Genomic DNA, 115,007 nt, shown 5'->3' with positions numbered 1-115,007 from the left:
GAGTGTTACATGAAGACAGAACAAAATCAGCTGTTTTAGACTACCTAAGACGAAACAAGAATGGGAGAGTCAGCATTTGCACAGAGTCCAGCTACAGGCTATATTCCAATTACAGGGAAGCAAGAGGCTGATGGTGACCTTGCCAAAAACTCAGTTATCCAAAAATAGTCTTGACAAATGAGTAGTGTAAAAATAAGGAGCTAATCAGTAACAATAAGAAAGAGAAGGAGAGATAGAAAATTTCCCTCTGCAAAAAGTAAATTATGCAGCATAAGAATGACATCCATCCATTTCAAACCAGAATAGCTATCAGTTCTCAGAAGCTTGCAAATCAATCAACAGGCAAAGAAAGAAGTAAAACTTATCCCATTTTTCTTTTTCCTAAATCTGCCTAAATGTTATGATAATTAGCAAATTGTCACTGTATGTACCATTTTTCCTCCATATTTACTTTAAGCTGCAGGAGCTGTGCACACAGCCCCCACAGTGCTCACCTAGAGAGGGATGGCAGGACAAAAATGCATCGCATGCTGTGATGCCTCCACTGAGGGTAAGGAGAAGTGGTTAATGCCACTTTCTTGGGGCATGGACCAATGCAGAGGGTGGCAGCACTTAGGACTATCTCTAAGCAGTTATTTGTGACACTCTACAGACAACTTGTCCAAGTCTTACCAACCATGTTTTTCACAATGAATGAGAGGTCATGTGGTGAAAAACAATTCTGTGATCACCTGCTTTATCCCATCATCTAGAAGTGATCTTCCACAGTTGCCACCAACTCATTTCAGTTTGTAAGTATAAAATTCTAGACTAGAGATTGGATTTTGAGTGTCGGCTTATTATAGGATCATAGAATCATTAAGGTTGGAAAAGACTTGTAAGACCATCTAGTCCAACCATCAAGCCATCCCCACCATGCCTACTAACCATATCCCTCAGTGCCACATCTACATGGTTCTTGAACACCTCCAGGGATGGTGACACCATCAACTCTCTGGGCAGCCTGTTCCAAAATCACACATCTCTGTAAGACTGTAATGGCCTGATGAAAGGTGCTGAAAATACACACTGTATCTAGACTTTTTATAACGAGGAAAATCAAAGATCCGAAGCAATGACCAAAGCATGAAGGGCTCACAATATCTAGTTCTCCCAGGAACACCATTAGTATTCAGGAGAAGTAGCATTTTCCCCTGAGGATCCTACATGTGTTCCTGACAGTTAAGCTCTGCCCAGACTAACTCAATTTTGTTCGGAAAGCAATAATTTCCTCTCACGCTGGAGAGCTCTGATTCAGCTGCTTAATGAAGGCATTGCACACAAAGCAAAGCTGGGGACTGAGGTCAACAGCGCAAGCTCATGACCTCGTGCCGCATCATCACCCTGAGCTCACAACCTGGTGAAGCACCTCCTCCACTCAGAGCTGCCAAGCTTTTAACTGTCTATTTTAACAAATATTCCTTCCAAAAACAGTAAAAGGGAATAGCTATGAGAAAAAGGGGCGTCTCTGAAGGCACAGAAATATGAGCAAGTTCCTTACCGTGGAGCTGAGGTGTTTATCTACATATAACTTTAATCATTCTTTAAGCAGGAGGAACTTCTCACCTGCACATCCTCTGCTCATTGGCATTCCTTTCACGTCCACTTCTGACCTGGCCCCTCTGCACAGCCCTCCCCATGCACTGCTGAGATGCAGCCCTTTCTCTTTGGCCATTGAGGAGATTTTCCTCATTATCTTGAACCCTCGACAGAAGAAAATGTTCCATACTTTAGGCCACTGAAATACACAGTCATTACCTGGTATTTGGCCTGTTGTTGTCTGAGTGAAATACAAGGTGAGGGATAATTTGTTCTTTAAGCAATTCAGTTCCAAATTACTTAGAGACTGATAAACTATAATGACAAGACTTTTCTTGGGTCCTGTTGCAAAAGCTGAACCTTCCCATAACCTTTCCTTTGCTTTACAGTAATGCTCATACAATTACACCACAGAAGTCTTCTTGCGCCTGTCTTGTTTGATTACCTAACGAGTCCAGTATTCTGTCTGAAAAACTGAGACAATTTGCACTGTCTAAAACAGAGAGAAATGCTTTTCCAGACGTAATGCCCATACCATTGAGACTAGACCCAGCTTTTAAACGTGGGCATATAAATAGGCTCTCTGTCTCCTTGTGACAGATCACTGTTCACTGTGTGAGCAAATAAGCATCCAAGTATACTAATCTAAGCCATGGAACAACCTCCAAAGAGCTGTGTTTTGATGACCAACTCGCTTTCTGTGAGCCAAGAGAAAACCTGACTTAGCTGGCCATTCAAGAAATTGAGAGGTGCTCTGTGCTGTCTGTTCCATTCACCCCACCATGGTGTCTGTGAGGAGGTATCCACATTTATTAATTGCACTTTATGGAAAAGCCTACCCTTTTGCTTGGACACACTTTTCTCACCGTAACTTTCTTGTCCTCCCTTCCCAGGCTATGACTGCATATAGCAGTACAGGCATAAGTAAAAATGAAGAAAGAGCATGTCAATGAGAATCTTCATTTGATAACTCTTTGAAACGAAGATAGAAAATGATCAGCAATTCAGTCTAAATAGCTTTGAAAGGATAAAATATAAAAATCTCCAAAAAAGCAAACAGAAGGATTAAAGAGGTCAGGCCCTCTCCACCTGCCTGACAGTGGTCTAACCAGTAGGGCTGCAGGTGAATGGACAGAGCTGGCTACTTTGCAGGTGAGTGGACAGGGCTGGCTACTTAGCTTTGCAGGATGTTTGTTCCAGCCCATTTCTTCACACCCAGAAACAATTCAGTGTGAGGGGTCCTGCTTTCAAGTCTTCAAGTCCGATGCAAACTGACAAGCCAGGCTCACAACTCTTTCCAGAGTCTTCTGTGGCATAGGGGCAGGGCGCTGCCCTTTCTCTTGCCCTGTGCTGCTTCTAAAGATATCAGTGCTCTTCCAGGCTAGAGTGCTGTTATCTTCATAACTACAAGTGATTGTTTACAGACCAATACATGCTTAATTCTTGGCCTTAAAGAAGAGTGGGTCCCAAAAGACGACTGAATTCTACAGGAATTTTCCTTATAGCAGCAAGCTGTAAATAAGACAAAAAGAAGTCCTTCCTATACATGCTGCAACCTAAAAGTGCCATTTATCAGCAAATAATAATCTCACTTGAAATTAGTAGGATTATTCAAGTGTATGAAAACAAGGCCATTTGAGAAGAATTTAGAGTAATTAAGGTACAAAATGATGAAGGCAATTTACAAATAACTGAGGCGGAAGGGGACATGCTGTTCTGATGAGCAGTGTTTGCTTTATAGTCCTGTTGTACTCCAAAGCAGAAGACAGATTATTTTCTGAAGAAGAACTTTAAACAAGGGGAAATGACAACAAAGTACGTGGGAACATGGGACTTGGAAAAGAAAACAACAAGAATATGGTGGGAGTCAGTTGTAGTGAAGAAAGGTATATATCATCCATCTGTTCGTCTAGGTCTCTATCTGTCTGTCTGTCTGTCTGTCTATCTATCTATCTATCCATCCACAAGTATTGCAGAAAGAAAATGTGTGCTAGTGTGTACAGATCAGATAACGTTTCCATTCTGAAAAAATGTGAAGTTTTTCATAGAAAACTCCAATGCCACGTTGTTACACTATTTCTCCCTAAGGGAAATACTTTACGATGTTTGCACTAGTGCACAGTGCTTCGTGGGACATGTAGTTTGTTTTTCTATGTCAGATTGTCTTTCATGACCCTGTATCCTGTGAGACACTACATTTTTCTGTGTGAGAGAGAAGGCTGGTGCGTGGCGGCAGATACAGTTCAGCCACTGAAGATGGCCAGCCATAAGAAGGGGACAAATGGGGACACAAAGTTGGGGAGTCACTTTCCATCTGAGTTTCTTATTTTCAGGAAGTGCCTATCATCTCCTTGAAAAGTATGGCCAACCTAAGGTACTTCAAATTAAGTATGAAAAGAATGAACTGTGTTTTGAATATGCAGGCCCCGTTATCAGAAAATCCCCCCAAGAGGCTGAAAAGCATGCTTTCCAGGCACCATGCTACCAGAAGGTGAAATATGCCTAAGTAATATAAGAAAGTCTCAGAATAACACAATACTTTCCAGCGTTGATTTTAGTTCAGACTCTGCTTGGATTTTATTAAGTTCCTGAAACAAGGAGAGGCATTTTCCAGGAAACAGAACTAGCAGGTTTTGCACCAGGTTTCATATTTCTCCAAGTTGAAACTCATTTGCTGTGTTCTTTCCTGCTTCTTCATATATTGGGAAAGTGATGGCAATGAGTTCTTTCTCCAGCATTTCCATTTGAGTTGTAATGTCTGACACAGTGTTTTTCACATTATTCAGCTGCAGCTTCAATTTCTTGTACTCTTCTTGGAAGAATTTCTTTTCATCCTGGAGAGTGTGAAGGCTCTCTCCATCATCAGGAAGACATTTCTCCTTCAGGAAGACCTGGAGAATCTGGTATAAATCCTGGAGAGCCTGAAGGATTTCATTATCGTCCTCTGTGCTTGGGGCAGTCTTGGTGTCATTCTGGGTTGGCGTGGTGCTCTCCTCTTTGGCATCATGCTCCTCCTGGGAGGTTGGGTCAAGGCTACCTTCTCCCACAGCTGTGGTACATTCAGTGGCCTTCTGAACTGTGCTGTCACCTTTGTTCTCTTCATGGACTGTGATGGCCTGTTGATCTTTCCAAACGCTGGGAACTGTTCTATTCTGCTTATGGAAAAACTCTAAGATGCTGTTCCTTTCCCTGATCAGCTGGAGACCCTTCTTGCCTGGGCTGACCTGAAAACCTAAATGCCTCTCTGGGAAGAATGGGGACAGCTTATGATCCTTCTGGAGGCTTTGCTGGATGGTGTCACTGTAAACAAGCTGGACACCTTTGTTCTGTGACTGCAGGTATTGGAGAGCCTTGTTTTCTTCCCATAGCATCCTGTTTTCAATCCGGAGGACTTGGTTTTCCTCCCAGAGGGCTCTGTTCTCCTCCCAGATGCTCCACTCATTCTCTGACTTCTTGCTAAGGAGTCTCCTCTGGGGTGCAAATGTTGGCTGGCAGTGCACCTCATTCACCCATTTACCATCAATAAATGTAAATGTCTCATCCCTCAGTTTCATCCGTGGGAAGACACAGTCCATCTCGGGCTTTGTACACCGTGTGCTCTGGTTTGTCAGGTCAAAAGCAGACATGGTTATCTGCCAGCAAATTGAGGAAGACTGTGAAAAGACTTCTGCAGGAGGCCACTGCCCTCTGGCAAGGACTAGGTGTTACAGAAGCTGGAGATGAAGCTTGATTAGGACTGAAAGAACAAATGCACTGAATTATCATCAACATTTGAGGTCAGATTTAAACTACATTATATGACAGGAACAAATAAATCAGTTCCCGCAGCTGATCACATTGCCTTTTGACACTGAAAGGGAAAGAATACACCAGAAACACAGTTTATAGGAATAGAGAAAACTGGCACTAGTGGAGAAAGCAACACTTTGGTGGCACCACAAAGTTTGGTATAAAAACCTGGACTCTCTTTTCATCCCTTTGCCTCATTTTTACAGTCATAGAAGATCATAAGATGCAGAAAGTCGTATGAAATGAAGTTGAACTTTTTAAAACCAAATTATTTCTTTTTACCAGAGCCTGTGCAGTGTTTCAAACAGCATAAAAGTGTTGCTTTTTTTTTCTGATTAAAAAAAAGTAGACTGACTGCCAGTTTTTATCCCTCTTCCACCAAAGCCTCCCATCACCCTCCTGTCCCATGTAACATCCATATCACTGGTGAGGAGTCAGGCAGTCAGGAATTTTGCTTCTGTATCTATCCCAAGAACTTGGCAGGGGGCAAGAGCCATGGCCAAGGTCCTTGTGCTCCCCAGCTCTGCCAGGACACTGAACCCTTTGTCCTGCTTTGCCTCACAACCTCTGCCAGCTGCTGCCTCCCTGGGCTCCTCTAAGTTACTTCTGAGATCCACCACCCACAGCTCCCTCCTTCTCCCCCTTCCCAAGCTTGTCTGAAAGCTCAAAGACATATCACTACCGTTTAAAGACCAAAATCCCTACTTGAAGGAGTAATTGCAATATGGGTCTGTTTGCCGTAACACTTGATTTTATTGATATAAGATCTCTGCTTAACTTTCAGAACTGCCTTCCGCATCACCATCTGGTTTATCTCACATCAGACTTGTGTTTGCATAATGTCATTCCTCTGCTAAAAGGGATTTCCCACTGTTTGCAACTGCTTGCCAGTTTCTGAGTTTATTTTTCCCCCTTACTTTGTGTTCAGAGCACAGTGAGCAATTTCTTGCTCCCTGCCTCACACAGACCTGTCCTGTTCCCTTGGAGGATGTCCCCACCATTATCCCCAGGATGGGAAGCTGAATCACAAGGGGAACTGATCCCTAAACGTCCTGAACAGCCAGTGTCACAAGCCAATATCCACCCTCCACTGAGTTTCATGGGCAAGCAGCTAAAGCCACTTATATTTAAAGTGTTTATATGGCAAGTTTTGAGGATAAACAGTAGTATATAACATATACAGCACTGAAGGACGTTGTCCTGGGGACAATTAAACTTGACAGCATCTCTATCAGCTATTGTGCACTGCAGGGGAGAGGTCAACCCAGGCTTCAGAGAAGTTTTCCACCTCCCTTAATCATATTCCCAAACTAAAAAATCCTTCCACAGGATGGGGAGATGGGGTGGACAAGCAGGGTTGTGGGAGACCGCATGAAATCAAGCAGATCTAGGTGTTTTGGCAGCACCAAATTACATACCAGCACGTACTCACCTGCTTGTGGAGATGATGCTCTTTCCTCTCCACTGCCCTGCACAGCTGCCAGGTCTTCTCTTGGTTTTTTAGCCTAAGGTTCTGCTTCGAGTTCTGTACGGGGGAGAGGGGGCATGGTGTTGAGACAGGACAGAGGAACCCACTGTGATGCGAGCACCACGCCCAGAGCCAGCCCCCACTCCACAGGGCCAGGAGCTCCCCCTCCCCCACTCCTGCTTCCTCACAGCCTGTTTTGTTTGATTTTTCCCAGCATTGCACATTTGGGTCATTTCTCATGGAAATGACCTTTCCGATAGCTTAGCTCTCACGTCCTTTCTTGAACCCAGGCTTCCCTCTTTGATGCACATAACTGAGAGCAGTTTAGATGGATTCTCTCTCCATCACACTCTCCTAAAAGAAATTTTGTTTTTATTCTGAATTTTCAAATTAAGTCTCTTGCTGAACCAATGCTGATATGTTCAAAAACCACTTTCTTCGATGTATGCACTATGACAGCTGAAGTTATTTTTAAAGGACGGCATGGATATGAGTTTTTCTGTAACTATAAGTGAAAGAGTGGATCTCTCCATCACCCATCCCTATTAAGAAGAAAATAGAACATGCAAGGCATCCATGCATTACAAGTTTAGATATTATTTATAGCAGCTATTCCTGCTTCCATGTCTTTATGTTTGTAATAATCTCACTCTCTTTCTTATTTGCTTCATCTTTTAGATGGGGGATTATTTCTTTTTTTCCTGTCATCAGAGTTTTTGAATAATAAATACAGCAACTAATGTCTACTCCAGTGAAAATTACCAACTTGACATCAACCCCAAAGTGACTGTTATTGCTTTAGGAAGTTAAAGGCATAGTTCAGTGTTCTGCAAAGATAATAAACTTAGGTATACAATTCTCTTCTGTAACTTTTTCCTTGTTTCTATTTCATTTCAGGCAACATTAAATAAATAAATAAATAAATACGTAAATCAGAGGTTCCTATGACAGCTCCCCAGGGTTCATTCTCCTCTGTTCAAGTTCCAGGGTCCTGCAAAGAGAAGCTAGAAAATATCCCACCCCAAAAAAGTTGGCCTTCTGTCAGATGGCAATGACAAGGTGCTGCCCAGGTGCTGCAGTTCTCAGGACAAGCAGCTGAACTTCTGAATACCTGAGGCTGTGGACCATTGGCACAGACCTTAGATGAAAGTTTTAAGTTCTAAGAGCTGAAAGAAAACTGAGCTAACAGAGACAAGGGCACCATGGATTTATCAGCAGGTAACGCCTTTTTGGTCCGTAGTGATTAGGAACTAATTTAGGAGCATACCTTCACTTTTTCTTATGCAGTGTTGTCCTGAGTGTTGGATAAAGTTCTTCTGGCAAGTCATTGATTTCGTGAAAGTTGCAACTTCAAACTCAAGCATATTTGGATCAAATTTAGTGAATATCATCAGATGTGCATATACGTATGTGGAGACATACATCAGAATTGGAAAAGACAGTTGTTCACAGCAGAACTTTTCATAGCAGCTGCACTGACTTCTGAACTAGAGTGTCCTAAGGACATGGCTGTCATTCACAAGGCTGTGAAGGCAGAAATAATGTTGAGTGTGTTCCCCTCCCTGACAAGAGTCAGTAACTCCAGTTCCATAAGAAGGGATTGAACCTACTTAACAGCTGAGAGCTTTGCCCAAAGCTTCAGATTACTCTATTTCTCCATGTTAAGCTGTTCCAACTCAGTGTTAGTTGGAACGAAAGCTATGTCCCCCAACACCCTCACTCCACTCTACACCTGATCTTACTCTCCTCCTTGAAGATGATTCAATTCTGGAAAGAATCCACTGGGCAGGCCTGGATGATAGCATCCCCCTCTCCATATACACAGTATTCTCCAGTTTGGAAATTCAGCTCCATGCTGGGATGTGAGAGGCCATCAGCCAGTCTTCGGCTGGAAAAAGGAAGCAAAGGAGGGCAGAGATAGTGCTATGAAGAACCTGTGGGAAGGACCCTGAAGATCCCATCCCATCCTCCTTTCTATTAGGAATGATGACACGTACCTACAGCAAAGCTCAGCCCTTTCCTGTTTTTGCTTTTGGGCAAGTGTCTGCAGTCAAAAGAATCTGCTTTTAGTAAATGCATAATGTTATTCTCTCTTCTCTTTTAAAATGTGTTAAAAACCTAAAATTTTCCTTGATGAATCCAAAGGGATCCACTGGCACTTTCTTTACCCCAAACACATTCGTGCTTCTGAAAACTGCTTCTGCCTCTGTCTGTGTCAGCACAGGCAGCTGACCCCCCACTGACCTCCTGTTCTCCAGGGCACTGTGCCTTCATGCAAATCCACTGAGTCAGAAAAAGTTACTTGCATATGTGAGTGATCTTGAATCATCTCTTGACCTGAATAACTGGGCAGGGAGTAAAAATAGTGTTTTGTCAGCTCGCGCGGCAGTGATGTGGCTGGAGTGATATGTCAGTGTTCTGCCCAGGAGGAGCTAAGCACACTTGGTCAGCAGTGCAAGAGCAGGAAGAAAAGCCTCCAGAGCAGGTTTTCTCAGACTGATAAGGGTCTCGAGGACACCCTTCTGTCACCATCTGTTGGGAGTAACTGCCCTTCTAGGGACCACATCACAGCACTGCTACCAGCGTGCCTCAGTAGCCTTCAAACCTGCAACATTCTGCAGTCTCTGCATGTCTGTGCCAACACTAGCCAGGATGGCTAGGTCATCTGAAAGCTGGAATAAGTGTGAAAATACCTACTTTTGTTATTCTATTCTGCTGCCAATTCCTTCTGGGACATTGAGTAAGCCAGTCTGTTTCCTTACCCCCAAGCACAGAGTGAGTTTGGGATACTGACTTTTTGTTGCAAGCTGTCAAGAGAAGTTAATTCTTGTTTGTGCAGTGCTTTGAGCGTGAAGAGCACTTTGGTAAAGAAACCCTATGCATCAACCTTGTTTATCTCCATTACAGTAATACACACAATCTTTCCTGTTGAAACAAAGCATTTGATGTCTGTTAGTAAATGATATCTTACAGAGATGTGTACAGTTTTGTGTTGTTCCATCTGAGATCTCAATCCCACCTTGCCTTCTGTCTACTTCTTTCAAAAAAACATCAAAATCCTGTGCAGACTATTGGCCTGCTCTAAGCCATTGCCCCTCAATGCAATTCCTTTGTGTTCTTCTCTGTTGTACACTGATATATCACTCATGATCCTTGCCAAAAAAGTACAGTGCGATTATCGCTCTCTTATTTCTGTCTGATCAAACTATACAGAGCATTTCAAGTTGCTGAAGAAGCCCATTAGTCCTGTTTGGGTTTTTTTTTGTTGTTGTTGTTAAATAAAACATTAAAAATTAAAAGAGGAGAGATCTTAAATAGACATTAGGAGGAAATTCTTTACTCTAGAGGATGGTGAGGTGCTAGCACAGCTGCCCAGAGAAACTGTGGGTGCCCCATCCCTGGAGGTGCTCAAAGATAGGTTGGATGGAGCCCTGGGCAGGCTGAGCTATTGAGTGGCAGCCCTGGTCACAGCAAGAGATTGGAACTGAATGGTATTTAAGGTCTCTTCCAACCCAAGCCATTCTATGGTTCTATGATTCACTGTGCGAAGACAGGAGCAGACAGTGAGCAGAAACTTCAGGCACAGTGTCCTGCAAATGAGTGCAAGGTTTGGGACTGTGGGCACTTTCCCTAATGTTGAAGGCACTGTTTCCTCCAGCGTGGTGAACAGCATTGATGGACAGGACTCGCTGGGCCACAGGAGAAGCCAGCAGCTCCATTTTGATTGACAGGGAAAAAATTGAGGATTCAGGCTTATTAAGAAATTTTTAATAGTGATTTATGGGATCCTGTACATTTTAATCTAGGAAAAAAAAAAAAAAAAGTAAAATCATCTAATTAGCTAAGTGTGTAATCCTGTATATTAATTGCCCATTAGCCACTTCTTAATTATAATGGAATGCTTATCAAATAACATGTGATGGCCACGTAGTACCAATTTAAGTCATTATCAGACCAGCTCCTGCTTTAATAAGTATCTGTCTTACTGAAACATAACCATTGCATTTTATTTTAAAAGCTGTGAAGAAGAGGGAGTTAAGATCTTAAAAAATTAGTACTCCATTTGGATTTTCTAGACAATGTTCTACAAACAGTGCTACACAAACTAGTCAGTGTACTACAAACAAGTGCTGCACAATCATGAATGCCACATAAAAAATGTATTCAGATGCCAACCCAGATAATTAAAAGACAAAGCTAAGTGAATACCTACCAGGGAAGAAAGACATCTCTCATTCAGAAATACAGTCTTAGGTATTTCCTGTTTTTTGACTGTTTGACACTACAGCCTTAATGCTCAATTGACCTGTATTTGTGCATGTGCAATTTCTGACATTTTTAATTAGACAAACCAGGAAAATTTGATTAGATACAATGAAATTGTTGTCGACAGCTCACCTGCAGCACTGGCAGCATCTCCACAATTTGTGTTAAGAGGAGAGTATTTCAGCAATAGCAATAACAACAGGTTGTTATTTTAAACATCACGGTATGCCATAGGAAGATCTGCATGTCACAAGATAGTATCCATGTTCTCTGTGGGTTTCACAGATACGCATTGATGACCATGACACCTGGAGACCTCCAAAACACCGGGTTTGAATCTGTGGGATGGGCAGGGTTTTCTACTAGTTCTTCACCACATCCCAACTCCACTATTTTCTCTGCACCCATTCTTCTGCATCTTCTCCTGTCACTGATGTTCATGCCTTCTTTCTCCTTTTCCTATACAGACCATGCTAGAGATGCCACTTACAAGAAGGATGAATACATAGGATGCCCCTCTCCCTCCTATGATTCTGTATGGCCTCTTCCCTCCCTTATTAATAAGCTTTCACTGCTCTTAACTCCACATACCACCCCTTGCTGCCTCAAGCTTCTGCCCTGTCTCCCTAAAATTCACTACACTAGATAAGCACATTTCATCCTTCAAGAAAATACTTCACCTGGTATTGCACTCATGCTTCATTGGGCAAGCACTCCTCAGTACAACTCTCCTGCTCTTAACAGGCATACAGCTTTTGTTCTCCCATCTTGTTTTCCCTAAACCTCCTGGGGCACAGCAAATGTTTGGCAAGATTATTATGATCAGGCTTGACTTTCAGAAACACTAGCTACCCTGTGCATTTGTGTGGTGGTGGTTTCATCACCTAAATTCTGCAAGGAGCTCCACACCCACCTCCAAGGGCTCTCCTCCCACGACGTTTTTTGCCCATTAAAGTTGCACCCAGGCTTTGACTGGAGCTGGTGCATTTGTGCAATACAAGTATTTTGTTAACAATAATAACAGCTTGAAGGTCTTTCAAGCCTATTGCTGAAGAAAGTAGGTTTGACAAAAATATGCAGAAAGCATAGGATTTTTTTTTTTAATGGAATGTAGGATTATACCAAAACATCAAACATGGAGTGATGCTGAGGTGAGATAGTTTCAAGCTTTTTGGAAGCACAGGTTTACCCCTGTAGCGTGTACCATACTTTGATGGACCATGGCACATTTTGCTCAGAGGAACATGATTTTAACACCTGTTCATCTCGGGGTTTAAATTGCTGCTGGAGAGTTTTTTTAATGGTATGCCAGAAGAAGAGAGATTTGAGCAATAAAAGAAGAGAATAAATAGTTAGATCCCAGGTACTACTGTTCGGTACACTTAGGAACAGTTAAAATGTAATTTTAGAAATGTTATGTAACCCCTAGGAATGATTTTATGCCAGAGAAACAGCCCATTTTATCCATCTCCCTCAACTCTTAATCTGCAAAGTCTATCCTGGGGTGATTGGAGATGACAAAAGTTACCTGTTCTATAAATCCACCGTCTGTGCAAATTTGGGGTCATGGTCCATCCAAGAGCTCTGTGTTGACACTGGAAAAATAACTGCAGCCAGAACAAGTATCCAGAGTAATGCAATGAGAAAGAAATAGGTTAAACTGTTTTCATACATGTCCGGAGGATATCATTAACATTAATGTAGTCATAAAGCAGCACCTGCTGGCTCAACGCAGCAAGTCTTTGCCTAGTAACAATTAACTCTTCAAAAAATAATAGAGAAGAGTTTTCCTTCCCCCTTCTCGCCCTAAGCACAATAACTTGTTTCCTGCAAAGCTTTATTAATTATAATGTCCTCGCTTCCTTGCCTCTCTCGGATGAGCAGTCTCATCGGTGACTGACACAAGCTTCATAGCATGGTGTATCTCAGTGGGGCAAGTGTGTAGATATTGGGCTCTAGAAAATATTACACTACTTTTTATTACTATTGTTGTTCGTCACTTGGTGTTGTACTTTGCCTCATCCAGAAGGGAAAAAAAAAAGCACATATGTTACAAAGTTAATGCCCACATCTCGCTTAGGTGAAGGGAAAAATTCCCTGAAGATGTTCATATTACTGCAACGTCAATGATTCAGTGAGCAAAGTCTGAAAAAAAGGGATGGGGTGGGCTGGGATGTGTGATGAGGCAGGGAAGAGACACTGCTCACACATGGCAGCAACTTTGTCTTGCATTCACAGAATCACAGAATTGTAGGGACTGGAAGGGACCTCTAGAGATCATCAAGCCAACCCCCCTGCTAACACAGGTTTCCATTGCTGAATGTGGGCTACAGTGAGTCTACTACTGCAGCTGATGAGAAGAGCAGTGGGGTGACCCTACTTCTGGGCTGAGTGTAAGGCTCTGTCTGCACGGTTGTATGTTAAGGCTGTGCTACTAATGCTACCTTGCACATGCTCTCAGTTCCCCCCCTGTGGTTCTTTTACACCAGCTCTTCTCCAGTGCACTCAGATGATGGCAACCACCTGCTGTGCAGGTTTCCTATGGTGGCCCTGTGGAGCAGAACACAATAATGTGTATTATCCAATGGGTTCCCTTGCAAACACATAAAACTCAGATCTTTGATTTACAGAGTAAGGAATGTACCCTTGTCCATAGCTGTCTAACATAAATCTTGGGGGACAAAATGTTCTTCCAGCAGTCACTCATCTCAGACAGCAGCAGACATGTCTGAATGGTCTGAAGAGCACTGGCTGCGCAAGAATCCTCTTCTGCTTGGGAAATGGATGGTTCTTCTCTTTCCCGGTAAACAGGGGTGAGATGTCAGAAATACACTATGCTCATACATATATCTTGTATGATAATTCTTAATATTTAACCTGAGCATTGTGGTGGAAACTATAAGCCCCCAGGACATTCTCTTCAAGGTACAAATGCTTATACGGCAGCCTCCCTGTTAACTGAAACACCATTTGATGTAGTATGAACACTGAGCTTACACAGTATACTAATGCCACTCTTCCTATCTCATCAAAGTTGCTTTCTGCATAGACAGAGTATGAAAAATATGATTTACTGCTTATATTCACTAATGTCTCCTAGCTTGTCACGGACCAAGAGCTGTGGAGCTCACTACTGAATGGACAAACACCAACAGCTCTGGTTCTCATAATAGAAAGACACTAATGGGTTAATGGTTCCTATCTAAGGTCAAACTGGCAGTAGCCTGTAGCTTGTTGAAAGCTGCACAATGTATGTCTGCTTGAATGTTTATTCACAGATTTGTACTGCATAGAAAAAACAGTTGTTCTGTCTCTGCTTTCTTTCTTTTTTTATGAGACCAAGATGTCCTTCCTGAGCCATAAAATACTTTGTATTATTTGCTGCTGTGATTGTCACATCTTCTGTACCTAACAAGGCACCTGGAGACTATCCTCCTCTGTCTTGTTCAGATTTCTACCTGACACTAATAAGAAGCAAGCAGCCCGATGCCGCCTTGCTGAGGCAGAAAGGGGCACTCCTGTGACCTGGGAAGCCTCATCTGAAATGACTGAACCAAAGCCTGTCACCAGCTCGCAGACAGGGTGCATGTCATCAGCCTGTATCTCCTCACCTTGCACCCCAATGCTGATTAATTTCTACAAGCCTCATCCCAAGAACGGATGAATGACAGAAAGAAAGATATTTCTGAAGCTGTCAGGCCAATTTTTTTTTGCAGCGCGTCTTTATCTTCTTTGCCTGATTGATCAAAGATGCTGTTATCTGCTTCACTTTACAGCCTCGTTGACTAGGCTTACCCTTGCCAACCCCAAGCCTTCAGCAATCATAAAACTGACTAAAACCAAAGTCAGTTCAAAAAATGAAAAAGTGGGGTATTTTTTATTTGACATCTAGATTCCAGATCATTTTAGAAGTCAAATTTCCCTCATACCCCAGGGAGACAGAAGGCTATTTTCTCTCTTTTCTTTCTCTATTGCAAGAACGCCGTTCAGGCAACTGAACTTGCATGATGAGGAGGGATTGTGCCAACAATGCAGGTTGCACTGGAAGTACCAAGAGAGAGTGGGGAATTAACACCTTCTCTGCCAAATGAAGGGTCTCTGCTTTATCAAGGTTTCTTTTACTGTATGATTTTCCTCCCAGAATATGCTTTCTTGTTATATAGACACTGAAGGATCACACTAGCTACTTCATGCAGCTCTGCCTCAGAAGAATGAACCAGATGAAGGACTAAGCCAACCATCAGCCCATCCCACCATGCCCACTCACCATGTCCCTCAGTGCCACATCTACATCGTCCTTGAACACCTCCAGGGATGGTGACTCCACCACCTCCCTGGGCAGCCTGTGCCACTCTTTAGCACTCTTTCTGAGAATAAATTTTTCCTAATATACAACCTTAATCTCCCCTGATGCATCATAAGTCCATTATCTCTCATCACTGTTACCTGGGAAAGGAGTCTGACCCCTACCTCACCACAACCTCCTTTCAGGTCATTGTAGTGAGAAACAAGATCCCCCATGAGCGTCCAACTTCTCGAGATTGAACAATCCCAGTTCCCTCAGCCAATCCCCATAAGGCTCGTGATCCAGACCCCTCATAGCTTTGTTGCCCTTCTCTGGACAAACTCCAGGGCCTCAATGTCTTTCTCATAGGGAGAGGCCCAAAACTGAACACACTACTTGAGCTGCAGCCTCACCAGTGCAGAGTACAGAGGGAATGTTCATATCAAGGGAAATTGTCTCTTTCTGTGGGATACCTTTTTTTCTAAACAACTGAACTACTAAAAAACTCATTAAGTTAAAAGATAGATGTGGTAATAAGAATTGAACTGAAATCTAGTATAACTATGAAGATTATTGAAAATATCCTTGTTTTGAATGTCTTGTCACTTGCATATACATACAAAATGAATGAAAGAGATAGCTTTTCTTCATTACACAGATATCTTCTTGTAGTGTGACTGAGGAACCACAGGTATAAGATCACACGTCACTGGGCAGAGTGCTTGTGATAATCATTTTCATGGGGAAAAATAAGCACTTGCAGGATCATATATTTGATGTCGTAACTTCTGCTAATGCTCACATCAATCAGGTTGTCAAAGCTGTTTACAGCCCATGCTGGGATATTTCCAGCTTTTGACATGTTATGTCAAGGAGAACCAGAATCCTTGAAACATAATTTTGTCACTCTCAGTCTCTAACTTACTGCTTTCTCTCCCTCCGCCAAGTAAACTCTTTATATCATTTTCATCTGTTTCAGAGTCCCACAGCCACTAGCTCACTAGTAATGTCAAAATCACATTATTCCTCTTCTGACAGACTGCCCAGGGTTTCCCATAAAACTAACAAGGACTAGCATTTCCAGTATTTTGATGGGCTACAACATCCTTCTAACCCAAGTTGCTCTGTACTTCTTTGCACATTATATCAAGAATATACCATACTTTTTTTTTCATTTAACACTTCTATATCTGGCCAGTCATCATTTACTCATTATGATTTATGTTTCTCATGGGTTTTGGCCAAAGTTTTGGTCTAGCCTAAGATATAGTAGTCCAGGAGGAGGGTGTGAGAAGGAGAAAGGGTGAAGGATCCATAAGTCTGGAATTATAAATGACCCCTTCCTCTGTATTTTTGCCCAGAATAAAATAATGGCAAAATCCAAAGATTTATCTCCACGCATACCATTACCATGTAACAGGGTCTCTGAAGCCAGGTATTTTAGCCTACAAAGACATGGCACTCATTAACTGTCTAAGTACCAGCATAGAAAACTTCTAGGAGCACCTGCTGAGAAGAGACAAGCCCAGATGTACTTTACAGCACCACCAAATGAGGTTAACTCTGCCTGATGGAATGGTCATAGGAGAACTGGCAGCAATCCCATGAAAAATGGATAGGTACTGAATGGAATGAAATCCATTCAAAGGGCAAAATAACTCAGAAACAGGCAGAGGAGAGGAGGAAGATGCAGGTGGGGATGAAGGGGGTCAAAAGCAGTCCAAAAATAGTGCAGATAGCTGAAGCAGAAAGAGCAGATCAGTACTACTCTGGGATCTTGGTCATAAACTTTAATGACTTGTTATCTTTATGAAGCTTTCAATAACATAGAAAGAAGGGTCAGTTTCCCCTTACTTTATATATTTACTGTTGGACACTTTCTATCTTTCTCTGTTTTAGTCTAAACAATATATCTAGTGCAAATGTAACCATAAAGCAGACTGTTAGCAAGAACAGAGGTGTGTGCCTACTGGAAACAGCCCAGCTTTCCCAAGGCCATTCCTCATAAGCCCCATCTGAGGACACCAAGCCTGATGGGAAGCCAAAGACAAGGATAGCAAAGGGACAGCGTGACCCAGGGATTTGCTGGGATGTGTGCCTGAGTGCAGCAAGATCTGAAGCCTTTGATCTGTTGACAAATACTGTCTGCCTCCATGGAGCCCAGTGCCAGGACCAGAAACCATGGGCACAAACTGGAGCACAGGAGGTTCCCTCTGAACACCAGGAGCCCTTCTGTGCTGTGCAGTGATGGAGCACTGGCACAGGCTGCCCAGAGGCTGTGGGGTCTCCTCCTTGGGGGTCTCCCAGAACTGCCTGGATGTGGCCCTGGGCACCCTGCTCTGGGTGTCCCTGCTGGGGCAGGGGATGGAGCAGAGGGACCTCTGCTGACCTCAGCTGTGCTTTGAAATGCTGGATTATAAAATATCCTGATACGTTTGCGTGAAGTGCCAAGAGAAAACCATCAGGAAAACACCCAAAGTTTAGTTTTGGGAAAAGTTGATATAAAGCCCTCCAAATATTGCTCCAAACAGGTTTTTCCATGGATTTAACAGGGGAAAAAAAAAAATCTGAAAATTCCAATAAGCCTATTTTAAGTCACATTAGCAATATGTGATACTTCATCATTCTTTACACTATATCAGCTGCAGACTTTTCCTTTCCCAGAATCTACTAATAGCGTATCTTATAATTAGGTATCTGTCCTTCGCAATCAGCACTACAGCTTTCTGTTCAGGAGAAAAATTATAGGGCAGGAGAAAGAACCACTCAAGAGCATAGGAAAGAGCTGTCACTAGTGTAGTGAGGCTGGCTAATGGTTTCACAAACATCATTAGGAGAGAACAGTTCCTTACTTTCATGATGTAGCAGGCTAATAAATACATTCCTGTTCATTTATTTGTCTGATTGAACCTGGCTCAGGTTTAGGGTTCACACTCATTTGCTCAGCCTGCAGTAGTTAAATCATGCATTTCTTCTGATTTCTTCCTCCTTCATAAGCATGAGCTATTGGTCTGAACAACTGCCCATGGTCTCTTTGTGCTCATTAACATTGGTCAGGATTGGCTTTTGAAGTCTGATATGGCAATTAGACCCAGAAAGGTGTGCAGGAGAGTTGCTGCCCGGCTTTCTACACTAATATTTTGCCCTACTTCAGGAGTGAGAATCACACCAGTGAATGCACAGTGTGCCATTTTTGATCTTTGATTTGCAGTAGTGGGTGGGCAGGAGCCAGTCCGTGATTCGGATGTCTTGGAAAGATTTGACTCATAGAGTCATAGAATCATTAAGATTGGAAAAGATCACTAAGATCACCTAGTCCAACTAACAACCCATCCCACCTTGCCCACTGATCATGCCCCTCAGTGACACATCTGCACAGTTCTTGAACACCTCCAGGGACGGTGACTCCACCACATCCCTGGGCAGCCTGTGCTAAATGCCTCAACACTCTCACTCTTTCTGAGAATGAATTTTTCCCAGTATCCTGGCACAGTGGGACAGTAGCATTAGGAGAACACTTCACATTGAAATGTTGGCCCACTGGAGTCACAATGAAATCAGAAGAGTCGGGGATTTTACATTCAAAGGCAGACACGTTTTGCCAGTTTTATTAAAGCTATTACGAGAAAAAGAACAAAAATTAATCCAGTTAGACTGCTTCCAGCAAAGCAAAATACTGCTCTTCACTGCACTGTGAGTCCATAACCACCCTATGAACCGTTTTCACTTTTGTGGCTGGAAAAACAAATGTCCCCACCAAACTTCAGTTGACTGCATTTCTTAATGGCTTTCACTCCAGTGCAGCACCTCACTCTTCACTCCAGCGAAACTGCCTCCAGAGAAAGGAAGGGCAGTTTGCAGAGATAATCTTCTGCCCAGATGATTATGCAATAGTCTTTTCATCTCTGAGGTTTCCAAAGCCAAGAGGGTTATTCTTGGGGCCACACATATTCAAATTTATGCTAAATCAAAAAGGTTGCCTGCCGCAAAGCTTGACTGGATTTGGATGAAGAATGCTGCTTTCTGAAGTCTGCTACAGTGCTCTTTCTTTTTTCCAGCACCTAATCATGATGGTGAGAATGTAAATCATGAAAATGACCAGGGGACCATGAGGAAGACTGATGAATGAGCACTGCAGAAACTCCAGCTTCAATCTACCTCGAGGTAACCACTGGGGAAGGTCCTTCTGCATGGTGGTTTTCTACTGCCTCACACATCCAGCCCTGAGTGAGAAACGAAATATGCCACATTTGCTTCTGTTTTGCCTGTGACCTATCCCATTAACTGTAAAATAATGCCTGCTAAGTGTCTTTACTTAAGGGGTTTCTTATGTTTTTTTTTTTTATCATTCACTTATAAATTGTGCTCTTAATAATTGGATGTAAGACAAAATTCTCAGAAGCACCAAAGTGAGGTCTGTGAGTGCATGGGAATTCTGTCCTCTCGATATTTATGTTTAGCATTTAAATACTTCATGCAAAAATAATGACTTCGACTCCCGAGGCCTTTCCTCACTTATCTCAAAAATTGTTCATACACATGCTCCGGGATCGCTATGCAGATTTAAAAAGGAGATTAAGTTGTATGTGTAGTAAATCCAGCTTTTATATTAAACAGGTAAGGACTAGCAGAGGTTCTTTGGATTAAAAATAGGTCCGTGTTTGCTGAGCAGACTAAGGCTCATTCCCCTGGCTACTGTGTCACGCAGAATGACTTTTTCCTTGTTGCTCTAGGCACATAGAAAAACCTCCATAGAATGATGGAATTACTAAGGTTGTAAAAGACCACTAAAATCATCTAGTCCAACCACCTGCCCACCTCACCATGCCCACTAGTCATGTCCCTCAGTGCCACATCTACATATTTCTTGAACATCTCCAGGGACAGTGACTCTACCACCTCCCTGGGCAGCCTGTGCCACTGCCTCACCACTCTTCTGGACAAGAAATTTTTCTTAATATCCAACTTCCTTCTTACTCATTTTAGCTTCTTAGACCTCACGTAAAGGTCAAACCCACTGACATTTCAGCATGGTTTTTACTACTGTTCTACCAAAGAGGAAGATCAAGCTGCAATATTGAGCCGAAGGACATGTCAAGCTTTGTAGGCAGCCTGTTTTCATGATCACTGACCTTGTCACATTTTGTTTTGTTTCATCTGTTGCCATTTGCTCCCCATAAGACAAAACTGGCTGGAAAGGACAAAACACAGAGACCACACAGTTCCTGACATTACCTGCGCACCTGCAGCAAGCCCTCCCTTGCAATGTGGTTTCCCTTTCACAAACACTCTGAATGAAATGAAGAAACAGCTTTTGCCTGAGTCATTGACCTTTGTGGGGATGTCAGACCCTTTCAGCTCAAACACTCAGCTGCCAGAAGGATAAGCAACCTTATTTCACCTTTGGGTGAAGGGAAAAGACATAAGCCCTATCAAGCCAGAGAGCCTTTTGGAGGATGGCATGATAGGATGCCATGCAGTCACTCAATGCCTCAACACCAGCAGGGATGAAGATAATATTGAATTTGGGACAGTGGGGACAGCTTATGGCAGAGAGGACTCAGGGTACAATGTATATCAACAGGATCTGAGAGAAAAAAAACAGTGAGGAAGTCCTCGGATGGAGACCTTCCACCATGACTTCAACAGATGGATCCAAGGGTAGTATGTCTGGGCTGTCCTCATGGAGAAACACATAACAAGTTTGTTGTTGATGATCAACATACTGCTTTCAGAAAACCTCTGCAGTCCAACCTTCACGATGTAGTCTCACATGTCCTCCACCAAGGCAAGACCCTGCATTGGTATCAGGATCCCTCAGCCTTGTGGAAACATCTGGGACAGACTGCAAGCCAATGGGAACCACCCTCTCCTTGCCTGCTGAGATGCGCTGGGTGGCAAAGGAGTGGTGACCAACAAGGAGAAGGCACTGTTGCTAAGGTCCCAGGAACCATGATGGAATGGGGGGACAATGGGACAAGAGGAAGGAGCCTACAAATTCTTGGGCCAGCAGTGGCCAGGAAGGTGTCCTGGTCATCTCACCATCACCAGGTCTCTGCCTGCCCTTGTTGGCCTGGGGTAGGGTGGTCTCCTTTTCTGCTCTCCTGGATACTCCTGCCCAGAAAGGTAAAGCTGTCTTCCATGTTTTTACTGGGAAGAATCTTCATGGGTTGGCCAGACATGACTGTCAGATGTTGCTTTACAGTTTCTTCCATGTTTCCTTGCAGATTCCATTTTTGTCACTCTTCTTCCATTTTCCCTTTTTGCCTAGGTGATGAAAACCAAATCCCTGCACACAGATACAAGTGAATGATGGGAGAGGGGAAGATATGCAGAGCTGACCTCTCCCTTCACCCCTACCCCTCCCAGAATCAGAGCTGAAATGTAGGATTAATTATGTACTACAACATACCTCAAAAGCAAACAAGCAAATAAAAAAGTAATCAACTGCCTTCCTCCCAAATGTGGTCGTGGTGAGAGCTGAAGCCAGGTGATACCCTGGGGCTGGCAGACCCTACAAATGATTCACGGGGACAGCACATCTTTACAGGGGACTTCATTTCACAGCACCTCCCAGCAGTTTGCAGGCTGCTTAGGGCAGTGGGTAGTTTTTAGGATTTTAGGATTAATTATGCATCGTTTGGCACCTGTAAGAAATGTCACTGTGATCTCTCCTAAAACATTTGGCTTCTGCTGAGGGCAGGGCAAGAGGCAGCAGTGCTCAGATTGAAGCAGGAGGGACTTTGACAAAACCACTACCAGCAGAAGACCTTGTGGATGAGAGGATCAGGTCAAGCACAAAACATTTGTACCTGCAACATACTGCAGTGCTAGAAATCAAAGCTGCAGATAGCAATAAACTCAGCTCCACATTACCTGGAGCCCATCACTGCAAATCTCCCACAGTACTGCTGGACAAATCCTCTCTCTTATAGAGCAGCTTTATTTGCAGAGCAGCTTTATTGAGGGATTTCTGCACAGTCAGTCAATCAGCCTCACTTCATCTGGCTTCTTGTGTCCCTTGTGACACAGACCCCAGAATAACACTAATGACCACGATTTACAACGTGAGCTGTTACATTTTACTATGCTGTGTAATTGCTATCCTGCTAAAGAAGGAGGCTCACTGAAGAATATTCATGAACTACGTTGTGTGTCCCGTCCCAAGGATGTACAGGGTGCCATAGGTACAAAGGCTGCTCTACCAGAGCTCGCCCAAGATTTTTCTATGTGACTTGTGTCTTCAACATTGCGAGATGGTGTTAGTTTAAGAGATGGTTTTTTTGCACAAAAACAACTGTAAAGCAGAACTTGGAGTTCTTGTCTGGACACAACTGCAGTGGTAAAAATGCGTGAAGCATTCTGTCCTTTTTTAATGGGCTTGTTCCATAATTAAAGCCTATGAGTGCTTTAACATATATATATCTTTTAAACACGTACATATATCGTACAAGGAAAGTAGAAAGATTTCCTGATAAGATTTCTTCTACAAACGCAAACACCATGAAATAGTAAAAGAAAGCAAAGGCTGACCAAGCTTGTATTTACCCAGTATTCTCTCCAGACCCACTGCAGAGTGGAAATCCCCCTACCATGCTGTGTATGAAAGCCTCTCTAGCCTTGTGTACACAGCAGTCCTTTTGGGATATGTGCTGGAAGTTTACAATTGGAATTAATTTATTTGACATTTCTCAGTACTGAGTGAAGTTTAATCCTCATTTGATGTCATTCACTTCTGTACCTTCTGCTGCTGACCAGCGAGCTACAGCAATACAAATAATACAGTTTCCTCTTGGATGATCATTCATAGAATCATTGAGTGATTTGGGTTGGAAGGAACATTTAAGATCATCTAGTTCCAACCCCCGATATGCAGGGACACCTCCCTCTACACCAGGTTGCTCAAAGCCCCGTCCAGCCTGGCCTTGAATGCTTCTCCAGGGAGAGGGGATTGATCTTGTAGGGAAGACATCATCTCTAACCACGTGTTTGCAGAGCCTGGCCAGGGGTGCTGGGTCATATCAACAAAAGCTTTGGACAGTGTTCTCCTAGTCCTTGTACCCAATGCAAGGAAAAACTCAATTCAAGGACCATGGTCATAGGGCTGTGGTTGAGGTGGGGCACAAAAGCAAGAACAAATACAATTTGAGGGCAACTGTGCCAGCAAAGCAATTCAGCTTCTATTAACAGGAACAAAATTATCCCTTTCCCTTTGTCTTCTGATGAATTGGAGGAAATTGCTTCCCAAGCCCTTAGCCTTCCAGCTACTTCAGCTGTGTTTTGTTTTTCCAAGATTCAAATATTCTGACTAGCATATTATTACGAGAACAGAAGAGCTATAGAGAAAGTGAAGCTTCGCAGAGGAAATTAGCCTATAAACAAGGCTTTAAATTCACTTGCTTTTTATGGAGAGCTCTGACGTCATGGACAGATAGGGCTTTGGAAGAGATGTGTTACTGTGCTGCAGATGTATTTGTGAACATTTAGTGGACAATCTCCTGTGGCACTGTAATGGGCAGCTTACAGTAATCTAGTAGATTTTAAGCATGTAATTCTGATGTGACTGATTTCACTATTTAATATTGGTCCCATGAATTCTGACCTAACAAAAGCAAGATCCCTCTTCTTTGTGTGATTGTATTTAGTGAGACTGGGAAAACATTTATTTGCATTTTGCAAAAAAGACGGAGCTTTGTAAAGAAAGCACGTATCAGGTCAAGTGAAAAATTTGATGGTTTAATATCAAAATCCTAGAATAGCTCATGATGCATAGAGAGAGGCCAAGTTCCAAAGCAGAGATCTTTAAATTTGGCACTTTCAAAACGTGGCATGTCATCCTTCTAATTTGCCATGGGCTTTTTGTTTCGAACATTTCGTTTGATGAAAGCAAGCACGCACGAACACAAAAAAACAACCCTCTTTAGAATTCAGTAAAATGCCTCATTTGATCCTCTTCAGTTTCCTGGAAAAGTTCAACACGAACATTCAAGTGCTGCATTTCTTCTGATGGTGGTGAAACTGCTGATCTGTTAGTTGTGCAGCTTTGATGAGCCAAGTTCAAGGAGAGGGTCTTCTAGAAACTACTGTGAATTATACTGCTCATCAGGAACATCCCCATGAGAGTGAGAGCTCTGCCTGCTAGTTACAATATGAGCACAGAGACCAAGAGGATCTGCCCTGAAGGCTTTACTCCTCTAGATATAAGATTATCAAAGAATTAGCTGTATAGCTTTAGGTAGAGCAACACAGGGTGAACAAGCCCATTTGAAGTAAGCAACTCCCCACCACTGGAAGAGGAGTTCTTTTTGGGGTTGGATATTTGGAAAAATATCTTCTCAGAAAGAACAATGATGCATAGAAATGCTTATAAATTGCAGAAATGACAGACCTTTCCAGGAAAGCTAGTTCTCTAGGGAGTTAAAAATCAATATAATTGGACAGTATGATAATGAGATATCTTCTGTTCCAACAATGAAGGATGTAGTGTTTGGCTGCTGCTGATAAATCTAGGTGCTTTAAAATCTAGAGGTAGACACCTAGCCTAGTTCAAACAGTACTGAAAGAAAAATCTTTTGGATCTTCCTGGGTCTTTGATACTGCTTTTCAGATATCCTGAATCAGAAGAAAAAATCAGAAGAAAATTTCCAGATAACTGATGAAAACTGTCCTGAGAGAGGGATAAGAGGAAAATCAGAGACAGACCTGGGTGTGAACCATCAGACTGTTAAGGAAGATAGCTTTTGTCTGATCAGTTTAGTGATTTCTTCCAATGAGATATATAAGCTCAATTGATAAATGAAAAAGTATTGAGACCCTATATAAGTGCCTCTCTAGCACTTGACTTGATTCTGTTAAGCTCTTTTATAAAGAAATTAAGATAGGTCAGCCTTGTGGATAGACACCTACTAACCATCAAGTTTCAATCTTTAGTATGCAAAGATCATGTCACAACAGTAATACCATAAAATCACAGAATGTTTTGAGTTGGTAGAGACCCTCAAAGACCATCTAGTCCAACCCCCTCCCATGAACAAGGACATCTTTCATTTAATCAGATTGCTCAAAGCCCTGTCGAACCCAACTTTGAACACTTCCAGTGATGCAGCCACACCTTTTCTGGGCAACCTATTCCTGCGCCTCAGCATCCTCACTGTGAAAAATTTCTTCACAAACCAGAGCTGATTGACCCCACCTGGTCACAGTGGATGATGCTGTACCATTTTTCTAGGCATTTCTCTAATCTCTTCTTAGAAGTTTCCAATAATGCAGACTCAACAGCCTTCCTAGACAAGTAGCCTTCCATGTGGTGATGTCCTTTGAAAGGCAAATGCAGAAGACCAGAGTGAGTGATCTTCACCAGGTGCCAATGCAGTAGCCCTCCAGAGCTTCCAAGGCCCTGGCATAATTCCCACTAGAGAGGGCCAAGCAAGAGGCGAGAAGCAGGCCTGATTGAACCATAGAATCATGGAATGGTCTGGGTTGAAAAGGACCACAGTGATCATTTTTAACCTCTCTGCTATGTGTAGGGTCGCCAACCACCAGACCAGGCTGCCCAGAGCCACCTCCAGCCTGGCTTGAATGCCTCCAGGGATGGAGCATCCACAACCTCCTTGGGCAACCTGTTCCAGTGCGTCACCACCCTCAGTGAAAAACTTCTTCCTAATATCCAACCTAAACCTTCCCAGTCTCAGTGTAAAACCATTCCCCCTTGTCCTGTCACTATCCACTCTCATAAATAGTAATTCCCCCTCCTGTTAATACACTCCCTTCAAATATTGGGAGGTCCCCAAATATTGAATAGTCCCCTCTGTGTGTGCTGCCAGAGACCACTCTACCCAAGTGGACAGAGAGAGCTGCGTAGTCTGGAGATAATCCAGACGAGTGGCCCAAAGCTGACATCCAGTTGTGGGCCTGCCTCTGTAAAACAGATGTAAACAGCTGTCTTGGTCTGCAGTCATTCATAGCAGAGGGCCACCACGCCCAATGGGAACTGGAAGGAAGGGTTGGGCTAGGGACAGGAGGGGAGCTTGCAAAACATGAGTGCTGCCACGCTAACCTTATTATTCCCTCCTTTCTCTTTTGACATTAAACAGGCCAAGTGGATGAAAGGAAGATGCAGACACAATTAACCTGATATTGCAAACAACAGGGCGAGTCACTTTTTATAACTAGTTTATGTCTCAGACACACAACTGTACAGAATAATGCAATAACAAAAATCGTGCAGTTATTTACCCTGGATTCATTCACTGCGTGTCTTCTGAGAGCTGCTTTTGTTTGTCTTCATTTAATTGGCATGGTCAGATGGTCACCAGCAAGACCAATTAAGCAGATTCAATAGATTCTACTGTATATTTTTGTTGTGTTTTTCTTTTTATTCACCAACGTGTAGCATAAAATGTCTAAAATAATTTGTCTGAGAGCTGGTAATGAATATAAAACGTGCTCTATTCCAGCCTGCATACGGTGAGTTTCAGCCATGCAGCACTTTACAGTCAAAGCAAACTGGGTTAATAATGAAATCACTGATGCAGTCTTCAGTGCAGCCTTAGTGGGGACAAGGGTGCCATTGTATGTTACGACACGAGGTATGTGGTTGCCTCTCTGAGCACAGGAAGGCATTCTGAGATCTGTTTGGGCTTTTTTAGATGTCTTAAGCTTTGGCGTTTAAGCGGTAGGTGGAATCTGTATAACAAAATCCCACCAACGGGACTTTGGCCTGTCTTTAATATCAAGTATTTGTTTAAGTGCTTTGTTGAATCGGAGCCTAGTAGATCCCTCTAAAAGAAAGTGATTTTCAATCTAATAAGGTTATCTTAGTGTGAACATTTTAACTACATCAATCAATACGCCCGTCAGGAGCAAATGACTAATGGGATTTCTCTCTTCTCTCTTTCTTTGTTACCAGAATGATGAATTGACTTTGCCTGTTGCTGAAGAGCCTCATCTCCTTAATGCATTGCAGATATGTCTAATGGACGCAAGCTGTCAGGGTCTGGCAGTAACCAGTCCCCACCAAAAATATTTTCCCCTGAGACCGTTCCATCAGATTCCAGCTCTGGTCTCACAGAGGAAAATGTGACTAGGCTGGAAAAGGAGTACGCAACTTCTAAGGAAGCCTTCAATAAGAAGAGAATACGAGATTATATCAAGCAGAGTAATATTGCTCTCTCCTGCAATGAGGAAACTGGGAAAACCAGCACAGACCTTGTCTGGGATGAAGAACCTGAAGGAGCCCCGTCATCCTTTCCAGCAAAACAGAGGGAAAACAACAAAGAAGTTTGCCAGAACACCTATGCAGTTATTTCAAGGAAAGATGAGCTATTAACAGGTAACATTAACAGCAATCTGTGGGAGGGAAGACAGCTATCCTTGATCTTCCCTTAGTTTCTGTTTGCATACGGAAAACATGAGTGTTATGCTGGGCACTTGGGATGGTGCTGGGTCTTAGAACCATAAAATCATTAAGATTGAAAAAGATCACTAAGATAACCTAGTCCAACCATCAGCCCGACCCACCATGCCCACTCATGTCCCTCAATGCCACATCTACATGGCGCTTGAACCAGGGATGGTGACTCCACCTGGGCAGCCTGTTCCAATGCCTCACCATTTCGGGATAGACATGTACCTGCTCAGCCAGTGAGGGTTACTGTGGTATGACCACTGGGCTGGTTTGTTTTGGGCAATGGTTGCGAGCTGCAAGGGCAAGGCAAGGAGCACCAGCACTCAGACTGGAGCCCCAGCCTTGGGAGCTTGTCACAAACAGAAGGTGCTGTTCTACATGCAGCTGGAAAATCCATCCTTGTCTTGTGAAACAAGGTTTTCAAAGTCAAATGCCATGAACCAACTTGCCTGGAGCAAACAGATTTGCTCTGCTGCATGCATATGCCAGCAAATGTGTATTATCCACCTGTCTCTTCTTAGATATCTTTTTAAAGGTTCTTTTTTCCCATATGCCCTGAATTTAGTAATATTTTACAGCTCACTAAGTAAACTAACCAGTGTTTGGAGGCTGATAAGAGAGATAGAAAAGTAGTTAATTCATGGAAAGAGAAAAATAACTTAAGATACAAGGAAATATCTATGGCTGTGTGCAGGTCAGAGTCGCAGCTGTCTCAAGGGAGAGGGTGAGGAAAGGACTCGTGACAGGTAACCTGGGTACTCCACTGGGGAAACACCATGCATCATTCATGGGGAACAGCAACCACTGCCTTACTTAGGGCAAGCTTGGCTTTCTGCAGCAGAGACTTGCAACTTGCAACTTGCTTTCTCTTGAGAAAGCTTCATAGAAGAAAGATTATCCTTTTTCCTCATTTCTTCTTTGAGCTTGCTATGACCATGCAATCCACCTGCTGGTGGAACCATGGCTAGAATTGCATAGCTGGCATGAAAGAGTCAGCATAACTCATAACGTAAAAGGTTATTGATTTCCTAGAGAATCTGCACATCATTCCTTCTCGGGGCTTGGCCAAAAGAAGTGTTTTCACTTTTGCATTTTTTTTTTTTCCCAATGCAAATTTGCCTGCACCCAAGAATGAGAACAACTGACTGTTTGCACATGAAAGGTTTATTTCTTTTGAAGGGCTTTCCGCATGGAAACCAAGTGTTCTTAGCAGGTGTACACATGAGCAGCATCCCTGAGGAGCAGCCTGCCCCTGCAAGAGGCACAGGGTTGAAGCAGCAGCCACAAGTGGCACAAGTGAGAGTGGATGGATGAGGAAACATCTCACATGGCTGCCCCAGGATACTGCTGGTTCGATTGCCACCACATTTAAACATATCATTTAAAATTCAGATGAAATACGAGGTTTCTTTCATATGTTAGAGAGTAGAGTAATGTACATATGTGTAGATTTACCAAGGAAAATCAAATGGAATTGGGAATGCCTCAGTGGGGACCTAGTCTGAACAGTCAATACATCTTCAGGTATTTGCAGAATGCAGTGGCTCATGGGGCCTTGCTGGTCTTTCTAAATCCTTTTTCACTGTTTTTTGCCTTTCACAAGAGTGGCTCATCTAATCTGAGTGACATACCTTCATTTTGATGCTTTTTCTGGTTCTCTGTTTCAGTCATGTCTCTCTTTCTCCACATGCCTTATTCCTCCCCACTGCAGTGCACCAACACGTCTTGCTGTCCTCAAACATCTGTGTCGATATCCTTTCCCCTGACCTCCACAAACACAGGTCCTTTCCTTTCCCACCACCTTCTGCAAATTCCTGCCCCAATTCTCTCTCTCCAGCTTCCCTGATTTTTTGGAAATATCACCACTTGGCATTTTGGCACTACATCTAGTTGCTTGCAAGATGAAACCAGCAGGGAAGGCAAAGTGAATTAGCTTGTAACTCTTGTCTCTTCTTCCACAAAGTCTGCCTCTGTTGCCAGCCACATTTTAAGGCTCAATTTTGGGGAGCTTTTCCTTGGCTTGCCTGCAATTTATTATACCATTAAAAGCAATGGGGAAAAAATGTTCCTCGTTAAAGTGGGGAGGGTTTATCTGAAATACAAAATAATGAAATGGCCAGAAATCTCAAGGCAAAAAAGAGAAAGAAAGAAAGAAAAAAGAAAAAAAGAAAGAAAAGCCCTGCTGTTCAATACAAAAAGAATATTTCATCTTAAAATAAACCTTTTTCTTTCCTCTCCAGCACAGGCAATAAACTCTCCATCAGCTCATCCCACTGGCTCAAAGCCAAAGGAATCCAAGTAAGGACAGTAATTGGTAGCATTTTTCTGCATCACACAGCTGGGTGAGGCTGTATTTATGCCGTATGTGGGCTGGCAGCAGGAACACAAAATGGGGGAAATTTATGGGGTGCCTGCATTGCCCACAGCCTGACAACCGCTGCTTTGCATTTCCTCTTAATAAACTGTGACATCCAGGCCAGGGGTTGTTGTTGGGCACCTCAATGTCTGGAGGTATTCAGAGGGACACTAATGGCCTCTGTAGAATTTTTGTTAGTATTATCAGTGAACTAAGCATCATCACTCTTAATGTTGGGTTTGTCCTCTGTCCTCACATTCTTCGGGTTGTTGAGTTCTTTTCCTAAATGACATTAAAACATGTTTTTGGTAGCAAGGAAAAATGAGTATGGAAACATAAAGTCATAGGATCAATAAGGTTGGAAAAGACCACTATGATCACCAAGCCCAACCATCAACTCATCCCCACCATGTCCACTAACCATGTTCCTTCAGTGCCACATCTACACGGTTCATTGAACACCTCTAGGGATGGTGACTCCACCACCTCCATGGGCAGCCTGTGCCAGTGTATCACCACCCTTTCTGAGAATAAGTGTTTGCTAATATCCAACTGGAACCTTCCCAGTTGCAACTTAAGACCATCACATCTCATCCTAAATATATAAAATAAATATAATGATCTAAGGGAAGGCGGGTTGCATCACTGTGTAAGCACACAGTAAGGCTTTGTCCTTGTAGAATTATAAATTCACTGTTGCAATATGAAGAGGAATTAGTCCAGGTGCTTCCAAGGTGGCCTTTGGCCCCATACATGAAAAGAAAAAGTGTTGACATTTCAGGCAGGAGAGAGATGGAGGCACCTGAACATTGCTGTTCCCCAAAATCCCCTGAGGTTTTCACCCACAGGCGCTGTGCCCAAAAGCCTTTAAAATTCATAGGTCACTAATGAGCAAGCAGTGGTGTGTAACAGCATCCTTGAATTACTAATGCAGACAAACAAAATTATCAAAACCTGTTCCCTCCTTCCCTGAATCACATCAAGTTTTTTCTTTATATTTTTTCCCATGCTTTTTTCCATTTTCTGAGGCCACAGGCATCTCTGAATTCATAGATCAGAGGCAATCATAACATTCTCCCTGCATTGCACAGGCACCTTGATTGCTGTGCATCATAGGCTCAGAATGATTTCATGCCCTGACAAGCAGCTTTAGGAAAAAAAGGCAGAGTGAGAGGGTTTCTGGAAAGCACCATTTGTGCTGGACATGCTGTGATGAGGGAGAAGTACTGCTTCACAGCCTCAGCTGGTTCCAACACAGCCCCAGAGCCATATTGCATAATGAACTGTGCCAGCCCGATGCCAGATGTAGAACCATGCAAGAAGAGATGGAGCAGAGCAAGGATTTCAGGATTAGTGTTACCTGCCCAAAATGGTGTTACCAAGGGTCGCTGCTGGGAAACCTCACCTAGGCCCCAGAGCACCCTCCCCCTGCCATCATCCCACATGGTGTCACCTCTTCGCAATGACAGTGGAAGGAGGCATGACATGGAAGATCAGATGACCCAGAGTGGAGCTATTCATCCTCCATGACTGACAGGGAGGATGGTGAGTTTGTTTGATGCAGACCTTGCACTCAGAATTGTGGATTTGCTTTGGAAAGTGGCTTTCTGGCATGCTTTTTTGGGGTTGTTTTTTTTTTTTTTTTGGTTTGGCTTGGGTTGGGTTGGGGTTTTTTTGGGGGTTGTTTTTTTTTAAAGTTATTCATAAGTGGATTTTGTTCAGGGGCATTCTGATTCAGTTGAAGCACTCTGACAATGATAAATGCCTCTCATTACTGATATCCTAAGTTCTGTTCCCTTTCTGTCATTAAGGGACAAAAAGCCTCGTGGCATTTTTCTTCAGATCCAGCTTTATTTTGTTCTCTTCATTACTACGGGTTTCACGTATCAGTGAGAGCTTGTGGTGAAGCAGGGCCACGCTCAGCACAGCAGCTGATGGACACCAGCAAGAGCAAACACTCTGAGCCTGCACAGTCCCTTCCACTCTGCTGAGGCACAGAGAAAAGCTGTGAGCCAAGGAAATCCCCATAGGGGATGGTACCAGTGCTAAGGTCTGAGCCTGTCAGGTTTGTCCTCTGCCTTCACCACCAATTGTGGTGCTTAGGAGCTGAGAGATGCCACCACCTGCTGCCCAGCTTCATAGAATCACAGAAAAATTCGAGTTAAAAGGGACCCTTAAGGGCCATCTAATCAAACTTCCCCGCAACGAACAGACACGACTATGGCTAGATCAAGCTGCTCAGAGCACCATCCAGCCTGACCTTCTCCAACCCACACTTTGTCCACATGTCTTGGCTCAGCTGACAGAGATGTTCCTCACCCAGCACGGGGGAATATTCTAGTTTTCTTGGTTTTTACAGGCCTCCTTGGACTGATGAACCTTCTCATTGCACCAAGAGAGGGACTGAGGTGAGCTTCACTTGAAACTGAAGTGAAGCTGAATGGTGGCTGCCACTGTGGGCTGCCGGAATCAGTTACTCTCCTCCCTGCCTCCTGCAGCCAGAAGTTGTCCCCATCCTGTCTGCCACCAGTTGGATGGCCTCTGCAGCCACCCAAGGCCAGCATCTCCTTTTTGTCTCATGAAACACCTCCATGTCAGCCATCCAGACACTCAAGGATCTTGAAGAGCTGAGGTCCAGAGGCACACCAGACCCTTGAATATTTTAGGGGCTCCTGGTCTGCATGCAGGTCTGTGAGAGGAGCGTTGCGCTGTCACCAGGCTGTCTCAGCCACGAGGGCTTGCTAAATGCTTAGCCTGCAAAACAAAAGGCGTTCACTTCTTGGCTACAGCTTTCTGCCAAGAGATGGGCAGGTTGTGCTTCAATGCAGATGTCTCGGGGAAAAAATGTGCAGTGCATTAGAGAGCTGTGACTCATAGAATAATGATCCTCGTTTCTCATAGTTTATTAATAATTTAAACCCAATCTCAGTGTTATTGATCTATCATTGAATCGGAGATTTATTTCAGATCTGTAGTCACAGAAGCAGTAAATTTAATCCCCCTTCCCCTCCCACCCTTCCACCCACTAAACTCACTTTATAACTAAAACATGATGTTTAGGCTGTTTCAGTAATAGGAGAGGAGAAGAATAGCTCTGAGGCTGTTTGTGTCAGGAACAGCCCATGGAAGATGCGTAGGTTCTGGTTTTAAACCTTTTTCAGACCGAACTTCTGCCTGCACACGGTGTCAGAGATGCTGAAGGACCACAGACGGCAGCAAGCGCTGCTTGCTGGCATGAGCCTCCCAATTTAATCTTGCTTAAACTGGTGAAAACCTGAAGCAGCTGTCACAGTGTCCCAGGAGTACCATGACCATAAAATCAATTTAAGTGCATGGAGAATCAAGCCTGGAAAACCATCATGTGGAGGCTCCTACAGCAGTGCTCACTTGGCTCTAACATGTGTCTTGTGCATTCACTCCGGCGAGCAGCAAGACCTGTCCTTTTAAAGGAAGCCAGGAATAGAAAACAGCTTGTTCTATGGGTATTAAGTGCCCAGAACGGTGATTTCTGTAGGCAAATGAAATTCATTTTTATTAGACCAATTGTAGTACACAGGTGGGGTGGAAAATATGGTTTTGGCTGCAACAGCTCTTTCTGAGGTCCAAAAGAAAGCAGGAAATATATCCAAATGCTCATCTGTCCCTTTCCATCTATATTAATGGATGCGATTAAAAATATCTCCATCCTCTGCCTGCCCAACTCACTGCTGTCCTTGTCCCTGCAACCACAGCAAGAGGGGCTCTCGGTTACGGTGCGGGTTCCCGTAGCAATGGAAATGTGGGAATCCCACAGGACAGAGGTGATGTGAGTTGTAATGTAGCGGGGGGCAGTTCTGGGTGTTGTGGGGCTGCTGGGAGAGGAGGGAAAGCAGGGACAACCTGCTTAGCACTGGAATCCCTCCTGTCCTGATGGACTCCAGCAGATAGATCTCCCACAGAGCCCTGGCTTACCTGCATTAAACCTTTCACTTCCGCGAGGCCCCAGAGACTCATTTTGCCAGATGTCACCCAACAGCAGTATTTACTAAAAATGGTGGCTTCCTGCAATTACAAAGCAGACCTCCTTCCTCCTGCTCTTTACTGAACCAAGCAAGCAGTTTAGTGCACAGATACCAGTCACTGATGGAAGCTTTGAGGAATCCATACATGATGGGAGTAGATTTGGTGCCTCTCTGAATGTATAACCCTTCCTTCCATGGTGCAGGTGTGCATCAGGCACTTAGCAGGGTGTTTTCTGTACTGAGCAATTGCTCAGTAGAGAAGATAAACATTACTTCAGGGCACAGTTCACTCAAAATACAAGTTTTAATTTATTTAAGTCTCATTACACCAAGCAGGGTGAGGAAAGGAGGAAGTTAGGAGGAAGTTTTTCACACAGAGGGTGGTGACACACTGGAACAGGTTGCCCAAGGAGGCTGTGGATGCCCCATCCCTGGAAGCATTCAAGGCCAGGCTGGATGTGGCTCTGGGCAGCCTGGTCTGGTGGTTGGCGACCCTGCACATAGCAGGGGGGTTGAAACGAGATGATCATTGTGGTCCTTTTCAACCCAGGCCATTCTATGATTCTATGATTCTATGAAAGGTGATATCCATACCTTTCATAAGTGATCAACTTTTTGTGTCTCTGCCTCATTCCTCTTTGGTTGCATCCTCCCAGGGCTGACAAGGGTCACTTTGCTTTCATAAAATCACAGAATTATTAAGGTTGGAAAAGACCACTAGGATCATCTAGTCCAACTGTTCCCCACCATGCCAACTAACCCATGTTCCTCAGTGCCACATCTGCACGTTTCTTGAACACCTCCAGGGATGGTGACTCCACCACCTCCTTGAGCAGCCTGTTCCAGTTCCTCACTTCTCTTCATGAGAATAAATTTTCCCTAACCCCCAACCTTTGACACTTCCCTCCCAAGCAATGCCTTCAGCAAAGGAATTTGCAGATGCTCATGGCCATGGAGACAGCATGGTGCAGAGGGGGACAATGACAGCTAGGTAGGTGATATTCATATTCTTCCTTATGGAGGTCACAATGATGCCATGCCTTCAGGAATTTCTGCTCTTCCCTCCAGATATGGTGACGCTCTCTGGGGACACAGAGTTTTTCTCTGAAGCAGAAGTGAGTGAGAGGCCAAATGAAAGTGAGGAAGAGGCAAGAACAGAGGAGGAAGAGGAAAACAGCCAAACAGAGCAGTGTGAACAAGGTACAGTATGATCTTTTGCTTAATCATAGCAGTCATGAGATCAATCTGAGTGTTTGAGATTCCCAGCTGCCACTGTTGATGGCCTTTTGAAAATCCCAGCTAAGTGAAAAACTGTTTTGCTCATAAAGATGATCAACCCATTTGAAGACTTCTTTTTGCCATCATGGATCACTTTGCTTTAACACTTTTCTGCCAAGCAGAGTATTCAGAGTCTTATTCCTTGATGCTTATTGAATGTTTGGTGGTAGAGTGTAATAGGAAAGGTAATCCTTCTTTTCTTCTTCTATCTGGGCACATGCAGCCCTCAGGTGCTGTGAAGGAAGGACCTGGAACAGTCACGCCCTTCTTTTCTGTTTGGATAAAAGCACTTGCACTTGGGAGGAAAGGGGAAAGAGCAGCAAGAGGAGAATCTTGCTTTTTTATTATTTAGTTTTTAATTCGAGGTCTTTTCTTTTCTTTCTTTTCTTTCCTTTTCACAACTGTCCCAGTGACTTTGATGCTCTGCAGTCACTGGGTAAAGCAAGACTGCCTGGAGCACAGACATGCTCCCTGTTAGGTCTAATCCAGAATCCAGGGGCAAGCAAACCATGGGACACAAAGGCAGAGCTGCTGCCTGGACTCTCCTCTTTCCCTACCCCAAACACTCCATCTCCTATCAGTGGGATGCAGCAGCTTGAAATCTGGAGGAGGATGCCTGGAAGACCTCCCCCCACCCCACAGCTCATCCCTCCATTGCTACTTTTGCTTGTCAGGCATTTATATAAATAGGATTAACACCCGCAGTTACACTTAGCTAGGTTGCAAATTATGCAGGCTATCAAGGCTTGTGCTTCAGGGCACACAGTGATTACCATCGGAGGGGCAAAAATGAGTTTTTCCAATAACAGAATATTGCATGATTGACTGGGGACATTACAGAGCAGAGAGGATTAGCCTTTGCCATCAGTATCAGTTATGTGTCATTACTGCATCAAAGCACCAGGCGTAGCTGAGCCGCTTCCATCCAGGCTGCGCTGCAGGTGGCTGGGTCCTGAGGAGTGGAGTTGGTTGTTAAACCCACAGCTCATTTCTGTGCTTGCTGTGAAATGTGCCTCCAGCAAAACTGCACCCCCTGCTTTTGCTGCCTACCTGCTGCGCCACATGCTATGCACCTCTGACTCATGAGAGGAGCCTGTGCTCCCTCCATTGTCCTCCCATGGCTGGATTCAGCCCTCCCTGCTGCTGCTGCAGGATCCAGCCATCCCACACCCCCAGCACACCACCCTCTTTTCCATACCCCAAGTGATCATAGAATCATAGAATAGAATCATAGAATCATTATGGTTGAAAAAGACCACCAATATCACCATGTAGTCCAACCATCACCCCATCCCCACCATGCCCACTAACCATGTCCCTCAGTGCCACGTCTACACTGTATTTGAAAACTCCATCCTATGCCTTCATGTTTCAGAAGACCAAACCAGAAGACCAAACATGGGCTCTTGGGGCTCACCATCACCCCTCTGTGGCTTTGCAGTCACAGATAAGTCCATGTCCTATATAAGCCTGGAGCATCTGTTGGTGTTTCCCAGCTCTGATGGGACTAAAAGGTATCATCAGAGGAGCTGCTGGAACAGGAAGCTGGGGAGTATTGCAATACTGGGACACCTGACAACTTGTGTTCCATCTGCTTGTAGAAAATGAGACCATTCAGGCTGGCTTCTGCTGAGGTGACATGGGGTCAGATGTTGCTATAGGCAAAAGACAAGGAGATTGGCCATGGGCGGATGCCTCTCAGGATGATCTGTGCCCAAGGAGGGAACACTTCCAATGGAAAAGTCCACTGACCTTACAGCTCTTCTAAGGGTTGTGAGAAGGACAACAACACACCTTAACTCTCTGCTGTGTATGAACAATTTCGCCTACTCTTGACTTTCAGACCATCGCATTTCCTTCATCTTGGCAGAAAAATGATTGTCTCATTTGAATGGAAGAGCTAGAATTGACAGAAAATCCAAAATAAGAAACATAATTAGCGGTGAAACTTTTAATTCTCCATTTCTAAGTGTATTAGTGCTTATTTATTGAACCAGCTTGACATTTAGACAGTTCCTTTTAATGCTAATAGCGTTGATTACCAGGTTGAATCCCACTGCTTTGAGGAAGCTGCTGCTCAGTATTCCAAGCTGCCAAGTTCCCCCTGCACAGAAACACTTGCTTTTCTTTGCAAGAAATATCTATTTTTCAGCATAACAACATTAAAATAAGGCAATCAAGGGAGTTAGGAACCTGAGCCAGTAAGGACAGGCCAGACACAAGGTGCGGGGCTGCAGGGTGCCCAGCTTTTATTTATTCATTTTATTTTTATAACAATACATCAATAATTAATATTTGTAACTTGAAAATACATAATGTATGATGCACATATACAAATCAATCAATAAATATTATTTAGGTTTTAGCCTTTCCATGGCTAAGTAAGCTCTCTAGTGTCATTGGGATGGGGCCAGCCCATCGAGAAGAAGTGAGTGATAAGAGGTGGCCATAACAAGGGAGGAAGAGGAGGAGAAGGAAGAAGAGGGAGAGGGAGAGGGAAAAAGAGAGGGAGAGGGAGAGGGAGAGGGAGAGGGAGAGGGAGAGGGAGAGGGAGAGGGAGAGGGAGAGGGAGAGGGAGAGGGAGAGGGAGAGGAGAGGGAGAGGGAGAGGGAGAGGAGAGGGAGAGGGAGAGGGAGAGGAAGAGGAAGAGGAAGAGGAAGAGGAAGAGGAAGAGGAAGAGGAAGAGGAAGAGGAAGAGGAAGAGGAAGAGGAAGAGGAAGAGGAAGAGGAAGAGGAAGAGGAAGAGGAAGAGGAAGAGGAAGAGGAAGAGGAGGGGGTTTCTCCTCTCACCCACTTGCAGATTGCACTCCTCATTCTGGACTCTGCCTTCATCTTTGTACAGAATCCAACACAGCAGGGACTCCTGGCTATTGGAAATCTAGAGATCAAGAAATACTGTTTGTTTGTTTTTTCCCCATAACATTTGCAATCAGTCTATTTTTTCCAGTGCATGTAATGGAGCTCTTTGTGCTACCTCTCTTGAAGATCAGTTGAACAGACAGGTGTCTGATTGCCCTCCTGTTTCAATGTATATCATCATTGCTCCTTCAGAGCTGCTGCAAAATTGCACAGGTGTCAATATGAATAGAATTTGGCCTTACATTTGCTTCAGATGAGTCTTTATAGGTGAAAATGGTAGATATTCAGAAAATAAGCCTCATCTCCACATTACTGAGCATGCAATGTCAACACGAGGATGTTCAGTTGATACAGCTGGCTCCAGAAGTAGGGCAGGCTGCTAAATGCGGAGAGTGACAAGCCAGCCTGCCTTGACAAGCTTTGCCAATGGCTTACTGAGTGCGAGGAGATTACCATAGTCTGGGAAGGAGAGATACTTGAGCTCGGTAATTTCCCCCAGGGCATGATTACCTTGTAATAGCTACCATCCCTCATTCTTGTTTCTGGCTGGAGAGAAAGCACAATGTGAGGCTCAGGGCTTGCAGGGTCAGCTGAGAAAGAGTTAAGGCATGAGTTCTAAGGCAACCTCAGAAAAGTGCAGAGGGACAGAAGAGTAGAGGAGATTCTGTCATTGAGGTGCTGAGCCCTACTGTGTATTATAGAATCGTAGAATCATCAGTGTTGGAAAATAGCTCTAAGATCATTTAGTTCAACCATCAGCCCATCCCCACCATGCCCACTGACCACAGCTCTTGATGGATTCCTCTCCCATCTACCAGTTTACAACCTACTGAACCAATGGAAACGTTAGACGTGTACCCCACCTCATGTTGAGGAGCACTGCAATGGAAAAATCTCTTGCTTATTTTGAACTTACCACTTGATAGTTTTGTTTGGTGATCCTTCTTTTCTTCTGTAGAGCTCTGAATGGTGTGAACTGCTGTTCTCCAGTCACACCACTCTTCCCAATACAAAACTTGGTCGTATTTGATCTTCAGTTGTTTTTCTTCCAAGATAAAATGTCTTAATCTATTCAGTCATTCTCTGAATGGAGGCCCTTTTATGCGTTTGATCATCTTCAATTTCCTTTCTCTGTAGCTTTTCTATTTCTTCTGTATCATATTTGAGATTGGTGAATCAGGGCTGCACAATAGTATTCAGGAGATAGGAGCCCATGGATTTATACAGCAGCATAATGACTTCCTCTGTTTTTCTCTCTACCCCTAATAATTCCTAGCTCTCTGTTTGCTTTTTTTTGATTGCTACTGAGCACTGAGCTGACATTTGCATAGAGCTATCTATTATAACCTGAAGATTTCATTCCCAAGTGGAAATAGCCGCCTTGGAGCCCATTATTTTATATGTAAGCTAGGATTGTCTTTTCCCATGCGCATCACTTTACATTTATCTACATCAGATTTCATCTGTGATTTTTATTACCCTTTTATTCAGTGTCACAAGGATCTTTCTGTGACTCTTCACAGTCATCTCGTTGCCTCAAACACCCTGAATATCACCGGCAACATTCTCCTCTCTCTACTCACCTCTATTTTGAAATTAGTTTTGAATGGTTTGAAAACATGGGGCAGTGTTTATGCCAGCAGAGCAAGCTCCCCTCGAAGATGTGAAGTGTCAGGTCCCAAGGAGGAGGAAGCAATGCAGTTCTCCCAAGCTCTTTAGATGTCATGAGGGATCATACGGTGTTTCTGGGCACAGACGGTGGTGCGGCTAACTGGTACATCTCCCTCTCCTTGTTGCAATAGATGTAGGAGTGATGCTACTTGCTGGGATGAGTATTTGCCCTCCTCCAGACCATATGGAGCCATCAGGAGACCTGGTGGTGGCCCTTTTTTCTGTTGAAGCCAGGCTCTAGCACAAGTAGGAATACAAGCAACCTTGGACCTGGGGAGAGGAGACAGAATCCTGGAATCATCAAACAGCTTGAGTTGGAAAAGACACGAAATCCCTCTCAGCTCCAACCCCAATGCCTGGGCCCCCTGCCACCTCAGGCTGCCCAGGACTCTATCCAACTTGGCTTTGAGCACTTCCTGGAATGGGGCACCCACAGCTTCTCTGAGCAAGGGAAGCAATGGTTAGCAAAGCCTTCCTTTGAGAAAACTGCTGCGCAGAAATCTGTGAGCTGCTAATGAATGCCAGTTAAACAACAGTTCTTCCTTGCAAAAAGCTGTGTGTGAGCCTGCTGAGCCTACTTACAGAAGTCCAAGGCTGGAGTCAGAGGAGGAATCATCATCTAGCCCAAAAGAGCAGGAAGACAATGGGATGGCAGCTGCACAGTGCACAGCCCAGGTGAGGCCCAGCAGAGGATCAGTACAAGGAACCACGACTTTCTATCACATGCACTTTTTGGCAGTTTGCTGGGCTTTTTTCTCAGGAGCAGAGCCCATCTGGGAGGGGTGCCAGCGCCCTGTGCATTAACAACGAGAGGCACTTCTTTCTCCTCAGGGCAACCTGGTTGAGTGCAAGAGGATGAAGTGATGCCACTGCTGTTGTAGGTAAATGAGTCAGGCTGAGCATCACTCAAAAGGGCAAAGGCTCCCTGCCTTATGAGGTTTAGGCTTGACCATCTAAAAACCAGGTCTTGTTTGACAAGGTCAAGAAGAGAAATGTCAGTGACTGGGACACAAAGTGTCTTTTGGGCTGTGCTAAGACACACATGGTGCAAATAGAGATGGGTGCCTTACACCGGTGCTGATGCCACCACAGTGGGTGCTGTTGGCCAGCTCACCCAGTTACTGGATCACAGTGGGCTGAGAGATGAGGAATAGCCACCTAGAATGCAATCTGGGCTGAGATGTGTGCTTAAATGACATCTCTGCTTGGAGTAGAAGGCACTGAAACAACTACTGTAAATACAACAGAAAAGGAAAGGCCTCTAAAGCTACTCTTGAGTCACTTTTAAGCAACTACCACGATAGAGAAGAGCTGAACACAAATATTTCCATCATAAAAGCTTTGCAAACACAATTTTTTTCTTTTCAAAACTCAAACATCCTCTTTTCCCTTGAAGTTCCCCTAAAAAACCTGAGCACGTCTTGTTTTTTTAATGTATTCTCTCAAGGTTTTTCTTAAAGAGGAGATAGGACTGGCTTTTTAAAACTCATTTGAGCTGTATTTTGCTCTTTTTTCCCCCCCCCCCCACATTCTCAGTGCTTCACAGGACATTAAAAGAAGGTCAAATCAAGATGTTCCAATTTCCATATGAAAATCAATTGGTATTTTCCATTGAAGTCTTAAGAAGGAAGAGTAAGCATGACAATTACACCTGTTTGCAAGCATAGATAATAAAATACAGACTGAGTTTCCAAAGTATATGTATCTATATATCTATAAATGTATAGCAAAAAGAAGGGCTGGTGTTAGATGAAATGCAGTGGGTTTGGTTGCTTTTATGGGGATGGCCTAGATTTAAGCCCATTTCTTATTTTTTTTAAACTAATGAAGTCGATACTTAATTTCTTATGTCTTCTAAGAAAACTACTGTAACTGAAGAGTCTGCAAGGTGTACCTTCTGTGGTGCTCCTGAAAAACCAATCCCAACAGCAGCAGATCTGAAGGAAAAACCACAAGAAAATGTGAGTCTACTCATACAGTGTTGGGATGCTGCAATGTAAGCAGGTTCTGCCCAGGATCCACATCACCCTTGACATGTGCTTCACCCCACAGCTCTTTTGCTGCAGGAGCTATAAGCAGGTATTCAACACTGCCATCCAAGACCTGATGAGTGAAGATGATGCGAATGAGATGTACTCTGCTTCCCATGCTAATGATTTGCTAAGTGGCATCAAGGAGAAGGTGTTGCAACAGTAAGGAACCCAGAGAGACCCCAGACACTGGTGGGAGGAGGGAGGCCTGTCAGCACCTCCTTTTGCTCTCTTCCGAGGGATTTCACCGGTGGAAACCTGCTTGTGGCGTCACACCACCACCAACAATTTGATCTTACTGTCAACCTCTCCTCTTTTGATCTCAGGTTGAGTGAGGGAGGCTTTGAGAACTACAGGAAAATCCTTCGGCAGTACTTGAAAACTGTTTCCCGTGAGTACCTTGAATTGCTGTGGTCACTGGGCTCAATTTGGAGCCAAAAGTACATCGTAACATTAGGGCACTCAGAAAAGCTGAACCTGCAGCCTTCTATGTACTAAATGGTGCCAGAATCCTAAGTAGTAGTGGCCAGGGGCATTCATAGTTCATCAGAACACAGGTCTGTGTAATTCCCTGCCCATGAGACCTGTCATCTACATACTTTATGTCCTCTGGTTGAAAGGAATAGGAAATAGTACAGAAGAAATTTGCCTGTTCACATTTAGTCCATGCTTTGCTATAAGCAATTCTCAGCTGGACATTTTATTGTTTTGAGCAAGGAGATCATTTCTCCTTGCTCAGTTATGTAATCAAGGATTACATTTCTCAGGAAAATTGCCCTACATTGTCATAGAGCCTATCCCGTCCTATTCAGGCTAGATCTTCCTGCTTGTTTCTCCTCAAACAAAGCTGAAAACCAAAAACTCCTCAATCCCTCCTTCCATTCCCTCTCCATTCCAAATAACTGGAGACAGAAGACTTGGAGAAACTTCATGTTGTTCTCAACACCAACCTCCTAAACATTTATTTTTTCAGAGAAGAGAGTCTCTTTCAGACTCTCAAAACCCAGCGACTACATCATCAGACCAAAGGTTGACCCTTTCACAAAGTACCAACCAACACTGGCACCTCCAGAAAACCTACTCGAGATGGACAAGGATTTTGTTGCAGAGCACCTAAAGGTGGGTGTAGAGTTGGAGCTCTTCATGTTTTTTTTTCATGTGGGAAATTAGATATCATCATGAGATATAGAGAAGATCCTAATTCAGCAAAATCATAGACTAACCCAAGTTGGAAGGGATATATCAGGATCGAGTCCAACCCTTGGCTCCAACCAGAACCATTCCAAAATCAGAGCATATGTTCAAAAGCATTGTCCAAACACTTTTTGAACACTGGCAATCTCAGAGCTATGGCCACTTCCCTGGGCAGGCTGTTCCATGCCCACCGCCTTCTGGTGCAGAACCTCTCCCTAATCCCCCACCCACCCATCTCCTGACACAGCTCCATGTCATTCCCTAAGGCCAGGCCCTGTGAAATGTTCACCAGTGAGTGCACTACACAGATGGGACCTACGTGCTTGTGGCTGTTGGAAGATGGACCTAGTCAGATGTTTGTGGAGGGGGTACAAGGCTGAGTCAGGCATCCCCAGGGTTTTACTGGGATGATGCCCATCTGGAAATGTTTTACTTACCGAGCATACAGTGCAGCTTGAAGCCTGAATGCCACTATCTGCAGGGCCTTAGCTGAAACCTCAGGCCCTGCTCTGTTTAGCTCTGTACTATCCATCTCTCTTACTCTCTCAACCAGGCTGCTCTTCCCTAACAGCCAGATGGAGATGGATCTGAGCTATTCAGCTAGGAATGATCCTGAACCCAGGTCAAGCCCCAGACCAACAATTTGATAGCAAAGGCAAAAGGTTTACACGGTCCAGCAAGCATTTAGTCCATCAGTAGAGGCATCACTGCTGTGTCCAGCAAGCAGTGGGGCAGGGCGCTCAGGTGGAGGCTCTCTCTGGAAAGTCAGACCAATGTGACCAAAAGAAAGATGATTAAGGATCAGGGAGCTGTTTTTTGGGAGAGTGGCAAAAGCATATTTCAGGGGCTCTGTCCCCACCCCCAACTCAGCCCCCCTTCTCCCCCCTGCTTCTCCTCTCCAAATCAAAGTGCTTCTGCAGTTTCTGCAGGCATATCAGAAAACCACCTGTGATTTATCACACAATCAGTGATTTTGTTGGCTTTTTTATTTTCAACATAGAAGTGCATTATATTGCTCTCTCCTCCTGAAATATAGGGGCAGCAAATCCTCCTGCCTTGGACTGCCTGTCTTTTTAGCCTCATAAAAAGCCTGAAAAATGAAAGCAGGCGCAAGATTGCCAGTATGTTGCTTTTCTGTTTCCCTCCATCCCTTACAACCAAGCAGTAATCCTTAGCTGGTTTGCAGTGCCAAAGCGTGCACCTTCGGGTTATTAATGAGTGCTGCAGCTGAAATGAGCTCCTTCTCGGGTACCAAATGGAAACTGCCATGGAGCAGTCCCTCAAATCCCTATGAGAGACAAGATCTGAGCAAGGCTTCTTTCTGCACCTGGCAATCAACTGCTGCTTTGAATGATGATGTCAAGAGGGAGAAGCAAATTCACTCGCTTCCTCTTCTCAACCAAAACAAGCAGCTCTCTGTTTTTCCAGGCTCCTTATTCCTATAAGAAAGCACCAAACCCAGCTCCCTTGCAGTGCTTGGAGCTAAGCCCTCAGCAAAGAGATGTTTTTATTTCACTTGTCAGGATGCTGCTGGGTAAATTATTTGTGTGTCTAATGGAAAGAGGGCTCCTGGCAAATTATATCATCAGAGAGCAGCTAATGACATAAAATAAAAAAGAGCTGAGCTTTGCACATGAAATGCAAAAACACAGGACTGAAGGATGGGTTTCCCTCAGTAATTTTAAGGGGTTTAATTAAAAAGTAAGCAAACAAATGAAGGCTAGGTGGAAAGCATAGTGTGTGATGGTTTGGGTAGGCATGGGCACAGGGAGAGGAAGGCATAGCGCAGAGCATCCGTTTCCTGCGCACCCCTCCAATGCTCGCCTGCACCCACCTGCATCTCATCACTCTGGTTTTGCTCCTGCAGCTCTGCCACTCTCCCAGCCCAGTGAGGAGATGCTATCCTGATGGACGGATGTTTTACCTCCTTTTCCCAGATGGAAGTGGTCAGGTTTAGTATCCAATTCATATAGACGAGCCAACCTGGGCATGTCATAACTCCAAGTGGACCGCTGTGGCTCTCCTCCCTTGGAGTAGCTCGCCTCTGGGTTTTCATAGAACCATGGAATCATGGAAAAGAGCTCTAAGATACCTAGTCCAACCACCAGCCCATCCCCACCATGCCCACTAATAACCACGTCCCTCAGTGCCACATCTACGTGGTTCTTGAAAACCTCCAGGGACGGTGACTCCACCACCTCACTGAGCACTCTGCGCCAGTGCTTCACCATTCTTTCTAAGAATAGATTTTTCCTAATATGCAACCTGAACCTCTCGTGGCACAACTGAAGGCAACTACGGCTCATTTTGGGCTGCACAACTCATTTGGCTACACAACTTGTGTGGGTCAATGTCGCTTCTCTATGGAAATAAAGTCTACAGAGCCAGTAGCCCTCAGGTTGGCTGCTTGAAGGGTGGGTGATAGAGGCATGAGTTACTTCTCCCCCTCCAAGGCCCCACAATGTTTTTCACATCAAGCTTTCTGTGGGTTTCCGATGGGCTTGTCTTTCCTTAACCACCTCTCAGCTACCCGTCAGGCAACATAGCCATCCTGATTGCATTCACTGAGGAAGCACAGTTCACCTATGTCATCTTGGAGGACAACAGGCACCCAGGGATTCGGGCAGCCTTCGGGAGCCGTGGCCACGGGGTCAGCTTCCACCCCAATGGACGCCCCAGGTAGGTGCAGGCCTGGTGAGCCACAGTGCATTGCTGATGGCTCAGCCCAGGGATAAGCATGCATCTTCTTCCCTGGCTTCTCATGGAGCACCGGGCGGCCATGCTAGAAAATCACAGTTATTACTTGCATGCAAGGGGACACTGCAATACCTGAAGACATTGAGCTTGATATCAATGTTGCTTTTGGTTTGTTTTTCATTTCCAGTGAGTGCTCTTCACTGTAAAGACTGACTTAGATGACTGATTTCTTGCAGACTTATTGATAATATGAGGCGACCAATGGCTTTCAGTGAAGTTGCTGGTGTCTGAGCTTCTAGTTTTTGGCAGCCCCACCCCCAGTTTCCAAAGTTTCCCTCTAGAAAGCTGGGAACTGCAGGAATCAGTAAATCCCGGCTCAATTTCACAAGTCCTCCCTGCATTGAGACTAATGAATGGCTGTATTAAATGTCTAACCAGCTATTACAAATCATTCTGAATAGCTTCTGTAATAACATGTCCATTAGAGTACTGCAGCCCCGCCGCTTGCCTGCAGACACATCAGCCTCTCATCCATCACACAGCAAGCCAGGCTTCACAGCTCAGTGCTGATCCCAAAGCATCACCCACCCCTCGGCCAAGCCACATCCCCCCAGGGGCACACATGGTCCCACATGCTACGTCTGGGGAGCTCCAGCTCCCAGGGCTGTCACAAGATGAGTAGTATTGATTTGGGTTTGGATGCTGTAAATACGGGCTGTTTTCCCCACACACAGCACATTTCTCTCCCCTTTGTTCTTCGGCAGGGCCGTTTCCCATGCCCTGCCACACATACAAACATGCACAGCCACGTGCAGGGCACTTACTTTTAGTATAAATGTTGCTAGAGCAATAGAAATGAGAGTGCTCAGTACCTCTCAGAAAATGTAGAAGTACAATGGGAAGATGGGCAGCCCATGCTTCACCCCAAAATTTTCCTCGCCTTCCAAAGGCTTGCTGGTCACCCTGGGCAGGACAGTTTCTGTAGTGGGCTTTATTCTGCAGGACAGCTATTACGAGAACAGCATCACCCATCATTGACTCTTGCAGTGAGTTTTGTCCAAGCGCAGGAGAAGATGGCATTTGGGCGGGGGAAGCTGCTGTCTCTGAATTCACCCAATGTCTGTCCCCAGCACCGTCCTGAGCCCTTGCACAGGAATCTGCTGTGACCAAGCAGGGGAGAGGCAGAAGCACTGGAACTGGCACGACCTCAGCCACCACGTCCACAGCCCTCCCTTCCAGCCTATCACCATGAAACTGAACAGCCACCTCACCCTTAAAATTGTGACTCAGGATAAAATTCACCTATGGTTTGGGAGCCACAACAACTGCATCCACTTTAACTTGGGGGCCCGGCTCAAGGTGAGTGCATGATGTGCTGGATGTACTCAGCCAAGCCCTGTCCTGGGAGAGCAGCAGCAGTGCAGAGCAGCTCACCTGAGATACACAAAGTCCTGCCAAGGTGCTGCCCAGAGCTGGCCACAGGTTTCAGGTGGAAAAGTCATCATTTAATTCCAAAGCAAATTTCCTGCCCTTGCGAATCTTAATGAAATTCCACTTCGGGGAAGCATTTAGATAAGATTGAAATGCTGCCACTGAAGGGCAAGAACAGCACATCTCACAGATTCATTTTGAAATGCTATTTCTTTTCAAAACATTTATATTAAATGTCAATACAAACACAATGCTCCTGATTTTATCTTAACAGCATTTCATTTAACATGAAACAAGCATTTGGGGACAGGAACAGAAATCCTTTGGTATTCATTGCCACTCAGGTTTCCTACCTCTGACCTTCCCTGGGGGTGGAAATGCTGCATTACCAGGGCTCTCAGTGCCAGTGACTGTCCCAGCCTCCAGCTGTGCATCCCCATCTCCTAATCCCCAGCTCCCCCTGGAGTTTAGCCCCTCGATCCCTGAGCATACACTGGAAAGAGAACCATCTCCCAAGGGAAATTGTAGGGTCAGCATGCTCCAAGGGCGTGTGGAGGGCAAGGGCAGCCCAGGACAAGGGTGAGCGTGAAAGCTGAGTTACAAAGGATGCTCTTCCTTACAGCCTCCCTTTAGTATTAATGTTCTTCTCTTTACACGGGCTCTCTTTGCAGTTGAAAGACCCAGAGACAAGTCACCTACTGAAAGGATTAGAAAACGAAGAGGAGCGCTTCCTTCAATCCAAAAAGATTCAGTTCAGGAACCTGCTCTCCAAAATAGAGTCAGTTTTGCAACAGTTTTGGCAATCTCAGCCTCAGTGATATCACTCCTTGTGTTTCATCATCATCTGTCTGCCTGAAAGACTGAAGTGAAGGCATCAAGATGTGCAGCAAACAGTTATCGTCAGCATTTCGGATCAACTCTACCTTCATCAAGGTGATAACAGCCAGTCACTTTGCAATGACAATAAAGCTCCTTTTCCAAGCTCACAATGCTTATCTTCCTGCACATCCAGTCCTTGTAACACCAAGCCGATCTCATTTGAAAACTTCATCAAAACCAAACAGGAATAGTGTGAGGAAAGGAAAGCAGTTTTTGCTTGGGAAATACCCAGCATGGTATGTATAGGCACAGAAGAGTGAATGCATGGCCAGCTGTTCACTGCACATCCCAGAAGACACAATCCAAAGGGCCAAACCTCTTTAGGAGGCTGCAAGCATTCAGGCAGCAAAGGTCACGTATCTGCCTGCACCAGTCAGACAGAAGATGGATTCCATAAGAAAGCAGCATTTTTCCTTAGATGGGTTCATTCAAATGACAATGTCAAAACCAGAGAGTAGAGGGATGCTTCACACTGACATTTCAGGGAACAAACCACAAGCCTCTGGATGGCATGAAGGGCCAGAAAAACACCATGCAGTAGGTAAGTCAGTGAGCAACCAGGTAGCAAGAAGAACTAACAAATAAAATAATACTTGTGCTTCCTGCCACAACCTCCAAGTTTACTCTTAGTACAGGCCATCTAGTTAAATCTGTTCTTGTTACAGTTGTGGTTTCTTCCCCCTAATAGAACTCCAAACAAAGAGACCATTCAGTCACACAAGACCATCTGTCAGTAAAGAAGATACAAATCTGTCAGTAAAGAAAATACAAATTTACTTTATTATAACCATAATGAGAGATTACTTCAACAGTTAGCTGTATGTTCAGCACTCAGGTCTACATCTGTGCCAAATGAAGTCAATTCTCTTACTGCTAAAAAGGAACACCACTTCTTAGTAACGCACTCCTCGCCTGTGCTTACAGGGTATTTATTGTCTCTGTGTTACAGTTATCTTGACAGACAAGCCTCAGGATACAGAATAAAGCTTTACTCTTTGACCAAAATAGGAGGCAACATTTTTATTTAAAAAAATTAAAAACAGCAAGTTTCTAGTCAGATAATATAAAGCATCTTAAGTTAATCTCTTGAAAGTATTTACACTATTTGTAAACGTAAATATCTGAAACTGTACATGTTTAAACAAATGTTCGTTTAGCAAACAGGCTGTATAAACTGATAGCTCTTCTAATCTTCCAACCAGCTGTCCTAGAGCTGTCTGGGTATTCCAGGAGAGAACCCCAAACACAAGAGTGACTGCTGCAAAGGTTTACCCTTCACAACTTCTCTGTACAATGTATGAAGTCATCCATGGCTTTGTACAGTGACCATGCAATCCTTCTGTAAAACTTTATAAAAAAAACAAATATACATATATTACAATGCACTGGACATTATTTTACAGCCTGCAATTCTACATGAGTAAAAAGAAAGGGCAAGTTTTCGTCCTCGTTAATTCCTCTCGTTAATTTTAGGGGTCACGTCAGGTCCTATGAGTACCATTTATGTGCCTCAGCACCACTGCTGCACCACTCCTCACGGTAGCTCTAAATCACACCATTTTAGACTCCAGCCATATGATTTATTACAGGAAAAAACATTAAATCAAAACCACCACTGATGTGCATGGAAGTGCCTACTTAATTAAAACTTCTAAACAGTTTTTACAAATAAGTTAAAAATCTGTCACGCACTTCACCAAATGTTTCCTTCTCACTGCTGTACAATAAAGACTTACACACTGAGATACCCTGAAGCTGCTTTTAGTGTTTCATTCCATTAATGACAGAGTGGATTGCAACCAGCTTTCCCAAATTATGATCAGTGCATACTGACCAGAGTGCACTGTTCACCAGTCACTGAGCCCCTGCTTACAACAGGGATTTAACAGTGCTTGCACATTCACTCCTGGCATCCCCTTTACAGCTCCATTAGCACTCAGCCCAGCACACAGAGGCTGTACAAGTTCCAGTCCCAGTGTCCACCATGAACAAAACAACACCTCTGGTTAATCTCAGTAAGGCAACGAAAACACAGCTAACCTACAACTCTAAGTACCTGAGAATCTCAATGCTAAGCTTTGTTGTAAAGCAGCTGAAAACACGCAGTCCCCTCAGAACCAACAGGAATTGTATTGCACAGCTTTCCATTGCAAATCCAAGAATCTGAGATTCTTTACATGGAGTAAGGCCAGAGCACGAACCTTCAGGTCAGACCTCACGGCTCCCAATCACAACAGTACAACAACAGCACACCCAGTGTTTCAAGAAGTGCTTCAGATGTGGAAAACAGTCTTCTCAACTAAAAACCTCTGAATTATGTTCGAGCACAGAGTGGATTACCAGGATCCTCACAGGTGTTAAAATTGGAGCATTAAGTCAAATGGTCATAGCAACGTGCCATCTCCAAGCCTTGCAAAATACCTACTGCTGCTCCCATTTCATTCCTGCATTTAATTTCCAGTGTTTTTGAAAGTGCTGTTTTTCACTGTATTAATCAGCTTAAAGTATGAAAGCTTTTTACATCAAAAAACAGGACTCCAAATTTGAGAATACTTGGAGAAGGCAGTTAACTGAGCATCCATAAGAGTAATCAGCAAAAGGTTTGTTTTGTGTTCCTTCCCCCCTCTTCTCAAGCTAGCAAATAGGAAGACCTTAACAAATCAATAAAACTGATTTTTAACATTTTCCAAAAACGGGGTTAAGCAGCCTGGAGGGTCTTAATGCAGACTGGACTGCACGGGGGAGGAAATCCTTCATTTACTTCAAGCAAACGTCTTCACATCCCCTTCATTGCTTGTCATTCAGCCAAGGATGCTTAAATAGCAGCCTTACCAGCTACTTGGATATTGACAGAAGTAAGTTCACCTGAAAGACAAAGTGAAATATTTGAAGGGAGCATATAAACAGGAGGGGGAACAGCTGTTTACGAGGGTGGATAGTGATAGGACAAGGGGGAACGATTTTAAACTGAGACAGGGGAGGTTTAGGTTAGATACTGGGAGGAAGTTTTTCACACAGAGGGTGGTGATGCACTGGAACAGGTTGCCCAAGGAGTCTGTGGATGCCCCATCCCTGGAGGCATTCAAGACCAGGCTGGATGTGGTTCTGGGCAGCCTGGTCTGGTGGTTGGCGACCCTGCACATAGCAGAGGGGTTGAAACTGGATGATCATTGTGGTCCTTTTCAACCCAGGCCATTCCATGATTCTGTGAAAGCCTACATTAGGCAGAACAGCTACATTCAAGATCTGCCTCATGTTTTCACCTTTAAATAGATAAACAATGTTGGAAGAAGTCAACTCTTCTAGGATAACACCACCTCCTTCCAGTGTATCACTCCCACTCTGTGTTCCAGGATAGTTAACACACACCCCTGAGGCCACATTCACTCCTCTAGCACATCAGCTTGATCATCTGTTTAATGATTGGCAGCCTGCAACAATCAAAATTCCAGCCACATTCCCTGGATCATTAAGGTCAAAGAGAGATTTTAAAAAACTGACTTGGTTTGTGGCAGAGCATCCTAAAATGGAGAATTCTCAACCCCAATCATCGCTGAGACTAAAGATCTTATTATGCATGGATACATTTCCATAGAAATCTGCACATTTCCCCAGTGCAATTTACCTCAAATGAATCCTTATAATTCTTTACTCTGCTTCCCAAATGTTAAAGCTGCTGCTTGTTGCATTTGTCAAAAGCAAGACTACCTTCACATCTGCAGGTTTTATTCACAAGCTGCGGTATCTCTCTGAAAAGGCAATGCCCAAAAAAGGCAAGCCTCTGCCATGATGTTGTAGAACCCAATCCCAAACAACATAAATCACCACAAAAAACTCTATTGGATATTCATAGAGAAGCAACCAAACAAGAAACTTTTAATTGAGAGCTGAAGGTTCAGATAAAGCCCTGAGTTTAATCACCCGGGATTAAGGGGCATTAAAAAAAAAACCAAAAAGATACAGAATGCTAAAAAGCACTAAAAATGAAAAGTTAATGTTTGAAAAAGACACATGAAAGAGCACTTGATAAATCTGAGAGCTTTAATATATTCAGTACAGACCTGTTCCATTGAAGGACAAGCTATAATCTGAAGATCCTCATTACTAAATTCTTCCTTTAACAAAGCATGGAGTTTCTGGAACATTTGCTGGATGTTATTCTTTTAAAGAAAAGGAAAAAAAAAATTAAAATTAAAAAAAAAAAAACACCACAAAACCCACCCACAAAACTCATGTCAAACATTAACTACAATACATGTGATGTATATGGAATAGGTGCTGAAGTGACCAGGCAGAGAGAAGTGGCTGAACATGAAAACATTTTCTCTTAAAACACAACAAAAAGCCCCAAGGAATCCAGGCTGGCTCAATACAGAAATTTCAGCTAACACATGCTAAGCTGAAACACCAAATCCTACAGACTTAACCTGAAAACCTAAAACTCAAGTCTGGCTCCTTATATTGGGTCTGCCATTGAATCTGTATCAGTCTCTCCACTTCCAGTGCCCATGTGTAACAGACCAACCTCAGACCAAGTGGCAGAATGAACAGAATCCAGCTGCTTCCTTGCAATGTCCATTACACAGGCTGAATACAAGACAGCAGTACAGGATTCTTTTTAAGCTAAAACAAACCATGGATATATATATATTTTTATTTCACAGGCCTTTTCAATAGGTTTTTCATCAGGGATACCACAGTGATTGCAATACTATGTTCACTGCTATGTGTGCTTGGCATTTGTCATGTGTTTAACTGGCTGGATTGCTAGCCTAGGAAAACTCACACAGACATAAACAAGAGTATGTGTGTATATGTGTCTGCATAAATCGTCCACCTTTGTAGTTGCTCAGATATTACATTCATTTTCAGTGTGGGGAATTCTTTTTTGTTGATGTTAGTGAAGTTTGTGTGATCAATGTTGACAGCAGTGCACTGTAATGATGTATTACACACTCCCTACATATATATATGTCTACTTATACAGATATATTATACATATAAGTATGCATCCAGAAATCCAAAGTGAACAATCCCACAAAATGTACTTAAAGTCTTAACTAAAGGAAAGTCCAAGACCTACAGAAAAACATGCTGATGTAGCACTACTCACCCTAACTGGCTTAAACAAAATGAACTCTGTGTCTTTATTGGACAAGTATAGTGACATGCTTCGTAACGTTGACTGCAGCTTTGTTTTTATTGTCTTGTAAGTGGAAGAGACCATATCGTTGATCTTTGCTGAAAGTAAAAGTAAACACACTTAATGAAGTGCAATGGCATTCTGCTAGTTAAAATTCACATTCCAAAACATCATCTCTACTTTACTGGGGCTGACCATAACCACAGGGTGGACTGAAAGAGGAAGAGGGGGTGAGTGGGCAGCACAGATTCACTCCATCGTGTGCCCACAACACGCCACACATGTCGTTGGTCTTTCAGGACCTACTCAAGACATCAGCCCCTCCTTCCCTGCAGAAGGAGCATCCAACCCTTTTCTGCCAGCCACCACATCCTCCTGAGGTTCCTCAAGTCAGAAACAAAGTTCTATAGACTCCCACCCATGCAGAAAACTGCCAGAGAAAAGAAACTACTGGGGAATAAATTGTGCTAGTACAGAGAACAGCATATCACAAATTCTCCTTTATTGCCCATCTGATGTAATCTGCACAAGGAAAGCTTGCACAGACATCTGAATTTTAAATTCAACCACACAGGAATCCACTCAGACAAGACCTTCTTTCTTTATGCTAAGTATCTTAATGGTTTTACAGGATCTTTGCTTAAAGGGTAATGGAAAAATACATTTTGTAGCTTTAAATTCACAAAGTTAATATACTAATGCTTTTGGTGGTTTTTTTCTTCTCCTCAATTTCTACAGTATCTGAATTTTCTCCTGCTTACTCCTGGTTTCCTAGACAAATGAGTCAAAAAGCAACAGAAGATCTGCTTAAATCTGCTGCCTCTGTACACAATTATCTCCAGACAAATATTAAGAATATCCCTGACAAAGCAGGAAATAATAAGAGGAAGATCAAGTTAGCCCTTGAGAGCATCTGACCCATGAAGCAGCAATGATTAATGAATAAATATGGTTGGATTTGCATTTTAAGAATATGATGCCATAGAAGGTTCCAATGTACGAATTGGAACAAACGATTTCTCAACATCATCAGAAGCACATTTTTGTAATATGAACAGCAAAGCAAAACCCAGGAACACTGAACTACTCCAAGTGTTCCTACAAAGCATTCACGGATGAGTTCTGAAAATGAAGAAGTTACCAAATGTACAGCCAATAAAAGCTTCAGTATGGATTCACTTTCCTTCCACAAAAGCAATAGCTTCATCTCAATGTGACCAAGTAATCCCTTAAGTACATTCTTCATTTGTCTGTGGAATTGCTGTTTTCATGCAAGAGCAGTCACAGCTTGAGAGATGCTCAATTCATTCATCCTGTGCTCCAATTAAATGCATATCTTATTGGAAGTATCTTATGGTATGTAAACAGGCATATAGGTAAAAATGTAAGCCAAGATTTTCAAGAAAAAGGTTGAGAGTACTTAGAATTTTTCCAAATCAGTCAGTTTCATGAACCAAATTAATCTGATCAACTTTTTCAACTGCTGTGTTCTAGAAGTCATGCAAAGCTACAAATGACACACTGGAACTCTCTAGTCCCATATAATGCAGCTTATATTGCTCTACCAGAAATGGTGAATGGAAATGGTCTTTTTCTCCACTTGATGAGTTTGCAATGGAAGTCTCAAACAAGTAAATGAACACGGCTTTGTTAGCCTACAACAATCTCAAAAGTAATATAAATGTAAAAGAATGCAAATACCTGGTTGTGCCCAAGGCTGCTGAGAAAGGCTGTATTTGGGACCTCCTTGAGTAGCCATTGCTTTTAAAGCAGCCACCTAAAACAATTACAATCAACAAAATGATGTTTGTTTCTTTAGGTTGCAATCACAACATGGTGACCACACAAAAATTGCACACATCTCCTAGATACTGCATTTTACCAGACCTCTCTGCTCTCTCCTTTCCTTGCACTGACTCAACAATACACAGGGGAAGCAGCTTGACAGAAATGGAATCACAATCCTTTCTTGAACATACAATTCAAAACAGGATTAAATTTACAAAGATGCTTCAGCACCTAAGGATACAAAGAAACCTCAAAAGAGATTTATATTTAATCAGGTTAGTCAAGCTCCCCAAATGGACGACTAGAATCACGTGAACAATCTATCCACTTCAGTAACCCATCTATAGATCTTTTAGGCATCCCTTTCCAAAAGCCAGCAGCTGGGATACTTTTGATGTTCATACAGTGCTGTAGCCCCAGTTTCTGAGTTGCCTTCATGCTACAAAAACACAAAGATCCACAAAGACCATTTTTTTCCAGAAAAGCACACAGAGTGACCCGCTGTATCTCAAGATGTTTTGCAATCCTGAGTCCTACAGTAGGTTTTACAAAGCAATGCATTCTAAAAGGACACTTTTTTTGTTTTTGTCCCCTAAGGTGCCTGATCTTCCTCGAGTGCCTAAGTTTTGTCAGGATCTTTTGTTACAGAGAGGACTTGGAAGGAAAGTCCTGCTCAGCAAGCACTCCCCTTAAGTAAAACATGTTGAAGACAGAAATCTTTAACAAAGTTAACAGCCATACTCTAAGACTTGCCTTAAGAACAGGCATGACCTGACAATTTTATTCAAGGCTTTGGACGAAGCCTTTTATTCAAAGATTTGGACAAGGTTGGGTAGTGCCTTTCCTGCAAACAGAAAAGCTTCTGCTGAATTTTCATAGACCTGTTCCAACTCAATGAATCAGGTAAAGCTTCTAGGTTACAGAGTCTGTTACTTTTAAAACTAACCTACGCTTTGTTCCTTTAATCTGTAACTCCCAAAAATGCTTGGAAAGTTCCTTTTTGGATTTCAAAGGAAGCCCAACTTTAAAAGGGGAAATGCCATTACCTTCAGCTAATTGGACCCATCTCCCAAACCCAATTTAACTACTAATTCCCTTGACCTGCCAGTATTTCAGTTAACATACAACACATCATGCTTGTACCTTTGTCATGAACTCCTCCAGCTGCTCTATAAATTGTTTGGTTTGCTGCTGAATAAACTGCTCACAAGCTGCTTTCAGATGGCGATCGACATCTTTCTTAGAGTCAATATAGTGTTCTCTGATTTCTGGAGTACCCTTGAACAGAAGACAACAAATCCCTCCTTTTTATTTGCCAGACATCACCACCCACTTAAATGACCATTTTTTTAATGAATGCAATAAGACTCCATATTACCTCCAGTAAGAACTGTATCAAGGCGTTGTTGCTGTTTAGTCTAAAAAATCTTGAAACTGTCTTAGGGTTCAGGATTTTAAATGCTGCATCTGTGAATAAGAAAGTCACTCAAACTGTAAATAAAAGGGATTCCACTCCAGAAACACACAACTAAATAAGTAAATGAGTGAATAAAATGGCCTAGTCCCAGTAGGACCACTGTAACATTACAGATCCCACTATTGCTAGGTGTGCACACACAACTGCACCACGCACAGACACACACAGAGCTTGATCCACTCCTTTTTAATTGCACATACAGTACATCTGAGTCAATTTCATCATCTGAAAAGAGAACATCATTAAAGGGTACACCAAACTAAACGATGACTGATCCCAACTGTAGTGCTATCAGCGTGCAAACTCTGTGAGCGCTGTGCATCTACAAGTGAAAGACTCTTGCATAAGCTACATACTTAAGTAGTTAATCAATATGCAGTTTAATCAATATGCAGACCCTGCTGCCCAGGAAAACCAGGTATGGTTGCACAAAACAACTGGGAACTGGCACTCTTTTCCTATGTGCTTTAGTTTTTTAGTTAATACTGAACAAGGAAACATCAAGGTTCATATATAGTCGTGTTAATGGTCACAGCAGGAAAAGCAACAATGGCTGCAATTAACACATCATCCTGAAATTAGTCCTATTGCATTAAAGGGATGTTGTTGATCTGAAATCTAGTCAAATTAGGGTAAAAAACATATCAATATAGTTCCAGTATAGCTTGTTGCCCCAGCATCACTTATTTACAATCCTACACCTCCATCAGCTTTCTTCCATTTCAAAAATAACTCTGTTCTTCTGTTGCTGTATAAAACAATGGGACAGAAAGATGATGTGTGTGAATATGAAAGAGCTGTCAAAAGTATCAAATGAAGAGGGAATGCCAGTCACATAGGCGCTGAACTAAGAATCTGCACTCCTATGCAGTTTAGAGAAGGCTGCAGAGAAAGATTCATTCTGTTCTCTGAATTACTTCTGATTCCAAGAAGTGCCTAAGTTCACCATTAGATGCTTACAAGCTAGTCACTGTGAAAACCACCTCTCCCTACTCTATCTTCCAGTTACAATTACCTTAGTATTATACGAATTAAAAAAAAAAAACAAAGGTGGTAGCATGACTTTTACATGAAGCAGTATTTGAGATATAAATCTCAAAATCTACATGCTTGGCTGGAAGACAACAGAACTCTTATTAGCCATTTTATTTTACTTCTACAACTCATCCCAAATACAAAAGCCTTGCTGGCCTATGTAATGCTACATTAAGAATTAAGCACGGTCTATATTTCCAACAGCATCCATTCATCTGACATAAAAAAAAAAAGTGTTTTCCATTACTTACCACTACAGTGTGCAAAGCACTGGCTGGCACAAAAATTTATTCGGTTTAATACAGATGGAGAACAAATTTGTGTGTCAGCCAGGACAAGACACCAAAAGGATGTATTTGCCCTTTAACCCCCAGTCAACTAGAAACTACTCAACAGGTACATGGTTTCATTGATGTTCAAATGCAACAGATGAAATGATTAGTGTAGGAATCGCTTGCTCCGAAGTTACAACAGCAGCATATTAGACAGCACAGAAGAAAAGTTACGTGTTCAGCTTTCTCTTTCAGAGTGGAAGAGGAAAATCATAGAATTACAGAATGGCCTGGGTTGAAAAGGACCACAGTGATCATCTTGTTTCAACCCCCCTGCTATGTGCAGGGTCACCAACCAGGCTGCCCAGAGCCACATCCAGCATGGCCTTGAATGCCTCCAGGGATGGGGCATCCACAACCTCCTTGGGCAACCTGTTCCAGTGTGTCATCACCCTCTGTGTGAAAAACTTCCTCCCAGTATCTAACCTAAACCTCCCCTGTCTCAGTTTAAAATCATTCCCCCTTGTCCTATCACTATCCACCCTTGTAAACAGCTGTTCCCCCTCCTTTCCTATGCTCCCTTCAAGTATTGGCAGACCACAATGAGGTCTGCTCAGAGCCTTCTCTTCTCCAAACTTCCCATGTAATGCTTCCCCATTACTCTTGTAGTCCACAAGTATTCCTTGCTATATTTAAAGGTTTTTTTTCTGCCTTTTACTAAGGAACCCCAGTACAACTTTAAAAACCATGACTATGGCCATTACTCTCTATTTTTCCTACAGCAGACATGACTGCTACATAAAACCAATACTGCTTACAGGACATGCAACACGAGTTCTTTCCTAAATGAAACCTCACAGAAAAGTTCAGGAAAACTTAATTTGTTGTAGGCAAGTCAACTATGTTTTTTTTTTTAAAACTGACCTGCTAAACTGAAGTAACAAAACATTCTCACTGAAAAGATCAGAAAAGGGTAAAAACATTTCTGAGCAACAGAAGCATAGATTACTTTGACATTTTTAAAAGGGAGTGGATAAGTAAGTTAGGTTAGCAGCAACGAGCAGTTGAATGCATTCCACACAAAAATAAAGAATTTGTTAGATACATCACAAATTGCCCTTAATCAAAGAATGTAGTTTGTTGGCTGGTCAGTTTGTTGGCTTTCTTTCCAGAGAAAATAAGAACAAAGCACAAGAGATTAGAACAAGCATACAGGTCATTGCAGGTGAACATAAAATAAACCCAGAACTTCTGCTAGCACAGGAATGGAGGATGATCTCATCCCATTCTGTGGCCAGCAACTGCTCAGTACCTCTAGTTTTCTTAAGGTCCAGGGAAATTTCCTTAATGGTGAAATCAGTGTGGAAAGGAGCAATTTGTTCACGAAGAATCAAAAGGTGTTTTATTAAGAAAAGCTGTCCATCAACCTGGGTCTAGAGCATAACAAGAAAAAACATATGCATTACATGTGAAGAGCAACCATTAAGTGAAAAGAACAATTTCAATACCTTCACTTGTGTTAGCTACCTTCCTCTAACAAGTACTAATAATCTTACTAATAGGATTTTTCTATTAGTCTGCAGTGCCATTAACTACATTCCAGCATTGACAAGCTCCAAGCAGTATATTTACTGCTTATTTACTCTGCTCTACAGAAGCAAATTTTATTCACATTTGTTGGAAAATAGAGATTATAGAGCTACATTACATTGTGCCCACGTTAGCCACAGGCATCCACTTTTTGAAAGACACAAAATTATTCTTCATAAAGGACAGGAAGTATTTCATGTAATTCACATAAAGTTGAAAAACTTGAGACTGTAAGATTGTTTTTCATCATTGAGATGATTAAAAAGCCTAAAAGGCAGCTAATCAAGATTATTAGAGAAACATTAACCATGCTACTGTGCAAAGATCTTACGAGGCATTTTTCTCATATCATTAAATGCAAAGCTTAATTTCTACACTGTATGGCAAAGATATAAAGAATAAAACAAGGCCAAGTTCACACCACTGAGACTATTAGTTTTGCACTGCTTGTTTTTTTAGCTATGTGCTTTATACTGCACGTAGTTTTTCATCTTCCAAGTTCATGGCTCATTGAGGTAAATGGGGGAGGACTCAAGAATTTGCATTTGCCTTTGCAGGCTGGAACAGAACTTGACATGATATAATGAGAAAGTAAAGAAACCAGGTTTAAAGCTACAGTTTTAAAACACAGAAACGTTGACTAAAAATACGTGAGAGAATGGTTTGCTCAGGTTCTTTTTTGTTTGTACGTGCAGAATTTCATCAAATAATGTTATATTAACATGCATCGATAGCAAGGTGGTACAGCTCCTAGCAGGGCCCACTGTGGGAACAGTTTCAGTCTCTGATATGCTGGAATGGATAATTAGCTGCAGAAACCTGTATTAGTTATGTAAGAAATAGTTATATGATTAAGCAAGAAGGAAATGTGGCTTGAACTTATTTTTAGAGGTACTACGTGTAATAGGTTCTGTTCTTCAAGGGACACTAAAAAGAAATACTTCACAATCATTTGAATAACAATTACTTATTTTTCATTACTAAATACTTACTGTCTATTAGGAAAAATCCTACAAGTTTAGCCTATCAAGACTTCTCTATTGTTTTTAAAATAAATTTTATTTCCTGGCTGTCAGGAATTAGCAAATACTGCAGTATTTGCAATAAATAAATTCTAATATTAAAAAAAAACCCACAAAACAATCAAAAGGTATAACACAATCACATGAAGTAGCATGTAAGGTAAAAATGACTCGATGAAACTGCTCTGAATTCTAAGCAACAAATGCCAGATCAAACCTTTTGATTCTGGACAGTTCAGAGCAAAGAATACTTATCCTATCTTTCCAGTGATGTTAACACTTGGAAAGATTTTTGAAAATTCAAAAAACAGAGGCAGAGAAAAAGAGAAAAGAATAACAGGCAATGGCAATAAACAAGTAGCAGAAACTTGCAGTAGAATGCTTGTTCAGGTATCACTTGACTAAATTCACATGAGCTGCTGCAGTCTGTAAACACAACTGCTATGATGTGTATTTTACCTTTTCAGATAGGCTTGCATGTGAATTTATTAACCATAAATAAGCACTAGCAATTCCAGCATGTCTCGGGGGACAGAGCAACATGCCTTCACTAAGATTTCAATGGAATTCTGCACAGCTGCTTCATGGCTTTAGGCCATGTACATGGTGTAAAGAGAAAAAAAAAAAAAACAAACAGCTAAGCCCAAAGCACAGATTCTGACCTTGTTTTTGCTGATAGAATCAGCAGCTCCAAGCAGTGAATGGACACAGGCAGATAAGGCTTCTTGTGATAATCCCTGAAACACTGCCCTCTGCAGGGAAGAGGAAATCAGACAAAAAAACATCAGCAAAGCTTCAGCAGAATTTAGAGCTGAGACTTGCAAAAGTTATGCTTATCAGTAGATAAAACTCTAGATCACTAAGCTATAAACACCTTGTCTAAATGTGATACAACAGGCTAAAGCTTTGATACATAGCAATTTGCTACAGCACTCACACTGGATACAAGCACACACCAAAAGTATTCCCCAATCCACCCTCAACTTGGATCTGCACCTGAGTCTGTTCCACCAACACACTGACAGCCCACATGCATGAACATTACTTCTCAAGGCAAGCACATGTGTGTAAAATTTAAACTTGCGACAGATGTGAGATCATTTGAATGAGTTTAACCCTAAGCAAAGCCAAAGTACTTTGCATTTGGGCCAGGCTAGTAAGAAACACGACAGCTGCCATGGCCTGGGGGGCACTCTGAGCAAGCTGCAGCAGCTACACTGCATGGCAGAGCCAGCCCCATGAATACAGGCAGCCTCTGCCAGCGCTTCCACACAGTACATGGCAGCCCCAACTGTCCCAAGAGGTGCCAGTACCACTTCATTTACTTCTTCTCCTACCAAAAGGATGCAGGCAGGGCGTATTGATTAACACACTGTTAATGAACTGCATCAACGATTCAAAAGTCACCCCTTCTCCAGGTTTCTAGCCAAAAACAATGTCAAATAACCACTTATGTTTAATGAGATTGATAAAGCAATGAAACATTAATATTTTCCAGTTTCTTTTTAAGTAAATACCACACTGCAGGCAGTTTCACCCAACACCTATCAAAGATATCGTGAGATGCATTAAGCATATATTAAGAAGGAAGACATACAGAGAAGCAAGAACACTCACAGTGTGTTTCTCAGACTTACTAGCTGTTAAGTGACAGACAAAAACCTCAAAATACTTGTTTAGTAAATACTACAGTTATTTCTGTTAGACATGAAGATTTCCTCTGTCTTAAACTGTGGATAATGTAAACATTGTTTGCTGGGTCAGTACCCTATGTTTTTGAAGACATGGAACAAAAAACGTGAGGAACATCTTCAAAATAGAAAAGCAATAGAGCCAGCATTTTTAAATCAGAAAGAAACATGATCCTGTCTGAGGTCCTGAAAAGTACACAGCAAGAAGCACATCCATCCAGGGATTTCAGCAACAGGATCATTCCATAGAAGTGAGCCAGAGCTTTCTATTCTGCCTTTTCTGCGTCACTCCTCAACTTTGGTTTACGTATCTTAAGCATCACATACTGAAAATACATTTGTAATAGCAAAAGGAATGGATGTACAGGCCAGCATACTTTTTTCTCATTCTACAAGCACAAAATTGACTTGGAAATACTGACTAAAATTTGTCAGTCCACGTGTTTTACATAAAGCAAAGAAGACCAATAAGAGGTGACAGAGGCCAACAACTGCCCATTCCTTTTAGACTGAAATATTCACTTCACTTAAAAGATGAGAAGAGTTTTTGCATACGTCTATACATCTGTACAGTTTGGAGAGACACACAAGGGTCCTTCTGACAGTAGGGTACCACATGCCGTGCAGATCTGCTGGTGAGATGGTGGACTGCTGTCTGGGATTAAGGGATTCCGCTGAACCTATTTAAAAGTAAAATTCATGCATGAATAACAAAGCCATCCCCCATCCATCCTTCCAACTGCAGCACTGACTGCACTTCACACTGACTCCACAATAATACAACATCACAGAATCATCGAGGTTGGAAAAGACCTCCAAGATCATCAAGTCCAACCATCCACCTACCACCAATATCTCCCCACTAAACCATGTCCCTCAGTACGACATCTAAATGTTTCTTCAACACCTCCAGGAATGATGCCTCAACCACTTCCATTGGTCTTTCTCCCTCTGAACAGGACAGAACTAGATTACTGATGTATAATGAGGCACACAGCTGTGAAAGACACGAATATTTGTTTTCAGTGATGGCCCAACTTCACCTTTCTGAAGGAATTAATTTTACAAGCATGTCTCCAATGACTCCCCTTCCTCAGCTCAGCAGCTGAAATGCTCAATTACAGACAAGTGTGGAAACAAAATGTTTGTGAGCACAGAACTACACAACTTACCCAGAAGGAAAAAAAAAACCAAAAACATTCCATCCATTTTATTTTTTCATGCTTTTTTTTCTATAGAGCATGATTCTGCATGAATTTAACAGCTGTAGAAAGAGCAGGCTTTGAACACCATTTCTATTGCAGTGAGGAGGGTGTAAAAAAAAAGTTCTCCTCCTGGATAACTTCTGACACCTCTTTATGCTCAAGACAGATTTTCACAGCACCTGACAGAAGCCCCGCATTATTTTCTTTTTCTCCTAAAATCTTGGGCAATATCTAAGTCAATAACACCGTAGCAATATCCTTCTCCCTTTTACAACAAAATACTTATTGTCACAGTAATTAGAAGGCCTGTAAGACTTTAGCTGGTGGTTTGAGGTTCCTAGGCTACTTGTCAGTCACTTCAGCTGCTCCTGCAGGCACAGGAATGAGAAAGAGACACTTTGAAGGGTAAATAATCCCAATCAGTTAATTTGACAAAGTGAGATATATTTCATACCAGATTTAACTAAATTGCAGGACTCGGGATCTTCTAGCCGGACATCTGAAAATGAAGCTTCAGATGGCAGCTTCTTCTGTTCCTCTTTTAAGCTCTGTGCAATTTGCTGCAGAGGAAGATATAACACAAAACAAACTATATGATATTTATTATTTAAACTGGATTATGCTGTTTTCATTACAATAGAGAAAAGAGAACTAAATTGCCAAAGAAATCAACTATATTCAGCTCACCAAAGAAATGAGAACAAACTAAGTAGAGACAGCTGTTTCCAAAATAGTAACTGAAACACTTCCAAGCCAATTTAAGATTCACAAGCACTACCCAGAGGCATGTAAAGCACTTTTCTTTCCACTTTGCCTGTTTTTCCTGATCTCCAAAGATTAACCAGTCGATACACCTAGAAAGAAAAGCTCAGAACAGGGGAACCCAATCCGACACTTAATTGGATTTCATACAGATAATCTCTATGATGGCTTTATTGCTATAAATGTTAGGTGCAGATGGCCCTGAAGTGCTCTCCAGTTTATTCCCTGCAGGAGTTCAACAAAAAGCTTTCAACACTTCCACACTTCAACCTTTTTCACCTCTGGGTCTGCTCTAAAGCAACTGCAGGCAGCAAGAATGGGCAAAGCACTCCATTAATATTAGAGTAGAACAGCACAACAAACACTCCTGCCCTGTGCTTTTAACATTTTAATAATTCATTTAGTCAGTCATAAGGTCTCTCTGAAAAATAAGGTTTTGAGATATAAAAAGCAAGCAAACAACAAAATGAATCCCAAAACCAGATTAAAAAATGGAGTCGTGTGAGGACACGTGAAGAACAGCATCACTGCTCTCTAAAATGAACTGTACAGATCACTTTCCTCCTCTTCCTAAGCAAACAGCCACAGAACTCCTGCTAAAAAATAAGATCTTGCAGAGGCAAGCAGTACAGAGACCTGTCTACAGAAGTCATAGCTAACATAAAATCATCCAGATCGTTTGTTCACCCAGTTATATTCACTTTAGTAAGAAATACCATGCTCCAAACAGTTATACTGGTAGCACTTCTGATCACTGTCTGATCCCATTTAGTTACGTTGTGTGGGCTTCTCAATTACTGGTTTGGACTTCTCTTCAAAAACTTATTGGTCATTAAACTTCCAGCATAAAGGCCAAGGATTCCATTAAACTCACTAGCTTCAGGATTTGTAAATGCTTTCCTAAAATCCTATTAACGTCATCTATCATCACGAAGGCATGAACTGTAACATAGCAAATGCTATAAACATGTATAAAACAAGATGATAGCAATTTGAATTTGGCATGAATGTTAATTTAGAGGCAATAATTGAACAGCACCAGGTCCACTTAGACAAAATTTTCTTCCAGCCCACAGAAATACAAACACACATAAAACACAGAAGATTTAGAGCTAAGTAACACTCTGTTTCTGAAATCAAACAACATACTGACTTCTCAGCTGCAATGAAGTCCTTTGATTTGTAAAGATTGCCAGCTATTCTGGTACATAAAAGTAAAGCAGAATGGAAAAATGAAATATGAATCTCGCCAGGCCATGCTGGAATTGTCATTCTTTGTCAACTCAATCCACTGACAACTTGGAAACTTACGAAGAGAACATAATTTAATCAGTAGAATCATAGAATCACAAGGTTGGAAAGGACCTACAAGATCATCTAGGTCAACCATCCTCCCATCACCACTGCTACCACAAGCTACAAAACTATATCTCATAGCTCCTCATCCAGACACCTCTTGAACACTGCCAGGGATGGCGACTCCACCACCTCCCTGGGCAGCCATTCCAGTGCCTGACCACTCTCTGACAGAAAAAAGGTGACACTTTCATAGTGCCAGTAATAACAAACCTGAAAAACAGAAACAAAATACCACACAAGTGTATATACAAGGATAACTAAACCAAGGGCAATAAAATGTAATCCTATACCTCCATCATTTCCAACTTGTCAGGATATGCAAGATCTCCTGGAGCAGGTTTGTAGCCTATGATATCAGTCTGAATGTAAATATGTGTCCTGTAGACAAGACGTTCTTGTACATCTTCTAACATCTGCTTGACGCCGGCAGCAAATGCACCTAGTTGTTCAGCTGACAAAGGTTATAAAAAGAAAGACACAAATCTGTGAATTTCACTACACAACAACTTTACAGATGCAGAAGTTTAGGCATCAGCAATGTAAAACTGGCACAAAACTGACTGACTGCAGAAGTCAGACCATTCTGGGAATAGTGGCACGCAGACAAATTTGTGACTCTGATATTGCAGCCATTTTAGCTCTCCAAACTCACATCACATGTGAATATGGGATCTCACAACATCAGACTCATGTTAAAGTTAAGTATTTTGGATTGCTTAAAAACTAGGTTCATCAGTGGCATTTCTGCCTGCATACCCAACCTATTTGCTTTGGTTTTTCCACAGCCAATGCCTGCAGTACAGCTATCAAAAGGCTGATAAGCTAACACACCTGTCTACACTATAGAGCAGATGACTCAAAGCAGCTCAAGTCCAGCTTCAGAACTATTGCAGCAGCCTGAGTTTAAGTAGCAGACAATAACTTCTCAAGATGAGCTAAAGACCCTGTTACATGTTTTTTCCTCATTCCAGATTATGTTACAATCCCACTTCAAGGAATATGAGCAATCCTTCATGGCTCCAAACACAAAGAGCTACTCTGTGTTATACACCAGTTGCCAAGTATGAGTTCTATTTATCACTTGGTGCAAGACTGAGAAATTATTCCATTACACACTGGTAATGAGAAAGGAAATGAGTTGCCAGATATTATTAACTTTATGGTCATCTCACTTCTAATAGAACATTAACACTTAAAACTCCAAAATCTCTATCAACTTCACAGCTGAAGTTCCAATTTCTAGTCTGAGAATCACTGTGTCAAGGAGAATGAAAAAAAAAACAGGTGTGCATTCCTTTTATCATCATGCATACACAAAGCTCTATATGGATGATGCTTCAGCAGAGCCAAGTAAAGCAACTTATTCATTTGAAAAGATTTATTTAAATCAGTCTTGGAGCACGGATGCACACTGAGTGAATGTTTACTTTTATGTGTAAAAAATCTAGAGAAAATAGTACTCTGTAACACCAGTCTACTAATTTAAGTGAAGACAGAACAGACTCATAGAGCACAGACCTGTTATAAGCACAAAAAATTATAATTTAGTTCAAATAACCCTACCATAAGTTTTACACATTTAAGGCTCATTAGAGAGAAAAGAAAGTCTAGGGAGATTGTTGCCTATGCAAATGAAGGATTGTGTCAATTAAGAAGGTTGTGAAGAGGAATCAGATTCCATCTGAGTTACCATTGTTCTGTACATGATCTTCAAGCATCTCATTTTTGAGGATCCCACAGAGTTCAGACAGAGTCTCCAAGTGAATAACATGGATGATCATTGGCCGCAGGACATCATATAATGAAAGACACAGCTTCTCCAAGAGTTCACTATGAAATAAAAATTAAACACAGCAAAACACTTTCAGGATCCCACAATAACAAACTAAAATCATATCACAAATACAAGTTATTTTTATGGCAAATTTTTTTTAAATGAGGATGAGAAAACATGTTATCATAGAAGTCTTAATAAAGAACTGCTTAAAGAACAACCCCCTGATTTTCTAACAAGTCTCCTAAGAGATGCAGAAGACTTTAAAATGGAAGTACAATTTTGAATTCTAAGGCAATCAAACAAACAAGAACAAAAAGAGTAAATGGCCTCACCTGGTTTACCAAGCTTCTGTATAAAGAAATGCTTGTGCTGAGCTCACAATCATACCCCCTATTCTCCACTAGCAAGGATTCATCTGATTCCAACCACTCAGCCTTTCATCAGAACTATGAGCACATGAAGATGGATGCACACAGGAGGAAAAGTTTGGTAACCCCTACTGTAACTGTTTCTAACACTGCAGGACACACTTCCCAATATAAACCAACACTATGAAATCAACACAGTACGAAACATTAAGAATTGCACTTTGTTCTACTGGTTAAATACTTCTACGCTCGTTCAACTTGATGCATTTCTCAGTTAGGGGACCAGCACAGTTAGCTCTAGATATTACTGTTGTTCAATGATCACTTAGTTAGTCACGGATTATTTGAATTTTCAGATTTATCAGCTAATCTCCCAATTAGCTCCTTAGCAAATACAAACACTACGAATAATTAAGCATTTACAGTACAGTAAATATGTATGTACTGCACTGTACATATATATTTTTAATTCAAGAGGAATTTCTGACAACAGTAAAAGGACACCTCAGTTCCTTTCAGGGTTGAACAATGGGTGAATGTTCAGAGGAAAACATTTTTCACATCTCCCTTTGAGCATTCTGAAGCTTTACAAGCAACTTGGTAAAACAGTAACCCCTCTTAGGCTAAAAGCAGAAAGTTTCATCAGCCTTATTAAATATAACATTCAATTTCTTCTCTTGTCAATCCGAATCTCTACTCTTGTCAAGACTCTTACATCTGTATACAGACACCTTACTATTATTTCTTCAGAGCACCTCTGTGTTTTAGAAAAAAATGAGCTTATTTATTATGCACCTAAGAAAAAGCTAATGAGGTACCTATACATTGAAACACTTTCCTCAAAACATCTTAATTAGTTTTAAGAAAGAAAGGGAAATATATATATTTTTTTTTTTTAATGAAGGGAGATAACTACATTTAATTGACTCAAAAATAATCAGAAGCTTTTTTTCTTATTCTTGATATACAGTGCACTAGCTATGAAATTTCTGAAGAACACTCTACATTTCAATGAAGGACATTTACTTTAGGATTTCGACTGTGTTAGCTAAATTCTCTCTTCAACCAGCTGAGCCCAAATCTTGAGCATGTCTCACATGAGACCTAAGTTTCTCAAGGAACAGCTTCTTCTTAAGTTAAAGAAGTAGCATCATAACCACAGTAACTCTTCGCTGATTTGGTTCAAATGTGTAAACTTCTACAGTTATTTCCAAAGCAACTGTGTATTCTTTTAGACATTTACATTATTGGAGTTTCTTAAGGAGAATGTAAATTAGCAGCTGGAAGGAGAAAAGCAAAACAAACAAACAAACAAACAAAAAACAAGACAGGAACATCAAATTCTGATGCATAAAATAATCTAAGATTTTATTTCTTGCTGGTTCTCACCAAACTGCTTCAATATCACCATTTGCCAGGTAATGCTGAATGCTTTATCACAGGACAGTAAATACTATATGCAGGAAAACAAAAACAGCATGTACCACCTACTCCAGTTTTGGTGTCGGTTTCGTGAAGAACTCATTGTAAAGCTGATGCTCATCCTGGCATACGTGGACCATGAAGGCACAACCACTTCGCACCTGCATTCAGACAAGCACAAACAGCTGACTATTTAATGATTTCCCTTGCATCAGCACCAAAGGACATGTATTACATAACTGCTGCTGTGATTAAACTGAAGCTGTGTGAAATTCAAGAAGCTCATTGTGGAACTTCTGACCCTTTTCATTTCTGATGAAATTTAAGTAACCCCTGCGTGAGGTTTGTAGCAAAGTTTTTTTCAGAAGAATCTTTCACAAGATACTTGAAAATACTAATAGGTACTTCATATGGTTCAAAAACACACATAATTTTCATGATTCTGTATGTAAACAGTTGAATTAAGTAAATGACTTTTACTGAGAGAAGAGAAAAACAGTAGAAATGAAAATATATGAAAATCAACAGGTAATCACTCTACGCCTACCAGAGCACAATGGTCTCTGTTGTTCTGACTGGTTAACTCTGTAACAGTGCTGGAGATACTTGGACCAAGCAAAAGTTCCCTCTGGTCAAGGTAACACTGATGGATTTCATTGAGAACTTGTTGATACCTATCAGACAACAGAGAAATTAGAACAGTAAATGCACCCTAACGATCACTTTCTGGTAAACAAAACCTTCATTCTAATAACCACTTTGGAATCTACATCATGTTGGTTTCTAAAGCTTCATAGAATCACAAGGTTGGAAAGGACCTACAAGTTCATCTAGTCCAACCATCCTCCCATCACCACTGCTACCACAAGCACTAAACCATATCTCACAGCTCCTCATCCAGATGCCTCTTGAACGCTGCCAGGGACGGCGACTCCACCATCTCCCTGGGCAGCCATTCCAGTGCCTGACCACTCTCTGAGAGAAAAAGTTCTTCCTTATGTCTACTCTAAACCTCCTCTGGTACAACTTGTGGCCACTTCCTCGGGTCCTGTCCGTTGCCTGGGAGTAGAGACCAAATCCCTCCTCATCACAACCTCCCTTCAGGCAGTTGGAGAGAGCAATAAGGTCTTCCCTGAGCCTCCTCTTCTCCAGACTGAACAATCCCAGATCTCTCAGCCAGTCCCCATAAGACTTGTGCTCCAGACCCCTTACAGCTTCGCTGTCCTTCTCTGGACACATTCCAGGGCCTCAATGTCTTTCTTGTAGTGAGGGGCCCAAAACTGAACACAATACTCGAGGTGCAGCCTCACCAGTGCTGTGTACAGGGGGATGATCACCTCCCTCCTCCTGCTGGCTGCACTATTTCTAATGCAGGCCAGGATGGCACTGGCCCTCTTGGCCACCTGGGCACACTTTGTTTTAAAGAAGCAATGTGTTAAACTATTTTAACTAAAATAAAGATTTTAAGAACTTAAAATAGTTGAAAAAAAATCTGTAGACATACTCACTCTGGCATCTTTTCAGATCTTTGCTCTACTTGCTCAATAAGAGCCTACTCAACAAAAAACAAAGAAGTCACTGTCAGTAAATGAATATTTGTAATCACTGGAAAATAGCTTAGAATTATTTTTTTCCTTGGATAGTTACTGTGCAATCCTTGCATTCACACTACTAATAAGCTCAAAACCCATTTCAGAGCTTTATTTTTAAGTTACCTGCCAATCTACTTACTCTGACTTTGGGAGCAGCTGCTCTGAATTTTACATAAAACAACGTGAAGGCATTGTCAGAATTTGGCACTGCTGAAGGATCCTGCAAAACAAAACAAAACAAAAAAAAGAGATGAAGAATTGGTTAAAATGGAAAATACTGTATTTGGCTTCCAGCATTAACTGGCTGAGATGATTAGGCTCTAAAACAAAGACCTGCATTTTTACTGTCTTCAGCACTTTCCACCTAGAAAAGTATGCTTCTTTTAGAACTCTGATCAAGCCAGACAAAACAAAAGCCACACTGAAAGCTTCAATCAACAGTTTCTATAGCAAAAGTTACTTTCAGTAATTAAGGCATTCTCCACCAGAGCCAACAGCTTTCTCTGGATCTGCCACAGTACTACTGACTGCTGTTCTTCGGTCTGCAGTACAACAATGGAACAAAATTTCCCTTGTACCTATCAATCCCAAAGCTGAGAAGCTAAATTTCAGGTCACACTCAAGTTCCAGATGGTCAGATTTTGAGATACTTGCTCCTGCAGCTCCTCAGATCAGCTGGGCACACAGTTAAAATCTGCAAGAATTCCAGCACTTACAGGCACAACAGAAATCCTGTATAGCTAGCAGTTTACTTCCCCTTATCTCCTTATGACATCAAAAGAAGCAAGTGTCCTTTCTTCAAAACAAAATGAGGACAGGAAAACTCTTCTGCCTTTCTTGTGAGCAACCTGATCTTCCTTCAACAAACACAGACCAGAATGTCCAGAATGTTTAAAACACTTGCATACGAGGCATAACAACATTAGTTCTCATCAGCCTTTTTTCATCCCTTACAACATCTCTGTGGTGCTGCAATAACAAAACTCAACACTTGACCACAACCAATTCTAGCAGATACAAACATTAGAAGTTTCAGAGAAGTAAGCAAAACACCCACAAACTGAACATGGAACACGATCAGCACCATTTAACCAACTTTACTCTGAGGGTATCCTTCAGCAACAGCTTTCATTAAAAATGCCTGCAATCCCTCTTTCTTTGTTATCCTCTGATTCTCAGTTCTTGCATTAACCCTTAAAGTATTCTCCATGACCTCCAAAGCTGACCCCCCACAGTTCCATTTTTCAATCATGCACCCTTATCATTTGTCAACACAAACTGCAGCATGTACTGTGGCTGATTCAGAGCTACTGGGCACAAACCAGGCCAACAGGCCAACCAGGCAAAAAAACACAGAAGAAAACTGTACAGTATTACACTGCACATTTCAGTGCAGCTCAAGTTACCACTTACTGTTTCACCTTACCCTTTTCATTAACTGGCTTGTGAGGTTTTGCAGTGTGTTCACAGTGTATGTCTTGATAAGGTGCATAGCTTTCAGAAGGCATTGTTTAAATTTAGTCAAATATACAGGATAGTCTTTAAAATTTGGCTGAAAGAAATAAGAAACCCATTTGAAATAAGAACAGTAGAAGAGTTAAAAGTTTATCAAAAATTAAAATACTATTTTACTAGCTAGAAATGCTAATTTCCACACACTAAAGGCAGCATTTTATTAAAATCAAGCAGAATATTAAGTATATCCAGTAAAAAATTTTACATGTATAAACAGTCATCTCTGCATTCTTACTGGCAGACAGAATATTCTAGAGGAAAATAAAACCTGCTTGAATACCTAGCTGTGAAACTTAAGATTTAACAAAAAACAACTGAGAGTTACTTACATGCGATGAAATATATGCAATACAATCATCAAGCTTAGCCAGCATGGGAATGAATCCTTCACTGTTCACAGACAAGGTAGGGGAGTTCAGTTTCTTTGGAAAAAAGACAAAGTATCATTGCAAGAATCAATGCAACTTTGTTTTAGTGACGAAGCTCAAAAGATTTGTACACTTTTCATTTACTAATGCTCTTAACAGTGCAATAATACTTACTGTGTTGATGTTCTCCAGCTCATTGAAATACGACAGCTTCTGCTGGATGTTTTCAGCCAAGTCAACAAGTTCTGACTATTAAAAAAAACCAGTAAAATACAGAAAATCAGTAAGTTAGCATGCAATTTATATATACAAGAAACATTCAGCCTCCTTTTCTACAAAACTAAGACTTCAAATGCTCTCAGCACACATCAGTGTTAACCAGCTCCAAATAACCTGCACCCGAACACATAGAATAAAAGATGAAGAATGCAGCAGTGTATGCATGCTTGCTCTTCTCTTTCACACTTGCTTTCTCTCATAGCAGAGAAAGACACATAACTTTCAAAAATGTCTGCTCTGTGAGTTTATCAGCATTCCATAGGTACTCCTGCATACACATAGCTGTGCTGTCATTATTTCAGAGAACTCTAAGAGACCTGTATTACAGGATTGGAGCAGTTCAGAGTTCTCCTTTTTCCAGTTTTGAGTATCTCAAATCATCTACAAAAATGCAGAAAAGGTCAGAATAGATTTGCAGAGACAATAACTTAGAAGCTACTTTCTCTTTCAATACATTGATCCTGCTTCCACGTGCACTGAAGCAGCCCACGCTATCCAGCAAATACACAGCAGGACAAAAGTTGTTGGGGCTATGTGCTGATGCATACATTATTTTTACCTGAACAAAAATCCCTCACCACGTACAAAATAGGGACTTTACACCAATTTAGACGCTGTAATTGCTGTTTCTAATTCTGACCTGTGTATTCAGGGGTGACTGTCCCCATCTACTTAGCTCTTGGGAGGCCACATCTGGGCTTCTACTGTGTCCAGGCCTGGGGCCCCCAGTACAGAAAGCACAGGGAGCTCTTAGAGAGGGTACAGAGGAGGGCTACTAAGATGATCAGATGGCTGGAGCACCTCTCCTATGGGGACAGGTTGAGGGAACTTGGCTTGTTTAGCTTAGAGAAGAAAAGGCCCTGGGGAGACCTCATTGTGGCCTTCCAGTACTTGAAGGGAGCGTATAAACAAGAGGGGGAATGGCTGTTTATGAGGGTGGATAGTGATAGGACAAGGGGGAAAGGTTTTAAACTGAGACAGGAGAGGTTCAGGTTAGATATCAGGAGGAAGCTCTTCACACAGAGGGTGGTGACACACTGGAACAGGTTGCCCAAGGAGGCTGTGGATGCCCCATCCCTGGAGGCATTCAAGGCCAGGCTGGATGTGGCTCTGGGCAGCCTGGTCTGGTGGTTGGCGACCCTGCACACAGCAGGGGGGTTGAAGCTAGATCAGTATTGTGGTCCTTTTCAACCCAGGCCATTCTGTGATTCTCTGATTTAAGAACTTTCTTCTATCAGTTACCTTGAAAAGGTCAGTGGTTTTATTCACAAAGATGCACTACTACCATTACAAGTGGAGATGAGAGCAGCACATCCCCAAAAAAATCACTCATGTTTTTGTTCTCAGAAGAGATAACAAATCTTCTCTAGCATCCCTCTCTACCAGGTACTTCTTTCTTTAAACATTTATTTAAGCAATTTCAGCATAAGTAACAGATGAGCTCCTACCTATCTGCTATGTCAGAAAAACAACGATTGAGACTAATTTTGGAGCAGGATCTCTTACAGTTACAAGTTCTGAAGCTATACCATGCCTCAAGACACCCTTGCACCACTGACATTCCAAGGCCTAAGAAAGCATGTTCCCTATATCACTGATGGAATAGTTCAAGCAAAGAAAGAAAATACCTGGGAAATAAGCTAGAAAATGAAAAAGAATATTTCTCCACAAAAACAGCTCAAAATATGTCTGTAAATGATACGAATTATTAATCTCAACAAAGCTTGCTGTAAACACTGTAAAGGTGGTCCAAAGCAAATGGAGGGATTGCCAGCATAGCTCACAAATCTCTGCAGCATAAGGAAGAAAACCTTTGGTTTATGATACATCAGAAGCTTCCAGTAATCTTCCCACCAAAGCTCACCTGCTCTTTCAAAAGCTGTTCACACGCCTCATGCAGCGTTCCTGTCTTTGTGGACACAAAGAGATACTGTTTTTGCAGTGATTCCAGATGCTGAAGGGCACTATTCACATCATTCAGTATAGCATCACACTGCTCCTGAAAGCCGGACAAGTAATCCCTCATCTGCCTAGAAAAAAGAGAATCATCAGGAAACAAGTAAACAAGTAAAATTTCCCTTCCCTTCCCTTCTAAATCCAACTGCCTACGTGGAAACTGGCACTAGCTTTCCTAGTGTTAATTTGTCTCGGGGAATAAAAGATTCACACCAAACAAGTGTGTATGTCAAGCAGATGTTTCACGACCTCTAGAAATAAAGAAACTCTTGAAATAGCCACTGCAGTGACTCCACTGCCTTGGCATCCCTTACAGCAAAACTACAGAGAATGAAGCAACACGCATTTCAGCTTGTCTACAGCACGCAAAGAATGTTTGGATGGACAACACAAACGTAGCAATTACTGCAGGCTACTGCCCACAGCTAAATTCTACCCACCTTGCTTCCACTAAGGCAATTTTCAGTTTCCATTTAGAAATGACTTTACTCTCCTAAAGTAGCTGCAGTCAACCAGAGAGTTAAAACTTAGCATGAGGACTGAAAGAGGCCTAAATGAAAAAGACTTTGTATCTAATGTCACCAAGCCTGTCTAAGGCTCAGTGATGACAAACTCTAATGTCAAGTGGACCGTTTGACTTAAACATCAGTTAACATGAATGACTCCTGGTGTCAGCTAAAACTTCTGAGTTCTTCTTTACCACATACAGAGCAGCATGTAGATTCACAGCTCTGATTAATCTCATGCAATCAGGCAAAGAACCACTTCTGCTCCTCTGGTCTCGTGCAGATAATTACACATTGGCCACCCCACAAACCACTCTATGAGGCTTTATTCATTTACATTTATTCATTCTTTACATGTTTAATGATCTGAGCACAGGCTCAGCATATGCTTAAAGCTCTGATTTTAGGAAATGCCACGTCCTGAAACGTCAGAACAAGAGGAAGAGACAGAGCAAAGCTAAATGGAAAAACAAGAGAAGGACTTCAGCATCATCTCTTCATAGCCAAGGGTAAGTTAAGTTTCAAATTGGGTCTGTTTCTGAAGAGGCCATCTGCAGATTTGCCTGAGCCATTCAGCCTTGAGGTATAACACTCTTGAGGTATAACACAAAAGTCAGTGGGAAGGGGCTCTTCAGAGGCTGATGGAAGAGTCAGTTGACAAGAATAGATGAGAATGGCATGCCTCAGAAGTGGAGCTGAAGAAAGCGTCAAGGAATGCTGGCAATGCAGATACAACCTCACACATACAGTCAATGGTGAAGGGTGACAGCAGAAATGACCACCACCAACATCTGTGGCCCAGAGCCTCCCTCAGAGAACGGCATTTCAACACCAGTGGCAGCAGAAAAGGCACAGGATAGCTCTTAGCTTGCCTTTGTCTACAGCCTAGGTTGCCCAAGGAGGTTGTGGATGCCCCACCCCTGGAGGCATTCAAGGCCAGGCTGGATGTGGCTCTGGGCAGCCTGGTCTGGTGGTTGGCGACCCTGCACATAGCAGGGGGGTTGAAACTAGATGATCATTGTGATCCTTTACAATCCAGCCCATTCTGTGACTCTATGATTAATATACTAGGCAGTTCCAAAGGAAATCTGTGTCTCTTCACTGTTCTGCCACAACAGCAACAGCCTTCAGGATGACAGCAGCGCATTCAGCCTTCAAAAGCATCAGCTGTTGCAGAATTACCTAGCAGGTGAACCTGCACGTGTGTTAAGATTATATGGACACAAATAAGTCTTTCAGGATTTAAGTTACTTACATCAAAAGGAACTGAGGAAGAACACGTACCTATACTTGGCACCTTCATCTTGATCCATCTGTGTCTGCAGCTGAGCAAACCAGGAGAAGAACTGGAAGAGATTTTATGGTGAGAACAACACACACCTCACATGCAATAAAACCAGTTATAAAAAGAAACCACCACAGATTTATGAAATAGGAATTCAGAAGATGAGCTTCTGTTAAAAGCAGAGACATTCAACAACTTAATTATTAATCAAGAGAAAATACAACTCTAACACTAAATTAAAATGAAAAGGAGTGAACTTCATCTCTTCTTATTTGCACAAAGAACCAACAGAGCTGTCACATTAAAAACTGGGGCGAGCTGCCATTCTTCTACATTATGAGCCACACCAAAGATATACCTTACTCTCATATATTCACTTAAAATGGAAAAAGTATCCATTACTCAAAAGCTCAGACTTCAACGATGTTTTTCCCCCATGTTCCTTCACACATCTTGAAAACAGACCAAAAAAATTTAACATGGCCTCCAAAAAGTGTGCAGGAGACACAGTTATTTAAAGAACCCTCTGAAGACTGCTGGTTCTCCAGCATCATTTACCTGCTGTGCTGTTTCAATTCTTTCATTCTCCATCCCCAGCATGGCAAATCCTTTCAGGAGAACATCTTCTGTGGATTCTGGCACTGCAGCTGTCAGTGCAACAGTCAATGACTGGGATGTCAGGCTGCATAAATCTTCAATGGGAAGCTGCTCACAAACACACAAAAGCTTCAGTCAGACAGCTTAGAAGTTGGTACACCCAGCTCAAGTACAGTAACACATTCCAAAGCTTCAATGTGAGAAAACTGCTGGCATTTACTTTTAGTGCAGGCATCCAAAATAGTGTGTGACAAGCAAAAAAGAAAGGATTTTTGGAAGAATAGTTCCTGTTGAACAGGAGTTCTTACCCACCAGGATTTTTTTTTTTTCCTAAGCAATAAAAATATGGAAACATGCAAATTGTGAGAAATCTTATGTAAATACAATTAGAGATCATTAATCAGCTTATACACTGAGAACAGTTTAGCAGAACAAAGACTGTTTTGTGATCTTTGTTAGGATAAGACCTTTTCGATTCACTTGACAACTGAAGCATGTTTCCTAGTGCTGAGAATATGAATAATATGAATAATATAAAAGCAGAGAACAGTGTTAAAAACAACCTGGCAGCTCTCTATAAGGTTGCTTACTCAGTAAAATGTTCATTATAATATCATTCTGGCAAAGAAAGAACAACCAGGATTCACATGTTAAAAAACCAGAGCCTTAGGCCAAGGCTACATCAAAGGCAAGGGCCAAGGCCTTTGACATGTCCCCACACCACATCCTGATTTCTAAATTGCAGAGATACAGATTTGAAGGCTGGACTATTAGGTGGATAAAGAATTGGTTGAATTGTCACAGCCAGAGGGTTGTCGTCAATGCTTTATGCCCAGGTAGAAACTGATGACGAGCAGTTTCTCACATTAAATTGTCTTGGGATCTGTCTTGGGATTGGTGCTCTTCGACATCTTTATCAGTGACACAGAGAGTGGCACTGAGACACCCTCAGCAAGTTTGCTGATGACACCAAGCTGAGTGGTACGGTTGACACAACAGAAGGAAGAGACGTCATCCAGAGGGACCTGAACAGGCTCAGAAAGTGGGCAAATGAGAACCTGGTGAGGGTCAACAAAGCCAAGTGCAAAGTGTTGCATCTGGTTTGAGGCAATCTCAGATATGAGTACAGACTGGGAGAAGTCACTAAGAGCAGCCCTGTGGAGAAAGACTTGAGAATTCTGCTGGACACGAGACAGCCCATAAGGCCAGCAGTATCCTGGGCTGAATCAACAGAGGGGTGGCAGCAGGGAGAGGGTGAGGGAGGGGATTGTCCCTCTCTGCTCTGCCTTAGTGAGGCTCCATTTGGAGTACTGTGTCCAGGCCTGGGGCCCCCGGCACAAAAAGGACGTGGAGCTGTGCGAATGGGTCCAGAGGAGGACACAAAGATGCTCAGAAGACTGGAGAACTTCTCCTGTGAAGAAAGGTTGAGGGATTTAAGTTTGTTCATCTTGGGAAAGAGAAGGCGCTCTGGAGATCTCACTGCAGTCTTCCAGTAATTGAAGGGAGCTTACAAGCAGGAGAGGGATCAACATTCTATGCAGGTTTGAAAGTTACAGGACAAGGTAGAATAGCTTTAAACTAAAAGAGGAGAGATTTGCATTAGATGTTAGGAAGAAACTCCTTACTCAGAGGGTGGTGAGGCCCTGGCACAGGCTGCCCAGAGAAGCTGTGCACGCCCCGTACCTAGAAGCTTTCAAAGCCAGATCAGATGGGATCCTGGGCAGCCTGATCTCATGGGCAGCAACCCTGCCTGTGGCAGGAGGGTTGAAAATAAAGAGTCTCCTTCAACCTAAGCCATTCTATGATTAAAACACAGCCTGACTTATCTTGCTCACTATCTATATACCCTTTCCCCAAAATAGGCAGCTGGGGATTTTCGAGTGGCCACTACTGAGCTTCCTTTTCCAACAGCTGAAGAGCTGCTGTCCTAACCCACTTCATCAAAAGCTAAAAACAGCCAGAGCCCTTAATGTCTTTGCATTCCCATTGTCCCAACTGTCAAATGTGTCACCTGTCTTGTTTCAAAGCTGTTGGAGAGCTTGAGAACACCCTCCAACAGCAGGACATCCTCCTAAAATCATTCTGGATATCTGCCAACTTTTACTCATGCAGTTACTGACAGCTGACATAAAAGAAGAACCAGGAAGCATGAAATTTAACAGGTGTATTTCAGGAAGGAATTGGCTTACTCTCTCTCCTTTGTTATTGCAACCTTTCAAACACTTGCTAATAGCTAACTTGGATAACTATATGGTATTATAACCTGCAAAATGATCCTCTTCAAATATGGAAACAACAGAGAGTGGTGAGGTGCTGGCACAGGCTGCCCAGAGAGGTTGTGGATGCCCCGTCACTGGAGGTGTTCAAGGCCAGGTTGGATGGGGCCCTGGGCAGCCTGGTCTCGTATTAAATGGGGAGGTTGGTGGCCCTGCATGTGGCAGGGGGGGTGGAAATTCATGATCCTCGAGCTCCCTTCCAACTCTGGCCATTCTATGATTCTGTAATTTTATTATCCTTTCACAGAGCCATCAAGGCTGGAAATCACCTCTGAAATCATCTAGTTCAACTGTTACCGCATCCCTGCTTGCCCACTAACCCATGTTCCTCAGTGTCACATCTGCACATTTCTTGAACACCTCCAGGCAGCCTGTGCCAGTGCACCTCCACTCTTTTGGAGAAAAGGTTTTTCCTAACATCCAACCTGAACTTTCCCTTGTAGACACAGCAGCAAGCGAGCATTCATAAATAACTCATTGCTTTAACAGAGCCTGACATTTTATAATTGGGTGGGAGAACACATCTTCCATGGCAACAACAAATCACTGAGCTTCTAAATGCTGTTCCTGGATTGATGCTGCCTGCCGGAGCAGTTGGAAATTGTGCAAATGAATAGAGCCAGGCTCTCTGTCAGTCGTGTCTGATGGAAGGACCAGAGGCTGTGGGCACAAACTGGAGCACAGGAGGTTCCTTCTGAACACCAGGAGCCCTTCTGTGCTGTACAGGGATGGAGCACTGGCACAAGTTCACAGAGGCTGTGGGGACTCCTCCTTGGGGATGTCCCAGAGCTGCCCGGACGTGGCCCTGGGCACCCTGCTCTGGGTGTTCATGCCAGAGCAGAGGGGCTGGAGCAGAGGGACCCAGAGTGCCCTGCCAGCCTCAGCCACGCTGTGGCTGTGTACCAGGAACCGACAGCGGTGACAGCACCTATGAATGAACCCGATCAAAACCAGAGGCCACAAGAAACGCAGCTCCACGATGATGAACCGAGGGCTCAGGAGAACGCCCTGAGGCCACGCAGGTTGTTGGGACGTGACGGGAGCGGCTGCCCAGCTTCGCTGCGAACCCCACCGGCCCGGAGCCGGCCCGCCGTAGCGCCAGGCAGGCACACCGCAGGCCCGGCACCGGCGTGTGGGAGCCGCGCTGAGGCCGGACCCGCCGACGTGGCGCCGCGCCTCCCCCGCCCAGGCCGCGCCGCCGCCTCACCTCGGGCGGCACCGGCAGGTTCTCGGCCGCCGCCTTCAGCTCCAGCACCGAGTCGGTCTGGCGGTCGCTCAGCGGCGCAGCGGGGTGCGGGCGGCGATCCCAGAGGCTCAGGCGGTCCCGCGACTCCCTCCCCGCCGGCTCGAGGGCCGCTAGCGGCTCCTCCATGCTGACGGCGGCGGACGGGACGGGACGGAACGGAGAGGGGGGCGGAACGCGCGGCGGCGCTTCCGGGGGCCGGGCTGGGCCGCGTGGCGAGAGAAGGGAGAGAGAAAGCGAGCGGGAGCCCCCTGCCGGCGGGGAGGTCGCGGGGAAGCCCTGCACAGGGGAGCCCTTCACAGAAGGGAAGTCTGAGGCTGCGGCGTTCCTCCATGCAGATCTCCCAGAGCCATAGAATCATAGAATCACAAGGTTGGAAACAACTTGTAAGATCATCTAGTCCAACCGTCTTCTCATCACTATTGCTACCACAAACTAAACCATATCTCGTAGCTTCTCATCCAGGCCACCTCATCCACCTCTTGAACACTGCCAGGGACAGCGACTCCACCACCTCCCTGGGCAGCCATTCCAGTGCCTGACCACCCTCTGAGAGAAAAAGTTTTCCCTCATGTCTAACCTAAACCTCCTCTGGTACAACTTGCCATTTCCCCAGGTCCTGCACACGGACCTGGACACCCTGCTTTGGGTGACCCCACTGGAGCAGAGGGACCCAAGCATTGGGAATGATCCTAAGGTATCTAAAGAGCTACCCCCCTCCCCCAGCTGGAATAGATGTGAAAGCAGTTCAGTGCCACTACACGATTATTTCAAAATCTTTAATACGCATAATAAAAGTTAGACATACATCATTTGTACAAAAGTATTTACAAATATTTCAATTTGCAGCGTGGCAACAACTACAGTGAAGACCAATGTGTGCAGATACACAAAACCCATCTGACCTGAGAAATGGCCTTGTGCGTTATTAACAACCCACCTCCTAACCATGAACTTGAGGTGGGATGCCCATCCACAGGGCAGCCAGAGTGAGCACAACCCCAGGGCAGGCAGCCACTGGGGGAAGAGTTGTCTATCTGGGGTATTACTTGAGGGATAGGGTTTTTAGACATTGGGGATTTCATAGAAAAATTAAGATCAGAGAAGACCTCCAAGATCAACTGTCAACTCAACACCACCATGCCTGTATCCTTGAATGCCACATCTACACATCTCTTGAAAATGTTCCTTTTTGTTTTTTTTTGGGGGGATTGGGTATGTCTACACCTTAAGGGGTTGGATTTTTGCACATCTTCAAGGAAGCGAAGATCTTTGTTTCATTTATTTTTCTTTTTTTTTTTTTTTTTTGGTTGGGGAAGAATACCACCAGTTTTTCTAGGGTTAGTGGCTATTTTGGAGGGGTACAAAAATTCTTTGTGGAAGTGTCTGCTTTTGGAGGCTGTGTTTTGTTTTTATAGTAGGGAACCAGCCTTTTGGGGGTGCTACGTGGGGGAAGATAGCTTTTTGGAAGGCTGGCCTTTTAGTGGTTCCCATTTTAAGGCAAAGATGGCATCCCTTCTAGGCTGCTCCACCCTTCTGGGGGGCAACCTATGTGCTAAAATACTGACATCCCATTCTCAGCTGTTACTGCTTTTTGTGAGTGTCTCCACCATTTCAACATTGCTGTTTTTGGTGTTTTCTTTTGGTTCAGACTCAAAAATAGTGCACATCATTCACTTAACCATGTGAGCAAGCCACCGTGTCAAAGAAGCCAGAGTTTGCAGTGAAGTCACTTCACTTCTACATGGTTCTCCTCAACAGTCTTCTGATTACCTCTTCCTTGGACCTACTCAAGGTAACTTGCAAGTTGCTCTAAAGCCAGTGAGCTGAATTCAGTATATAGATCAGGATATCACAAGTCTAATTTCTTCAGCTGTTCATATGTCACAAAGAACTGAAACAATTATTAAGGAGAACTGTTTGTTGTTCACACAGTGAAAAAGAGTGGCGTTACTGCTAAAGGACAGTGCTGTGTATCAAACTTCCTTCCACTGCTACTTCCTTTCTTTATAAAGAAAGTGCTGATTGTTGGTAGTACTACATAATACAAACAAATTTGCTTTCAGAGAACTGCTGTACGTGAAAAACTTCAAGACTAGCTAAGCCAATGGTTCTCCCTGTTCCTAAGAATCTTGAAAAGAGAATAAGAGGCAGGAGACCCCTGTGAGAGCCCTGAGACTTTTTTCTCTGCTTCAATAAACTGAAGTAGATTTGCTCATGGGAATAGCATTACTATTGTCAGGTCACTTTCTGCAGGGCTCTGATTAGCAGGCAGTAAAACACAACTAGACAAAGTTGAGTTAGATACATGGAAAAAGACTTCAAAGTGCAACTGTGAATATATATATAAAATATATACTGACTGACTGGGAGCAGCTGACTAAGGAAATGATCCACCAGATGATGGTCCATTAAGGAAAAGTACTCTGACAACTTCTCAGTACCTGTTGCAAGGCTAGCTTAGTCTGTTTTGCACACCTTTTAAAGGATACAATGATATTCCAAGGACCAAGTCTTAACCAGTTTGGCCAAAAGCCTTTATAGAGTGCAAAGAAGCCCTCGTTCTTCAAGGTCTGGAAAACAAAACAGGAACACATTTACATAACTCAATTAGTGAGGAAAATTAAAAGTGATGAAGTATGCACATAATCCTCCCAATTCTTGCTTTAGACCCAGAGGTAAAAACAGGATCACCAGACAAAGGGGAACACAGCCTACTCTCAGCCTCTAAGAGGCTAGCTACTGCAAAAGGAAGTTGATTAAACCTGTGTGTTCAAGCACTAACAACTGCAGGTTTCTTTTCCCAAGTCAAACTTACCCTAACTTATCTGCTTCCAGGGTGCTGCAGTAAACCTGTGATAAGAAAATCTGAGCCAAGAGATATGTTCACTTCCCTGTTGGTCACTCCTACTTGACTGGAAGGCAGCCATCTCTATGGCACAGCCATAGCAGTACAAACGTACTGCCAAGCAAGAAAGGACAATGGTATTTTTGTCATGAAATAGTTTTCAAATACCTTGCAGAAGAAGTCACATCCCTAACTTCCAAACTCTGTATAAAGTAAAAAACAATGCTGCTAAGTAGTCTTCTAATCTAATTACTGAAACTTTTCACTGTATGTACATTAAGCTAGCTGTTTTTCTGACCTACCACAACAGCAGCTGCTTTTCACACCAAGCAATAGGCAGTGCAGCCCTCTTGAGCATAGAGAAGTTACTTGGATTAATTTCTACATAAACTCACAATTTCAAGTTCTACACCTACATTATTGTCCAGGCACCAGTTTCTACTGAAGATGATATGTAAGCTACTTACTTGTAACAAGCAATCCAAAGTACCCTTGTAGTTTGAGTGCCCCCCACTCGGCTGGCTTGCCTGATTCATCATGCGTGTTCTCACCACGTCAATTGGGTTGGATGCTAGGGCTCCAGCTAGCCCACAAGTAAAACTGGAGCTGAGAAAAGAAAGTTTTAACAGAGTTTGACCTACCATGCTTAAAGAAAGCACAGAAATCAACCCAGCCTCCCACAGAAAGAAAGAAAGCGTCTAATCAGCACTTCTGATGTTTACTTAAAAAAAAAAAAAAAAAACAAGCTCACTGATGTGAAAATCACTTCTTATTTTCAATGCCTCATCTTCAAAGATTTCATATAAACACCCTATATAAAGACACTTTTTACAGATGTTTACACCTCTTAAAATAAGAATTATTTGACTCGAACCTTCCCGAGTTCAATTTTCAAATCTTCATGGTACAGACCATCCACAAAATAGGATTCCATATTCTAAAGAAAGTTAAATTCAGATCCTAAATAAACTTTCATGTTATGTGTAATTTCAACTGCTATCACACTGAAAAGCATAAACACACCAGAAATACAGTAACATTTAGACTGATTGAACAGAACTAGATTGGTATCTTCTCAGAAGGGAAAAAAAAAAAAAATCAAAATAAAATCAAGATTAATTCCACGCAGCCAATGGTGAGCTACGGGAGCAGATTTAATTAGACAAACTTACAGGAAGTGAGTATAAACTGTGTCTCCCATATATCCAGATGTGATTATTTGCTTCTTAGTGAAGTCATATACTGGTAATTCCACTCCAACAACTAAAGCAGCTCTCTGTGCTGTCAGAGATACCCCCTGAAGAGTTTAAAAAAAAAAAACATAATTCATCTTCATGCACCATCAGAAAATACTATATTTTCTAGTACAAAGCAAGAAATCACAAATCTGTCAGGTACACTGTATACTGGCCAGAATAAATGTTGATTTCTGCTTCTTCTTGCTACTCCATCTCTCTGCTTAACCTCTAAATTTACATCAGTGGTCAACTAAGATCTCAAAAACAGCTGCCCTTAAAACTAACTGCAAAATTAACAAGTAGGGGAAGATGGGCTGAAAAGCAAAACAGATGGAGAAGCTTTTAGAAAACCATTTCTATTTTCCAGCTGTTTTGGAACAACCTTCCTTTAGTCACTCACAGTAGGCAGTAAAACAGACAATCTACAAGACTGAGTACAAGAAATCCTAAGCTAGAGAACATGTTCATTATCAGCTTCTTTACACAATATTCTGAATGTTTGTGATTTGTTGTAGTTTCATTGGTGAGTTTCTGGGTTGGTTTGTTGGTTTTTTTTTTGTTTGGCTGATTTTTTTTTTTTGTTACATAGAATACAGTCAAGAAATTTTACAAAGCAAAAACAAGAGGCAGTCACCCTAACTTAAGCCTTTTTTTTGATGTCTTTAAAATAAGACTTGACTAATGGTTGAATGTAAGACTGGTAGAAATTCTTTGTTAAAAGTCACTGAGACACCAGGAGTGAAATAGTCAAGACAAACCACGTGCATCTTAGCTACCCGCATATCCATGTTTTGCTTGAGAATACTCTAGGTGAAATACAGTTGAGCAAAGTGTACTGAAAATGTAGGATATGGTTCAAAGCACTTGCCTTCCATAATCCTTTAGTTCCTTCATTTTGATAGATCTGGATAAAGTTGCACATCATTCCTCCTTGAATCACACTGCCTTGGGCTTGCATTCTGATCTGAGATTATTTGAAGACCCAAATAGAATATTTTTCAATCAGAAGACCAATAATAGTTTAAGACAGTTTTTAAAAACACAGCAAGTTACAGTCTCTGAAACAACAAGGTCAATTTCTCTGAATACAAATTGATAGCTGGCATTACCACGAAGCTAATTTTGAATCAGTATGAGGTGTAGTTTTTAGCTGCATTAAGTCACCTCTATTTCTGTACTTGGCCATTACACCATTTAGATTAGATGGGCAGATGGCTCCTGCAAGATGTCCCTTACAGTGCTCTCATAAGAACACCTCAAAAATGTAAAGTAAAAAGATGAAGATTTTGGCTACTAATCATACAGTTGGTGATCACTCTGCCCTCTCATCTGCTGAAGTCTCCCTCCAGGCCTCTCTACCCTTGAAGGAGTCCACCACTCCCCCCAGTTGCAGATCAGAGTTGCTTACTGTGCATTCGACACCTGTATCCAGATTATTTATACAAATGTTGAAGAGAACTGGTCCTAGAATTGAGTCCTGGAGAAACCCACCATGACTGGTCGGTAGCCTCATGGAACCCCATTTAGAGCCCTTTGATCCCAACCCATTTGCCAACTGTTCACCCATCCCATTATGCACTTGTCTAGCTAGACATTTTGTCTCAAGATACCACGAGAGACAGTACTGAAAGCTTTGCTGAAATCCAAAGAGAGCCAAATATAGACACCACATTGGGAAACAATTGATGCTATGCTTAAAGCAAAAGCTTACACTAGAAATGCCTTTAAATAACCACACTAGGCTAGGAAGGATGAACTTCACAGTGGTTTTAGAAAACACACTTCTCAATCACAACAGAAGATTCTTCTTACTTTTTCATTAGAGGTGACCATTAAGTCAGAGGAGATTCTGCAACTCCTCAATGGAAACAAAGATGACATTAAGTTCAAACTCCATATAAATTACAATTACAAATACATGATTACCTTTAAGACATCTGTTGGGTTGGCAATAGATGATGAAATTACTCCCGAAAGAATGCCACATAGAACATTTATCATCAGAGTTTCATCTACTCCATGAAAAAAATAAAAAAGTTTAGCTGCAGAGTTAGCCTAAAACCTCCCAAGAAACTAAAGAGCCACACACAAATTACTCACCTTCTGGATGTTCAACAAACATTCTTTTTAAGCTCTGGTAAGTGCCTATTTTTATAGTTCCATATGAAGCCTGGCGTAACATTGCAGGTGCAATCCTGTAAAAATGGGCAATGATAATATTAAATAAGTTTGCTCAGATTTGCAATAGTCTGGTTAACAAATACTCTTTTTTAAAGTGGGAGACTGAACGCAAGCTACTGACCAATCAAAGGTTTGTTCATTTAAATCTATACTTTAATCCCACTGGAGACAAAAGCAAGGTGGGTTTTTTTGTTTGGTTTTGGATAGGGAGGCTTGTTTTGGGTTTTAGTCTGTGTAGGTTTATTTTTTAATAAAGACTGCAAGAGCATAAACAAATTGTGGGAGAATTACTTTCAGGGCATGCCTTGAACTCTGATCAATAAAATAGCTGGCAAGCTTGCCTCAAACAGCTGCAAACTACATCCACACTACTTACACCTTTTAAAGAAAAACATGCATAGTTACATGCCAAAGTAAGAAAAAGTAAACTAACAAAAGTTAAGCTCAATTTTCTCCAGATGAATAACAAAATCACTATAGAAGTACTGCATAGATGGAAGAACTGTAGCACCATTCTATAAAGTAATGTAGGTCATTACATTAAAAAAAAAAAGCTACCAAGTGATATTGCTGAGAGCAGAGCCTGAAGTAATTAAGCTTGGGCTTTCAAATTGCAGACTGAGAAGGACAGTACATCTCCTCCAAATACCTTATCAACCTGAAACCCAAGAGTCTAACCACTATGGGTTTATACTCATCAATAGCAACTCAATTTGTACTACCCAGAGTATAAGGCTTTCAATCCTTCTTCTCTGAATATTCTGACCAGGGCGTGCATCATTCCACGGTAGCGGATCTCTTTATATTTGGCATCATTAACTTGACCTTGAACCTGCAGACGTGTTTTAGTCAGATCAATTGGGAAAGTACCTTGGGGAAAAAAAACAAACAAGACAAACAGAAGTGCTAAGCAAGTGCTCACCTAAACAAAAGAGACAAAGAACAAGACATAAGAAACACCAGCCTTTATTTAATACCACCGTATGTAAAAACGCTCCTGAAAAGAAAAGCATATGGTCTCTTTTACCAGGACTCTGCTAAAGTGGTTCATTTTAGGTCATCACGCCTTTCCTTCTAGGCAGCTTGTCAGAAGGTCTACCTGCTTCCCATCCAACTATTTCATGTTCGCTGTGTTTACAGGCACTACAACAGCTTTACTTGCCTTCCCTTGCAAAATAAGAGCTGTGTATATCTACCATCAGATCAATACACTCCAAGAACAGAATCCAAAGACAAATGTCATATTAAAACAAGACATGGATATGAATTTGCAGACAGAAGTGTTTTAAAACTAGACCAAAGTTCTGAGCAACTATTCGGTCATACTGAAGAGACACTCTCATGCTGTATGCTAGAGAAGACCATATAACACCGCACCACCGACAGCACAGAACTAAGCTGGTACTAAAAGGCACTATATCTGAGTTAAAGGAATCACAGAGTTACAGAAACGCTTACCACATTCTGCAGTGATTGATGCTAAGCCTCCATAGAGAAAGGGCTTCCAGCTCAGTGCTGACATAACTAGCTCTTCTTTCTGTGAAAGAGATGATTTAAAGCTTCAACAAATAAAACTAGTATTACATAAATGTATATGCTTTTTATTAAAATGTTGAGCCGTGTCCATTTAAAATGGACCTACCAAACAGCTAAGGGTTAGACCATTTAATACCTTTGACAACCATAAGGCAAGAATACTGAACAAAGGCACCTGGGTTCAAGCCTGTTCTTCTGCTACATATTTGGGTAACCACTATAGTCATCATAAAAGAGGAAAAGAGTTTGCCTCTCAAGCATGCATAAGGCCTTTCACAGTCAAAAGCCTGCTCTAATTTAGAGATCAAAGAAGAAAATTTGCCAAAGCGACCACAAATCCTAATAAACGATGGCATATGCTTTGCAAGGTGCTCAAGTCATCCAGTCTTCTTAGCAAAGAGCTAAAGGCTGTAAAAACAGCCTGGCCCAGCCTATAGAAGCCTGCCTTCCCCCGAACCAGCAGGTGTCTCCACAGCTCCTATTTTCTCTTCCTTGTAACATGAAGACTTTCTACCCCCGTTTCCTATAAGATCCTCCTAAACCTTGACTCTACAGCACCCTTTGCCAGTTAATTTCGTGGAATAATTGAATTTGAAAGCTCTTCCCTCTTGCTCTGTTTACTCATCTGCGTGGCCCAGTTGGAAAACATCCCCAAGAAACCAGGTATTTAGCACTGGCTGTTGTAAAGATTAACCCGCTTTGGCAACTTCCTGCCTCTGGAACTGCTGTTAACCCAGCGTATGAGTGAAGCCTGCAGAAGTTGCAGACACTTAGCATGCCTGATAAATAGTTACTGCAGCCCTAACTTTCCTTATTTCCTATTTATTTCATGAGGAAGGTACCTAGTTCTTCAGTCTTCTGACACAATAAAAAGAAACTCAAAGCAGAGAAGTCCAAATACTCTGCCACTGAGCCCAGAGCAATCCAGCATACCCTTTAGGATTGTACAGAGCCCCCCAAGTGTGAAAATAAAACCAAAGGCACACAAGGTCACCCTTTATCCTGCCAAAATCAATGCAGGTCAGATGAGGAACCACTGGCACAGACTCTACCAGGAAAGCAGCGGAGCCACAAGGTGCCAGAGAGCACACAGCCAGCTCCAGGTTCCTCACATGCCTCTGCCGTACCATGATTAATGGCTAATCAATACTTAATTAACAGAGACAAACCCAAGCTCAGTTTCCCCCTTATCACCCAAGAACTCCACCTTTGCTTTCGGGACTTCATAGACAGAATTAAAATTTACCACTTAACCTTCTCCCCAACCCAGCACACAGCCAGACACGTTTCACCTCTGACAAACACCACAACGCTGATAGCAATCCAAAATCTGCCAGTGCTTTCTGCAGGGGCTGCATTTCACTCCGTCTAAGCAACTGGCGCACTAACATGGTACAGAAGTGCACGAGCACTCCCAAATAGAGGTTTATATGCACACAGAGGTACTAATATCAGCTTTAGTTTTGATATACGCATAGGATACCCTAATGCAGAGACCTCACAGCCCTGCTCCCTTGCTGTCCCCAACATCAACCTCGGGGTTAAGGCTGTGTGTTGCAGCCAAGGTCTGTGCTTGTGCAAGGCACACAGCACGTCTCTCCTGCCGCTTCACAGAAGCTCCTCCACGTGCCCTCCCCCTCATTCCTGCCCTGCATCTCCCTTCCAACTTTCTGTACTTCTAGGAAGAGATTGGAGCAGGATGGAACCCCACGGGTCACTCAGCCCGTCTACCCCAGCTGATGTGCTGAGTTCTCGCTTTGCTTCTTACTCAAAGTTTCTTCTCCATGCTGACAGAAGAACAGGAAACTTCCTCAAGAAATTTACATCAGATGCGCGAATGGAAAAGTACCTGAAGTCCGACTCCAGATGTAAAATGAACGGATGTCTTCAGCTTTTCGGTAAAAAAAAACGGCCGTGCCGAGAGCACCGCCGCTACCCGAACGTCAACAGGAACGCGGAGACGATACCCAAAGGAACGCGTGCTGGCTTAGCAGGAAACTTCCTCCATGCTCGCTTTCCAAAACTCACAAGTAAATTTGATTACAAGAAGATGCCAGCAATACATCGCCGAGCTCGGCGAACGCACCGAGAAACAGCGTGCTGCCCACAACCCAAGCGCCAGGGACCTCCGCACCGCCCAGCACGCAGCCCGCACCGCTGCTCGTACGGCCCCGCCCCGCACCGCCGCGCTTCGGCTTCAACGCGCGGCCCCGCCCCCGGCGGCCCGCCGTGAGGGTGGGAAGCTGTGGGGAAGCGGAGTTAAAGGGGCCGCGAGGGGAGGCTGCGGGCATCGCGCTGTCGTGTGAGGAACTGAAGGCAGCGAGCTGTGGGAGATCCGCGGCTGGAAGGGGAGGGTATAGCCTGCAGGGCGAGGGAGGTGATCCTGCCCTGGTTCGCAGGCTACAGTCTCCTTTGAAGGAGTATTTCAGCTCCAGCTTGACCTTAACTTGTCCCTGAGTTTCGGGTTGGAAGGGACCTCAAGAATCATGAATCTCCAACCCCCTGCCACACGCAGGGCCACCAACCTTCCCATTTAATACTAGACCAGGATGCCCAGGGCCCCATCCAACCTGGCCTTGAACACCTCCAGGGATGGGGCATCCACAACCTCTCTGGGCAGCCTCTTCCAGCACCTCACCACTCTCTCAGTAAGAGCATTCGTATGGGTCCTCTCAATAACCTCTTTCCGTGTAGTTTCAACCCAGTTCACGTTAGAAGATAACGTAATGCTTTCATCAACAGCCAGTAGACTGATTTTGGCTCGCTGCCTCAAGCCTGACATCAGTGCTGTATCAGCAGCTGGCTTTGGTTCTCAGCATCTCTTCACGTGTCTCTGTGTGCCCCGTGTGCTACTGGTCACACACCCTCACCATGACTTTGTCCCACAGCCAGTTCCTTTCTGCTGGACTCTGTTGGGGTTAAGCTTTGGTAGATTGATTCCCAGTCACCTGACTTTACTACTCTGTTTTCCTCATGTTATTTATATTTGTTTTTTAATCAAAACACCCTCATAGTATCCTAACTAAGAGCTTTGCTTTTTGAGTTTTGATTCTTGTTTCACTGTGTTTCTCCTGCTCCTTACAAGGGGAAATCATTTCCCTCCTGCTCTCTGTGGCTGTGAGGACAGAGTTTTACCTGATGTCCTACTGCTCGAATGAATGGTAGTGAAGTGATCCAGATGGTTCTAGTCGTTATCATAGAATCACAGAATCAGAGAATGGACAGGGTTGAAAATGACCACAATGATCATCTAGTTTCAACCTCCCTGCCACAGGCAGGGCTGCCAACCACTACACCAGGCTGCCTAGAGCCACATCCAGCCTGGGATTACACAGACTGTCTTGTCGTTTTGTCACCACTGAAGAGTTTCCTTTGTCCTTGTAAACTTGCATCATCATTAGTGAGATCATTCATTTGCTTTGCTGTGAATGGAGTTTTGGTAAATGCACAGCCTACGCAGTATCTTTTTCCAAATGTTTTCCAGTAATATGCAGGTGACAGCACTTTTTCTACACTGATTGTCACTACAGACATTGTAACACTGAATTGTGGGGGTTATAAACAGATTGCTCTGTATTTCCAACACCTCTGGGCATGGAAGCAGTTCCAAAAGCAGGGAAATCCCAGAAGATGGTTTTTGATCAGTGTGTGCACAGCCTCTGGAAGAGGAGCACTAGCAAAGGGAGAGCAATGAGGTATATCACATTCTCTCTATATTCTCTCTATACTGGCTGGCTCAGAGTACAGGCATTTAAATGGTCTGGTTAAAGACTTCAGGGCACCACAATGGGGCACAGGCTCCTGCATTTCCATTGGGTTTATCTGAGCATAGCTCATTCAATTAGCCCAGCAAGTCTTTAATCAACAAAGATCTTCATTTACATGCTGCCTGTGTCAATTGTGCCAGCACATACTTTTCTACCAGCCTTTTTAATCTTAATGTTAACCCCTCTGAATTCAAAGAGTGTCAAGTATCATGTTTGGTTGTGTCTGAAAAGCCCTACAAGCTTAGCCAGACATTGGCTTCTGGATACTTGCCCAGAAATGGTTCAAAGATTTTACTTAAACCATTGTAGTGTCTGCAGCAGTGCTGTGATCCCTATTAACAGCAATAAAACATAGCAGCTGGACCTTATAAACATCCTTTACATAGTGCAGGAGAACAGCATTAGCAAAAGAATACTTGGCACGCTGTGACAAATGTAGCACTTCTTGCAGTGGAGAGATCGGAGCTGGGACTCTCACAATCCAAATCATTCTGTCTGCACCATGGACTTTTATTTCGCTGTTCTGCATTAGAAACAATGAGAGTGTTTTTACATTCCTGTGAACAACATTCTTGGTCAAAATAAGCTTACTCAGAAAGCTCGGCTGAACAGCCTCTTTCCTTCCTGATCCTCCTAAATGCGCTGCAGAACACATCAGTGCCCTGGGAAACAATTTTTCGGATAGTCCGCATTTCTCCTCCCATCCAGTGCTCTCTCCCAATGGTTTTAGCAACCCCAGAGCACATCTCCCAGTTTGGAGGTGTTTGCTGACCAACGGTGGTGGGATCAGGCCCTCAACCTTCTCATTATCATTGGCTGCTTCCTCCTTTACTTTCCCATTTCGTTAACTTCAAATGCACTGCAACAACTGGCAGTGTCACTATTAATGAACAATAGGCTCATTAAGTAAGCCTGGGTTTGCCTCCAAGTTTTGGCCGACCTCTCTCAGCCTTATGAGGAGTTTACTGTGAGGGTGCCAGGAAAGTCAGAGCTTTGATTTCATCTGATAACCCCAGCGAGAAGCTGATTATTATTTTGTGAAGTTCTCAGAGCAGAAGTTTTGGAGGTGAAAGCAGAAAAAGATTTTTGTCAGGATGCTAATAACTACCCAACCCAAACCAAGGGTCTAAGCTCACATCTTCAAATATTAGATTAGAAATGGTGATGGTAAGATATTTCATGTGCACTGACCCTTAAGCTGCTGCTGCATGAAATTGAGCTGAATTTTTAGAGCAGCTGACCCTCAGTAGTGTACATTTCACCCAAAGACATGCTGTTACACCACTGTTGAGTACCGTATTGTGGATACAGAGATGTAGTTTTAAACATAGCCCATAGATTTGCTCTGTTGATTTTAGCTGACTGTGGCCATTAGGTTGAGCACTCAAAGGTGACAAGACGTAATAGTAGCCACTTTGATTTTTTGGTGATAGAGGCTGCCCAGTTTTATTCATAGTAATGCATTGGTCCATCCAGGCTCCAGAATGTTTCTGCTTCAAAAACACATGCTGAATGATTGCCACTGCTGAACACCACACTTCCAGACATAGCTACTCTCCATCCCAGCTCCCCAACTTACTTTACTTGAAGAGGCACTTCCAAACATAAACTTGAAAAGATAATGGTCTTCAAAGGGCAGTCAGGAGCTCTGTGGGACAGGTAGAAATATACACTAAACGTTCTCTTTAAGAGCTGCATCTCAGCTCCTGCTGCCTGTGTTTTGAGCCCAGATTTGAATGTTTGAACTTTTCCCCAGGTAGCACATGACAGAGCAAGTTTGTGCCAGCTTCCAAAACCAGCTACCAGAGACCTCTCCTGACCTGAGACAGAAGCCAGTGTGAGCAGTGTGACCTTACTGTGGATTGCTCCACGCTGGCATATTAAAAACTAAGCATTTTGCTGTCTGCTTGACACTTCTGCAGTTATATTAATAGATTAACGCCTGAGTAATTGCAAGCAATGGAAAGAGGCATAAATACAGCACCTGCAAAATAAGTGTGATCACAGGAAAATTAGGATGAGCCGTGCAAATTGGAACTGTTTTTATATTTGTAGAGAATGCACAAGATTCTGTAGCAAACAGAGCATGACTTCTGGCAATGTCATGTTGTTTCTCTATCAACTGAACATTAACTCAAAACCTGTCTATGGAATACAAACTTATTCTGCGTTTGAGACATTCATCATGTCAATAGTAACACTGGCAGTAGTGAAGAGGCATCAGCTAACATATTACAATAGCTGTGATCAAACAGTAATAATTCAGGCCATCCTTTTGTTGTAATTTTAAAGTGCTCAAATATATTATCTTGCAGAGCAAGCACTGAGAAGCAATCAGGAAATCATCAAAGAATTGGACCAAAAAATGTTGTGAGTGTTCATTGTTTGGCTTCATTTCATATTGTTATACACTACTAACATAAGAATTTGAACTAAATTGAAATAAAACCATGGTGTCACTTACCAGAGCATGCAAAGTAAATCACAGCATTGTAAATTGCAGCAGTCTGGCTAACTGCAAGATTAAAAGATTTAACAACTATGGTCATCTTAATATTATTACTGTATCCCCCACCAGACAAAGCTGAACACATATATTCAACATTCTTACTCTCTCTGATTTCTATAGGATATTTGCATGAAAAAACTGAAGTCTTCTGATTTACAGTTCGTTCTCCACGAGTTGCATATGCAAGTCCACGTTTGTGATGTGCAATCTGTAGCTTTCATATTTTTCATACAACAAAGTTATTTATAGAATCACATAGAGTTGGAAGGGACCTCTGAAGGCCATCTAGTCCAACTCCCCTGCAATGAACAGAGACATCACAGCTAGATCAGGTTGCCCAGGGCTAACGTTAGTTAACATTGTATGTATGCTAACGGGGTCTGAAATCAAAAGATGGAAGGCCAGATCCACAGCCAAGAGCAAGATCTGAATGCCACAAGAAGTTTCTACCACCTTCTATCCTGTGATTTACAGGCTTAGCCCTGAGTGCTGCAAAAAGCAGCTCAGTGGAGCTGAGACATGGAACTTCTCATCTGTCACTCCAAAGCCCAGCCCTTTTTTGTGCCTCTCTTTGGGGATTAACCTTTTGAGTCTTGGGTATGCAAGGCCAAATGCCACACTGTGAGAACACGGCAGTGCTCTGAAGATGGAACTCCTGCATCAGCACCATTGAAGTATTTTATCACAGTAGCAGCTCACGTTCTTGTTATCCTTGAATAACTGTGAACTTTCTTCCATTTTTGTTTCCCTGCCTGTGGAAAAATGTAATACTCTATTACAACTGTATTAAACCAAAAGAAAGGCTATGAATGAATAAGCGCGTGTGGCCTGCATAGCTACCAGCTGTCATGGTTGTTTACAGGAACAGAGAATATCAGCAGAAATCAAGGAAATTATGAAGAAGAATTTTCATAACTCTTCAGAGAAGAGAAGGCTCTGGGAAGACTTCATTCCAGTACTTGAAGGGAGCATAGAAAAGGAGGGGGAACAGCTGTTTACAAGGATGGATAGTGATAGGACAAGGGGGAATGGCTTTAAACTGAGACAGGGGAGGTTCAGGTTAGATATTAGGAGGAAGTTTTTCACCCAGAGGGTGGTGATGCACTGGAACAGGTTGCCCAAGGAGGTTGTGGATGCCCCATCCCTGGAGGCGTTCAAGGCCAGGCTGGATGTGGCTCTGGGCAGCCCGGTCTGGTGGTTGGTGACCCTGCACACAGCAGGGCCCTTTTTAACCCAGGCCATTCTATGATTCTATGATTCATTTTCAGTGGATCATAACAATCAAAAGATCCAGACTTTGTGTAGGAGCTTTTCATGTGAAATCCTAAAAAAAAAAAAAAAAAAAAAAATTGCAAGTGAAGGTCACAGCCCTGAGCCTCTGTGAAACACCCACTGGTAGCAACTTGTGGCACCCACAGGCGGTCAGGTTGTTCCTCTGGAAAAGGAAAGTTGTTTCTGAACAAATAAGGGCTGCATGAAGGAAATAAAACCGTGCCCTTTGTGTTCAGAAGCAGCAGCAGAACTGCCCAATGAACGAATGGAAAATTTGCTTTTTTTTTTTTCTGTCAGCATTTCGTACATGAAGCATGTGAATGCAGGCTTTGGATAAAAGCCAAGTCTTTAACTAGCACTGACCACCAGGGGGGGAATTCAAGGGAGTAGATAATAACACAGATTAGCAGAAAGGAAAACAGCCCTCATTTCCATGGCACTGCTCTGAAGTGCTTGGCTGCAACTCACTTCTTGCCTTGCCACAGTGCTTTTCCCAGCTGGAAAGCAGAGCAGTTCTGGTTCTCCAGGGGCTGACCATAGCTCTGGGCACTGCCTGCACACTGTATCCTGCACAGTCTCACTGTGGGTCTGCAACACTTGCTGTAACCAAAACCTACTGCTCAGATTCTCTCTCAGATGTTAAGCACAAAACCATTCACAAACGGTAAGGAAATGCACTGACAAGACAAATAATTTACATACATTTGATGTTCAGCATGCTGCATCTGTCGCGTGGTTTCTGTATTCATGCTGTTCCTAGTAGAGAATCATTTGCTTTGTGCTGTTAGACCATACGCTCCTGAGCCTCTCTTATCTTTGCCTTCCCTTCCTTCTGTATACACTAATTATTTCAGTAGGATTTCTTCTTGCTTCCCATCCCCACAGAGAAATAATTTCTTTGTTGCCCCCCAGATGCATGCTGTGCTGCTGCTCACTCCATTGAGCTTTTCAGAACTGAAGGACAGCATAACCTTTTAGCAAAAACAAAACAAAGCAGAACATACAAGCCACTGTGTGCTTCATGGCCACAGAGGTCTTCTTTTACAGCAGAAAAATATGTGTGCTCAGTTTTGGGTGCATGTATACATCTTTCCCACTTCCCAACTTCGCTTGCTTGCACACATGAAAATGTATGGATTGAAGCACGCATGTATGGCATGCTTCCCAGTTGGGAAATATGCTGTCATTTAATGCCTGTTAGCCACAGCTAAAGGAGTACAGGACTAGGCATTACAGAGCAACTCAGAAATAGCACAGGCAGAGGTGGCTTGTGGCTGCCCAAAGAACTGTCAGAGCTGGGCATGATTTCCTAGCCTGGTGACACAAGGCTACCTGACCTTGCAGTACCTTCGCAGTCCTTCGCTTACCCGGGGATATCTGACACGGCCTTGGCTGGGTGCTTGGCCACAGTAATGAAGCAGCCAGGAAGCTGATGGCAGCTGATGTGAGGACTTTACTTGCTCCTTCAAATGTCAGAACGAGGTCAGAACTATGAGACAGCAAAATTAGCCAACAAGAAGCCCTGGGGGCTGCTGCTGATATGATTAGCATAGCTGGGAGTTGGTGAGGCAGAGCGGGCACAAGGCCTCCCTCTCCTCTGCATGGCCCCACAACTCACCAGTGGTTATCTCTGCCTCAGATATGCCCACAGAAAGCTCCCCAGCGTGCTCACAGCCTTCTGCTCCTCTTCCTTCTCCTCTAAGCAGCCTGCGTGCTATTCCTAAGATAATTTGTAGTGGTGGTATTTCGCAGGAGCATTGCAGAGTGTAACTGGGTGGTATCTGTGGGCTCCCTGCCCTGCTCTGCACAGAACAGCCATCCTGGCTCAGAACAAACATTAGCCTGATTCAGCCTCTTGCTTGCGTCCTGCTGCAGACATATGGAGGCAAAGAAAAAGCAACTGTACAGGAACCTTTCAGCATTATATTCCCCAGCCTTCAGCAGCCCTAAGCTGAAGGGCTTCTTCCCAAGCCTGGAATGCTTAATAGCCCTTTCTGCATTTTTTCCATGACTTTAATTGCTTTTGCAATAGTCTCAACTTTTGGCATCCACAGCACCCCGGAGCAATCAGTTCCACAGTATAACTACATGTACTGTGTTAAAGGAACCTTCTTTTGTCTGTTCCAAACCTGTTACATCATAGTCCCTGTATGCAGAAGCAGGGAATAATGGACCTTTTTTAACTTTCTCAATGCTACTTCTAATTTCAAAGATCCCATTATACACACCACCCCAGATACTCCTTCTTAAAGCTAGCACGTCCTGTTCTAGTTTATTACTTGACTCCTTGCTTCTCTTCTTGGTACTGTTGCTACTTTTATCACAACTTTTTGATAGACTTCCATGTGCCCAGTGGCCTGGTGGTAGAACCAAACAGCAGAGGACGTGCTGGTTCATCCTGTGTGCAAGTGCTGGCAACGAATACAGCAGTTTTTTGGATAGATATTGACACTGTGAAGCCAGGTGTCTGGGGAGAATGGAGCTGGCTGAGCTCCGTCAGGATCTGAGCATCAGACAGAAACCCAAACTCACTTCTGTACAGGTTGTGATCCAGCCTGTACCTACAGCACTCACAAGGGAGTGGGAGGACCCAGATCCCCACCCCCTTCCTGGTCAATGTTTGTGCTCTAGAGGAGACTGCAAATCACCATCATCAGGAGATTTCAAAAACAAGGTAGATAAACATCTCTCCAGAGATTTCAAAAACAAGACAGACAAACATCTTCCCAGAGTGATGCATGTCTAACTAATCCCCCTGAAGCAAGAAGACTCAGGATTGGTCCTCTTTCAAGGCCCTTTCCTACCCTAATCTTAAGGTGCCTAAGATCATCAGCCATTCCAGAGGCAAACAGACCAACCTTTATTACAGCACATTTGTGGAAGACAATTTGCAAAGAGCTTCCATTAACATTGCCCATGTCATAATGTCTCTGTACCTTTCTAAAACCATATAACCCAGAACAATCCCAGATCTCAGAAGCTGGTTGATACCTCCATTACCCTTGGACATATCATAGAATCATAGAATGGCCTGGGTTGAAAAGGACCACAATGATCATCCAGTTTCAACCCCCCTGCTGTGTGCAGGGTCGCCAAACACCAGACCAGGCTGTCCAGAGCCACATCCAGCCTGGTCTTAATGACATATCCTTTGTCATTCAGAGCTCTTTGATTTTCACAGAAGAGGGGAACAGAGAAGACACAAAATCCTTATCGTGAAATTATAAATAACAAACCTGTCTTGGGATCTGGCACGGAAAAGAATAGCAGCTTTCTTTTTGCAGCTGACAAGCATTTTGAATGCAAGTTACTGGATTTCTGCTTCAGCAACTGCATTCCAAAATGCAGTCTTGTAGTTCTCTTGCCTGCTTTCCTCTACAGTATCTTAAAGTGATGCTTTGCACAACTGAGAAATCAAAAATTTGATCTAACCTCTTGCTTATAATGACATCTTTATCCCTGTCACTCACCTGAAGCACCTGCAGCAAGGTTTGCTTTAACAGCCTAGCTGAGGGTGTTCCTCATTTATTACCTGATAACAAATTCAGTGCCAGAGTTTTAGGAATAACACCTTAACAAGCTGTGCGCTCTGACAATTATTTTTCAATTGACAAATCCTCCTAGAGCTCACATCTCATCGCAATGAACTGAAAACCATGCAACAACCAATTAAAATAATTTAATAACTTCATTCCAAACTTCAAAGGAGGTGTTCAAGGCTGGGTTGGATGGATCTGATTCAGTGCCTGATTTAGTGGTTGGCAATCCTGCCCATTGCAGGGGGGTTGGGACTAGATGATCTTTGAGGTCTCTTCCAAACCAAGCTATTCTATGATATGATTCTATTTCATTAAATCACCACTGAAGGATTTTAACAGCATAGAATTAGTCCTCCTAATGGTTAACAACTCAATAGACTGAAGTTCATCACATGAGGACGCCGGTTATCTGGAGTGAATGTTATTTTTGTGCAGCATCCATCAGGCCAGGAGCTCAGACAGGCTGTTTCAGTTACTGAGCCAAGATCAAATTTTTCTTACACAGGTCCTGAGGCATTCCAGGTAATTTAGAAATGGCCACTGGTGAAAGCTGTGGCCTTTTATCAGTGCGAGCAGTGCTGCCTGCCTGCCTGCCTGCCTGCCGTCCACCAGCTCCTGCCCCGCCATCTAGTGGGATTTTTCCGTATATCGCTGAAGGAGCTGAAGAAGTAGCAAGTCTTATGTGTGGGCAGTCTTAGTCTCCCCAGCGGGGCACACTAATCAAGGACACAATTCAGCTTTGGGGAGAAAGTTATTCAGACAAAAAGGTGGGAGTCATGAGCTGGAGTGCAGGAAGAAAAGCTAAGGTGTGTGAGATGGAGCCGTGAGCTTAAATAGGATTAATCACACTCTCTTTTTTTTCTCCTCATGCAATTGAACCAGCCAAGGCATGCACTGATTCTGGTTTTGTGGATGAATTTGCAACTCTGCTGCTCTGCTCTAAGAGCAACCAAAGAGATTTTGCTTGCTGCATGCAAACACGAGTTAAACCACTGCTCCCCTCTTCCTTCAATTTGGTGTGGAAGGAGCCCTACCTGCCACGCAGCTCTAATCTGAGTCAAAGGACTGTACAGACAGTGTATTTAAATAGGACTGAAGTACAGAATCGTACCAGGATTAAAGCTGTGGGCACTACAGCAGCTAAATGCTTCCCCCACTCCGCATGTGATTTCCATGCAGGACAATGAGCACACTCCTCTCTGGCAGTGTCCCTTTTCCAAACCCTCTTGTCCATTCTAAATAGGGATACGAAGATGTTATTTGTATCCCAATTGTGTAACCACTGTGAACAGGTATAAATGACAGCACACCATTTATCTAAGAATGGCTGGACCACGCAGAACAAAGCTGGGAATGATGCAGTCTGTCTCTCTGTTGCAGGGCAGGATCGGGTGTTATCTGTCATTGATGATGGATCTAATGTGCTTTCTGCTCTCACCTGAGCAGGCTTCTAGTGTATTCTCAAAAGCCTGCAAGGATAGAGAATCACGTAGAGAACCTGCTCCTTGCTTCTCTATTGTCAGGACTGGGAAATGTTTCCAATACCTGTTTTAAAATGGCCTTGCATCAAAATAAATCATCACATATTCTCCTAGGCAGAGAGTGGTGTCACACTGGAACAGGTTGCCCAAGGAGGTTGTGATGCCCCATCCCTGGAGGCATTCAAGGCCAGGCTGGATGTGGTTCTGGGCAACCTGGTCTGGAGGTTGGTGACCCTGCACATAGCAGGGGGGTTGAAACAAGATGATCATTGTTGTCCTTTTCAACCCAGGCCATTCTATGATTCTATGATAGACTGCTCTTCTCTTAAAGACACTGACAGCTCTACTGACGTCTTCTTTTTTAAGTGGAACAAAATAACTACCTGGAGGCTGTGCTTTTCAGACCTCTCATCATTCCCCTGCTTTTTGGAACTCATGCCAACTAGTCCACGCCTTTTTTAAAGTGCATTGCCAAAGCTGGAGTCAGTACTCCAGAGAGGTATGAGCAGCACTGAACAGATAACGTCACCACTCAAGCATTCCAGCATGGTTTTGGCTTCTCTTTAAACAGGTAAGATGAATGATTCTGCTTCTTCAGCTTAGGAGTCACCTGTCCCCAGCTCCGTCCCACAGAACTGCTGCCCAATTCTCTGTCCTGTGTCTGCAATCTGAGCATTTCTGCTCTGCACTCAGGAACATAACATCACAGTAGCTATATGGAGGCATATCAAGATCCCTCTAGAGCAGCATCTGCTCAGTCCTCTGGCATTTGTCAGCAGTGGAAGCCTCAGGAAGAACCAAGGGCCAGGGCATGCAGCACTTCCCCCAGTACATCTTTAGAGCACCTAGCAGTGTGGGGCACACAGCGTGCCTGAACCTGATGGTGCATCTTCACGTTGAAAAGCCCTCAATAGATTTGCATTTTATAAACTTGCCTGTCTGCTCGTTGGATCATTGGCCAACACTTAATATTCAGGCCCTTTGTCCAGCGTGCCAACATCATCCAAGCACCAAGACAAGAGCAGAATCAGGCCCTTCTACAACAGTTTCAGCCAAGTGGATGCTAATAAGGTTGGTAATGCTAAAATGTGGCTACAACTTTGTTCAGCTCCCTTGCTTTAAATTTCTATCTTGGCAGTTCCAGTCCTCTTTCTACTGAAAAAGCACTAATTGCAGTGCAGGGCAGCATGACCCCCTCATACATCACCACTGGCAGGGCTCCAGGTAAGCCGAATGGGTGCATTGGATGCCACAGGTGAATAGGCTTTTTGCTGCTATGCAGAAACCTTCCTGTCTGAAGGAGTGCAGCTCACTGTCCTTGAGTGAAACAGAGAGGTAGGTGTAAAGCCAGGCAAGATGCAGGCCATTTTTACAAACCCAGCCAGAACAGGAAGAGCTGTAAATAGTGTGAACATCGGGGTAACAAAATCTGTATTTCTCCTGAGTGCAGGAAGGACTGCTAAACAGAAGGCCAGATGCAGGGCAGCCAGGGGAACTGGGGCAGCCCCAGGCACCAGACACCTCTGTGGGGAATGAGTCAAGGCCAAGATGTGGGCCCACAGGTGGGTCTGGATCAGCAGGGCCATTGCTGAGTAGGGCAGAGCTGTGGGACTCTGGAGCTTGGCCCTGCTGTGGCCTCACTGGGGTAAGAGCTGGCAGCTCTGGGGCTGACATGGGGGTCTGTGGAACCAAGAACACCCTATTAAGGTTGGTGCAAACCCTACAGATGCAGGCATGATAAGTGCCTGGCTTGTCTTGTGCTGGTTAATCTTCAGTTTTTCAGTTTTCCTCCCTACCAGGAGAAACATACTTTTAGAGCCCTCACCATGCATGCAGTGCATGATGTAAAATAATATCACTACTCTCTGATTTTCACAGCCTCCCTAAAGGGTAGAACACATTGCTTCTGTCCCTACTCCACAGTCCAGTTTCACCTCTCTTCCTCCAGCCTCATGTCCCTTCTATTCCCACAGACTGCACCTTGCAGGTCACTTAACTGTAGTCAAGACCTCCATTTTCATACAGTTCAATGCAAGTTGTCATGGTGGGCTGAAAACATATCGTTTAACTTAGAATAGTGAAGTATCAGTTGATAACAGTCAGTTTAATTCAAGACACAATTAAGTAGTTGAGCACAGTCAAATCCTGCAATAGTTCATAACTAGCTGAGATGTCTTCCATGAAAGAGGCTTCTTGTGCAATTCTGTACATAGGTACCTAGAAAATCCTCAAAGGTTTATCTATGAAAGCGTAGGGCTTTGTTTGCCCATGGGATTTAGATGTCTCCAAAGATGAGGTGCACAATGAAGAAAATCTGCCACGTCATTTTAGATGCCAGTCAGCACTACAATGGCCCATGCTGCAGAGGGACCACATTTGAACTAACTGTTCTGGAATATATGAAGCCTGGTCCAGCTGCCTGAAGAAAAAAACAGGTGAGGAACACCAAAGTTTTTTTCTAGCAATGCTGGTTTCTGAAAAGCAGAATTGTAATGTGTTTTCTAATCTGTTTTCATCACAAAAGATCTGTTTATACATAATGATCTGTTTATCACAGACAAATCGCAGAAAATCACAGCATGGGAAATTAGTGCCAGTACCTGTGTGTTTCTTGCAAAACTATCACGGATTTGGCTGAGAGGGGTTAATTCTCTTCACAAAGGCTCATGCGATGCTGTGTTTCAGATTTGTGATCAAAACAGCAGCAATAACACAGAGATGTTTTAGTTACTGCTTACAGAGTCAGGAACATTGCAGCTTCTCACATTGCCCTGCCAGTGAGAGGCTGGGAGTGCACAAGGAGCTAAGGGGGGACAGAACCAGGACTGCTGGGCCACAGGGGTTTCCCATACCAGGCAGTGTCATGCTCAGAAATTAAAGCCAGGGGAAAGGAGGAGGAAGGAGGGGGAGGATGTTCAGAGTGATGACGTTTGTCTTCCCAAGAAACTCTTACACGTGATGAGTGCTGCTTACCTGGACATGGCTGAACATGAGACCTCATTGTGGCCTTCCAGTACTTGAAAGGAACATATAATCAGGAGGGCAATGGCTGTTTGTGAGGGTGGATAGTGATAGGACGAGGGGGAAAGGTTTTAAACTGAAACAGGAGAGGTTCAGGTTAGATATTAGGAGGAAGTTTTTCACACAGAAGGTGGTGACGCATTGGAACAGGTTGCCCAAGGAGGTTGTGGATGCCCCATCCCTGGAGGCATTCAAGGCCAGGCTGGATGTGGCTCTGGGCAGCCTGGTCTGGTGGTTGGCGACCCTGCACATAGCAGGGGGGTTGAAACAAGATGATCACTGTGGTCCTTTTCAACCCAGGCCATTCTGTGATTCTATGATATGATTCTATGATCTACCTGGCAATGGGAAGCGATGGATTCGCTCACCGTTTTGCTTTGTTTGCGCATGTGGCTTTTGCATTATGTAGTGGCACACACAGAAAGAAGGCAATGAGCAATTTACTCGCTGAGGGGGGTGAACAATTGGGATCTGCATCCTGCGCCCTGCTATCTCTGCCGAGGCTGGGATCGCTAGCAGCACCACACACTGCAGGTCTCACAGCGTCCTTCGGAGGCTTTTTGTCAATGTCACCTCAGAGCCAGAGTTCAAGGAAGATCTACATTTACTTTGGGCGAGGGAAGCTGATGCAGAATGGGACGTGCAAGGGCTGGGTGAAAAGAGGCCAAGGGCGGTACTATCCTTAGCGTCCTCCTGCCTTCCCTCTCAGCCCGTGCTGCCGGGCCCGGATTCCGATCTGTGCCTCTCGTACACCGCAGCTGAGGGGTGCGGTGCGCTGAGGGCGTTCAGAGCTTTCCCGCCCAACGGCCGCACGGGGGCGCTGCGAAGGGAGGAGAGGCGGAGGAATGGAAGAAAGGCGCAGGCGCGCGCGGTGACGCGCGGGGCCCGCCCGCTATATGAGCTCCGCCCGGCGCTGACTCGGCCTTTTCCGCCTCGCTCCCGCCCGCTCTCGGGTCGCTGCGCAGAGAGCCGCGCCGTCGCTCCCGCCACCCCGCGCCGCCGCCGCCGCCATGATCATCTACCGGGACTGCATCAGCCGTAAGAGCGGCGGCGGGGTGGGGGGAAGGAGAGGGGGGGGCTATGAGCGGGCGGGGAGCGGGCGGACGGCGGACGGCTGCGCCATGGGCCGGGCGCGGGGCCCGGCGGTGCTGCGCATGTGCGCCGCTGCTGCTGCGGGGGGGGGATGGGGAAAAGGGAGGGGGAGGGAATGCGGCGGAGCTGTGGGGGGGCCGGGCACGGCATGGCGGCGGCTGACGAGGCGTTGGGCGCCTGTGTGTGCGTGTCCCCGCAGAGGACGAGATGTTCTCGGACATCTACAAGATCCGCGAGGTGGCGAACGGCCTGTGCCTGGAAGTGGAGGGGAAGGTGAGTGAGAGCCGGCCGGCCCGAGGCTCGGGGACGCGGCGGGACCGGGAGGAGGGAGCGGGGAGAGGGCGCAGAGAGGGCCGCGGGGAGAGCCGTGTGTGGGGAGCGTGGCTCTGAGGTCGTGCCCTGCCGACAGGTCGTACGTAGGTGTGTAAGAGCAGCGGAACGCAGGTGTTGGCAGAGCCTTGAAGCTTTTTGATGTCTCTAAATCTAGATGGTCACCAGGACAGAGGGTCAAATTGATGACTCTCTAATTGGTGGCAATGCCTCTGCTGAAGGTCCTGAGGGAGAGGGGACAGAAGCCACGGTGATAACCGGTGTGGATATAGTGATAAACCACCACCTTCAGGAGACCAGCTTCACAAAAGAGTCGTACAAGAAGTACATCAAGGACTACATGAAAGCGTAAGTACCGGTGGGCTGCTCCCTTCTATGGGGCCTGAGGATGTTAGCCTTTATTTCTGGTGGGTGCTGGCTCTGATGGAGGTGCCAAACTGGCTGTGAAATTCAGCCGTGTCTGAATCCTTGGCAGAACTGGAGCTTTAAAGCATTGGTACTGGGATATCTGTGCTTATCTTGGCTGAGGTGCTCAAGGTCAGGTTGGATGGGGCCCTGGGTGGCCTGATCTGCTGGTTGGCAGCCCTGCTCACAGCTGGGTTTGGAACTGGGTGGGCTTTATGGTCCCTTCTGACCCAATGTGTTCTGTGATTCTGAGACCAGATCGTGTGCTTTGGAGGCTGTTTGCAGCCTTGCTGGTTTGTTTGTTTGTTTGTTTTTGACTCCACCAAATGTTTGTGTGGGAGGGGGGTGGTAAAGGAAAGCTTTCTGAACCTGACTGTCCAAATGTCTGAAACTGTGTGAAATGGAGCTGTTTGTTTCCAAGGGATGGATTCCTTTGCTCAAAGCGGGTTAGTGCTAAAGGTGAAAACAGTTCTTGTGATACTGATGGATGGTGCCCTTGTTGCTCTGGAATTGGCTTGCTAATTTTTTGTCTAGTGCAAACCTAGCAATAAAATGGAATTGAGTGGTAGGCACCATTCTGTTAATTCACCAGCATTTGTGGCAGGGTAGGGGGTGGGAAATACAATATGATCAAACTGTGGCTGCTGGTAGATCTCTACTATGATGCTGCTGCACAGCGTGTAGAACAGAACATGTTCTCAAAGCTTGCTTTTTATTTTCTTTCCAGAATCAAAGCCAGACTTGAGGAACACAAGCCGGAGAGAGTAAAGCCTTTTATGACAGGGGCTGCAGAACAAATCAAACACATCCTTGCCAACTTCAAAAACTACCAGGTTAGTTGCGATTATAGCATTGTTTCAGTAATACAAGCTGAGATTGTTTCTGCTGAGCTAGCTTGTTGAGTTTAGAGAACTTGTATTGTAAAGACATCTCACTGGGACCCTTCCTAAGGATATTAGGAGCCTTGATAGTCAGAAGAAATACTTGAAAGGCTTCTAGGTGTTCAGGGAGCTCATTGCAGCATGAGCTGCTGTGATAGCTGCAACTGTAGCTAAAAGGAGCTGGAGTTACAGGTGTTAAAGGTGAATTGTTTTGGCCCTTTCTGTTTACTGTTCACAGTAGTGTGGTGATGTTATGTAAACTTGCGGAAAGCAAAATTCCTGCAGCTGTTAAGGGAGACTTTCAACTTGGAGATGTTGTAGGTTTCTTGTATAATATATGCTGCTTGCTGGTAGTAGCTCACTGAATGTCTCAGTAACGCGTTTCTCTGAAGTTCTTTGTAGGAGAGAACATGAATCCAGATGGTATGGTGGCTCTCCTGGATTTCCGTGAGGATGGTGTGACCCCTTATATGATTTTCTTTAAGGATGGCTTAGAGATTGAGAAATGTGTAAGTACCAAAACGGGGTGAATGTAATTAAAAGCATCAGTAGCTTTTTCCTTGCATTAATCATTCTATCTCTGTTAAAAGTTGAACGGTGACTGCCAGTTTAAAAACTGGGTTTGCACAAGTGCAGTCTGATTGCTGCTTTGTATTATGTAAAGTGGCTGAGACTTCCGTTGTGCTATTGAGTCATGCTATAAGGGGATGTGGCTTCACTGCAGTGATTCATAGTGATGTAATGGATAAGAAATGTAGGAAGAATTGCTTCAGTGAGGTGTGTGTGTGTAGATGGTAATGGTTTAGACTATGAAAGGCAATGTCCTCTGACATGAAATATATCTAGTTTAGATCCATCTTGTGTGGGCTCACTCTGGAGTGCTGTACTTGAGTGTATTTCACTCTTTCGCTTAATCTGCCCTTATTTAGTTACATAAGAACTGTGTTTAAATACTGCCCTAAATATGGGAACACGGCAACACTTTGCTTCAGTACTTACCCTTGTTTTGTCTGGAAGTTCCAGCTTTCTGAGCCCAAGCAGTTGCTGTGATCTGCTTTAATTATTCTGAGCTTGAATGTGATAGTGATGAGACTATACTTAGATCCCAACGCTTGCATATTTTGGTTTATTCTGGGACCCATATGATTCATTGGGGACCAGCAGTGTGGAATCACCAGTTGCTTTCCTCTGCCATTCTGGACTTCAAGAGCCTGTTTATAGCCAACTGAATGTATCAGTAAAGCCTCTTGCAGGCTTTCTGGTATTCAGGTCATGTAAAAATGAGCCAACTTCCAGCACAGCACAATACTCCAGCTGGTGAAACTTCACTTATGTCTGTCCTTCAGCCTGGAGCTGGAGTAAGCTGGAAGAACCTGTGGGCAGAAGCCTGTGCTTCTCTCCTCTATGTGGGCAGACCTTTAGGAAGTACAGTCCAGATAACCTGTCTGCTTCAAGATGATAGAATCCTTAGAGTTGGAAGGGACCTCTGAGGGCTATCTAGTCCAACTCGCCTGCAGTGAACAGGGAAGATGAGGTAGAAGAACAGTAGTAGGGCATTCCAAAGGTGGTGAGGAAAATGTTTCTTGGTACAGCTCTTGTAAGAGACATAGAACATGCATCATAAACTTGAGTGTTTGTTTAGGTTGTGCACTTGAGAGGAAATCTGAAACTGGGTGTGTCAAGCAGAAAGGATGCAAGTGAGCATTCAGTCTGACTTGATCAACAGCTGATGCCAGTTGCTCTGTGTAGAAATGCTCAGCATCCTCTGATAGACCATGAGCAAATTTTCCTGTTGCTCCCTGGTTTGCACTGAGATGCAAAAATAACTTCCTTGCGCTTTCTGCCTGCCTGCTTGTGGCAGCTCAGATTGAATTAGGGAATACAAAGTATGTTACAGAAACCTATGGTGACCTTGTACTAACCCTTGCTACTCTTGTTACAGTAACAAATCAAACAGTATGGTTTTGGATCACCTGTCTTCATAGCTGGCTGCTGTTTCTTCTTCATCAGTACAACACCAGGAATCGGCAATGTCTAACAACTGGACTGATATCATCTTGAGCTTTATTCACTTTATTTTGACCCTGATTTGGAGTGGAGGCCTTGTTTTAAAAAAGGAAAAAAACCATCTGTCATGTAGGTTGTCTAAAATAAAAACTCATTGAAATCCATCCTAGGTGGTGCCTCTTGGTCTGGTGTTTCTTAGGGTTGCTTGCAGGAGAGGTTGCAGCAAGATCGTTGTCCAAGGACTTGGTTCTGTCTGTAGTGTAACCTGCTCCTAACACATGACAGTCTTCATGCAGCTTCTCCCTGTGCAAGAGCAAGCTGAGGTGAATAAGGCAAAGCCCAAGAAATACCGTTGTGAAGTGGACCTTCTTCTGTCTTTCATGATTGTACAGAGACTCCTATCTCTGGAAGAGACACCAAAATTAATAAAAAGCAGAATGGAATATATACTACTCAAACTGAGTGCTGGCTGAGCTGCTTTTTCAAAGAAGGATATTTGAGTTTATTCTCAGCTGTAGTGTGACTTCATGAGTGAGGTAGAAGGATAGGTGGCACAGGAGCCCCAACACCAGCACTGAACACAGGTAGTGCTTGTGCAGTGGGAAGAGGGTAACACTGATACGTAATCCAGCGTTTGCCTTACCAGGAACAGCATCTGTTTGACAGACCTGAAGCAAAAAACCATTGCTTTTCTGGTTCTTGTTGAGATGCAACAGAAACAGATTCCTTGCGCTTTCCACCTGCCTGTCCTTGTGGCAGTCTGGATTGAATAAAGGAATACAAACAGCTAGGAAGAGGTCTGTAATACAGTAAGATTGTTCCTGCCCAGGGCTGTTGCCTTGGACTGTGGGTAGTAGGAGATAGGAAGTGAGGGTGCCTGGAAGGGAGGCACCACAAGCTATGTGGAGCTGCTGCTACCAGACCTCCTTTTCAGGAGTCTTTGACACCTTGGCTACCTTGTACCAGGTTTTTGCAGGAGTCAGATAGAAGGGTCAGCAGGTAGGAGGGTGAGATAAACAGTGTCTGTGGAGATGGGAGCAGAGTGTGCTCTGAACTGTTATCTCAGAGGTGCCTGTTTTCAGCACACCCTGTTTCAATTCTGTGGGAGCTTAACTTACATGTGTTTTCCCAAGGCAAGGTCTCAGGCCAGCTGTTTTTTTTTCTAGTTAAAATGTCAGTGCAAGCAGAACAATGTAAACTAATGCTCTCTGCTTTCACTTGGAGGGGCTGACATGGGGACAGGGATGACCAAAATCTGAGGAAACCAATTGTGAGCTTTGTCCTTTTTCCAGGGAATTTCTTCAACCAGGCCAGATGGGGATGTGATCTTACCTTTCCCATCGTATCTTGGTAAATGCTATGTTCCTTAAAGGCTGAAATGAGAAGGCACTTGAGACAAACTCCTCAGCACAGTGAGTTCAGGCATAGCAGTGCTCGCTCCTGATCTGGCTGCAGGCTCAATCAACCCAGATGCTCTTCGTATGGCATGAGCCTCTATCAGAAGTCTCCCTTGTGCTGCAATATTGTGTCTTGGTTAGGGCCTGCTGTAGAAAAGCATCAGTTGGGAGGCTGTTGGGATGCTGGATGTTGCTCTTCCAGCAGGCTGGAGTAGTTTTGTGTTGGTTGTGCTGCATTTCCAAAACATGCCTTGCTGCCTTTGGGTTCAGAGAAGAGAGCTGGCAAGTCCTGTTCTGTGGTGGTGAGGCTGCTGGGTGCTAGGAAGGGTAAATGTTTTGTGGTGTGGCTGTGGCCCTTAAATGTATGTGGGAGCAGATGTTGGCTCCACATAACCCATTTCCTTCTTGTCACTCTTTTTCCTCCCATGCAGCTGTCTCCTCTCTTTCAAGCAGCTGCTTTCTGCAGCTGAAAAGCTCAAGTGATTTAATAAGGCAAGGGTTTGCACTTATGTAGTGCTGCAGCTTTGGAGTTAATACACTGATCATAATCCCCAGTCACAACAAAATACCAAAACATGGACCAAGCTGAAGGGCAGCATAAAAACATAAAACAGCTTGTTTTAAAACATGCTTACTGGGCTTGTTCTTTGGGAAGGTGTTTCTGCAGCTGAAATATTTTTCATGTGAGGAAGGTCTGCACAGTTTCTATCCCCAGTCCCAGAACTTGGCTTATGCAGCTCAGGAGAAAACTTCACATCCCCAGCTCAGGTTTCAGCCCTGCAGCTGGGCTGCCCCTACACCAGCCAAGAGCCAACTGGCAGCAGAGTGCTGACAGGTTATAAAAAGAAGGAAGAAAAAAAACCAAACCCACCAGTACTCTCCTCCCTTAGTTTCATACTTCTGTGCTTAACCATGTGGTAGGTTGGAGTGGAGGAGGGAAGCAGTGCTGGTCACATCTGATGCTGCCCTTGGCTTTTCACCCTTTGCTTGTCCCTGGAACTTTTTTTATTCTTTTGCTCTCTTACAGCATCTCTCTGTCCCACGCCTGGTGCAACCAAGTGCTTGGGAAACCCCAGCTCAAACCTGGCAGTTAAAGTCCACATGCTGCAACAGCTGCTTCCTTCCCTTAAGCAAGTCGCTGTTGCTGAGCTGAGTCAGGCTGGCGTGATGCAGTCCTTGCAGTGCTTTCAGCAATAGCCACCTAGGGAGGTTGCTTTTATTGAACAGCAGTACCGTCTGCATCGAGACACCTCGGCTTCTGGCACTGCTGCTGATTGCCTCCCTCTATTCCCACTGACCTCTTCGGCTCCAGCTCTGCATCCCTGGGATGCGTTTACAATTGCAAATTGGGATTTCATCCTCCACCAGCTGGCAAGGAAGTGCTTGCGTTGCCACCAGCCTACAGCAGGAGAGCAGCAGTTAAACACTGCCTTCGTTCAGCTCAAGGAGAAATATCTCAGTTGGAGAGAAAGAAAACTTGCCAAGCCTGAAAGTCCTTGCCATAAACAGCCCCACACTGCCAGAGCACAAGCTTTGCTGATCAGTGGCCCTGCTCTGATGGGTTCATTTTCCCCTGGTCATGGGGTTGCTTTCATCCCCCAAATCAACCAGTGCCATAGGTTGCTGACAGAGATGGTAAAAGTTCCCAGTGATCACAAGCCACCACTGGAACAGCCTCCCCAGGGAGGTATTCAGGAATTACCAGTTACCTCAGTACTTTCTAGGTGCTGAAAGCCTTCCTTTCCTCTTGGAGGAGCTGATATCTCCATGTAAATGCCACTCTAAGGACTGAGCTTTTAGGAGATAAAACAATTAAATAGATCGGGAGCGAAAAGAAACAGTCATTCATTTCAAGATTTGAAAGCCAAATTAAGCAATTTTGGGAAAACACTTTTGGGAAATTCTGGACACTTGTGAGCCTGAGGTGTCAATGACTGCAGGTGACACTGAGCATCATTTCAGCCAACTGTCCAGAGTTTCCCACCCAAACTGCAACAAAGACAAACATTTTGGGAGGTTTTGGCTAATGGGCAGAGGGAGACCTTTCTGTGCCAAACAATCAAGCTTGCACTCCTGTGTCAAATATTTGATACTGAAAGCAGAGCTCTCATAAGCACAGGACCAACTAGGACCAATCTTTTTTGCTCAGGTGACTTTTCTGCTTGGTGCTTTCTGCTCCTGTGCTTCTTGCTGCATCTGCCTGGCTATATGCTCAGAACCTGTGGGGACCACCAAAATACTGGGAGGGCAGCAAGACCAGCCTGCAGGAATAACCAGGTTTCCCTCTCCCCATGTCAGTCTCCAGTCCCTCACCTTTTCAGTCCTTTCCAGCTCATGGACAGCAGAGTGTTTCTGCAGTGTTCCATCGTAGCTGCCTTGCATCTACCAACTGAATATGCACACCAGCAAAGCTATTTTGGTGCAAAAACCATCATTGGTAGCAAGTTCTTGTATTAAAGCTGTCAAACACCACATTAGCTCCTGGGGAGAGACTGCTTGCTGAGTCAATTCCAGCATTAAAGCATGGGCTAAAGCTTTCCCAACACCTTCCCACTCCAAAGCTGCTTTGCAGAGTGTGGCTGCTGGTGTCTCAGCATCACGATGCCTCACGTGTTTGTTATGCATGTGGCCCATGGGACCACATGGCGCCCAGTACAGCATCCAGCACCGCAGGAGTTGGTTCCCAGCATCACCAGATCTGGACTCACTACAGCAGCAAGATTCCCCCAGCTCAAATCTGGCACTGCAGATCACAGAGTACAAAACTGCTGATGACTCAAAGAGATGGTCAACAGGGAGAAGTAACGTTAAGAACGTAGATGCACTTTCAATTTCATTTAATGCCATTTAGCACATTAATATGTCTGCTGGTGCCTGTGGGACCTGCTCATTTCAACAACTAATATTGAAGAACATCTGCACTAGCACAGAGCTCAGCAGCAAGTGGAGGCAGCAGCACGTGGGAAGACCATCGGGGAACCAGCGTTCATCGCTGCTGTGAGTTCATGGTTTAAATCAATCAAAATGTGGGGGCTGGGGAACCAGGCACAAACACCTACAAGCTGCCTCCTCTCCTTCTGCAGATGGCAATCCTGCTAGCAGCACCCATGTTAGGTCCCTCTGCAGAACTGGGGATTTTGGCTGGTTCTTACGTGCTGGATCCAGGAAGGTTGCCCCAAATGCTGAATATTTGTTGCAGCTTCACCCAAAGAGAGGCCAGTCCTTCATTACCTTGAGCCACTGCAGAAGGGAGAGTTCTGGTAGCAGTGTGTCTGCCCTGCTGATTGTTTCAGATGCAGTCAATGTCGAACACATGGCACGGGTCCTGGGGACAACACAAGAGCATATTCCAGCCCCTTGATTAGCACCTCTGTAGGCTCTCCAGTCACCATCATTTTGTGACTGCTCCTGGATTTACAATGTCTTTCCTGCTCTTGCCGTCCAAGATCATATAGAAAGCAGGAAAAAAAAGTTTCTTAGCTGTAGTTTTGAAATGGCATTTTTTCATTGTCTCAATCTTCTTCATCTTGAATGCTGCAAGACTGGATGAGCTTAGTGGTCTTTTCCAACCTTAATGACTCTTTGATTCTAATTCAAACAAAAGCACATTGGCCTTCCTAATCTTGTCACTCATTGGCTGAAAACTCCACTGCCAGTTTCTCTCTAGCACTCTCCATGTTTTTAATGATACCCATGAAAATCTTTTTGGTAAAAAAAAAAAATCATAAAATCCATAATAAACTGTGTGCTCTGCACATTTTCTGTTACTCCTAAGTAAAGCAGAGCTTGCTTACCCTGACTAAAGGCCTTCTGTAGATCAAGAAAACACCTCTGCTTAGGTCTTCTGGCATTTCTCATGGACTGATTATATCCCTCTCAGCTGGAGGCTGTGAAGCAGTAAGCTCACATAAACACATAAATCCCCAAACACAACCCCACATGCTCTCCTAAGCTAATACTGCTAGAGATCTTTCTATAGATAATCCATTCCTTCTGAAATGGAGCAGTCATTTTCACTTCTGTCACTGAATTATATCAGTAAACCAGAGTTGCATGGCACTGTCTGGTTTTAGAAGACCACAGGAAGGTTTGTCACCATCTTAGCAGCTCAAATGGGGCACAAATGCAACTAAGAAGCCCAGCTTGCAACAAGCCAAGTGTTCCCATCCTACGTGCCTGCAAATATCAGTCTGCAGAGGACTTGAACAGCATGGGAAGGACAGCAGTACGTGCTGGCTCTGGCTATTCCTGGGAAGGAAGCAACTTATCACAGCAAGCAAAGAACTCTGGCTTCCTGGGCTCCTGTCAGCATCTTCAAATACCTCCTGCAGCAGTAAGCTAGCTGGGTCCTGCTCATAGAATCTGGGAAGACAGAAGTTACTGGCAGGATTTATAAGGGGACACAAAGAGCTATGGAATGTGATTGGTGTTTTAAAAAGCCTTGGTTGTCCACCTGCTGGGATTGGGCAGGTTGTGCTGCAGGAGGCTGAGCACCAGCAGGAAGCACATCTGTAGAGAGGAGTTTACACAAACAATTGATAAAAACAATCTGAGCAAAATTAAAATGCATGACATGCATAGAGGGTCACTTGTTTTACAAACCTCCTGAGGCATTTGATCCTCCTCCTAAGCTTTTATTGCTTGAAAGTGCACCAATAATGGAATATTTGCTTTTAAAATAGGTCATTTATTTTATTACTGTGTGCAAAAGCAATGGACACGTCTGAAGGACTGGAAGGAATACGACAGTCATGCTATAAAATCTCACCTTCTACTTCATTCACAGA

General features: G+C 43.5%; 5 protein-coding genes and 2 non-coding genes across 8 annotated transcripts; 4 read left to right on the top strand and 3 right to left on the bottom strand.

Annotated features, from left to right (window-relative positions):
* Positions 1-3,277: 3,277 nt before the first annotated feature.
* Positions 3,278-6,955, bottom strand: CBY2 (chibby family member 2). The gene is made up of 2 exons (XM_010728825.4): positions 6,800-6,955; positions 3,278-5,314 (listed from the first exon to the last, which is right to left on the bottom strand). The coding sequence occupies exon 2, from the start codon at positions 5,202-5,204 to the stop codon at positions 4,224-4,226; it is 981 nt and encodes a 326-aa protein (XP_010727127.1). The 5' UTR covers positions 5,205-5,314; positions 6,800-6,955; the 3' UTR covers positions 3,278-4,223.
* Positions 6,956-27,353: 20,398 nt separating this feature from the next.
* ERICH6B (glutamate rich 6B) lies at positions 27,354-48,169 on the top strand. The gene is made up of 13 exons (XM_085230253.1): positions 27,354-27,717; positions 30,033-30,090; positions 33,310-33,380; positions 35,218-35,349; positions 40,511-40,632; positions 41,817-41,918; positions 42,010-42,149; positions 42,314-42,378; positions 42,961-43,106; positions 45,049-45,137; positions 45,708-45,860; positions 47,009-47,237; positions 47,981-48,169. Exons 1-13 carry the CDS (start codon positions 27,354-27,356, stop codon positions 48,125-48,127), a joined length of 1,818 nt encoding a protein of 605 aa, XP_085086379.1. The 3' UTR covers positions 48,128-48,169.
* Positions 48,170-48,939: 770 nt separating this feature from the next.
* Positions 48,940-80,916, bottom strand: COG3 (component of oligomeric golgi complex 3). 2 transcript variants are annotated; one of them, XM_085215826.1, is made up of 23 exons: positions 80,681-80,916; positions 77,159-77,305; positions 76,600-76,661; positions 74,718-74,883; positions 72,749-72,823; positions 72,536-72,628; positions 72,118-72,243; positions 70,831-70,911; positions 70,608-70,651; positions 69,647-69,773; positions 69,169-69,260; positions 67,223-67,362; positions 65,823-65,983; positions 63,866-63,971; positions 62,762-62,886; positions 61,178-61,267; positions 59,216-59,336; positions 56,498-56,586; positions 56,263-56,397; positions 55,033-55,108; positions 53,302-53,429; positions 52,250-52,348; positions 48,940-51,053 (listed from the first exon to the last, which is right to left on the bottom strand). In XM_085215826.1, the coding sequence occupies exons 1-23, from the start codon at positions 80,843-80,845 to the stop codon at positions 51,024-51,026; spliced, it is 2,478 nt and encodes an 825-aa protein (XP_085071952.1). In that variant the 5' UTR covers positions 80,846-80,916; the 3' UTR covers positions 48,940-51,023. The 2 variants fall into 2 exon arrangements, with proteins under 2 accessions (XP_085071952.1, XP_085071953.1); XM_085215827.1 differs by lacking the exon at positions 80,681-80,916 and having other exon boundaries at positions 74,718-74,879; positions 77,159-77,174.
* Positions 80,917-81,481: 565 nt separating this feature from the next.
* On the bottom strand, positions 81,482-90,715 carry SLC25A30 (solute carrier family 25 member 30). Its single transcript, XM_003203327.5, has 10 exons — positions 90,369-90,715; positions 88,442-88,520; positions 87,706-87,853; positions 86,903-86,997; positions 86,729-86,814; positions 85,671-85,766; positions 84,737-84,861; positions 84,032-84,170; positions 83,209-83,289; positions 81,482-82,610 (listed from the first exon to the last, which is right to left on the bottom strand). The coding sequence occupies exons 2-10, from the start codon at positions 88,503-88,505 to the stop codon at positions 82,569-82,571; spliced, it is 876 nt and encodes a 291-aa protein (XP_003203375.2). The 5' UTR covers positions 88,506-88,520; positions 90,369-90,715; the 3' UTR covers positions 81,482-82,568.
* A 14,316-nt stretch (positions 90,716-105,031) lies between these two features.
* Positions 105,032-108,987, top strand: TPT1 (tumor protein, translationally-controlled 1). Its single transcript, XM_085215833.1, has 6 exons — positions 105,032-105,146; positions 105,400-105,473; positions 105,688-105,878; positions 106,663-106,768; positions 107,209-107,325; positions 108,759-108,987. Exons 1-6 carry the CDS (start codon positions 105,119-105,121, stop codon positions 108,759-108,761), a joined length of 519 nt encoding a protein of 172 aa, XP_085071959.1. The 5' UTR covers positions 105,032-105,118; the 3' UTR covers positions 108,762-108,987.
* Positions 108,573-108,703, top strand: LOC116216240 (small nucleolar RNA SNORA31). Its single transcript, XR_004158693.2, has one exon. It is a non-coding gene; the product is annotated as a small nucleolar RNA SNORA31 (small nucleolar RNA).
* Positions 108,988-109,472: 485 nt separating the features above from the next.
* Positions 109,473-109,608, top strand: LOC116216241 (small nucleolar RNA SNORA31). Its single transcript, XR_004158694.1, has one exon. It is a non-coding gene; the product is annotated as a small nucleolar RNA SNORA31 (small nucleolar RNA).
* The last annotated feature ends 5,399 nt before the right edge of the window (positions 109,609-115,007 follow it).

Source organism: Meleagris gallopavo, chromosome 1, assembly GCF_905368555.1.
Source record: "Meleagris gallopavo chromosome 1, MGAL_WU_HG_1.1, whole genome shotgun sequence".
NCBI lineage: Eukaryota > Metazoa > Chordata > Aves > Galliformes > Phasianidae > Meleagris > Meleagris gallopavo.
Note: the sequence above shows the minus strand (reverse complement) of the source record. Positions and strands in the feature narration are given on the sequence as shown.

Bases quoted from the DNA above. Each gene is read 5' to 3' on its own strand.
- CBY2 (XM_010728825.4), bottom strand. From the start codon at position 5,204: ATGTCTGCTTTTGACCTGACAAACCAGAGCACACGGTGTACAAAGCCC.
- ERICH6B (XM_085230253.1), top strand. From the start codon at position 27,354: ATGTCTAATGGACGCAAGCTGTCAGGGTCTGGCAGTAACCAGTCCCCA. The intron at 41,919-42,009 runs GTGAGTCTACTC...TTCACCCCACAG, and splicing joins AGGAAAAACCACAAGAAAAT to CTCTTTTGCTGCAGGAGCTA. The intron at 42,379-42,960 runs GTGAGTACCTTG...TTATTTTTTCAG, and splicing joins GTACTTGAAAACTGTTTCCC to AGAAGAGAGTCTCTTTCAGA.
- COG3 (XM_085215826.1), bottom strand. From the start codon at position 80,845: ATGGAGGAGCCGCTAGCGGCCCTCGAGCCGGCGGGGAGGGAGTCGCGG. The intron at 56,587-59,215 runs GTACTGAGCAGT...TCTTATTCACAG, and splicing joins GGACCTTAAGAAAACTAGAG to ATGCAGCATTTAAAATCCTG. The intron at 55,109-56,262 runs GTACAAGCATGA...TAATTGTTTTAG, and splicing joins TGGAGGAGTTCATGACAAAG to GTGGCTGCTTTAAAAGCAAT.
- SLC25A30 (XM_003203327.5), bottom strand. From the start codon at position 88,505: ATGTCAGCACTGAGCTGGAAGCCCTTTCTCTATGGAGGCTTAGCATCA. The intron at 87,854-88,441 runs GTAAGCGTTTCT...TTTTTCCCCAAG, and splicing joins ATCAATCACTGCAGAATGTG to GTACTTTCCCAATTGATCTG. The intron at 84,171-84,736 runs GTAAGTTTGTCT...TTCTTTTCTCAG, and splicing joins ACAGTTTATACTCACTTCCT to CTCCAGTTTTACTTGTGGGC.
- TPT1 (XM_085215833.1), top strand. From the start codon at position 105,119: ATGATCATCTACCGGGACTGCATCAGCC. The intron at 105,474-105,687 runs GTGAGTGAGAGC...CTCTAAATCTAG, and splicing joins GCCTGGAAGTGGAGGGGAAG to ATGGTCACCAGGACAGAGGG. The intron at 105,879-106,662 runs GTAAGTACCGGT...TTTTCTTTCCAG, and splicing joins ATCAAGGACTACATGAAAGC to AATCAAAGCCAGACTTGAGG.